Source organism: Apteryx mantelli, chromosome 1 (assembly GCF_036417845.1).
Source record: "Apteryx mantelli isolate bAptMan1 chromosome 1, bAptMan1.hap1, whole genome shotgun sequence".
Lineage (NCBI taxonomy): Eukaryota > Metazoa > Chordata > Aves > Apterygiformes > Apterygidae > Apteryx > Apteryx mantelli.
In genome coordinates this window covers 139,188,781-139,312,656 of record NC_089978.1, presented here as the reverse complement: position 1 = coordinate 139,312,656, position 123,876 = coordinate 139,188,781, and the positions used below count along the sequence as shown (strand labels likewise).

At 39.4% G+C, this 123,876-nt stretch overlaps 1 protein-coding gene across 1 annotated transcript; it reads right to left on the bottom strand.

The window, feature by feature from the left end:
- Nucleotides 1–10,830: 10,830 nt before the first annotated feature.
- On the bottom strand, nucleotides 10,831–64,097 carry NTF3 (neurotrophin 3). The gene is made up of 2 exons (XM_013947273.2): nucleotides 63,964–64,097; nucleotides 10,831–11,956 (listed from the first exon to the last, which is right to left on the bottom strand). Exons 1-2 carry the CDS (start codon nucleotides 63,979–63,981, stop codon nucleotides 11,162–11,164), a joined length of 813 nt encoding a protein of 270 aa, XP_013802727.1. The 5' UTR covers nucleotides 63,982–64,097; the 3' UTR covers nucleotides 10,831–11,161.
- Nucleotides 64,098–123,876: the final 59,779 nt, after the last annotated feature.

Sequence of the window (123,876 nt, the reverse complement as noted above, 5' to 3'; positions counted from 1 at the left end):
CAAGAACCTTGAATGTCCCAGGATCTCTTGTCATGGTCCTGATCAAATACTGTGTTTAAGGTTCAAGAAGTGTCCTTGCCTGTTTTCTCTATTTTGCACCATTAAAGTTGTGTCTGTGCTGTGTATTTTGCACTGTGTAGGGAGAAGAACTCCAAAGTGTCCTATTAAAAAGAACCTACCTGCCAGCTTCTAAAGAGCAGATACCTGAACGGTCACTGTTCCGCTCTCAGCAGCCATCGAGAACTGTGGCTGAGCAGGAACCAGGCACAGAAAAAAAGTCTGCACAGATTATCTGCGTAGCACTAGCTGCCAGCAAAACATAACTATTTTTAATGTAGATGGTGGCATGCCACTGCATGTTTCTAGGGTACATTTGCCAGGCCTCCCCTGCTTGTGATAGGAGAATTTAGGGTTCCTTACATTTGCTTTAGATCACTTTCTTGGGACTTCTCCCATATACATGAAACTGGGATGGTGGGGGGAATCATGTTGCACAGGTGATATCTTTCTTTGTCAGGCTGTTTTGGGCTTGACTCAATTCCATTTAGAAGGACTAGCCTTCTCATGTGGATGGCAGCCTACCATGAAAGCAAAAGATGTCTGTGCCCTGGCCCCTTAGCACCTAGTCAGGCATATTGAAGCAAAGCCAAACTGCAGATGTGTGTCTCACTCTCTGCCACCCAAGCTATAAGGGCAATTACTTCTGACAGAGGAGGTAATACATTTTTTGGACCCTGAGTGTAAGGCAGTACTGAGTCCAGCTACCAGCATAAGTGACAAAGCAGGAAAACAGGACCTGTTTTTGCATTTAGCCCCTTCATTTGTAAATGGCTGATACAAGTATCATGTACAAGTATCAATGCATGCATCCCATTTTGTCTACAATGGACATTCTGCAAAATAGAATGAAAGGACAAAAACTGCTCATCCTTGCTTGGGGTGACCCTACTCCTAGGTCATTTGCTATGGAGGCAGAAATGTGACTTTGATGCCAAGAGCCCTTTTAGCCCAGATTCTAGCTAAGGAGTCTATATGCTGGAGGAATCCCTCAGCTTTCCATGTGTCTGCTTTAAATCTTCCATAAATTACTGGAGCCATCTAACAGGAACTCAGAAGGGCTTAGGACCTTATTGTAGCAGTTAGTTAGATTAAGTCTTGGAGAGGACATGCTAGGGAAATAGGAGACACATCCAGAAAAATCACAGGGAGGTCTTTTAGGGATGTGGGCACCTAAGTCACCTGAGGTAGTCTTGACAATTTTACCCCAGGTTTAAAGCTGTTTCAGCAGTTATCCATTGAATGTCATCCTCTACTTGGTTCAGCGCATTTCCAGCTTTCTTTACATCTTATTCATATTCCTTTCCCCAGCTTCCAGTCCAGGTGACTGCATTCATATCCAAGTCTTTTTGAATGACTTTTTCAAGTAAGAATTTGTGAAGTACTGCCAAATGCTTTACTGCACTCTACATATTACTTTATCTGCTAATTTTATCCTTTGATTTAAAAAATAAATGATTGATTTTATTTGTTTGTTCTTTTCTTCATCTTATAAATCCACAGCATTTTATTGATCACGGTTCAATTATTAAGCACGTGATCCAGGACCCACTGGAAATTTATGAAGCTTTTTACTGAATTCCATGGATCTTGGATCAGGTCTTAAATGTTTACAGATTATTTGTTCTTCTTTTTTTCCCTAGGAATTTTAAGCAATAGTTATGAGATGGCAACTACTAGGATTGCTCATATGCTTGTTCTTTTTTTTTTTTTTTTTGTGAATCATTATTATTTCCAGTAATAAAATCACTAAGGAACCTTACTGTGCTCCAGAAAATAATTTGAGCATGTGCTTAGCTTTAACACAGCTTCAACACAACTATTCTTGTATTTAAAACTGAGCATATGCTTAAGTGCTATTTTGGATCAAGACCTAGGCAAGCAAGCTGAGTGAACTAAATCTACTTAAATGCAGCCTGAACTATGGAAATGGCTCTCAGTAAATCTTGACTGCATATTTTTTGAAGAATGAATCTATAAACCACTCCCACAGCCAGATGGACAGAATGGGGTTACAGGTTTAAGTGAGGAATTTGTTAGGAGTGGTTACCCAGATCATAAGCAGAGACACACTAAATGTTTTAAGCATGAAAATTTCCCTGATAGCAGAGCTTAGCTCAAGCTATTATAGCTCAAGCTATTATTTTACTTTCACAGTAAGAGAATGGGTTTGACAAGGCAATAATCAGGGAGAGATGAACCTTACAAAAAAAAAAAAAAGAATCATTGCTATTATCAAAGGCTGGTTGATTTTCTTTTCTTAAGATTACAGAACTTTTTGATTATTTTTTACTCAGCTTCTGCTCCTCTCTTATAGTTGTCCTTGCTAAACTCTACTTTCAGCTTTCCAGTGAATGTCTTGGTATCAGTTTCTGTGCTGTTTGGTGTATTCACATCTCCTGAGCTGTATTTCTTTACCTCCAGAGCCTGCACTGCTCTTCTCACAGTGTAGAATATTCTTTGGGGCAACTGAATATTTAGTAAACATTTAAGGGAATAATGACTGTAGGGCTGACTGAAGCAGGCACTTCAGATTATTTTTAGGGACTGTAAAAAAGTTTGGTGCTAATGAAGACTTTATGGAAGAACAAACAAAGAAAGAAATCTCAAAGAAGTTTTCCAAGCCCACAAAGTCAAGCTGTATGCCCCAATTTGCAAATCTAGTCAAGCAAGTTTCTACTCAGACTACTCAAGGCTAATAAAGGTTATAGAATTAAGGATGTGAGGTTTATCCAGAATGAAACATTTCAATTTATTTGAGACTGCAGTTCTGGATTATTTCTAATGCAGTAAAAGTTATGTTAATTATATTTGTTTACTGAAAGATGCTTGGGAAAGCAAAGATGTGAAGTTAGGGTGGACTAAGCAAATGCTCAGAAGGATGCCTCTGTTCATCAAGACAATGAGATTGCTGTTGTCTAAAGCAGTTTTGTATCTGAATAAGTGCATCTTCCTGGAGTTTTTAGTGTGCACACTTTAGTCTTAATTTCCAGCATTTTTTGTGCTGAAATCCGCAATAGTTGTGGTTCAGAATTCAATCCTGAATGGCAGAAGTACTTATGAGTTTAACTTTTTTTTTCTTACTCATCATTTCTTCAAGCAAAAAAAGGCCCCATGAAGTTACATCTGAAGTAAGAAGTAAAGGGAAATTTGAATGAGCCAGGTTCTTAATTGTTATACATGGTGGTTCTCAGTGGAGTGTATTTAGCCAGGGTCAGTTGGGGCCACAGAAAGCCCCTGGGTTTACCTGGTAAACTGCATTGAATAAACCTGAGTGCTAACAATATCCCCTTCATGCAGGGCAGGCATAGTTTAAAGCTGCTACAGTGTAGAAGTGTAGGCCCCCTGTAATCTATTATATTATATATTTCAATTAGTGTTCATCATGTAGCTCCACAAGCAGCAGCTACATGGTATACAGAAACGGAGAGTCTGATCAAGTAGAGAGCTAGCCACCTGCTTTAAAATGTCACACACATGATTCCAGGCTTTAGTGCTTCAGCAGAAATTGGGACTAATCCTAGTGCAGTCAAACATTAAACCTGTGTGAGCTCAGAATAGAGTTACATACATATATATTTTGGCCGGGGGGGGAGAGGGAAGACTGTGGTTTCACCTTAAAATTATATGGGTGACTTAAATATTTTTCACTATTCAAGCGGGCTTATTCTGCAGGTTCTGGATCCAATTAAAATTGTTGAAGTGTAAATATTGTTAAAAAACATCCACTTTTGCCTTTCTCTTTAATCCTTCATTGTCTGTGAAACACATCCAAACCATTTCAGAGTTGCTATGATATTTCTTAAACTTCATTTGCAAAATTGCAACACAGATCAGGAGCAATTTGATATGATGGAGTTGACCTCCTGCTCTCCTTGCCCAGCTGTTAAGAATGAGGAAGTGTACAGTACAGCTATATCATGCTGCTCTCCATTTTTATGCTACTGACACACTCCCATCTTCATGAGATTCAGAAAAAGAGAGGAAGGATTCACAGAAACTGCTGCTCTTCTCAAATCCTATCATTATACTGTGGCACTTCTCCTTCCCACTCTTATATAAAGATTCCCCACAGCAGAGTCCAAGTCATAAAACTTCACCACGTATTTTTATAATGGACTGCTAGCTTGATAAAAGGAAACCAGAATGGAAAACAGATCACTGAATAAAATTGCTGAAGGATAATTTTCCTCTTTCTATGCAATTTATGTTCTCAGCGTCCTTTTCACCAGTCTGAGAAAACTGCATGTAGCAGGCCTTTCTCGGGAACTTATCTCTTCTCCTTTTCTGAAAAAAAACCTAAAAACAAACAAACAAAAAAAAACCCCACCCCTTTTCTGAAAAAAAAAACAACAAACACCCACAACAAAAAGCTATGGGCTCTTGAGACAAGGCTGTTCCCATGAGAACTTCCTTTTGCATAGCTGCCTGTTATCTGATTATGCTGGGAGAAGGGGTTTCTTCACGTTTACCCCCGCCTTGAAAAAGCACCATATCCTGAGGCCGAGTCTCAGGAATCCAAGACAGCCAAAGATTATTGACCTGCGGGATATGTGCCTCTGAGTCAGATCCTGAGATGTCCTTCATTCGTGATATACAGGCTATTTTATGTGTCTGAGGAGTCTAATTTTCAAGGAACCAGTGTAATAATTATTACCCATTTCTTCTGACCTTCAGCTCTCCAGTCTGACTGTTCCTGCGTCCTCTAGACTTCAAACATAGACATTTTTGATATCACAGAATAGACAGTGTGACAGTGGTGACTAAGCTCTTACTCTTTGCAGAATGGAAACATTTCCTTCCTGGAAGTTTTTTCCTCAGGGCATAAATTCAGGGACCATGCTCTGACCTGTGATTTGGCTCATATGTTGGGTTTGGGGTGTATGCTCTCTCAGCAGTGTAGAAATGAGCAAATTTCTATCTTCTAAACTTAATGGGAATCACATTTAGTAGATCTGAGCAATAACAAGGATAAGAAAAAGTATGTTCCATCTGAGGAGTGGGCTGTGTCACATATGAATCTGACTCAAGGTATTTGGTAATAACTTGACAAAAGCTGCCGTTTGATATTTTAAAACATATTTAATCTATGAGACTGAGAAGCAGATTCTGTCACTCACACATTTGTTTCAAGTATCTACTATACAAATGTGGGACTTATTTAGAGCCATATTCTGCCTCATTTTCCACATGATTACACACTGCAAACATTGACAAGCAGTAAGTTGAGGTGCTTATTATACAAAATACCGTGTGTAAAACAAAACCGAGATTTATATTAAAATACCTTTCTCAGACACTGAGAACATAAATAGAAGTTATTTACAATACTAGAAACTATTTTACTGCATACTTCTATTTACAGTTTCTTTTTCTTTTGTAAATTGCTGCTAAATATATTTGCACTGGTCATATCCAACAGTTCAAAATACATTTTAAACTTTAGATCCCTGGAACTAGACAGAAAATCAAACAATTTTTATGATACTAATGTAAAAACCTTGACTTGTTTTGTGTGGTGGATAATACTTTCAACTTAGGTCCCCCCTTATGCATTCAATTTGGATTTAATACTCTCTGAATCAAATTTTGCCCTCATTTACAGATTTGTAGTCCAAAGTGTTGACAGCAGGGGCTGCATAAGGTTAACCAAGAGCAAGACTTCATCATCTTTGTTCAGCAAGCATAGTTAATTCCTAATCAACGCAATGGGATTGACCTCAGTTAAGAGAGGTTCATTTTCCTTCTGAATTCTTCAGTGTTTCCGATAGTCTCACGGTGTTTCTTAAAGTCTTAAAATAGCAGGAAAGAGCCTTTCATCTGAGATTATAGCTGAACAATGCTTTTCTCTAAATATCTGTAAGATGCTTGCCACCACACAGCCTCTCCTTCCTCTCCTTTCAGCAACTACTTTCTTTTCTCCCACCTGCCCTGGAAATACTTTTGCTTAGAGAAAAAGAGCACTCTAACTTCTTCACAAGCAGCCTCCCCTGGACACATTAGCGTTTTCTGTCAAAGTGTCTTAATGTAACTTGCAAATAATGGAGTTGGTCTATCAATTATCCCCTCTCCTTCCTGTGACATAGGTAAATAGTAACAATATCCTCTCTTTTATAGAGGGAGCAACTGACATGCTGAGATTACAGCACCCTTTCACAGAAGGATTCAAGGGTCTGCAATCTGTTGCCCCTTTTTTCTCCTTGTGTTGAAAGAGATGGATGGCCATCAACTTTGAAGCCAGGCACTATATTTCTCAGTTCAGACTATCATAATCTGGGAGAATGCACCAGGGTAAAAGGTTTGCTTAGATTCAGATAAGAAGCCCATAACAGAGCTAGGAATGTACTCTGCAAGGGGAACCCTCCTCTGCTCCTCAGCCCCTGGGCCCATCTCTCCTGCAGATGTAATGCCCTAATCTGCCTCATACTCTGATGCTACTTCTGGGCAGTCAGGAGCTGTGAATTGAGAAGCACTCACAATCCCTCTGTTGAAAGCCTATCTTGCTCTGTATCTCAGCCCTTGGGTATGCAGAAAGCAACCCTTGATTATGACTGAGTAGCTCTCAGCTCAAGACAAAAACAGAGTAGGAGATGTGGGAAGATGGATGTAAAGATGGTGTAATTCTCACTCACTTTCACTGTCTTTTTGCTCCATGACTGCTGTGCACAATGCCAATTCTCAGGTGTGATTTAGAGAAGCCCGCTCATGATCTCACCTAATTGTTTAGCTAATGACTCCAAAATCGGACCCTGTGATAAAAGTGTCCAGAAACATGAGGTCATGACATCAAAAGGCCAGCCCCATAGTGGAAGTATGGCTTTCAGGTGCTGCTGGCTTCAAAGCTCAGCAGTATAACAAAGGAGAAGTCTACATTTGGGGACCTTCATTGAAAGCATTACCATTTGCTGTTCATTTGAGGCACCAAAGAAGCTAATGATTCATATTTGGAAAGTTGTCCCACTCATGAATTTAAGTTTTCAGAAAAAAAACATTTTTTACCACAGAAGTTAGTTAAATAATGTAATAGAAAATGTCACTGCCGAACTCTTCAATAACCTGCACAAAACAACTGTGTGGACCTACAGCAGTAGCGAAGAGCAGACACTCACAGGGAAGATTTCATTATCCTTATGTTACTTGACTTTTTTGCACCACATCTGTGTTTGCTTCATCATTCTGCCATCTGCTGTAACAAAATACAGGCAAAGCATTGTGGAAAACAAGCCCTCCGTACTTTAAAAATGCTCTAACATGGAGCACAGCTCTTTACTTCTCACAAGCTGTAGTGCTTATTATCCTCTCCTCCTCCTTCTCCCTTGCCCCTCACTCCTGCCCCACATGCATGATGAATTACATACGCGCACCACGTATGGAGAACACAGAATCCCATTGATTTTGCCATAATGTTTCTATTAACCAAAATGAATGGTTATGCATTTTACTTTGCTGTGCAAATGCATTGCTGAAAGGTCAAAAATAGCAGGTCATTATCATTAAATTTTAATTTTGGAACTCCTAATCAGACTTGTTTCCTGTTTGGTATTGTCTGCAGATACGCAATGTATAGTTGAGTGAAAGACACTGATTGCTAAAACATTGAAATAACTGAATATGAGCAGAGTGGTTTTGAGCACACACTCTGTAAAGTCCAGTCAAAGTTTCTTCCTGGTGCAGCAGCACAAATCTCTTGGTAGCAGTAAACTCGCTACACAGACTTCATTCCTGAACACGTGTTCAAAGGTGATAAAATAAATGCAGATGGTTTCCCAGAACCTCAGTGGAGCAATTTTTACTGTTACTAAATGGACTGTAACAAACCTTGGAAAAAATTGGAGAAAATATAGTTTGACACAGACAGGCAATTTCAGAATAGCATCTAATCGTTTGGGAGAAAAGCTAAATAAAATGTGTGTTTATAATGATCTATTGGCAAAACATTATTGACAGAACATCTGAGCTGCCTAACAGGAGTAAGTTTTAAAATACTCAGATTAAACTAGTACTGTGAGCTGAATATTTTGCTTAATTATACTTAACACACATACAAAGAGGTTAGACATGGAACTCTGAATTCATTGTGTCATCATCAATGTTGACAATAAAACCATCCCTGGCTACACTGAAAACAGAATTAGACCTTAACAAATTTATTACAAGCTTTGTTTACAAACTTGTTACAAAATTATACAGCATCTTATGTGTACACAGGATTTACAAGAATGCGTAACTGATGTGTGCAATTGTTCAGCTCTCTGGTTGAGATCTGCAGGTTTTTCTTTATTCAGGGCCTGATCTAGTTTCCACTGAAGTTGGTGAGAATTTTTCTATTGACTTTAGAGGGATTTTGATCAGATCCTAAAGGTAACAGTTCTGTTCATTCTTATACTGAGGTGGAAAAGAGGCAGATGATCTAATAATCTTATGAACCATTTTTCTTTCTCATTTAATATGTTTCAGATGATTGGCATTATATTTACTCCACCACATTTTCACTGGCCACTTGTAAAATACTTGATGCATTGGTAAAGCTAAGAGTCAAAGTCCAGTTCCTGTTACAGTGGAAAATGACAAATTGCTTTCTTTGAATGTATACAGAATGAATTTCCCTTCATTTTCAGCGAGCAGAAATAAAGGGATTCAGAAAGACTCTAATGTTATTTACATTGCTTTAAACTCACATTTTCTCCCCTGACTTCCATAGAATTTCTCTGGATTGACAGTGATGTAAACAAGTGTGGCATCCACACTTCTAGGAACACTTAAGTTACTAATTAATGGGATTTATGGTCAGTAAACAACAGTGTCTAAACAAGCTCAGTTACTGTTCTTGCTTCCTCTTCTCATATGGACATGGACCTATTGGGCACACTGAAGCATGGAGATCTCTAAAGTTAATGATCCATGACAAATATCTGCTCTCAATTACTTACAGCATCTGAAAAATAATCTTTATTTGGGAATGCAGGGTGCAAAATTGTTTTTTTAACTTAAAAAAAAATCACTGGAAATGCCCCCTGAAAAATATGCTTGTCCCCAAAGCAGAAAAATGGATGGGTAGGGGTTATTTTTTCATTGTTGAAACATGAACTTTCCCATTAGTAAAACTAGCAAAAAATTTGTTGAGGATTTTTTTGTTTGTTTACAACAAAGGAGAATGGTAGAAGAATTCTTGTCAGATCCATTGGATACTGAATTGTTTCTTATATTACATCATCTCTTTTCTTTTAAGCATTTCCTTGGTATTGAACTTCTAAAGTTATTACTGCTCGAGGCAAAAATAGGATTTAGTTGTCCAAGGTGATGACATTTCCCGTGAGGCAAATACGTTGGCCTCGTGCTGAAAATTGAGAGGGTTCTCAAAACCTTTGTATATGGCCTCCCCTGCAGACTCATACCTATACAGTCTATTTCTGGCTTTCAGAGTTTCTGCTATTCCAGTGTGTGGCCTCTTGAACAACCTGGTCCATTTCTCCAGTGGTTTTATGAGACGTAATGTTCTCCATAAGGGATTAGATGAGACCACACAATTTGCTGCCTCTGATGACCTGTTGCAGACTTCAAGTTAGTTCTCCACTAATGAAAACTATACAAACAACAGTGTCCTACCACCATATTTTTGGTGCTCTGCTCTCATTTTCACTTTCAATGCTGAATACACTACAACAGTGGAAGCCATAATTTAGAAACTTAAGACCGCTACAGCTGCAATGATTTTCAAGCAGGTGGTATTTTCCAGCCCTGGTTTTGAGTTAAGATCTAGCTAGATGACATGTGGTCTAATCTAATTCTGTTGATATCCACAACAAAACACTCATTAACTTTAATGGGAGTGGGATCACATCCAGGGCATGATACAGCTAATGTATAGTAGACCATCTCTTTGGGTAGTGTAATTATACTGTCCCCAGGACAGCTACACGACAATGCAATCGTCTGAAGTATACACTAGTACATCTGTCTGTTTCAAGTAAAAACTCACCTGTATGATCGAAGAACAGCATTCTAATTATGGATTAACTGGATTTTAATCACAATACTGCTCAGAAGTCTATATTATTTTATGTTCCTGTGAAAGGTACCAGGTTTGTCGAGCAGTTCTACACAACTTTCCTTCTGTGAAAAAATGGGTAATGGGTTGCTGAGCAGAGCAGCAGCTTTGTGCAGGCATATGGCTTTGATATCCATTCCAGGATATAATATCTTTCTTTACTACAATTCTGAAGCCAAGGACTCCTTTAATGTTAAGACACCATCAACTTTGTTTCTAATTTAAAAGCTCAGACAGAGAGGAATGATGTAACAATGCAAGCAGAAGACAATAGATTACTGTGAGGAGGAAGAGGTTGATCACAATAAATAGTATATTCTAAAGAAATAATCTTTTATGTATTACATTAATGATCCATTTAGACTGGTTCTTGGCTTCAGTAAGATTCTGTTACAAATATTTTAGATCTTCTTCATATTATTTGTAAGAGGAACTGGCAGCATTAAAAACAGTTACAAAACAAATGTAATTCAAAAAGGTAAACTAAAGTTGCTGGATTATTAGTCATTCTGGAATGCTAACAGAGGCAAAAATGGTCATTTCAATAGCAAAAGTGGCATAATACACAGAAACTGTATTTTATGGCTACTTGATACCTGCAACATTGGCAGGCTACAATGCATATTTTGATTCCATTTTGTTTTGATGGTGAGGAGTTGACACTGCATCCAATTAGATGTGAATGTTTAGAGTGGGGGTTATAAATATGTACACAACTCTTGATATTGATCTGATTTTTAACAAGTTTACTAAATGACAGTCACTGGTTTGACAATACTGAAAAAGAATACTGATTTTACACAGATTTTACAGTAAGGTTACGGTATGCTGCTGACAAGCAGTGTCACAAACATAGTCTAATAAAACTGGAGCTGCCCACAGCAGAGGCACACACCCTTTATTCTTATTTATTGAGAGAGAAAGCTTATATACTGTAGATTTGCTCAAGTTTAATAAATAAGGTCAACTTATAATATATAAAACAATATAAACATTTATATGCTACATGCATATCATAATTTAAAGTAATAATTTATATAGCAAAGAGATGCAGATTTATGTTCTTCCTATTTTTCTTGACAATGCACACACGCAGGAGGTGTCTATTCTGATCCATCTCCAGCCTACGAGTTTATTGTTTTCTGAAGTCAGTGCTCTAACATAAGTTTGGGATGTCTTGCATTGGGAGTTCCAGTGCTTATCATCGATGCCTCGGCAGCCATTTTTTACAGGCTTGGCTTCTTTACACCTTGTTTCATAAAAGTATTGTTTAACCGGAGAATTGCCCGTTTTAATTTCTCCCAACACAGTTACCTGGTGTCCTCTAATGTCGATAGCGGAGGATTTGTCCGTGACCCACAAGCTCTCACTGTCACAAACAGAATATTCCCCTCGGTGGCTCTTGTGCTCCACATATCTTTTCCTCCGGGAGGTTCTGTTCATGACCACTGAACTTCCAATATAATCCTCCATGAGATACAATGGCGGGGGCTCCAATGGTGTGTTGTCACTCAAGAGGACCCGGGGAGAATTGTAGTGTCTTTGTTGCCTTAAGATGTCTGTATCCACTGGGATAACTGGCTGGAAGTCTGATTTCACATTTTCAACTCCATCCATGTCCTGCTGAGCCTCTGCTTTCTGCATTGTGTTATGATAGTTTTCCTTAATATCTACCATCTGCTTTGAAAGCTTGTTTTTCAAAATGTCTGCCTGAATGAGTTTAATAATGAGAGAATTTATTGAATCTTCTGGCAATCTCCTTTGATCCATGTTGGCTGACTGGATGCCACGAAGATAAGCAAGAAATATCACATAAAACAAGATGGACATCACCTTGTTCACCTGTAAGATCTGAAAAGAAACAGAAAGTTAACATAAAGCCAATTAAATAAGGATGTTTACTAGATGCTATAAACATGAAACTTCTGATCTCTGTTTTTAGCATGTCTTACATGTATCTTATGCACTTTATAGACTCAGTTAGGCTGTGTGTTTATTTTTAGATAATATTTTATGAATGCAACTATTTACTGATTTTTTTTTTCAATCAGTTTCATCTAAATTTCATGCATTCTCCAGGATGACTTCACTTTTCTTCTTTCTGTGCATAGTAGCAAATATCCTACATATGTCCTTGCCCTACAGAGGTAGGTTGCTACTTCTTTGGAAAGTGTGACCAGCTTATGGCACCAGATGGAGGCCAGGTCACTTTTACAAAGTCTATTTAATAGAGCAGTTAAGTTTCAAAACTGCAATGAGATTATGCAGAGTAATGGACTCTCTAATGGTGTAAAATGAAAAATTTCTATCCAGTTGACTAAGTGTTGTCAATTTTTTTTTGTTGAGACCTCATAGATCCACAAAATTCCCACCCGCTAAATAGCCACTTTGAGCAAGAAACTTGAATAATAATATTTTTAATATAAAATGGTAAAAAGAGCATTTAGATAAGTTACAACATATTTTGTTTTCGTAAGGACTGACTTGTGTTTAACTTTTACCCTGAGAGCATCAATATATACTGAGAAATAATACCATGTTTCAATAGCTCTATCTAGTGCTATAAGGGAAAGCATTCTTGGAGAAAAAAAAATACAGTCAAGCAGCAAAGTGGGGTTTCTTATATTTTGAACTTTGGAAAGCAATGATTAGGCCTCTGTAATGCAAGAGTGAAGTTCAGATGTATCTGCAGAGCATTTTGTACTTCTTGTTTGCAGGCCTGGGGCCTGTTTGTTGTTGTTGGTGGTGGTGGTTTTTGTTTTTGTTTTTTTGAATGAAGTTCCTTCACTGCATTATATATGAAGTGGAACAGAGCTGACTGTATTTAGAATATTCAAGGACAGATGGATGACTCACCCCCTCTGAAACTGAAGAGTCTTGTTCAAGCAGGTCAAAATGAAGTCAAGACCAAGATTTTGGAAGATGTGGACCTAAAAGTTGGCTTCTTCTCTGTACTGTTCTTTGCCCTGCTCTGCTCTCTATGGATTCTCATAGTGTCCTCATAATTCTAGCTTCTGGACATCTTCAAGGAGCTTGTTTGTCATTTTTGGTTCAACTTTTCTGTCATCCTGCTGGTGTAGTTGAGAACTGTGAGAATACTCTAGCACTTGTTCAGGGAGGTGTGTTTTCCCTGTGGTTACCTGTGTATTTTGTATGTGTGCTCATAAGTAAATGAAACTAGTTTTCATTGCAAAATACTAAATCATGGAGATAAATGATTTATTTAGAAGCAGACCGATGGTAATTAAATTATTGCAGAAGTAGTGGGTTAGAGGGGCAAAAATTGAACCATGCAGTTACAGCACTCATGCAATGTGGGAAACCCTGGCTGAATACTGATATTGGAAGAGACCTCTGGAGATTGTCTAGTCTAACCCCCCTGCTCCAAGCAGGGTCAATTAAAGCAGGTTGCTCAGGGCAATGTCCAGTCGGATATGGAATAACTCCAAGGATGGAGACTCCACAACCTCTCTGGGCAACCTTTCCTAGTGTTCAGCCACCCTCACAGAAAAAAAAAAAGTTTTTTTTCTTACGTTTCAATGACATCTCCTCTATTTCAATTTGTGCTCATTGCTTCTTGTCCTGTCATGAGATACCTGAGAAGAGTCTGTCTCTCTCTCTTCTTTACTTCCCCCATCAAATATTTATACACATTGATAAGATTCCCCTCGACCCTTCTCTTCTCCAGGCTCAACAATCCCAGCTCTCCATATGGGAGATACTCCAGTCTCTTAATCAGCTTTGTGGCCCTCTGCTTGATTCACTCCAGTAGCTTCATGTCTCTCCTGTACTGGGGAGCCCAGAACTGGACACAGCACTCCAGATGTGTCTCACCAGTGCTGACTAAAGGGGAAGGATCACCTCCCTTGACCTGCTCATGACACTCTGTGTACTCTGTGTTTTTCCTAGAAGAAATTGCTGAGAAATCAGATCTCTTAAATGGAAAACTTTCCACTTCAAGAAATCACCATTTTTCCATTTAAGACAGAAAACAAAACAAAACAAACAAACAAACAAAAAAAGGGAAAACAAGTTTTATTGGAGAATCCTTTATCAGCTCTAAGCAAAGCTTCTTTTAGCAACAGTGAGCTCCCACTTCATAGTTTGGAACTGCAGCAAAATCAGAGCTACCGTCTGTAGATGTGTGATCTGTCCTTTTATGGACAAGAAATGTGTTTTCTCCATTCTCAGTTTGTCACAGTGTGAGTTCACCTAAATCTACACTGTTGCTTGCAGCAAAGTTATGCTTTTTAAAAAAAAAAAAACTAAGATTTTGAGTTGTCATACAGTTACTGTCAGACCTAAATAAATACTAACTTGGATCTCAGTGTCCAAACAGAACTGTATAAAAAGATCTCTTCCTGCATAATTTGAGCTTCCTTTAGTAAATTATTCACTTTTAAAAACAGCAAAAATATTTTATAACAGATGTCACTGAGCAGATTTCCTACAGCACTCAGAAGAGCTAACCCACAATGTGACACAAAAGTCAATAGGATGGTGAGCAAAACTCTGACAATGCTCACTTCAGATGCTGAAAACGTAATTCAAGCCAACATGCAGCTGCATGTAATCACTGGACTGCTTAGTTTCAAAACTAAGTGGCACTAGCAAAATATACAAGCTGGAGCAGGTCATGAGGTGGGAAAATTAATACTGGAGTTTCTGCAAACTCTCTCTAATGCCATGCTGCACACAGAAAGGAACGGCTAGGGACCTCAGAATGGTAGCAGTGAGAACAAATGATTTTCCACGTGTGGAGCTGAACCATCACATACATATGTTAAAAAATATTTTGCTGAATCTAAAGTAAAATGTCTTATAGATTTTGGGGGGAGAAGTGTTAAACTACTCTGAAATGTGACATGTAGTTTAGTTTAGCCTTGGCAAATTATTTGCTGCAAAAGTCAGAAAGCTTTAGAACCAGTATTTTAACTTTTCTGAAATATTCTGGGGTACAAAATTTGAAATGAAAATGCAAACACTTGATGAGAGACTTGAAGAGACTAAAGTTTTCAGAGAGTTTGTCAAAGACAGTTCACTTAAGTGCTTCATAAGTGGCACATTCAGAAACATCTGCCCATGACTTAAAATTGTTAGGCTGCCCATGAAGTCCAGCACCTCAGAAGATGCCTAATGCAGTATTCTAGCCAGAAGAAATGGCGGTTACTGGGCAACTGTAGCTGATTAGTGGTTTTAGCTCTATTCAGAATATAAGACACCAGAAAAATGTATTGATTTGTAGGGCTGAGCAATTTTGTATTTTAAAATGGCTCTTACATCTGAATTACATCTGAATATAGACACCCCTAATCAGTGACTGGTTCCACCAGATTTCTGCCTGATATAGCTGATTGTGCGGGAGTACTAATGGTGGTACCTGAGCTCAGTTCCTGTTTTCATGAGCTGTCATGTCAGCTGTGACACACAGGCTAGTCACCATTAAAGTAAGAGTCTTCAGAGTGTATTGGTATAAATTAAATAAGGCATTATTTAATTAATACTAATATGACCACATATCTACTTGAATCGGTATAATCATCTTACTGTGCAGTATCTAATACATACGTGGCCCAGATATCATGTGGTAGTCTAACAGTTAAGATATCTCAGGGTGGATACAGCAGTATTTATTCAGCACTTTCTCTGAATTCATACCCAAAGGGATCCCTTGTTGACTTACCACAAAAACAGTAGGCAGCTGCCTAGGGTGGGCGTTAGCAGCCTGATTTAGTCTTGCTGCTGGCATATCCAGGTTTCTTTCTTGCCTCTGTTCCTCCTGCATCTCCTAACTCCTTTCCTGTTCTATGTGACTGGAGTTCAGCAAGGGCTGTCAATATGGTCCAGGAAGCTGTTTTGCCTGGGCTGCTGAGAAGCTTTGGGTCAGTTCTGCTTTTGTGGGTTTTTTTGTGGTTTTTTTTTTCATCATGCTATGCTGTGTGGCCTTCAAGATATTTTGGATGCACTGGTGATGCTCTGAGTTGCTGCTAAACTCTTGCTAGAAGTGATTGAAAAATAGGGGGTGCATGGTTCTCAAATCAACCATTAAATGTGGTTGGAAAACACTCTGCTATGTGAAATTTGGAAAAGCACTGGACATCAATGTAGGAAGGAACATTAATCTTTTCAAGTTGGTCCTTTTGCATAGTAGATGCTACTCTGGCCTTCAAGGATGATTAAAAAAATGTAAACAAGGGTAAAGAAGATCTTTAAAGGAAGAAAGAGTAGAACTAAGAGACAATAAGGCATAATGGATGGTCTAAAGAATGTCTGGGAGGAGACAACATGGTGCGGTAGGAAAAACAACAGCTCCTGGTAGTATAGAGCAGGCTGTTAATTTGCACTAAACAAGTTTAACTTAGAGATCGCTGACACTTGTGGCGCAACAAGTAAAAACAAACACCATAGAAAAGAAAAGCTGATGCACTACAAAGTCATTTGTTCCACTGATCTTTCAACTGTAGCTTAAGTTTACTCTATTTTAATGGTTTATATTCCTTCCTGTCACAGCAGTGTTGGCAGGGTATTAATGCTGTCTAGTCAAGGTGTCTCCTACATTTAGGAGAAGTAAATATCCTTACCTAGAGCTTCCATTAAGAAAGGAAATCCCCAATAGACTCTGGCAAGTCACTTTTCACGCTTTTCAAACACCACACTTCACACAGCATTGGAGAGTTTTGTTGTATCTCACTTGTAGTGACTTTTTTTAGAACTGTATGGATTTATTTTGATCACTCTCTGAACACTACATAGCTAAAGAGCAAAGTGTCATGTCATAGGTTCTGTGAAAATAATGAAATCCTAGTACTGTGAGACAGTGCTTAAGTATTTACTTTTAAGTCATTGATGAGAAGAACTGGAACAGAAGCAAAAGTGACTGGTAAATTTTGCATTCAGCATGGTAATACCCAACATGATTTATGTAAGTCAGCTTGAAGTATTTGACACTTTGCAAAAATTTAAGAGCAGCTTTTGTTCTTCAGACAAAGCAGTTAATGATCATTTGTGGTGGCTGACAGCTTATTCAGCCTTTGCCAAAGAAGACAGTGTAATTATTCTCATTGCTTGCTAAGCAGTGTTTTCACAAACTCACAGAAAGCAATAAGTAGCAGAATGTCCTGTTGATTCCCTCATCCCAACCGCTTTGCTGAGAAGAAATGCAGTTTGTTTCTTCTGTGCTTTAAGACACAGTGAAAGGTACAGAACAAGCAAAATACCACCATATTCTAAATATTCAGGTGAATATGGTGGAGTGAAGCATGAAATAATGGCACATGAAAATCCACACTGCATTTCAGAATAGTAATTGACTATTTGTACAGAATGTGCCTGTAGGAGGATTTATTAAGGCATATTGCTGCAGAGTGCTGTTTGTCCCCAGAGACGTGATGACCCTCCTGAACATTTCCACTTCTCAAGATACAGTAATTTCAATACATACGGATTGAACCTAAAGTTTTTACAAGAGCCAGACCCATGCAGAAGTCTAAGAATTCAGAGACAAAATCAAGTGGGACTGCGTTATGATAGGCAGCTTTAAGCATTTACCCTCCCATCCTCAGGGCCGACCCAGTTGTAAGTTAAAGAATTTGAAACTCATGCATTCCTCTTGCAGAAGGGTTGGGAATTGTGGATACACACTATATCTGAGGGGACCGCAGGAGTTTCAAGTCCCCATAGCAAGTCAGTTTCTTTTAATCATGAGTTACTCAAAGCCATTTTCAAAGGAGATGACACACCTGACCACTGGGCCCCATTAGCCTCCAGTGAAAGGTACATACATAATCTCTTATGGAAATGGAGCTCAGTCTACTGACTCATTGACATTTCTTTTTCCTCTCTCAATGACTGGCTGAGCATCGCACAGCAAGTCAGTTGTACATCCAAGTACAAAAATCTCATCCGTTCTGAATGAATTCACATCACTGTTTGGGATTACAGTAGTTACCACGACCCTTCAAGTTGTTGAGGAAAGCTTCTCTGATTGGTAATATCTTTCTGCGGAACAGTTTTGCGATTTGGCTGCCAGGAGTAAACTGTTTCCTGCACAGTTAAACACACTGTATGGAGCTGCAGCGACATCAGTTCATTTCAGCCCCCATCCATTGTAATGGCATGTTGTGTCTACATTTGATCTTCCCACCAATATATCTTTTCAGAGATCAAAATGTGATAGCCTTACACATACCTGCTCATTTCCAGCAGAAAGGTCAGGAGCAGTTCCTCAGTGCTTACCTCACTAGTTGGAACAGTGTCTGCTTCTCACACCTTGTGCAAAGCTAATTCTGTTAGGTTTTGGCCCTGCACCTTCGTCCCCCGCCACTGACATCATTGGGAGTTCAGGGCATTGGAGACCCCCTGGAGGCATCCAACATTCCCCAGCATCCTGTAGCAATTCCACTGAGAGACTCAGCAATTAATAATGTCCAGTACAATATCAACCACACTAGCCACATCCCCAGCTCTGTATTCAACTGCAGAAGGAGGAAGGCTTTCCTCAGTCACAGCTAGCTCTTTTTCTATTTTAATTTCTTTCCTCACTGATATTTCTGCAATAGGATATTTGTACCTGCCTGCCTCTGCCCAGAACATTGCCATGGTATAACTGTGCATTAACCAGCCAGCTAATTAATCTGTGGCAACTGTTTTGGAGGCTAGGTTCCTGATTTCTCTGATTTGTGGAAAGAGTTTAGTCAAGTCATCATTTCTGTTCATTAATTTCTACATCTGCAAAATAAGGAACTCCAGAGAATGGTGTTGTTGCTTTGCTACCCTAGATATTTACTCTGACATCCTTTTTTTCCACCCCTCAAGCTGTTGGTTTTTGTTGCAAAACTGGATTTCCTCTAACCACACAAGGCATGATAGCCATCCAGTACGATGTCCTGCATGCTGCGTGGGAGATGCCTGTCTGTTTTGAAAGCAAGGAGGCATCTTAACAAATATATTTCCATAAATGTTGCCAGTATAAATCATCCTTTGTTATCTTGTAATATTCTCATGTCACTGCTTTTTGAGTGCTGGGAAAGCATTTATCTTGGTTTATACAAAGTAGGAGGGGTGCTATTCCTCCCATTTTAAAGGGCAGAGACTGAGGTACAAAGAAGTCAGACGACTTTTGCAAGGTCGTATAGGTGTTCTGGTGTATGTCTGGGAACTGACACAGGGTTTCCATGTTGCACTGTCTGCATCAGAAAAGACCAACTGGAATGCTCTGCGGAAGTTTCATCCATCAGTGACAATCATGAAATGAAAGGAAATGAAACCAATGCCATCTGAGGTGAGTGATCAGCTACACCTTAGCTGTAGCAAGACCTATAGCCATAGTTGGAGTAAACAATTTCCACAAAAGCCAGAATATTTCTATATATTATTCACTGCATAGCTCTGAAAACAGCCCAAATTAATGAGAAATCCAAAGCTAAAACAGTAAATTCCAGTGACTTGACTAGACCTGTGCTAATTTTACAAAAACAAGATTTGCCCATAGCTTTGCCTTTGCCTTTTTTTTTCTTCTTTTTTTTTTTTTCCTGGAAGTCATTTGCAGACAGAAGAATGGAAAGCACCAGAGCTAAGCTGCTGGTTGTGGATAATTTAAGATGATCTAGTGTTTGTCTGTTAGTTAATCTTTTCATTACTGATTGTTAATAGCAGCAGGGCCAGCAGCAAAGAAATTGAATTTGCAGCTGAAGTGGGAGGGGATGCAAACAGTAGTGAGCAAAGAGAAATACAATCTCTGCTGGGGAGATGGAGACATTATAAAATATTGGCAAAAAATTACAAAATGAGAGTCAAACTAGAAATTACAAGCTAGCATGCTGGGGGAATAATAATCTTAGGCAATGATATGCAGAGGGAAAGAGAAATTTTAAAAGGAGCAATGCCTGATCAGACCTAGGAATGAGCTAAAACTTTGGAAAGATCCAGTATTTAATAAATGTACATACTGAAGTATTTCATTGCAGAGCTGGGAAGAGATAGTCCCTCTTTGTAGCATAGCAGAAAGATCAGGAAAGCTGCTTGAAAGTCAGAAGGTATTGTCATATTAAAGGAAAATTGGAGAAGAGTGGCAAAAATGACCAGAAAGCTTGTAAAGCTGACCTTTGAGAAAATTGCCTGGAAAGTGCAAGCCTTTGCTATGAGCTGACAAAAAGAGCATGCCAGCAAACCCAGTGCAAAGATCTGGAAAGTGTAAGCATTGGTGAAAGACAGCATCCACTTTAGGGTGGGGCAAAGGAGCGCAATCAGGAAAAATGGGATTAAACTAAGGAAAAGGAAGTTAGGCTGATCATCAAAAACAGTTTTCAAGCTCTGCAAGATGTTTGTAACCAGCTCAAAGCCACACCAAAGAGGCCTGGTTTCATGTTTTGTTACAGCCCTGAAACTCCATCTTTTTTTTAAAAACAGTCTGAAGATCCATTAACCTTTCAAGTCAGCCTGGACCTACTTTGCCTCAACCAGGGCTGATTAATCGTTTTGTATTAAAGTCAGGCAATAGTTACAGTTTCTCTTATTTTCATCTGAGAGATGCTTTGAGGACTTAAGTGCTCTGTAATTAAAGTTGAGAGCAGTCTTCCAGATGAAATTCACTTCCTTCACCTCCCCACAACTCTGAGGGGGGCAAACCTGTCTTCTGCATATACTACAGACATGATCTGTATTTTAGTGTAATCTTCTGGAGAGAAAAAGGGAAACCATTGGAAGTCTTGAAATGAAGTGCTCCACATTTATAAGGAATTTCTCTTATTGTTCCATTTTTAAATGCCAAAATAAGAACTGGTCTTATTCTACAGACATTGCATTTGTTTTATTTTACAACTAGCAGCAGTGGGTTTTGTGTAATTTGGTGGCTGGAGAGAAAGGGAAACAGCAGTTAACACTCAGATTATCAGATTTTTGCCCCTCTCCTATTATGCTATGAATTAGCAGCCTCCTAGACACTCTTTGAAGTAGGATGGTCTGATTTTTTTTTTTTTTTACATTTACATTCCCACTGGACAATCCATTTTAATTGAAAATGAAATTTTGTAGGACAAATTTGAGATATTTTAAAGACTATTTTTAGATTTTCTGATGTTAAGAAACTCAAAAGGAAAATTGTTTCAAAGTGTCAATTTCAAAATGAATCTTTTGCTGGATTTTATATTGAAAGCAAAAGGTTTATTTTTCTTTTAGAAATTGAAACTTTTCTGCCTTTTTCATATTTCCCAATCATTTTTTCTTTTACAAAGTGAAAGAAAACACTGAAATCAAGCAATCAAACAGAGCAAAACAAGGGTTACAGCTTCAAAAATATTACAGCCTCGCTATGAAAAAACATAAACCCCTCAACATAGTTTATGGGTACAGACCGAACTCACATTCACAATGAAACAGAAAGATGATAAAAGGAAATGTTAGTTAGAAATGAAATGAACATTATTTGGTTCAAATAAAAATGCCTGAAGAGAACCTGAGATGCATCTGTTGATAAGAGAGCATTTTCTCTGGTTTTCTGACAGCTCTACTGAGACCCTTGGATACAGATGTTTCCCTGTAGATTAGGAGCACTGTTAGTGCAACACTGCCCAGTCAAAAGCCCAGTGAAAACTTTAAGATACCATTTGCTGAGAATTCCTCCCAAACGTTGAGTGCCTAGCTGCACCTCCACAAGCAATGCATTGCCACCCCTGGTGTGTTTTGTGGAACTGTGACTGTGACAAGCCTCTGCACAAGAGGCTTTGTGGGGAAGCTCCATTTCATTTCATCCAAAACTGCACCTGTGTTTGCTTTGCAAACTCCCATGACTCCTGGTTTCTTTAAAGCCATACAGAAATACATCCCTGGCCACTTCGTGAATCAAAGTTCACTCTCTAAATTGCCTCTCCCTGCTCCTCAAAGGTTCACAAACTTCCAAATAGAAAAGTCTTGTTAGACATGCAGGTGCAAAATTTTAAATGCAAAAGTCATGACATGGGAGTTCTCAGGAACAGGACTCTAGGCCTGATCCAAATACTTTAAAACCACCAGTAAGATCTCATCGAATGCAGCCTGAACTGGAAAAAGCTTTTGCACAGTAAGCAGGCGGGAACAGCAGTGTGACTACAATTACCTTTTGATCCTTATTCTGTCCTGCATGTAGCATGCAGCTGAGTTATTTGCATCAGGACCATAACAAGAAATGAGCATTGCAGTATATAATTAATATCTCCTACATGGTCATTGCATGGATGCAGTAGCTTGCTCTTAACTACCTTAAAATAATACTTTTAAAGTCCTTCTCAGGGAAAAACAGTCTCGTATTTCTGATAAACTAGATAAAGGTAAGTGTTTTGTAGGAGTTGTAAAGTTAGAAATTTGTTTGTTTCTTTGCACAAAATGTAAGATTCTAGACTAAAAAGAGCTTGTGTGCCTAAAAGCTTGTCCATTCTGACAAACTAAATAAGCAGGTCTAGTAAAAGAGATCACCTCTCCAAACAACCTTGCCCAGTTTTACACTGTGAAATCACGATGGCTACCCTAGACATGCTCTCACATGCACAGACCACTGTATTGTGGTGGCATAGGAGAGCTCACAAATGAAATCGTGGTGCCCGTGAAAGACCATTGTGCTTCTTCTCATTGCACCTGAATCTTGAAAAAAGCCATTGCCTACTGAGAGAAGAAAGTCATCCTACTACATTACTACATCCTACTTGACATTATTTTACAGTAAACTGTTTACGTGTAGGCCTGTCCTGACGGTAAGGGCTGTTCCGGTAAGTCTAGCTACTCTGTAGTCTTTTCCCTTTAAAATTTTGCCAGAAGTAGAACTTTTTCTAGTGAATCCTCCAGTTCATCAATGTTCATGCAGATAAAATTTCTGGTATGTAGTTCTCCTCAAGACATGGAAGTTTTCTAATTTTAACTCTCAGTTAACACTTTGCTGTGAGTTTGGCTATATTTAGGGGTTAGGGCTAAAGAATGATGTGAGTATTCTGGTTCCAGTCTAGCAGAGTGTATATCTTTTAAGTTCGTGAGTTGCCCCACTGAAATGTAATGACTGTTCATGCATTTAGCTCATGGCTGAATGCTCTCCTAAACTGCGTTCAAAGCGTCTGCTAATTTGCAAAATTGAGCTCTCCCTTCTGAACTCAAAGCATGATCTCTGTGTCCTCCTACCATGCTAAGGCAAGTGCTGCACCTCTGGCAGGCCCAAGCCTCATCTGAAAAATGCCTTCCTTTATGGAAACCACCCTGCTTTTTCTTGTCTTTCAATCCAGATGCCATTTTGCTGCTGATACAAAATGCCTCCTTCCTCCTTCTTGCCAAAAATCTTTGAAAGCAGAATTTTAGAACTGGGAATACTTTAGCACATGCTGCTTCCTGCTGGGCATATGATAACCCGAAATTTGATGGAAAAGCAATATTTTAAACTGTGCATGGGAAGGAGCCAAATGAGATGTACAGCAGCTGGCTTAAAATTTGGCCTTGCCTCTCCTTATACAGTCAGATGTATGGGACTAGGACTAGAAAATTTCTTCTTACTGAAGACATTCTGGTTATGAAACATATTTTAACTACAGAAGGGCAGGAATGAAGCAACACTCAGGGTATGGGAACTAGGAAGCAGAAAAAGCAATGTTTTGAATAGACCCTTGTTGACCTCCTGTCATAAAACACTCTTTATACATTTCCCAAAGGAATCCTGTTGACATCTGATCATCACAAGGTTTAGCTGCACCATTGCATAACTGACTTGCAGGTTAGATGTAGGGCATGGAGGAGGTGGTGGAAGAATTTATTCTTTTGTGAAGGATCAGGTGTTCATTGCTCTTAAAGGCAAGAAGTCAGACTTGGACACACAATGTCTGGTGCAACATGGATGTTATGAGTGCATGAGAGCTAACAGAGGGTAAGGGAAGAAGGATGCCGGCACCCTCATTGCAGTCATGGCAACACCACAGCATGAAGCTGTTTCATAATTAGGAATGGCTTCGGTGGGCAAGTGCTATTGCCACTGTTTTACAGTTCTGGAAACTAAAGCACAGCCAGGCTAAGTGACTTGTCCAAGGTCATGCAAGTGCAAGGTCATGCAAGAAGGCAGTGGTAGAATGGACATTCAAACCTTTGCTTCATGAGGTCTAGGCTGTGGTTGGTCTTACCCGCTGGACCAGCTTCTTCCTTTTGACTCTTTTCAGCACTCCCCTGCCCATAACCCCCTTTCTTTCCCAAGCAAAGTCCATTGAGTCAACTGGTCAAAATCAGAAGTGGCATATTTCTTCCCATTGACACAGTAGCAAAGGAAACATTCCTTTCTCTAGTAACGTCAGAAGTAATATGGAAGCAAGCTGAGGGAGAGAAAAGGATCTGCAAAATATTGCTAAAGGTGTCTATGGCTGGATTATGTAGATCTCAGGTGCCTTGAGAAATTAAGAATGATTTAGAATCAGCCTTGACAAAGGAGCATGCCAGTGCAAATTGGCTCTAACAGTTCAGTGGTGTTCCCCAGGCACCAACAAAACAATCAAGGGAGAGATTTTTAATTCTGCATATAGGAGGAGCCTGGTCTTAGGCTTCAACTTGCACAGTAGAAATCCCTGATTAAAAAGGAGCCAAATGCTATTGTGCTTCAGGAAGTGGGAGAATTAGGGATGCTTACTTTGGATGACAGTGTAACCTTACAGTGTAGCCTGTACAAGAGGAGATGCACAGCTGCATCTCCCCAGGAACAGAGCACAGAATATACTGTGAATCAGAGTCACAGTTCCTCCCTGTCTTCCCTCCACCACCACATGCACTCCCTTTGCTCTGCTACAAGTCAATTACTTCATCTTTTTTTTTTTTTTTATTTTTCCTGTGGAGCAGTTTACTCTCCCATGCTCCCAGCCAGCTACTTTGTCTAGCAAGGAATGGTAGGGAGGTGAAGCTAGGGTTCTCTGCACTTCTCTCCTCTTAACAGCCCCTCTCCATCTACTTCCTCCCAGCAGGGAGTATTAGGTGAGCAGAACTGCAATGAGCAGGCTGAACTTTAATAGCTATGGGGGTGAAATTGTTCAGGGGCGGAGAAGGGAGACCTCTCCCTCTCTGTTATACTGCTGACTAGATACCGGCCCTGGCAATGTCTGGCGGAGTTTAACCCAACAAATGTATTCTGTACAGATTCAGAGTTAAAGGCCTATGTTAAAATGCTACAGGATATTACCAGTGGTAGAAAACTAGAGGAGCCTGTTCACTGAAACCTGTGAAAGACCAGCATCTTCCTAACCTGATCTCAATCCATTTCTGGAAAATATGGAAGGCAGCCCACTGCAAAAGCAAAACAAAGCAATCACATCCTTAGGAACTTTTGGGAGGCAAACATGTGGGGAAACTCTTTGCTAAAGGTGAGAGGTCAGTCAACATCTTGGGAAAACTGGATGCAAAGGAGATAGTAAGTTCTCAGGCCTTTTTGACAGTGGGAACACTAAGAGCTTTGCTGAGCTACAAGCAGGAGTAGGGCTTTCTCTCAAGTAAGAAAACTTTTTGCTGCAGCTGGCACTGCACATACTCAGAAAATATCTCCTGTGCCCTTCAGGAGAAATGCTAAAGCATACGCATACTCTTTTTCTCTCCCATCCTCCCATCTTCACCCACAAACTTCCATCTCCAGATTGAAAGCACGCCAAGCCTCAGAAATTTCTTCCTCTACCATCTGATGAAGACCTTTTACACCACTCTTCTGAAGACCCCTCTATGCAGGTAGAGTTTGTGACTTCAATCTTTCAGTATGGCTCGGATTAAGATATAGGTGAGTGGAAAGCAGAGAAGAACATCGCAGACTAAGACTGATGGATTAAGATCATGTGGACTACAGGACTCAAGTGCCTGTCTAGAGGTTGGATTTACAAGGAAAATGCTGGGCTACAGTTATTTAGAAAAGATAAGAGACATATTTAGGGACTGCTAGAAATTAAGGAAAAATTGTAAAGAGCATTTATTCCCATTTAAATTATTAAATAGTATTATACTTGGAGACAACTGTGTATATACAACTCTTAAAAATTAAAGCTCACAGGCCAAATTCTGCTTTCAGTCACACAGAAAGCAAACGACTGTAGACTGAGTTGCATATATAACTGAGGTCATAATCTGGCATAGTGTCTGATCTGTCTCAATTTTCTATTAGGCTAATGTCAGTGCTGGTAAGCTATTATGAGTAAACTCAACAGGGAATGGGTCAGGTGTTAATGCTAGCAATCAACATGATTCCAAATAAACTGGAGGAATTTAAGAAACAATGCAGTATATTCTGATTTAAGTTACTTGTTTGGACTTAAAATAACTCTATTGACTTGAGTGGTGCTACCTTGGTGTAAGTGAGAAGAAAATGTGATTCTGTGTTTAGAAGACCTTTCCATTTCAGATCTCTTTAAAAAGTGAAGGAATGAAGCACACGGAAATTTCTGAACACTGAGCTGGTAAAAACATACAATCTTCTTGTCCTCTTCTCTGTGTTCTATGAACAAGCCTAAATTAAGACCTGAAATTGTCCAGATTATTTCCTTTCCCTTAAATTTGGGGAAAATGTGAGTCTACACTTTGAAACTTGGAGTCATCTGTTTTGCTCGTTTGTATGATTTACAGCTATTTGAAAAGAAGAAAATAACTTTATTGCAAGAAATGAGGCTAGTTTGTGTACACTCTAATGAAATAAATACCTTAAAATGCAGGCATCATTCCTCAAGAATATATTGTAATTTCACTGCCTTCTTCCTACCAAGCAATTCTTGGTGGCATAAAAGAGAGTTCCATTACATAAGTACACATATAGAATTTTTGAAAGCTATGTCACCTGTGTTAGAAAACATAGAAGTATAAAATGTGAGAAGACAACTCGCTCTCCATTTTCTTTTATTAGTTAACTAAAGATAGATTTTCATACTACAATAAGGTCTTAGGTTCAAGTTTTGAAATAAAGTTTTGGATCCAATTTCAAAATATTTCCTACAGTTTCAGTTCCAAAAGCCCTCAGTTATGTTAAGGGATTTTAACCCCTCACTTCGCTGAGTGTCAAATTTAGATCCTTTCCAGTGCACAGACTGACTTGTGCTAGGCAGATCTACCCCACTATGAATTCAGTGATTCTGGGTCTGTGATTGAAATCTGGTTGTTTCTAGAGACTGAAGGGGTTCAGATGAGAAGTTCACTTTTGGCCTGTTTGTGCTAGTCTCTTTCTCTACTTACTTTAGTTCTTGCCTCTGTCTTAGAATGTAACATTTGAGAGTAGAACTTGAAATACGATAAATAAATAAATGCCATAACTTGTGCAAGGAGCTCATGTTCAGCAGGATAGGAAGAGCAGTGCTCTCACAAAGTGTCTCATGGCAAGTCTCTTCTGACAACTGGCTCTCACAGTTATCCTGATAGTGCTTTATTATACACAGTCCAAGCCATGAAAACATTTTCAGAATAGGACGTTTTCCCAGATATGCAAAAAGAAGTTAGGTGCCCATTTGGTACTAAAAAATCCTCACTCTCATAAAATCTTCAGTGAAACCAAAAGAGAGACTAAAAAGAACAAAGATTTTAAGATTTGATCCTTAACCATTACATATTGAAAGAAAATACATAGCTATTAACATTTTATTAGTTCTTGTCATTTGTGCTCTAGGAAAGCAAAATTGCAGCCCTTCTAATGAAAACAAACCAAACAAAACCCCATAAACTCCACCATTAGAAAAGGGGCAAGACAAAGAAGAAGACATAATGCTCATCATAATTTTCCTTCAGACACCAGATAATGGTTAGCTACTTAAAAAAAAAAAAAAAAAAGTAATTGTATTGTTTTTGAAGCTCCTCTGGTTGGAAATTTCCTTATGTATTCCCCTTTCTTTCTCTCTCTTGAAAACATTCATGCTCCTTGCTTTAGTTACTCTTCAGGGTAACATGTTCCATATGTCAAATAGCCTTTGTATGAAATAGTTTAGACTGAATTCTTCTTTTATCCCCATGACCTAATTTTAAGGTCTTACTGCTGTGAAGGACTAATCTGGATCAGTTTGATCAGACCCTCCTATTTTATAAATGACATTTAATTTACCACAACTTTTCCCCCTTTTCCGTAATAATAAGCCCAGCCAAGTCTTTCTTTGTAAGTGTCGCTATCATAAACTTCCTTAAGTTTTACTGCTAATTGAACAGTGCTCTCTGACTTAGTTCATTATTACATTACTTGCTTTCATTTGAGCGCATTTTTAAAGTAATGCAACACAGAAGCCTATTAACTTCTTTTTCTCAGTTGCTTTTCCCTGGAGTAGGCCGAAGAGGATGTCTTTTTGGTTAACAGTGGCTCCCAAAGTATTTTTCTATGCTTTGCAGACAACATAATTTTCCTCCTGGGCAGACATTCACCGTGATTCTTTTTTCCTTGGAATAAATTGCATTTAGTATCTTCACAAGCATCATTTTCTTTGTGCCTTCCCATCAGGCTTCTGTTTAAGAAATAAAGGTATGTACTTGAAAATTGCCCAGATTTTTCAGTGTAACCATTAACTAATTCAACAACTCTCACTATGGACTCCTGACACTCCCTGTGCCTCATGTGTCTCTCACTTACACTGGTTAGACTGAGGGAAGAAAACTCCAGTTATGTTAATGCACTGAGTGAGAGAACAGCCCTCTCTCCTTTTGATTCTTTTCTTCCAATATTCATATTCTTCAATTATTCAAAGCTATATTCCTGCCACAATATTTTTCTGTGTTTTCACTCTTTTAAATTGTTTACTGTCAGTTTAGATTGTGCTTGTTCTACAGGGGGGGAACAAGACCAAACAAACAGTTTTAAAATGGATCATCTAGAAAAGTTCCAGCAATTCACCCATGAAATCTGGGCTGAACCTACTTCAAAGGCATACTGTTTTATTGCAGAATCAGTCAGGGACTGCATTACTTCTTCTTGCCATTGACACAGCCATACGAGCAGAAGACTTTGAGAAGAGAGAGAGAACTGAGAACTGAGCTGAATGGCAGAGCTCAGAGGGTTGTGCTCCACTGATGTGGAGAGTCTAGTCAGTGTCCGCCAGGGGTCAGTCCTGGGTCCAGTCTTGCTCAACTTCTTCATCAGTGACCTGGCTGAAGGAACAGAGTGCACCCTCAACAAGTTTGCTGACAATACCAAACTGGGAGGAGTGGCCAATACACCAGAGGGCTGTGCTGCCATTCAGAGAGACCTGGACAGGCTGGAGAGGTGGGCAGAGGGGAACCTCCTGAAGTTCAGCAAAGGCGAGTGCAGGGTCCTGCACCTAGGGAGGAATAACCCCATGCACCAGTACAGGTTGGGGGTTGGCCTGCTGGAAAGCAGCTCTGCGGAGAAGGCCCTGGGAGTGCTGGTGGACACCAAGTTGACCATGAGGCAGCAATGTGCCCTTGTGGCCAGGAAGGCCAATGGTCTCCTGGGGGGGTGCATCAGGAAGAGTGTTGCCAGCAGGTGGAGGGAGGTGATCCTCCCCCTCTACTCAGCCCTGCTGAGGCCTCATGTGGAGTACTGTGTCCAGTTCTGGGCTCCCCAGTACAAGAGGGACGTGGCACTGCTGGAGCAAGTCCAGTGAAGGGCTACAAAGATGATTAGGGGACTGGAGCATCTCTCCTCTGAGGAAAGGCTGAGAGAGCTGGACCTGTTTAGCTTGGAGAAGAGAAGGCTGAGAGGAGATCTTATCAATGTGTATAAATATCTAAAGGGTGTCAAGAGGATGGGGCCAGACTCTTTTCCATGGTGCCCAGTGACAGGACACGAGGCAATGGGCACAAACTGAAACACAGGCAGTTCCATCTGAACATGAGAAAAAACTTCTTGACTGTGAGGGTGACAGAGTACTGGAACAGGTTTCCCAGAGAGGTTGTGGAGTCTCCTTCTCTGGAGATATTCAAAACCCACCTGGACGCGATCCTGTGCAACATGCTCTAGGTGACCGTGCTTGAGCAGAGAGGTTGGACTAGATGATCTCCAGAGGTCCCTTCCAACCTCAACCATTCTGTGATTCTGTGATTCTGTGATTCTGTGATTCTGAATATCTGTGACTATGTCCTGGCAAAAAAAATTTTTTCACTCTTTGAGATTTCTTTGCCTGTGTGAGGTATCTATATCCATACAAAGTGCAACCATGTCCCTAGTGGTGTTTGCCCACAAGGAGTACTGGGCTAATGTGAGTCAGCTTGGCCCAGGCCAGATCTACACAAGGGTTTTGCCTGCAGAGTTTTTTCTCTCTTTTTTTTTTAATAAAAATCCCTGTCAAACTAGCTATACCTGTATGGTACTTACACAGATATACTACTGGTAAGTTCCTGTGTTGCTATAGCTTATGCCTGGGAAAGGGCCATGGTAGAAAAATCCTTTTTCTTACCATGTGCTGTCCTCGCATTAGAGAGCTTTGTGAGCAGAGGCAGCCAGCTGAACTGTGGGTATAGACAAGGCTTTCTGTTCCCCTCAACCTTGTAATACATGTGACTCCTTATCTTTATAGTATTTACTTTCATGATATTCCCATGAAACAGAACTGTGTTCCAATTCCTGTTTTGCAGGTGAAAAACTAACACAGAGACCAGCTGACCTGCCCAAGTCCCACAGGGGGCTTGTGGTGGGACAGAGGGCTGGATGGCACAGAACCTATGTAAGTGGTAGCCAGAGCAGCTTCTGGGTTTAGACCAGCTCACATTTTGCAGGTTTAGCTCTAGAACAACTGAAATCAGTCTGTAGGGAAAACACGCCAGTCCCTGAATAAGCACAAATAATGAAATCTGGTTTTCTGTGGCTTAGTATCTTCTGGTTGGATTCTTTGATCTCCTAAAAAGTCAAACTGCAGTTGAAACTTCTACTGCAGATTGGATGGCCTTAACTTTTTATGCTGTATGGATTGCTGGTACCTAATGACACCAGTTTCTCTCTTTTGGCTGGACTTCTGTTAGTGGGAGCACTAACATAGCACTCCCATCTTTTCCTCTCTGGCCATCTGTTTTTACGACCTTTGTAAAAGCCAAATACCTTAAGAACCTCTCTCAACTATGGTCAAGTTCAAAACTTACTGGGTTGGACTGACAAACAGACATGCAAGACCATATCACTACATAAGCCTCATATATTACAAAGACTGCCAAAAATTGGGTGAGATGGGTTACATGTTGCTAAGACATGGAAAAACACTTTTGTTTTATGCCCCATTACCACTGTCACAGCCATGGGATCTCTGTAGTGCACAACTGGTATTTTACTCTCTCTGCCACAGCCCCAGCTCCTCCAGATACCTACTCCAACAACAGTCCAGTTCAGAAGAGTAGAAAAAGTCCCTCTGTGCCATCTCTTTAAAACAGATTCCAGAGGGAGAGCTAGGAGCTGCAAAACATGGAGCCCTTTGCCCATGTTGTTAAGCAAGTATTTTCTGACTTTAGAGATATTCCTGAAAAAGTTAGCCCAGATGGGCAAAGGAGACCAGGATTTGACACAGAAAATGAAACAAATTAACAGGAAACAACTGAGGTATATGCCTCTACTCTGTCTCTTGAAGTGTTGCATAGTCACATCTCTGCAATGCTGGGATAGTTTTATTTAGTGCCTTCAGAAGAAATTGGTGTTTGGATCCTAGTTACCTATGGGACTTCTTCTGGTAGTGAGAGAGAGGCAGTCTGACATCCCTCCTAACGTGATCTCAGATACATTGCTTCTATAATGTTTGGGAATACTGTACACATTGCACTTGAACGCAAACTGGTGTTCTGGCATAGATAAAGATCTAGAAGGAAAAGTTTGCCTGAGAATCTGAGTTTTGAATGCTGCATGCCAGGATAGTGAGATCTTGGATTTCGGTTTAGCACTTTTGTTCCAGCTTGAATTGTTTAACAATCACACTATATATTGAGCCCTGCACAAATGGCTATTTGGGTATTCTGTTCTATACCATTATCTTGATTTGTTTCTATAGGTCATTTGATTCAAAGCCCCTCATGAAGGACAGACTGAGAAATCCTCTCTTGAGTCACACTAGAAAGGTCTACTGCAAAGCTATCTTCTCCGTGTGGGGCACAGGACCCTGTCAGGCACTAGTTTAAGCCCAGAAGAAAGCTTACTTCTCTGACCTGTCTTCTTTAACATAATAAAGAATATAATATGCATTTGGAAATCAAGGAATTTAAAAAAAAGCCTATCAAAACAAAATGCAGACACATACTTTGCTGATGAGGACAGTGTAAGACCCTATATTGAGTAGAATTGTATATAGTGAAGGAAACGATTAAATGTATAAAACAGAACAAACAAACAAAGCAGGTGGTAGTTTCTTCTTAAAGCTATGTCTTGGGTTTGCAAAAGATCAAAAATGCTTTAAATCATTGGGGCATGTGTCAGCCATAAAGAGGAAGTGAAATGGCTTTTGAAATACTTTTTATAATTTAGAGGAGAGGCATCCCAAAAGCTGAGGAAGTGTCAAAGAGTTAGAAGTCAGGAATTTGGCCAGAAAGAGCATGAGTCAAGGTCAAAAAGTTTGGAAGCTGACCATTTGAAAATATTTTGGGTTCAACAGATCAAAACAGCTTGCTTGACTTGAACTTTTAAAAAAATTAAAAAAAAATGTTCAGAAACACAAATTGTCCAATTGTTTGAAATTAAGAGTTGATAAAACTGAGGCTGTCCTTCCACACAGTTTGAATTTAATTGACTGGAGTTTTCTGATTCAAAATATTCCTTCCAAAAATTTACAGGCAAATTTTCAGGAAATTGGAAGGAGTGGGATGCATGGTGTGATTGTTATTAGAAATTGAGAATCTCACCTGATTGCTGGATACTAGCAAGTCAGGGTGCTTAAGAGTAATATTACTATGGTAGATAATTATTACCATAATTATCTATGTTGCCATTATTATAGCAACAAAAGAAGTGAGGGATGAGTATGTAGAAGCCTCAGAAGGTCTTTCTGTCTAACAATACAGGCATCTACATTTTCCCTAGGTGGCCAGATCTTCTGCAGTATAGCTTCACTGACTTTGGTAGCATTGATGTGGTTTGCATCATTGTAAGAATCTGACTCCTAATTATCAGGAAAATCAGAGAAATGACAGCTGTCCTAATATAAATATCAGAATGGATAAGAAAGTATAAAGTGATTCAGTGGGTAAAACAATGTAGCTCCAGGAACTTCAGTTGGGCTAACATGCTTAGATATCATTAACACTGTTAGGAAGAAATATCTAATTATTTTCACAGTAAGCAAATAAGAAAATGCTTCAGTGCTCTGTGAAACAAGTAATATCATCCAGGTAAGAAAGAACCTTGACCAGCAGCACACATGATGCAGGATGGTTTGGTGCCAGTTCACTTGACTTTTTCACCAGGTCTGACTGACAGCTTTATTTCTTCATGAGAAACGTAAAAAACTCCCTTCTCTCCTCTCTCCTACCCATCTTTGCTCTTCTCCAATCTGTCTTCACTCTTTATAGTTTGAGTATTAAAAATATATATACTTAGAGGTACAGCTTACTGTTGTGTTTGCTGCTATTGACTGCCTAAGGACATGTCTGTGAATTAAACACCCAGCCTGCTAAAATACACTCTCTTCTCTTGTCAGCCTCTCCCTTACTCTACCCTTATTTTCTTAAGCCATGTGTTAAATCTTTTCCCTCAGATTCTGAGCTCTGTGGGATGATGACTGGCATCTTACTTTATGTCTGTACATGAGCACTGTCAAATCTTGCGCACTAAGCATGAGGCTCCTACCTTTGCTGGGCAGAGTCAGCCAAACCTCCTGTCTTTGCAGAAGACCGTTGTGGCTTCTCTCCTGCTCTGTGAACTTGCATGCTGGATTAACTGAGGACACCAAGCAGGAGGAACATCCTTTGCCTGCATTGCAGCTGAGTATTTCACTCACAGGGTTGTATGTGAAAGCAGCCCCACCAGAAGATTTTATTTTCAGCTGCAGTCTATTGCTATGGCCCTTCTCCTGACTGGACGTGTGCCCATCAGACAATCCCAGAGCATCTTGGTTGCCTGCCAGCCCCAAATGCCAGTAGCATGTCCCCACTTCCTCTCCCCTTACACGATGAAGTCTGTGGGGTCTCATTCACAAGGACTCAGAAAAGTTGAGTCTCACACGGCCTTAGGACAGCGAGGCCAGGTCCTGAGGAAGGCCTCCAGATGCAACTGCAATAACAATTAAAAATCTAACAAAACTGACTGAATAATGTGCAATAAATTTAAAATCTGACTTTTCATAAAGTCTTATTAAAAATGTTGCAAATAAGCACTACAGTCTGTCAGAACTGGACTCCAGAATCATGCTGACTGTCTGTGGCTTTGCAAATGCTCAGGACTTCAAGTATTGCTGAGCCCACCTGATAGATGACAGTTCACAGAAAATTTGCAGGATTTCTTGCAGGATTTCTTCTCAGTGTTCAAATAGTCAGAAAGGAGTGGCTGGTGGGTAGGGTCACTAGCTGTGTTCAGTTCCTAGCTCCCCTGAGAATTCCCTTTATAAGTTTGGGAAAACCATTAATAGCTTGTTTATGCTGCTAAAATTAACTCTTCGCTTTTTTTTTTTTTTTTTACTGTAGATTAACCGTTGTTCATATAGCTGCTGCAATGTAATACCACAGTGTAGACAAAGCAGGTTAGTTTTAGTCTGAGATATATTTGCTGAAGTTGACTCTTAGTGGTACAACTGAAGGCTTTTTTGTTTGCCTTCTCTGTAGTTTTGACTTTGGATAACTAGTGCGGATTTAGTGATTCTGAGATAAAATAAGAATGTAGATTTCTAAAGCTCTTTTTCTACCTATGAAGTGGGAATAGTAGAACCTGGCTTTCTCTCAAGGATACTGTGATTAAGTACACTGTAAAGACTAAGAGACTTTATTTGCAGTGGGAACTGCTGTGGGAGATGGAGCCAGCTCTTATACCCAGATTTCCAAGGATTTATTTGTTTATGGGCAAAAGTATATTTAGATATATGTCTCAATTACCCATTTCACTCATTTATGTCACAAAAGCTTAGAAATAAAAACAAGGCAAGCTAGGTTACCGCTAGCCACTATTTTCCTAGGCCCAGCCAATCTGTAACAAAGGTTTACATTAATATCACTATAAATGATACTACTATATGTAGAGCTCATAGACTCCTGATCGATGTAGACAGTGGTCAAGTGGTCTGTGGGTAGTCTGAACAGTGGCTGTGAGAGGTGTGAACCCACTCACCCACCCCAGTGAGTTGTTAACAGAGAAACCCCTTACAATCAGTGTTTTGCTCATGGAATAGCAGATCATATTTGCGCTTGTTTATGTAAACCATGATACTGACTTTGCTAAAGAAATTTATCCAGACATCTTACTTTTTGATCACAATTCCTTATTTGGTTTTGTATAAGGTAGTACAGAATTTCAGCCACATCAAAATGTGACCTTCTTATTTCTAAATAAGTATTTACAGGATCATTCACAAAAACAATGTGTATTAACTCTTTTTTACTATTGAAAACATTTGTGGTGACCACAACAATAACAGTGAAATTCCCTTGCGAATATGCTCCTGCTATACTTAGGTAAACCCCACAATGATGACTTAGTTAAAATCTGAGTCCAAGAAAGAATGCAAATGTGTTATAATCTTTTCAGTAAATCATCCTATATGGAAACAGGAGGAACTTGCATCATAAGTAGGATTTTCAAACTTATCTAAAGATATTCCCTCCTTCAGTTGCCGAAAGCATTTTGGTGACTTTATAGATCTCAGAATGGATTACCGAAGAGCTTTCTAAGGCTCTAGCAAGTGACAGTAATTTCAGAGCCCCTGTCCTATTGCAGCCTTTGAAAAATGGCTTAACATTTTTAAACAGAATAGTATTTGAGAAATATTAATGAGATGAGTGCTCTATCTCTATATTCTACATCTGGCATCTGCAGAAGTCCTGCTACTGTGTTGTCTGACAAAGATGCAGCTTTCCCGGAATGTGCAATTAATAAAAAGTAGAATCTGGTATAATATTCCCTACCTAGATAAACCATAGCACTGTGAGATTTAGCATGTGCAATTTTTGAGGAACTACTTTCTGCTGATGATTTTTTTCTACAAAAAGCAAATCAGTTCCTTGATTAGTGTATAAAAGCACTGAAATGTGTTTCAGCAAGTCCTTTTCTCTGGTTTTCATGCTAATTTAATTAGACAAAACACAAAAGTGGCTTGTAGTCACTAGAGTTAAAGTATATTTGTGGAGAAAAAAGAAATAACCATTAAAATGAACATATAGCAATGAATCAAAAGTATGAATAGTGTTAAGTGGTCATAGTTTACTGGTCCCAAAGGTAGGCAGCCCTTGTTCTCTTGCTACATGGAATACATGATGTAATTGGAGAACGTTCTGCTGCCCTTTTCTTAATCATCTCTATGTCCTTTCCAGAGGTGGCTGGTTTAGAATCTGGTGGCCAAAAGCATGAACCATAACATGCATACAATTTATGCAACTCATATGCATCCAACCCGTGTGCGTCCATGTATTTTGTTAATATGCTCTTAGCTATTTTCAGGCTTCTAAGTAAATATCTGTACATACTGTATGTAGCACATTTCAAGACAAGTCCAGCTCCAAAAGAAGTCAATAGCAGCCTTTCTGTCTGCTTTCAGTGAGATAGAGTTGAGTTGATAAAGCTGTGAGAAACACCGTGGAAAGCTTTGGGAATAATTAAAATTACTTAATGAGTCAGGATGAATATACATGATCCCTCTGGTATTCCATAATCCTTCATATATTCAGTGATACTGTATGTCAAGATTCTACAGACCAGAGTTTATTCTCTATATCCACAGCTATGCCAAACAGTGAGGACTGTCATCTCTTAACATCATTCTTGTAAGTATCATGTCAAAGAGATGTTAGTTCTGGGAATCGAAGAGTGAGGTCACCCATGGCTCCTCTGCCCTTTTTGGCCATGATGCTCCCAGACATGACTACATCCAAGATGGCAAGGATCACCCATTCGTGAATAAGTTAAATACCCAGTGTGTAGTTCTGCAAATGGTCTTCTACATACCACATTCATCCAAATCCTTAGACTCAACACTGATTGCTGTTATTTTCAAATATGCTACCTCACAACATTCCTACTTGGGAAGCACGGGAAGGCTGAAAATGTATCTGAATCTAAAACCTTGATTGTCTATAGATATATGAATACACTCTTGACTTCTTTCCCTTTCCTTTTTAAAGCACAATATTTTTTCCCCAGAGTTAACATCCTCAGACTGTATCCTTTTTTTTTCAGTGTTCTCCTATTAAAATGGCAAATTCACTCCTTTTAGAGCTTGACTGTCTGCTGCTATGTCTGACTGGTGGCTGACTCACTTTGCACCCTTCAAGCATGCAGCAGGGACCTCTGCAAAAACAAATCAGTCTCATTGGCTCAACAACTGTCAGTTGTGATTAAAACCTCACAGCAATGTGAGAGAGAGTGGCACAGAAAGGGAAGTGCTGCCATTTGAACTTCCGGAAACTAGGGAGTTCAACAGGCACAAATGAAAGTTTTCTTAAAAAAAAAAAATACTTGTCACTCCAAACAGTTATCTTTCAAAGCAGTGCTGAGTCAGAAAAGACAACCACTATCCCTTGTAAAGCTCAAAGAAAATAAGAGCTAAGTAAAAATGAAGTTAATTAAAGATGAGTACTGAAGGAACCCGGTACAAAACAAAATAAAACAAAACAAAACAAAACTGTAATCCTGCCATAAATACATCATGCTAATTACCTATGTCTAATACTTTAGACCTAACCATAAAGGACATTGATCCAAATGCAAGCAGTCATACCAACTAGTAACATTTTCATTAAAAATAGACTAAGCCTTGTCTTCATGTCAAGGTCATTATGTTGCAGAAGTGTAATTAAATGAATTTCAGCAACTCTATACCTCTTCATTTTTTTGGACTGGGGCTATTTAATAAACTAGCATCATTGCAACTGTTTGTTGTTTTAAAAAATACAAAGCCAAACTACCAACAAAGAAAACCTGTCTTAGAAACAATTCTTCAGTATCAATTTTTACTTGCAAATTCAGTTTTCCAGTGATCTTTTCTCACATATCAGCTCTGGGATTGGGGAGAGTTTGCACCTTCTAAAATGATTTGCCATTGTGTCCATCTTACAGCTGAAGGCTGCATTGCCTGGGAAGATGACAACCCAAGGGACTGTGGAACTTTTTCTCCATGGTGGCAAATCTTCAATTTTCTCATCCTTTTTTTTTTTTTTTTTTTTAACGCTGCCTTCCATTGACTTCAGTTGGCACACTTAGAGATTACAGACATCGAGTTTTGCCTCACAAATCATAATAGCCATAAGGACTGTATTTAATGAAGTGACTTCCACCTCAACAGAATGAGACTGCTTTTACTATATTATTATGACACTCAACAATTAAGTCAGCATTTGCCAGGCATAATCACAGATGTCTTCTTTGAAGTGTGGGAGAAACAGCACTAATCTCAAATACCATGGCGTGGGAATACTTGGCATACAACACCTGCATAAGAAAATTGAGCATTTGGCCATGATCCTAGAAGATACTGTGATTGAAGTGACATAAATACATAATTAGGAGAATCCATACATCAACAGGAGCTGCACCTATTTTAATGTAAAAGTGATGGGGAAAGCACAGCATTTTTCCATGTTCTTTATCTCATCTGCCATGTAGGTGTCTGAGACAAAAACACCTCTGACTGATTTTAAGAAGGCTTCTGGGAGGCTCTCCTTTAGATTTGAGCTCTACTTGTACAATAAGCAGAGTCCCACAGCAATGCCTTTAAGTAACAAACCATCTTTAAATCCTGGTCCAGTAGTAGTGTTCATATTTGGCTAGTGTATCTCTTGCTCAGTTCCAGTACAGTAAGTTCAATAGGCTTGGGGCTGAACTGCAGCACAGTCATTAATCAAAAACCCTATAAAATTGAGTTGCAGGAATTTATAAATATATAACACAAATACGAGCTGTGGGATTTTTTTCTGTAAACACTCCCTCTCAGGAATGCTTCGTATCTCCCCAAGCACCATAACTTCACCAGCTAGCGTTGCTTGTTCTCCCTCTTGATTTCTATCACCATTGCCTTAACAGTGGTGTCTTGCTTTGTATCTTTTCTTCTCTCTTCACAATGATTACGAAGGGGAGAGAGGAATGAGAACTCTCACCACTGCAAAGCTTGCCTAGGTTTTTCCATGGCACAGGCCATGCGGGGTAATGACCCCACAGGTGTATGATTAACTACTGGGGTTATTGATGGAATAAAGTGAACAGAATTGGATCCTCTTCTAGCCAAATGTCAGCAGCCTATCCATAAGCTTCTCTATTGGCACTAGAAGTTTAATATAACTCCCAAATCCACTGACGTCCATAGGAACCTTTCCATTATTTTCCCTTTGAGTGTGGGTATGGGGTTTTCACTTTAAGACCATGCAGAAAATTTGATTTCTTTTTCTTTGTTTTGCTTTTTCTGAAAGAAACTTCTCTATGTTTATGTTCTCCTTTTATATCAAAACTCCCTTTCCTCCCCCTTACCTCTGTTCTGCATAAAATACCCCAGTTTTACCTTTCATATAGTGAAGTCTGACACTGGAAAGTATTCCTATTGCTTTCCTCTCCTACTGAGACCACTTGATCTGACCTTCTGAAATCCTCCCAACTGATTATTTTGGAGTTGGCTGAAAATGCAAATCATCTCCTTTGCCTTCCAGGACTGACCTGCAAGAGACTTTCCCAACGAACTCGTTTGCTTCTGTGTACACTGCAGTGCTTCATTTTGGCTTGTCTTGGACTGGACTCCACTGATATGGCGTAAGCACATGCTGGTCTCTAACTTGAAAATTCTTGTGAACTGGACACACCTGATTTTTCTTGTAGGCATTTTATTTATTTATTTATTTATTTATTTTTAGTTTGTCATGAAAACACATCTTAAGCCATTTAAGATTTTCATTGTAACTTAAGCAAACGGAAGCAATGTTTAATTTTTCATTTTTTAGTGGTGATGCAGAACATAATACTGCATATCCAGTTTACAAGACTCCCTGCACTAGCACTTGGACTTCATTTTAAACTTATAAACCAAGTGCTAAGTATAGTGCTTGTTTGTGTCTGTTAAACATTTCCTTCTTGTTTGTTCTTATCAACAGCCAGTAATAATATAGATGTGTGTCATGCAAGACAGTAAATATGCAGAAGTTCCAAGGAAAAGTTCAGTGCCATATCTCTGCTGATTAATGTTTGAAACTAGTGTAAAAGCTAGAATAGTGATAACCTTTAGCATAGTCTGGAGAAATGAACACGGCAGATAAACGTGTTCCTATGGAGAGGGCCACAATAAAATTTATATGCCACCCAACCCCCACTGAGAGGCCTCCCACCACTTGTGTACTCTCCTAGTCTTGTGCATTCCAAGGTGTATTTCAATCCATTTGGGAGGCAGGAAATTGCATTTTCATCTTTATTCTACTGCCAGCTGTAAGATAGACCCATACTTCTTGAAGGATGCAGCAGCAAATCCACTGAGTTCAGGAATCTTCTGTTGCTGCGCTCTTCAGTAGTTTTAACTCTGTGTCTCTATTTTCCACAGTTTTACCATATGGATGAGGAGTCCTGCCTACACGATGCAACTATGAGAATTAATGGGTGAGGCTTTGCACAGTGCTGTGGACGCTAACGCTAAAGAAGCATTAAGAAATGGAGAAGAAACTCAAATGTGCACCTGAAATTGATGCTGAACATCACAATTGAGAATAAAAAAGATCATAATATACAGGAGAGATATTAGTGATCTGTCCAGTAAACTTGTGTTATCTTTCTACCCAAATCCTGCTACTAATGTATGTTGGCTACAGGCTACGGCTTGTATTTATGCCTGTGTTTCTAAGTGGCTGTTTCACGAGGAAAACAATAAGACATGAGCCAAGAAAACCTGATAGCCAGTGTAGATGTTTTCAGAAACCCCATCGACATGGCAGACAGTGTGGTAAAGACCATTTGCCTTGTAATTGTCACAGGGAGCTAAGGACTTGCTTCAGGTGCTCACTCATTGGTGTCTGCTGCCATTTGAGATGCCCAAGGGGATTCTGCACAGCCTCCAATAAGGCACGCTGCTCCCGAAGGGCATGGGTCTTCGATAGGCTGGGTCACATATACTAGCTTTGTGTGGCTGTCTCAGGCATCTCAAATGACTCTAGACATTCAGGCAACTGAATTTGTCCTTGACTGTCTATGAAAAGGAATCCCAGTGAGATTGCAACTAGCAGCCTGTATCCAATCTTTTTGCTTTATAGTTTAGTGACATTTGTATATGGCATTGACATGCTATTTTATATGAGAAAAGTCATAGTTCACGTGTTATAGATTTTGCCATGTAGGTTTCCCACAGTGATGATGAGTTCAAATTGCTAGAACAGATTTTTGACCCTCTTCCATGACACTGCAGTAGGGTTAGACTGGCTTGGTTCAAGGATCAGGATTAGAGCAGGCACAGGATCTCTTTCTAACAGTTAAGGATGCTGCAGCACTGGAACAGATTGCTTGGGAAATGTGTAAAGTTTTCATCACTGGAAGTCATTGAGAACAGGGTAGATAAACAGATGCTTACTTACAAAGAAGAGTTTGGTAGCAAGGGAATGGTGTTCTTTCCATGTCCATTTATGAGTCTATGTGATTTCCTTGACGGGATTTTTTTCCTTTTGAGAATGCTAGGGCTACTACAGAAGGAGAGAAAAGTGTATCTCATGTACAAGTATGTGTTTGCAAATTTATGTTAATAGATGACACAACTTGCACAGAGATGCTGTGATATGTTATTTCACATTATGAAAAATGTCTACTTCTGAATTCATTGTCTGTGTAAACTCACTGGGAAGTAAAAAATAAGGAGAATAAAAAAAAAAGTGAGAGGACATGCCTTGCAGTGAATAAACGTGAGGTCTAGAATGCAAAGATTAATTTTGTAGCTACAAACTGCATTTGTATTACAAAAATGTATAAAAATAGCCAGTCAGTTTGAATGTGAAATAAAGAAATAGATCACTGAATAAATAATGAAATTATAAAGGCATGCCACCAAAGGCCCCTGTGCTGCCCTCAGGCTTACGTAAGTAGGAGGCTGGGAAGAATATACTATGGGGTATAGTACTAAGGGGATACTGGACTTCAGTGTATTCTGACAAGGCTGGGGGGATATAGCTCAGCATTTGCATATTTAGTTGTCCTGGTATAAGAAAAGCCCAGGATACTGTTCTGTTTCTGAACCCATGTTGTGTACGGGCAGAAATCCAGTTTTGTCAGCCTGACACAGAATAGTTTTAACCCTGAACTTGTCTTACTGAAATAAGTATTGAGATTTAGCAAACAATATATAATGCTGGTTTCAGAGCTTCCAGAAATAATTGTGTGGGCCACCACATATAATTACAATTATCAAAAATGTCCTCTGTTTACATAACACCTCAGTAGAACTGCTGAATTCTCTGCAGCTTCTATAGATAGAACATAATGGGAATGCAATTGCTTGTATAGAAAATAGCCATTAATAAGCACACTGTAAAGGAGTGGGAGTGGAGGGAGATATTGGCCAAGAAAATCTTAACTTGGGTTGACAAAAAACAGTGTAAAATCTTTTATGTCTGCATGAGACAGATGTGACCGTGGTTACATTGTAAGAACAACAAAAATTGAGTAAGAATCCCAATCACACTTCAAAATTATCACTAAACTGAAGTTATCTTTCAGGAAAAGTAAAACTGTGATGAAAATTAACCACATTTTTAACAGTCATATGTAACAATTCTAGTAGTGAGTATCCCATCATTGTGGAAAGCTAGTTAGCCCTAGTCTAGCACATAGCAGGTGCTGAAAATGGAAATGCAATTTCCCAGCTAGGCAAACATCCAATATTTATGAGCCAAGTCTGTGGGAATAACTGAAACTGTCAATAGGGACAGAATAACTTAGTGGTAAATTGAATAAGTTTTCCACTTTAAGAAAAACTGCTATTCACCTTCTATCTGTTCATATTCCTACTAGTGTCTGATTCAGTTAGTATCTTGTATGATTGCTTCATCATGGCCCAATACAAAGACATGAGTATCCTCATGATTAGAGTTGATCACAGCTGCTTAGTTATCTGGCAAGCCAAGTGATGCACAGATGAGAAAAAGATGAAAACAGCACAAATAGTCGAGGAAAACAGCCTGCTAACTTTCAGCAGCATCTCTAATACTTCCTAGGCAGTATTTTGGATGTGGATAAAGTATAGATGAGAGCACAATTTATATTCTGATTTTACAATGTCACAGTCTTGCCAGTTATTTTTTGAAATTTCTACCATCTTGTGTCGAAATCTTTCATGAGCAACAGATGCTGCTCTGAGATTCCTGGAACAAAGAAATATGCTCCTTGCACTTTTGGATCTAAGTCAGGACCAGAAATGCAGAACTAGATCTGACTCTGGGGAACCAAATCTTGAACACACCTCCTCCCCCAGCCAAAATTGAAGACATTTGGATCTACTCTGTGACCATAACAGGAGGAACTGATAGCTGCCAGACAGAGGGGATCTGTGCCTGTCAACACTCCTAACTCAAAAGGCAACTCCAAATTTCCTTGAGAATTTCCTGTCTCCTTCTGATAAGGCTCCTGTCTCTTTTTGGCAGACAACCTATACAGAACTGCCAAACTATGGATACCAAGCCACATTTCATGGGTATTTGCACAAATTTGGATAGTGCTGGAACTGCTGCACATGGCCCAGATCTAACTGAATCAATGCAGAACATTAAGATGAGGAGAACTAAACAAGTCCTAAAAAGGAACATATTCAATGAATTTTTCTCCTTCTTCCTGGCTGAAACTCACCCTGTTAGAAGACTAGTAAGGAGGCTGGGCTCCAGCTAAGCCGTCAGAATAACAGAGCTTAAGTGGGATTAATGTGGTGGATGTGCCTATCACTGGCTCACTGTAAAGGGTGAGCTTCAGTCTTTGAGAACTGGTTATAAATGGATTATGACATCCCTGCCCCCACCACAGTGTATTTGTTATTCAGACAGGCATGCCAGATAATTTCCAATAAGTGACTGTTTTTCTGAGCTGGAACTCATTCCTGGACAATTTGTTTTAAGCACTGGGTCAAAGTCACAGCAAGACACTCTAGAGCTGGTTTTGGCACCCTTCTGCCCTCCCTTCCCTCTCCTTTGGGCTCCTTCCAGCTGCCACCAGCGAAGACTCCTGCTTGTCGCACACCAGAGACCTGTTGTCTCTTCTCTTGGAGAAGAGCAACAGCTCTAGCATGCTTCCCATTTGGTGCCTCTCTGAAGTGGGAGCCTTGCTTCACCCTACCCTCACTTTGGCTATATTCCTACTGTTCAAATAGCAGGCTGCATTGATAGATGCATTGCTCACACATAGAGTGGGTTTGCCCCATCCCCTCCTAACAAACACTCCACTCTGAAGAGTTCCCATGCAGATACTCATTTTTACAAATTTGCAATGCCTATTCTGGGCTCGAAGTCCAAAATTTCTTTAAAATTTACTTTCCCATGAAAGCTTATTCCAGGGAATGTTCTTGAAGGAAAGTTTAGGGAAAGCAAAAATAAAATTAGGAAAAAAAAATTGAACATTGCCAAAACAATTTTGATAGGCAAATTATATTCTGTATTTGGTCAAGAAAAAATGATTCTACTCCCTGAGACTGTATTTGTTAAAATTCTTTTTTTTTAAAGTAGATGCATCATCTCAAACTATGAAAGGCAACATAAATGGATTTTTTATATCTAAAAAGCAAAATGGGGAAGTATCAAAGGATCACCAAAAATTAATGTGTGGAGCTTTGGAGATGGAGGCCAGAGAGAGCTTTGCAATTGACACATGACAGATAAAATCAGTCCAACTGAAAACACTAGGAAATTTACCCCAAGATCTGAGCATAAAACAACTTAATGAAAAAATATAATGGAAATAATCTGTCCCAAAGAGCAATAGAAATAAGAATGAATGAATGAATGAGTAATAGAAAGCTGTGCTACATAAAACAAATTGCTTATTTTTAGAAATAACTATAGCATTAAAAAAACAATAAAGGACAAAGGAAGGGTATTAAAACATTGAGTAGAACCTTGGTTTTAGCAACGCATTAGGAATAAGACCTCGTGTAATCTTCCTTAAAGCATTCATTCAAACTGGTTCAGTTTGAGTACTTTTGTATGGATATGACATTGGCTGACCATTGGCAGATAAATTTTCACCCCAAATTCCACCTCAAAATATTTGCAATGCAAGAGTTTAAGATGAAAATATATATCCCCACGAGGTAATACTAATAGAACTTGGGGATTTAAAAACACATGAACAAACTGATTCAATTTTTTTTAAAGAATTTGGAGTTTCTTCTATGGCCAACCCTAACTATCTGCTCCATGTCCAATCCTTGTTTGATGACTCTCATCCAGTTTCATGGGATACCTAGATGAGCCCTTGTTTGGCAAATACAGTCCTATGACATGATCTCACAGTATAACATAGCATAATGCGCACCCGTCTTTTCAGGTCATGCCTTCTTCTTTGGAATGCATACACATAGCAATAAAAAGTGTTTGCCCCTATCAAGGGGAAAGGGTTGCATTTTCCATATACACTTTCTTCTACAACCATGTGATACGAGGAACTTATCAATTTATGGATGTGTGTGAGAGCAAGTTCCTACTTGCTGTGACGAAAAGAGCCTGAAAGCTTCAGTCCCACTTCTCTCCAGTAGCAGGATCACGATCCCTCAGGGATGGCTGATCCCTCTGAAACCACTGAAGCGATCAGGAAGTCATCCATTGTAGCACAAGAAGATTTATTCTCCAGCATCAGGACCCAGGAGGATGCCCACTGCAAACCTTTGAATACACTGGGTCTACATAGGCACTGAATGTGACCTGGGCTGCCAGCACTGAAGCTTCTGGTCTAGGCTGTGATCAAGTGCTCCCAGTACTATGAGGTATAATAAAAAACTGAAACTGGAGAGCTGATTGGCCCTGTTTATGAACTACAGGGTAAAGCCATTTTTTAAAATTATTTTGGGAAAGAAAACATTACAAAACAAAAAAGAGTGAAAAGATCACTGCTTTTCTAAATATTTCCAACTCAAAGACAGTTCTGACTGACTACCAGGTGCTCCTAAATAGCTGTTAAAAATTTTGTGTGGTCACAAAATATACACAAAAATATTTTGTGGGACATGTAAAATGTTGCCCAAATGCTCCAGAAATACTCATTAGCTATACAGGTATTGTTCTACCTGGCAATTCCCCTTACACACACCAACTGTGCCTTTTTAGCCTGGTTTATTATGGAAACAAAATTGTATGATCACAGTACCTTCTGAGACCTCCCAATAATCTCTGAATTGGCAGAACCATGTTAACCAAATCTGCTGGAGGTGCAAAATTCTAAAAAATACTAAGTTCCAGAAAATTTAATGATAATTTGTGGAAGAAGACACTCACGGGAGGTCTCATACCAAGCAAAATATTGCAAGATCTGTAGCTTTCAGCCTCCCCCTTAGCACATTCAGAACTCTGAAACAGCTAAAGCACATGCTGTTCCTTGCCTTGCTCGTAGTCATAGAACATGGAAAAGACGTTAAGATACTATGTGGGTGCTTAAGGGATAGGGAGGCGAGAGCAGGAGAGTAGGAGGAAGCTGGAGATATTGCAGAGTGCAACAGGGTGATGCTCATGGGAGGAATACAGTTTAGGCCTGTGATCCTGTGAAGCGTTTTTCCCTATAATTATTTAGAATTATTTTGCAAAGAGTGCTGCTTTGCCAGCCTTGTTTTTGCTAAATTTTTCAGCTTGCTTTCTTAATGTGCAAACTCTACTTCTTGTTAATATGTTGCAGCTGGCCACTGAGTTTGAAACCTAGCAGGCCTCTGTCCCTTCTAGCTGAGGAGGTGTCTGCATGCATAAACTCTTTCACCTCCTCCCATCATTAGATGAAATACGAAATTAGGAACATCATAAACAGAAATGTGGAAATGACTGAGAGGCTAACAAAGATGGAAGTACCTGTAGGAATTGCATCTGCTAAAAAGCATGATTGTAATTACCCTTATAAAAGCAGGAGGTTCTCTCTTTAAAATTTGATTTTGCCAGGAAATAAAAGAGGTTATAAATAGGTGAAAGAAATAATCAGGAACACACATTCAGTGAAAGAGGAATTGTAAAAGAGGAGTTTTTTATATTCATTCTTAGAACTGTATCGTTAGGATTTATGACAGGAATCGTGGTGTCACTCCAGTGTGCTGTCAATATGAAACATTCATCTCATAACAATGTTCATAGTCTTTCCCCTCAAAAAACAACCTTTCCCCTCCAAAAAACAAAAACAAAAAACACCTCTTACAGTTAACAGTTTCAATTTTAATTGAAAGTATTTTTAAGTGTTGAAACTGGCAGACATTTGCTTTGGTTTTCTTCTTTCTCTTTATACTGACATGGCCCTAGTGATTCCAGAGACAGTTAAATCTATTGGAAAGAAGCTAAATTCAGCACAAAAGAAGCCTAGGGGGGAGTAGAGGAGAAGGGAAGTGATTCCAGCAGTGCCAACAATGAGGGAAACACTAACGTAGACCAGCCATTGGTCAGGTGCAGTCAGCAGGACCAGAAATAGATCTGGCTGGAAATTTCCCATTTTGCTCATGTAGAAATGTGTACACAGCTTTCTGTACAATTGATGTTCTCCTTCAGATATTTATGATTTGTCAACATTTTTCTCATTTTCATCATTAAACCTTACATACTAACAGCAAACATTTCACTCCATGTGATTTGGATCAAATGAAATATTTCCTTGATTTTACCCTAACAAACACAGTATATTTTGGTTTCTCTAAGCTCAGTAACAAATTATACAGTCATTTTCTGCATACAACATTCTATTCTAGGAATCTGATTCACAGACATGATTCTTTCTTGTGGGCTGAGCCCTCTAAAGGATAACATCTCCAATGGCCAGTTTATTATTGCTGCTCAGACCAAACTGCTGTGGTAGCAACAGGACATGGTGTACAATCGAGATGTAGTCTGGAAATCTGATGCAGCCATTCTTTTACTGTGCATCCCACAATGGCCTCTAAATAGTTTAGGAAATTCTGATTTGAACCAAGAAAAGCCAGTGTCAATTTCTGTGAGCAGTCTGACAGGGATGCAGAGATCCCTTTTTCCTTAATTCCTTTTTCATTCTGAGATGTCTATAACCACCATCAAAGCACCAACGCATTATAACAGGAGAAAAATGAGAAAGAGTGTATGTAGAATCTCAAGAACAGAAATAAGATGATGAATGAGAAAACAGAGACACCAAAAGTCCTCAAATAGCCTAACTTTTCCTGAAATGAAGCCTAAGAGATTCAAGCAAGAATTTTGTCTTTTCACAAAGATAAGGAATGCTACTGAAAAAGAAAATGAGCAACAATAACTATGTGTTTTAATACTGCTTGGTCAGAGGTACTATAGTTGCTTAATACCACGGTATTAAGAGAGGAAGAGCAAGGCACTTACCAGATTGTGATAAAGAAAGAAGGAAAATTTTGAAAGGTTATCACCTTCATAGGAATAAATAAAAAAGGGGAAACATCTTTTTTATAAAACATATTTGAGATTTTTGAATCAAGCAAGTAATTTTAGGGGAGCTTGTGGACCCTATCAGGTTAGACTGTGATAGGGCATAGAGATTTCAAATTGAGAAAGAAGGCTATTACAAGATCATAATGTATACTTAGGAAAAAAAAAAAGAAAAATTGTCATGCACAGCAGAAACAAACCAAATCGCATATTTTGGAGGGAAAATAGGAGAAGGCCACAGCCGTCTGTGTTAACAAATCACAAAGCCAGAGGAACACGCAGAGACAAGAGAAAATTGAGGACTACAAGCAAAAATTGACAAAAGGCAGTCAGAGCCAACTTGTAGAAGAAGCACAAATGATTGCATAATATAGTTCCAGCTTTTAGAAATAACTGTTTTGCAACCACGAAGCCAAATCATTCTGCAAAAGGAAGTGATAAAAGGACTGAGGGTATTTACCAAGAAACTAAGGAACTGACTGGAACTGTTAAATAGCTTTATCTAGTAGCTGGAACATTACCTTGAATTCAAATTAAACCTTTGTGACTTACAAGTTGTGCTTTTGAGCACAAGTTAAAGTGAAACTTGAAATGACAGGAAATCATTTGAAGAGATTTCTAGCAGTATTATATGATTGATGGCATTTCATTCCAAGGTCATCCCTAAAATTTAAGGTAAGAGATACCAGACTGAGTTTTTTACAGAGAAGTAGGTACAGACAAATGGAGATAGAACTGCAGTATCTTTACCTCAAAGGAATGTAGTTGTAGGAAGGTAAAAACACAAACAAAACAAATTTAAAAATGTGGAATTCACAATACAAGAGCCAATGATGGTGACTTCCCAGAACTTAGAACAGTGTTTATTTGTGTATTCTGAGGAAAAAAATATGTTGGCTTTGTATTACCAGTCTCACTAATATCCAAGCGAAATGTTACTTGCTGAAATGTCATTCAGTAGAAAGTTTAGAACAAGGTACCTGCTTATGTAATCATAAGGTTAAAAGCAAAAGTATTGTGAATTCTTATAAATGCCATGTAAAGCGGAAACAGAAAATCTACTCAGATAAAAGTCATGAGATCTATAATATTGTTCTGTTTACAGTCAGCACACACACACACATACAGAGTATGAAAAAACAGCATATTTGTAAATGAAATGGTAAAACATGGGCACAGAAAATAGTTTCTTCCTAAGTAGTTTCTTGCTTCTATCTAGTCATATTTGAACAAAGATAAGCCTGTAGAGACATAAAAGTTACTTCAACATTTGCCACAAAAGGGGAAGGAAAAAGAGAAAGAATCTCAATTTTCAAAATATAAAATAGTACAGCTAGTTGATCAGACACCATCCAGGAACAGAGTAAAGCTATGAATGGATTTTTGGCTTCCAATTTCCCACTTAAAAGAAGACTTATAGGTGCCAAATTTTCATTAAAATTTGATATAACAACAACATCCAAATTACCCATTAAAAATTTAATTAGCATTATATTAAAAATTATGACACAGCTAACATACCCTAACTAGAATCCAAAGAGCAGCGATAAATGTAGTGTACGAAAGACCAAGGCAGAGAGAGAACTTCCCATGATATAAGTGGTTAAACTTCAAATGAATTATTTTGACTTTCTATGTAGGACTGCTTAGGTTTCAAGATAGTGAGCTGAACAATTAAATTATAAGAAAATGCTGAGAAAAGGCTTTTCCAAAAAAAAACGGCTTCATTCAGCCCTTGTTGAGACCAAGTTTTGATTTTGGTGCTTGGCAAAGACGGGCTTGTAGTTGAACAAGCTTGACATCTAGCTCTTTCCATACTAATCCTCCAGTCTTTCCAGATGGCAGAATTTACTTCTGTTTCCATCTGCTCCTTTTCAATAAGAAAAAGGGAGAAAAAAATGAAATTGATAAAACATTTGATGACTTTTAGAAGGATCTTTGAACTTCTTTACAAGTCCTGTATTCTGGACCACATCCTTGTGGAAGGCTAGTAATGGCACCTGTGATTGTTTGCCTTAGATCAAAGGTAAAATGCCTGGTTTCATTTTTCAGGTTTTGCCTGAGATAACTCAGCTGGATGAAATCTATGGATGAAAACATTGAAAGCACCAGAGTCATCACATCAGCACATGCTTGCAAAAGGAGTAAACAAAAATAAAAGAAAAAAAGAGTGGTATCAGATTTGCAATTAGATAACATTTGATACCATCTAGCAGTAGACAGGTCAGAGCAGAACTTCAGATGAAATTTCACTAGTCTAGATTTTCTTTCTGCATTTGTAAAAGATTTTGCACAGAAGTAATCACCTTCATCTCCCTGGATTATTTGCAATAGTTTGTGTGTAGAGTTCTCAGGTCTTGATTCTGGTATAACTTTTTGATGACCCAGGAGGAACTCCTTGATGGTCCATTAGGCTTCTCCTATGTAAGTGAGATCAGAATTAGGCCTCTGTATGCCAGTTATCTCTGGAATTAGCAATTAACTTTTCAAGTAAATTCAGCAGAGGGATGGTGGAAAGAGATGGATGTGAAAAGACAAAGAAACCCCCCAAATCCACCAATAGAAACCTTCCAGGTAACCAAAGTCATTTTGGATGCTGCTGTGAAATCTAGAAGAGGGCCTGCGTTACCAAAAAAAAAGCAACTAATCTGGAGAAAATTCACAGAGCAATTAGAATAACTAAGTCTTTAAGGATCCATTTATGAATAAAAAATAAAATATTCAAACTTATGGAACTGTCTGAAGGAAGGCTCTGGTACGGAGGCATGGGGAGGGGCTGGAGGATCACAGCGAGTCTTCTTGAGACTCCACGTGCATTGCGTAGGCATGCCAGCTTGTATGAAGTTACTTCGGGAATCTCTGTTCCAGGTTGCTGCCAGGCTACACGCATACCCCAGCTGTCTCTCGGAAATTCTGCTGAGCCTTTCTCTTGAAAAAGAGCTGTTCTCCAAGAACAGCTTACCTATTAATATATTTCTGTTAATTCTAAGGATTAGACTTTCACCAGTGATGCTCTTTACTTTCACTTCTCCCCCAAGGAGTGTCATCACAAAAAATTCCTCTAGAAGTTAATTAATGAAAAAAATGAAATCAAAGCTCTACTCTAAAGACATAATTTACTCTAAAGACATAATTTGCCAGGCCATCCTAAAGCCACCCAGGACTCTGCTGTTGCTAAGAACTTTTACGTGGAAAAGCACTCAAATACTATAGTAATGAGTGGCACTGGATGTGGGTGTGAGATATTGTGAAGATTTTTATTGGAGTGATGAAAACCCAGTTACTTGATGAATTGAAAATTAGACATGATAGAGCTTTGAACAATATGCTACCTGGCCAGCTGGGCTCTTAGGAACACAGGCCATATTAGGAGATAATAGACTTCATTAGGAGATGGATTTTGTTGGCTTTAATTGAGTGAGTTTAAGTGAGTAATCCCCACTTAACCTCGCAACCCCAGCAACTTTCACAGCCCCCTGTGAGGGGACAGTGTCATGCTCTGGGTTGTTCCAGCTCAACAGACTTTTTTGGTTTTGTCCCTGCAAGTATCAATCTTCCAGATTATGGCTGACTGTTTTCCTTAGCCATTCAACATACAGGTCAACAAAGACTGAGGTTTTGAGCAAGTGGGAAACCTGCCAAGTTTTTTAACTTGCTTTCATGTCCAAAGGGACTTATTTGAAATTGGACAGTATCAGGGGAATGGTTTGTTTCTGAGGAATTGGCAAAGAAATGGGTTTTCTTCAATTTTTCCAATCAAGTATATCAGTTATCTAATATAGGTATATTCTCTTGCTCTCTCCAATTTCTATGATTCAATGTACTTCAAAACTTTGGAAGTGCCTCCATGGTTTTGAAAAATAAAAACCAAGAGTCAAATGTAAGGTTTGATTACAGTCTCACTGATTTTAGTGGCATCGCCTGGGTGCAGCTGATGTCAGAATTTGGCCTGTGGTCAGATGAATTTCAGCATTTGGTCAGCTGGGGCCTCCTCCTTCTGCAATGTTGGTGTAAATCAGGAATAAATGCACTGAGTTTAGTGGATGTGCTCGTGTCAATCCTGTATAATCAGAGCTGAGACAGCAAAGGCACAATCTGTACCAGAAACATACAGAAAGGTTAAGCTAAAGAAATGAACTCACCAAAGAACAAATAAACCAATCAGATTTCCTTAATGATGGTTCAAAGGACAGCAAACATTGAAAAGTTATTAGCTGCAATTTCAAAGGAATGAGACAAATGAGAATAAATTGGGCGGGGGGGGGGGGAAGCAAAATAGACAGGAAATAAAAATTCTAGAAGAGAAAGGGCGGAAAATTAGAAAAATGAGAAAATTCCACTGGACTTGAAAGAAAAAATCTGTTTCCTCAAAATGCAAACTCTTTTAAGGGAGACTGCTCCCTATCCTAGCAGCTTTGGCTTCCCAAGGCAAGATTTAACTCTTGAAGGTTTTCTTGTTGTTTTTTAGAGTATTTTTATGGAAATGGTTCATCAACTTGTAGTAGTAGTAAAGTTTGTTTTGCTTTTCTCAGAGCCTGCGATTGTTACTCTTCAGAACAAAAAATTAAACATTGTTTTTGAGTGCTTCCAACTTAAAAAGACACTCTGAATACAGAAAATGCAACTTCTCAGCAGAAAAATAAATGTCTCTCTCCAGATAGCTTAATGAATAGCTTTTGTATTAACAAATGGATCCAACATGTTTTCTAAGTATATATAGAACTCAGTCAAAAAGAAAGAAATACAAAGGCAATGCTTCCTAAAGGAGTTCCGATATGGTAAGATACTTGCCATCTCTCTCAAAAAGATTTTCACTAACTAAAATTGTCTGTTCCAAATCACACCTGTTAACAGAAGCAGCCAGACCAACACCACTTCATCCTGGCTTTTTCTACCTTCCTCACACACATTGCCATTATAATCAGTACATGGTCTTGCCAGGGCTGACTTTCAGGTGACACCTACACTAATAAATAAAGCGGGGCTAGGATATGGCATCAAGCACAAACCTGCTGTTTGCATGCTCCCTCACTAAGTTTTCGCCCATGCACTTTGGTGGTTCTTGCAAAGAGTCTGGGGAGGAGCACAGGGCACAGACAGTTCCCAGTAGGCAAATAGGATATTGCCACCTGTTCTGGGAGGTAAGAGAGCTTGAGATGGTCTTATTTGGCTAAGACACACTGCGCCATGAGACCTCAGGCCAGAGAACAACCCCTGACGTCCTTTATTTATGTGGCCTGCTTTATATGCAAGTGCCATGCAGGTCACTCAAAGAACTGTGGGATGTGTTTGGCAGATGCTGGTACTCATCAAACATGCCTCAGTAGAAAGAGTGACTTTTTTAACACACAGACGTGTAAAGTATAAGTATTCACATTCTTATTCACAAGACCATGAATATTTATAAAAATCTATTTTGTGGGATTTTCAGGTCCTCTTAGTATTGGATTAATTATGCTTCTATTATTATCCATACTAAAACTCCAGTTAACTTCAAATAAAGAAATCAGCTCTATTTTTGAAAATTCTGTTTGCTGGAGCTTAGGACCATCAGGTCTATCACGATAGTCCTCACCTGTATTAACATCAAAGAGTTTTTAACTACAGCTGTTTTCAACTTTGCATCTTTCCCAAGGTGCTGCTAGGTATTCCCTGTGCAAAAGAGATGTTTCAGTGCCACTGAAGTTCTCACTTGCCTAAGAACTTTACTTTGCATTCATCCCTCATCAGATGAAAATTTCCTTTCCTCAATTTTGTAAAAAGTTGTTTAATTTTGTCCAAAATCTTGAGGGTTCAGAAGTCAATTTAAGTCAATTAAAAGAGAAACCTGAATAACAAATATTCAACTGATGTGAAATCTAACTCCTGTAATTTTCTAACTGTCTTTGACAGCACAATATTATTCCTTCAAGTGGGCTCTAACAGTTAAAAATTACTCTTTTCAGGAATACGCCTAACTTCTTTTCAAGACAGAACCTCTCTAAGTGCAATAAAATGGTCATCAGATTGTCTGATCACATCCGTAGCTGAATGGTCAAAATCTTGGTAAGATATGGTTAAATGTAGATGTAAGAGAGTCCTCACACAGCCTAACTTTAGGTTTGCAATTTAACAGGTTTTGTGCTGCTTTCTGGAGGCACTGGCCTTTCTTATTGGATGTCTAAAGAACAAGAGGCTTTTAAATTTACATGTGCTGAATCACATCTTAGTTAGACCAAAAAAAAAAAAAAAGCCATTGGGAGAATTAAATGAATTTTCCTTCTTAAAATAGGCAAAATTAATGTATAAAGTATTTGCAGTTACTAGTCACTTCCATAAGTGTAGGTCAGCTTGTTTCCCAGTGTTACAAAAGAAATTGGTGCTTAAGAGAGTTGAAGGTGGAGGGCAAGCGGGTGGGGTGAATGGTGGGGGCTCTTGGTAATGTTCAGGAAGGCCTAGGTGGGACCATTTCTGAAGGAAACTGGCATGTGAGTGGCTACAGTTTGCCTGAGTGGCAGAGCTGAGGTGAAGTTAGTCAGTGCAGTCACAGCAAATGTGATGATGAGATGCCTGAATCTCTGATGGGAAAGCAGGCAGAAATTTGGAGAAAAATTCCAAGAAGGGCAATGAGTTGGCCAATGCAACAATGAGACATTATGGTGGCAGTGTTATATGACCTAAAGAGAGGGCAAGGAGAACACTAGGAAGGCCAGAAAGAGGAGTACGGAGTAATGAGATGGATGCAATGTTCTCATGGCACGCTAACATGTTGACTCCTCCTCTCCTGTTCACAGGTACACATATGCATGCACTCACTCCCACACAAGTCCCACACATGCACGTCTCCCATCTACTCTGCAAAATGGACTCAAAACTGGATGTAAGCTAGAAAAACAGGGTACTAGCGACTATCAAGGCTGGGGTAGTGTCTGGTGATCTACCACCCTTTTCAGCTGTGAGCAATATAAAAGTATTATGAAGTAAGCCTGCCTGGAATTAGAGAAGGAATGTGCTGCAAATGGTTAGAAAGAATAGAAAAAAATTGTTGCTATATAGAGGGATGGAGAGTGGTTAAAAAAATAGACAGAAAATAAGAGACTTAGACTGGAAAAGAGCAAGATAATAAGTCTAGGAAAAATCAGCTCAAAGCACCAATATTAAATGGCAAGGAGGAAGCTGGAAAGGAGTAATATTGGAAATTAGCTAGGCTAGCTAGATTTAAACAATAATTTATTGTGGTGGATTTATTATATAATATGACATTGAGGTTCTTTTCTGTAAAGGAAGAGAGAAACAGAAGAGAGAAACAGAGATTGCAAAAAAAAAAACCAAAACAGTATAATTACAGATGGCAAGTACAAATGCAATACGTAACCAGACAAAGAAATGGAAGAGGTCCCCTGCTTTTGGATCACCTTTAGTCTTGGGCACTGCAGTACCACAACGATGTGGATGAAATCGAGGGATATCAGAAAACTGAAACAGATATGATTTAAAAAAAAGAAGAAAGGCTTAAAGAAAAAAAAAATCAAATGCACTCTGTAAGGCAAAGAATGCTGTTAAATGAAGAGAGCTAGCTCATGTCAAGTATTCGAGTAGTCCAGTTCCTGCATATTTAGTTAATAAGAATAAGGGAGAAGAGTTGCTCAGGGTCTAGGGGGATCTAAGTGGGAGAACATGCAAATATCAATAAACAGCAGGGAAAAGCTATCCTTACATGGAGATTTATTAAATTACTGAAGCATCTGCATCATCCATTTTGAAAGTTAGTCACTTAAAATATGTCTGTGCAAACTTTTTGAGAAATGAGTGAAAGAAATAGTTTTGCACTTACTACAGGAGCTCAAAACAATGAACTGAAAAGATCTTTTCTAACTTTTGCATGTACAAATCCATGAAAGACCCCAGCACATGAAACAACATGTACCTCTTAATAACTATGCTTTTGTTATCTGATCCAGAGCAGGGTAAAGTTTGTCTTTTGCTAAAATGGTGTCATTCCATGTTATTTTTGCTGCTACTTTAAAGTTTGGCTTTATGCATACCATTTGCATGCTAGGATGCATAGGGAAGTCTGGGGAATGATGGAAGACACACAGACAGGCATGAATGTTTCCACGTTCTTTCAAAGCATTTCTTAGATATTTCTGCTGTAGCTTTCACATCAGAGGAACTTTTTTTTTGACTCAGATGACTACATATTTTATTCCCCTGAGGCATCAGTTTTATCATTATCCCCCTATCTCTGACACCAAGCTTATCACAGATCTCAGCATCTAGTGGTACTACAAGTATACCTCAAAGATAGTATACTAGTAAAATTGTCTAAATGTCTCTGGTGGATTTCTGAGGTCTGTATTTCATAGCTGAAAACCATAACATCTGATCTTGGCTTGGAGCAGAAACCAAAAACCTTCCAAATCCACCAAATTTCAACAGAACAAAGGTTGCTTTCATCTTGTGGGTGTGCTTGTTCACCTCATGGCTGAGGCAGAAGCCACAGGAGAGGATGCTATCTTAGAGCTTGTCTAACCACAGAGTTATTCAGAAGCAGCTGTTGGGTTTTAATTTCACATTCACAACCTGAATACACTCCTAAGTGTAGATGAGCCTTTAAGAATTCATGCAGAACACAGTGTACTTTCCTTCTGTAACTCTCTAGTTAAATGTCAGTTAACTGAAGATATTGATTTAGACTTCCTGCAAATCTGGGTGAGTTATTGTAGGGCATAGCCTAGAAATAAATATTTCTGAATTAACTAAATCAACTTTTTCTCACATGCAAACTCAGCTAATGTAAGATAAAACATGTAAAAGCTATAGTAGGGGCAAACCCAAAATAGAGGAATTTATTGCTGGAGGGTGCAAATGACCATCTGAGCAATAAATGAAATTTATTGCTGTTCTTCTACAGGCAATGCACATAGCTGAAGCACAGAAAATGTTTGAGGAGTGTCCCAAATCTTACTCAGTAGGATGCAATCTTTTAAGAACCTTTTCATCCCAAGATCCACATCAGTACAGGTTTGTAAGAGATAACATAAATGGTACTTCTTTTACGCAAGCTGTATATTTACATGGCTAGGCAGGTGGTGACTCCCTCTAAAATACAGGCACAAAGACAAACAGTCATGCGCTCTGGTTGTCCATCACTGCCTGATGGAAATGTGGAATTAACTGCCATCGCCTCTGTGTGCATTGAAATGCAACCAACAGGTTACTTTCCTAAGCTCCACATGACTGCCAATCAACTTAATTTCAACAAGTAGAGACACGTACCCTGCCCCAACACATTAATGTCCTCATTTACACACATCTTCATCACATGTTTCCACACTTTCAAAAACACACGAGAAGTCAGACTGCGAAATGCCTCTTTTGTGTGTGTGTAGGGGAGTTGTGCAAGGTAGGGGAGAGGTAAAGAGAAGGATAACAGAGAGAAGAGAACACTCTTGTTCCCGTCTTTTCAAATTCCTGCTTCCCTAAAAGGGCAGGGGGCTCCTGGACACCTCACTTAGCTTGCTCATGCACCAGACTACTTGTACCATGTGAAGGAGACTCCTAACTGGATGGATGGTATGTTTTTTTAATTCCCAAGGAGGTACAATCTTGAAGTCCTCTTCCCCTAGAGACTCACTCTGTATATTCCCTCTAACACTTCACAACCTTGAAGCTCCTCTGTATCCTTACCACTCCTCTCCTCACATGCACTTCCCATCTGTCCTCTCAGAAACCAGCTTATCCCCACATCCCCCACTAACAGATGTACACGTCTCCCACACAGAAACAGCTGCCATTTACCTTTGTCATCCCTACCCACATGCTTCTTGTTTCCACTATCCATCTTGAATTACCACAGGGAGGAATGCACATACCCCAGCACCAGCATGTGTCCCCAGAGACACCCAGATGCTCCAACCTTTGCAGACAGATTTCACTAGCTCTGTCCAGACTACAAAGAACTTTGTGCTGACACAAATACTCCATATTCTTGATGTTTGAACATGGCTCAGACACTAATGCTTTGATCCCCCTTCCTGCTGCCATCCAGCACTAATTGTACCCATCAATTCATTTCTCTTTTTCTAGTCAGCTGGCAGGCTGATGCCACTGTTTGCTTTTTGTTTTCTATGCAGTTAAATACAGAGGAAACAGCACAGCAGTTGAAGGTGAAGCCATTGACCTGGGCTGAGCTGGGAGTAGTGGGCTGAGCCCACAGCAGCTGCTTAATCCCAGAGGCTGGCCCCACTTGCTGCAGTCATGCGTCTTCCCCTCATGGACAAGATCTTCACTGTCCCAGTAGCTGCAACCTGCCATGGAAGGAAGCCAACAGCAGGGGAAAAGGGGCTTTCTGCTAGTTGCAAGCAACTTCAAGCACTGCGTGGAAAAATTAGCTGCCTCAATATCTTGAATGTGATTCTCTGCAGTGGTAAATTAGTGCATGAAGCAGGACAACAGGTTCCTAACATAGCCAATGGCTGGGCAAGCATGACCTGTCTATTAGCTAAGTATTTTACTGGCCACTACATTTTTTGGTGAGAATCGATCCTCTTGTGGAATAAACCAAAAATGGTCCCATTAACTTTATGCAACTGATGCTGCATAAGGTCTGGGCCCAAAGGCTCGCAGCGTTCAAGCCGAGAGGTTCTGTGTGATTGGACTGTATCAAACCAGTGCAAGTCTTACAGGATTAGCCACAACCTTCTGATCAGCTGTGGATGGAAATGAACATTTCTCTACCCAGCGTAGGACAGTGTTTAAAAAGACACCAAGGCTCTAGGCCAACCGGACAATTTGAGAACAGATGTTGTCAATATATGAGCGTTTTGAAGGGAAGGACATCCTTAGTGTTTCTCTCTCACATCCAAGATGTATCCTCTTTCCTGCCTTCAACCAGCTACATATTATTCCAGTACTCCTTCAAGCCATGGAGAAAGCTGGTACTTTCATGTTTCCTTTGACTGACATCATTACTTCCTATGCATTCTTTAACCTAGCTGTTGCTCAGCCCTGTTAACCCTGTTAACTACCCAGTAGCCCTGTAAACTGTAAAAATAAGGTGCATTGGTGTGCCTCCAAATGAAGCTGGTGGCAATATTTTAGCTAGATGTGATGGAGTTTGCTTAGGACTATTCTGTAGTTCTTCAGAAAAAAATCTGCAAAATCTTGAAAGTACACACTATTGTACACGTCACACAAAAGACAAACACATCTAGCACACATTCCATCCTTTCTCTACCCACACACCAAACCATTTTCCCAGTTAGTCATCTTTCCCTTCTCTCCTTCTCAACACAAACATAGCTTCTTAACAGTCACGAAATTCACCTCTCTTGTGCTTGCATAACTTTTTTCAGCACAGAGAGTTGTGCCACAAATGCAGTGGTTGCATATTCTTCAATTGGCCTCCAATATATATATCAGTACAGTTTCCTGCATGTGTATTTTCAACTTCCACATGGATGTATGTACCTTACAACAACTACCATACTCTTACGCACACCTCATTGATCTCAGCTTCTTCCTGCAGCCTGGCTGTATCATTCTCAACACATGCGCCCCTCTGCAACTCTGCCAGTCATGTAAGCACAACACCCACCAGACAGACCTGTCCTTAACCCAATCCACCTATAGACAACAGCATCTCGTACATCCACGTACCTGTCTTCACTGACTGTATGCACTTACCTGTGCCTCCTACATGCTTCTCCCTTGCGGTTAACTCACAACCTACCCTCTTGCTTCCATGCACCCTTGTATGCACATGGCCTCTTGCAGTTGTAGGCAGCCCCCCTTAAACCAAGAGGTAGATCACCACAGATGGCTTATACCCTTATTCACTTTTTTCACTCTTCATCACTCTTCCCTCCCCCATAAGCTACTTTTATTCTCACAAGCCCCACACCCAGGTCTGTAATCCTTGCCTGCATTTCCTTCATTTACTTTGAGCCTGCTGTGTGCACAACGCTCCCTTATTAGTCATGACTTTTCATTTCTTTCACCTTTCCTTCCATGGGCCTTACAAGCACAATTGGCATATACCTTCCTTGCTCACACACCATAATGTGTCAACCCATGTTGAGTTTCTCCCCCCTCATAACGTAACTATCACTCCCATTCGCTTCACTTCATGACCTACAGCTCCTAACTCCACTCACCTTCCCTCACACTGCACACTTTACTTTTGACTCTAGTATAACCATGTGTCTTAAAAAGCCCTCCAGGTAGTTATCCCTCTCATTCCTTTTCCTCCCACTACTTTATATCTTCAGTCATTACTCAGCTAGCACATTTGTACCATTCCCTCTTATTGCTGTACTTAGTCAGTACCTACCACAAACTCCTTGGCTTACATCTCAATTCTCTTAACAGAAGAAACTCCTCTTTTTATTTGTCTGTGTGTTGTGACACCCACATCTGCACCTCACACTATTCCTTACTTCCCATTGTTTTCCTCAGCTGCTGCCCCTGTACCATATTGCCTGTTCTTCCTCAATATTATACCAACTACCCAGAAAGAAGCATCCTTTCTTTTTGGTGGCCAAGTCACCCCTGCCCTTCTAGACTATTTTCTCTGTTTGCCTACAAAGCCATGCACAACTCCAAATTTCCTTCACCCTGTGCTCTCTTGCCCTGTACCTCCTGTAAATCACATTTTGCCCAGGCATCTTTACACAAAATCCAGCCTTAATTTTGTCCGCATGCCCTTCAGATCCCTTGTTTTTCCCCATTCTCATATTTCTCAAGACCTGCCACCTCTTTAGATACCTGCCACAGTTCACCCTGCCCACATAATGCTCATTATCTTGCATTTCCTTACAGCACCTTTACACAGCTTTTTCCTCAGTTCTGCCTCTCCCTCACAACCAGGTACCAAATATCTACAGGACTCTAGCAGGCTTCCATCCTCTTCTGAAAATTTTCCCAGCTATTACCTCCTTATATACCTTTATGACTCCCTATACACTTTCCCCAACACCACACATTCAGTTCACATCCTTCTCATTTTTTCCTCCCTATTCCTCTCCTTGGCATGTGTTCCACCACCACACAAACCTTCCCTTCCATACACTAACACCTCCCTTCCATACACTAACACCTTCCTTGCAAATACCTCCTCTTATCTAGTCCTTAACAGTTAGAGAATCTCCTTTAGACCCCACACAAGCATTGTGTATCTGATTATTTTCCATACCTTTCTCCAAATATATAATAGCTCACATTTTTCTTCCTCCTCCAAACATCCTTTGTGCCCTGTGCTTTCACCCATCTCCCCCCACTCCCACTGCATACCCTAACCCTAGCAACCTTGTATGTCCCTATCTCTATCCTCACCAGCCTCCAGTCTGCACCTTCTCCCCATACCTCCTATGTGATACTTCCCCTTCTGAGCTTCTAAACTTTCCACCCACAAAGATCCTCTTTTTCCAGTTGCCCTGCAGCATTGCTTCTTTTATGCTGACCACCTTTGCATTGCTCATCTACCCTTAGTACCCAAATATACAGTATTTGATACAAAGCAGTTTATTTTCAGCATGTAGCACCTTCCCTCCAAATTCCTTATGTCTATTTTTGTATGTATCATTTAATTCTTCCTTCCCTGGCCAAAATCTATGTGTATCCCATACCTCAAAATACTGCACCCTCCCACACAAAGCACTTCCATTCTGGCCCCACCAGTACATCCTCTTCTCCCCATATTTTGGTTCGTCCATCTGCAATCATACCTAGCTTCCCCCCCACACCATGCTCACACACACAGCTCCTGTTACTGACACATGTATCTGCGACCAGTCTTTTTACTACACGCGGTTGGAACCATGCTGAACTCACTTTCATTCTCTGCTGCTTTTGTCTGTCTTGCCACAAAGCAAAAAGAAAAGCTTTTTTTTTATTATTAGATCTTCCTTTTTCTGATGTCTTATTTATAGGTGTTTCTTCCACCACTCCTCTACTTACACGCTTACACAGGTCAGGTATTTCTGTTCCTGAGAATGTCTCTCCTATTTGTCTGGGTATTTTCCTGAAGGCAAAATGTAAAGGCAAACTTTACATACCATTTGCACTCCTCATACAACAAATCACACAAGCCTAACAGCAAAGAGCCCAGCACTTTCTCAGAGGTTGCATTGTAGCTCATAACAACCAACTGGACCATATAGCACACATCCCTGTCTATTTAAAAAGGAAAAAAAAATACACCTCCCCCCTACACACTCTTCTCTAAATAACTGGTTTTGCAACATAGGAATCAGAGAATGCATGCATAGCAGCCCTATTCAATCCAAAATATCCATCTCTCCGGATACTGTATATTTATAGTTCAAGAGATAGGACCAACACAGAGCTTTCCCGTTTATTTTAATGAAGGATTAAGAACTGATCAGAAAGCTATCTAAACCATTCAAGGACTTTTTCCCCTGTTGGCTAATAGCAGTTTGGTGTCTCCATAAGGACTCGCCAGTAACTGACGCTTTAAGCTTCATTTCAGCTGTTTCGATGAGAAACAGCTTTCTATTTTCCTCTGTGTGTCTGTGTTGATTAGTTGTGGTTGCATTCCTAGAAGACACTTAGCGAACACTGGAAATTGCAGCGTAAGAATAGTTTTCCTGCCTTTCTAGCACAAAGTGAATGTATCTTTTTCACCTAGACACAGATGTGCAGAAGATCCTTTGATCTCCAGTTGCTTCCAGAGATTTTAGTGTTTGTGTTTGAGGAAAATGGGGATTGATTCAAAGGTCATGAATAGGGTTTCCAGTGTCTGGCACAAAAAAAAGCACCAGTGCAGTTAGTTACCTGAGACATATGAGGTCTGGTAACTGGGAATTTGGACTTTGCTTGTCACGGGCTCTAACTTTCCCTTAGGGCGAGCATGCTGCTTAAGCTGAGGTTGGTTCTCACAATCCCTGCTCAAGATTTGCAACCCCTTTTATTGTATCTGAAGTTACTGGTTTCCCTCTTAAAATATAACCAAAAGTCTCTTTGCTTTTGCCTCTTAAATCAGATTCCTTTCGCACCTCATATTTCTCCTTTGCTGTTTCCCTGCCAGGGACCTGAACAACAGCCTGTAGAGCAGGAGGACAGAGGAACCATAGGACTTAAGAAAGCTATGGGGCAGCAGGGGTGGGGGAAGGAGGGGGCACAGCGGGAAAGGCAGCAACATTTGGGACAGATCTACTGCTTACAACACCCCCCCATCCCTATTATACTTCTTTAAAGAACCCCTCTTCCCCCCTTCCCTCCCCGCCCTTTTAGGACCCTATTAGAAAACGTCAAATTTCCCTTACCGTGGTAGGAGTAACCATGGCATCCGTGTGAATGTTTCCAGGAAAGTCGACATGAAGAGAAAGGTGGATGTAAATATGTTCATTCAAAGTCCTAAAGTTGGTCTGCTTGGGCTGTGCAGAGCTGCTCTATGGGAGAGGAGCCTTAAACTCTGAGTCCCGTGAACATAATCTGCTCGATTATAACAAACCAGCTCAGCCAGATGGCTCTGTACTCTGCAGTTTAACCCCTTTATTGCCACACTCTGCTTTTCCTACCTACCATTTACAATAACCTTGCCTGGTTGGGGATTTCAGAGAATGAGGCATTTTTCTGAAAATGACAAAACCGTCATAAAGGTCATTTTTTCCCCGTGTGCTCTAAAGAAAACCATCATGTGCCTATTTTCTTTTTTTAATGCTATTGATAATTTTATCCTTCTTCCTGGCAAAATCTTTTCATATTATTAAGAACAGTGTTAGCACCAGGCAACATTTGTGAGAATTCTTTTGTTAAATCATAACCATCTCTTCCAGACTGTGATTTTCACAGGACAGTATTTTATTGGAGGAATGTCTCTGCATTTGCACTCTGATGGTCCAGACATCCTCCTTCTCCTTCTCTCTTTCTCTCTCCTTTTCTCTCTTTTCCCCATGCTCTGTCTCCCACATACACATTCACACAGATACACTCACACACCCTTTGCCAGCATGTGCTGATATCCTTACCCATATTCAGAAGTCATTATAGGACATATAAAACAGGTGAAATAGAGAAACAGGACTAGAACATTATAAATCTCTGCTCCCTCTCTCTGGATCCTCTTTTTTTGTCATTTGGGTTTTTTTTGGGGGGGGAGGGATAGTATTTCCATTAACCAAGTCACCCCCCCCCCCCCCATAACACAAAATTAAGTGCCGGGAGAAACAGTCACTATTAAGAACAGACCTTCAGATGGATTTGTGGTTAGATATTCCTCCTGTTTTGATTTGCAGATCAGTCCATTAAGAAAAGGATGGCAAGTGCCAAAAACATGGAAAGTTCATCAGCAACCAGCAGCGACTGGTTTCCAAACTTTTTATTTAGAATGATCACTCACAGAGATGGCTGATAAATTTAGCTGCATGCCTCTAAGTCTCCCTCTAAATTTACATGCTTAAGTCATCCTACTTTTCTATTTGATTCAAGCATAATTGAGCAAGTCATAACCACAAGAAAAAGGTCATATAAGATACCGTTTAATACTTCAAATCTTAAAAGGCACAAGCTTGTTTCCTCAAAGAGTACCTCCTTTACCAGCTCGTGAAGCTTTTGTTGTTTAACCAAAGAATTTTTCTTCTTTCCCCTCCCTGTGAAATGATGACTAGCTCTCCCGTGATGTCAAAGTATTGTATCATCTTCTTTAAGACATTTAAATATGCCTAGTTAGTTGTCACAGATTAATTGAAATATTTTCCACTGTGGATTGAAACATGATTGGTGTTGTTTGTTATGGATGGCCTTTATCTGATCTTTTTCAACCATAAGATGACCCCATCATAGGGAACTTAGAACTCCACACATTGTACCTACCTTGTAAATCTGCCTGAGTTGCCTATTCCATCTAAACGCCGAGACACAGAAGAAAAAGTGTAATCTTCAAACATTGTCTCCTACGAATATTCTTCTAAATCATGCTGCTCTGCTAATTCACCAAAAACTTTAAACCTTGAATAACTCTAGAGCCTTTTCGTCTTCATAGTTTGACTGAATGCAGAACTTCTATCATTTTTAGAGCTTTTTCAGCAAAAAGGAGGGAATCACAATTCAATCCTATCCTCCCCCATCAGCACTGTAGTCAGATCTGAGAAATGCCTAAAATATGACTCAGCTTTTAATCTACTGAAGTAGACAAACAGTGCCAGTAATAGAAAATTTTCATGTGGCTGGTGCTATGCTCCCCCAGTGGTAGGGAAAGGGTTAAATATCTGAAGGCAGCCCAAACTTTGCAGTTGCAGCTAGTCCAGCAAAAAGAAGGCAAATACATAGGCTACAAGTAAATGTTAGACACAGAGGTACTGGCTGCCTCTGATGGGAGGTAAAGCTACCGGAGCCATGCTTTGCACACGAGTTGAGGGGTTTTACCCTCTACTTGTGTCTGGGTCTGTGGGCAATCAGCATGCCTTGTAATTTGAGATGTGACACCTTAATCTTGCCAAATATGTATGTACTGTAAAAAGCATTGTAGACAGGGTGTTTTCACAGCTATAGAAAATGGAGATGTGTTTGATACTTGCAGTTTTCCAGACTTTCCCCTAAACATGTTTCTGTTGTTCCAAAACTGTTTTTTTCTAGATATTTTTACATCTTCATCTGTTATTCTGAATTCTTTTGTAAGCATAATCCTTAAAACAAGTGGGGGGTTTTTTACACTTTAAACATGTTTCTCACTTTTTGCTGGTAAACCGTAAAGCTCCCAAATGATTGCCTTATTTCAAGTATAGCCTTGGATCTGAAGTTCTGACATACCAGTAAAAATGCGTTACTTTGAACAAGTCTCTGTTCAGTCTTGAAGAATTTGCAACACTGTTCTAAGCATACTGTAGAAAGTCATAATTAATTTCTGGAGATTTTAATTGGAATAACTGCTAGGCATTGATCTGGTTAATTAAGCTCTTGATCAGACTTCAAAATATGTATCATTTTATACATATTAAAAACATGTATTTTTCTGTATATATTAACAAATACCACTCTAATTGCCTTTGATGTTAATAAAATAGAATATTTATAGATAAGATATGCATGTTAGCATGTAAATAGCTGAGGATTTTTATTGGATTTAAGGTATATCTCAGGTCATTACAAAAGCAGGGAGTTAGTTTTGCCTACTAACCGTTAGCTTTTGCAACAGCACCACTCTGTGGTCGAAGTACTGAATAGATACTGTAGGTATACCACAGGCATTTCAGCAAGTTTGCGCTATTCCCATGGTGGTTTTGATACACATCGACAAATACACTCACTGGCAATGGAAATACTTTCCAGCCACGTGTTCCACTATTTATCAGAAGGTAGTCTGATGTAAAGACAAAAAAGAAGAAGTGGAAGCAGCAGATTTCTGACCATTTTCCTATGATACATGAGCTCTGAACACTTTGTCCAATGAAGAATTTCAATTTACAAGGCTGTTCCCCTTTCAGATGTCAAAATCACTTTCATGATAATTTCAAGAAGTTAATAAAGGGTGTGACAACATTGCCAGAGAAGATTTTCTGTGGTATGTGTTGTAAATGTTTTGTTAAAAGTAAAAATGGATCCAAGCAGAGGTTTTCTTTAACTGAGGGAAACAGTGGCAGGAAAAAAAATAGACTATTTAAAAATAATATATTTAAATATTATTTTAAAATTACCAAAGATACCATTTCAGAGCTGACAGAATTGATGGAACCTTACTGACATTAGACTTCCATGCACAATTGTATCAGTGCTGAACTTGAGCCATCAGGTGCACTCACATTGGTATTTTCCTCACATCCCTTGCACTCTTGCGCCCAATCTAGAGAAATGATAAGTATTAAAGAGACATTCCAAGCAAGGTGCACAGACTAGGTCAAATTTGGTTCTGTTACGCATTTCCTGAAAGGTTGTCCTCTGCAGTTCTTCTTCTTTTGTTAAAAATAATCTGGTAAGTGCTTAAAATAATAAGAACAGCTCATAACAGTTAACAGAATAGGGTCATCAAAGATGACAGAGTGAAAAACCTGTACTCAGAGCTGTAGACATGCCAAAAGGCAGGATGGAAAAAATGCAGGGCAAGAAACATGAGTTAGGGTCACACCCTGAAAGTCATTGCTGTTCAGAGCTATTCCTGAAAGCAATCTGCTTTGCAGAGTTAGCTCCTATGCAGTTCACCTGTAAACTTATTTTCCTGACATTAGTAGGCCTGATTTCACGATGAGAATTACCAGAATGAGATTAAATAAGGTTCTGAATATGTTATTAATTTAAAAAGGCTATTTAGCACCTATTGTTTGAGTAGAGCCACTGTCACTCTCTTGAGTGAAACATACCACACATACAAAACATAGCAGCATTCAGCCAAAGATTTTAAGTGTTTTACAAATGCTGTTCATTTCTAAGTTTCCTTGTTTAATGAAATTTGGGGATCTGTACTCCTACTTATTAAGTAGTATAAAAGAGGGGACTCATACTAGCCAATATACAGCTATGTTTTGGCAGTAGGGTTATGGATCATTACAAATCTTCTCTAGTATACTGATGTGTTACATCACTTATCAGTTTATCACATATTTTGGACTTATGCAATATTTGTTGTTTTTCTGATGATATCTAATTTTTCCAGAGACAATCTTTATTGAAGGAATTATGAAGATGATACACTACAGCAGAACATGGTTAGCTGCTGATAGGCACAATTTCTGGAAACAAAAAAATAATTTCTTGGTAACATTAAGTTTTCTTTTAGCCTGTACTTACCTGTTATGATTACTGAATTAGTGGAACAGAACTCACATGACTATCTGCAAAAAATCCATTTCTTACTTAAAGAAGTGCTAAGAAAAAAATTGTCAAATTAAAGCTACAACAAGAAGTTAGGCAGAACTACCTAATTCTGCTGGAACTGGAAAGAAGTACCTTGAGTTTTTAACAATCCCAGATGGGCAAGAAGATATTGGGAATCACTTTCATTTTGTTGCAAGGAAAGTAAATTCCACGCTGGGACCTATATAGAGGTGCATAGCCTGTAAGACGTAGGAAGTACTCTGGTGACACCTCAGCTGGCATATGGGAGCCAGTTCTGATCAAGTTCAAGAAAGATCTGAACCAGTCAGAGAAGATCTGGAGAATGCCAGAGCAATGATCAAATGTTTAAGAGAGTTTAAAACATAACCCGTGAGGAAAGACTGAAACAATTAGAGTTGTTTACCAAGGAAAAGAGAACTTGGGAGGTGGTAGGATTGAATACTAAAAGCTCATAAAAGGTATCTGCATGGGAGGGAAGAACTCACATCCTGAGTGAAGGGAACAAGAACTAAAAGATTTATGTTGCAGCAAAAATGATTTAAGTTAGACATGAGGAAAAAGTGGAGATCACAAGCTCCAGAATAACTTGCCTAGGCTACTGTGATGTCTGCCTCACTGAAGGTCATCACAAGCAAGTTAAACAAATCTGTCAGGGCTGAGAGAGCTGTTCTGCCCTGAGAAAAGGGAAATGCCTAGGTGGTCTCTCCCAGCCCATCTTTTCCATGATTGTGTGACTAGTATCTTCTCTGAAAAAGAACATTTTCTGGAACATCATGTTCTTAGTGCTCCAGCCTAGCCTTTGAAATAAAACGCCCCAGTGAAATCTCTTGGGAAGTTTCTTTTAGATAACCATGCCTTGGTTTGCATCACTGTCATGGGGGAATCCACTGCTACACACAGCAGAGATGCTTGTTAAAACAAAAGCACACACTAAAATTCCCACAGCAGGCAGGCAAACCTTAGTACTTTCTTTTTTGTTCCTGAATTGATCCCTCTATATGTGTGAGATCCAACGGAACTATAGTATCTGAAACAGGTTCAGAAAGAATGAAGAAAAAGTCAAGTACATTTTTTCAAAGTGCTTTTTTTTTAAATTAAAAATTCTACCACTAATCCAAGCAGTCCCAAAGTGAAGAGCCTCAGAGCATTGCTAGTTTGCCAGCATGGCATAAGCTGTGTTTGCTCAATTTGAGCATCACTGAAATGAAAGGCACAGTTCTGTGGAATACATGTGACAATGGTCCAGCCACAGGGAAATGTGTCCTTGACTTATGTGCTTATATTGCTAATATTAATGCCAAATACAGATAGTCTTCTCTTTTGTCAATTTCGCTTACTGGAAGAAGTAGACAATAAAACAAAGAAAAGAAAGGAAGGAAAAGTAATAAAACACTCCAGGAGAAGGAAGTATGCTCCAGCCTTGCTCACTTTAATGTGCACACTTGCAAGTAGCAATAAAAGTTAGTGCAAAAATGGAACTGCATTTGGGCAATGACATTTTTCTTAACTGATTTAAGTAAGGGTCTAATTTTTGTTCTGAGATTATGTTTGCTAGAACAGAAGAAGTTGTTATTCTAAGTACAGTGGATGTGGAGTGTTTGATAGCAGAAGTCAGCTTTTGTAGTCAGTGGGACATTTCTCAGCACTCGTCTGTATACTCAGTAGTTAATATTTCTGGGTTCTGATCCTTCCAGGCATTTTTATTTGGATTAAAGCAATTTTGATTCACACTTTTTATCTGATGGATGCTGATGCCCATTTGGCCGAACTTCTACTTTTTAATTGTCTAAAAGCATACTATGAAATTGCATCTGCTGGAGGAGGGGCAGGGCAGCAAACATGGTATGGATCGACTTTCAGGCAATCTTAAACTGCAAGTCCCATTTGAGCTAATGCAAATGTACAGGCAGAGGGTTTTAAACAATTCTAGGCCAAATTATCCTCTCAGTCAAACCAGGCCTATCGTTTAAAAAATAAGATATTTCCCGAACTTAGGCAATGCACTTGTCTAGCTGCCTAAATACTGCTTCAGGCTCTCTAAGCAAAACATTTAGTGCCTCGGTCTATATTCTTAAGTTTAAGTTGAGTGTGATTGTCTGCACTAGTAAGCTGTTAGCAAGTCACTGGCAGGAACTCGGCCTGTGTCAAATGCTCTCCCCAGCAATTCCCACGCAGGGTTTGGCAGTTGGAGCAGTCCAGGGACTATTCTCAATAGGCATTTTGCACACAGCTACCCCCTTGCCAACAGTTCATTAGCACAGACGTGAGCTGCTCCATGCCAGTTGAACTCGGGGCCCAAGAATGCTTAATTTATTAGTATTAGATGTAGGCAGTGATTTCAACGGGACCCAAAGGTGAATTTATTGGTATGTACTATTGCAAAAGCCCCAATTCAACAAGTGGCATGCGCTTAGGTGACAACACACAAGTCCAGAGTCTGCTCTCAAGACTGGATTAGCTCTCCGCATGGCTAGCAAGCTTGCAAGTGCAGCTTCTAGCATGGCTACAGATTGCCTCTGCAACATGGGGCACTCAAGCCTGGAGGCTTCATGCAGGGCCATACCCAGACAAGGTGCAAGCTGGTGTCCTGCACATGGTGTGTGAGATACCCACAGAGATGGCAGATCAAGGACACACTATGCTTATAGTCAAGTCGATGAGCTGTGTGAGGACAGGCAGCAGGCTTTTTTCATGCTCAGAGGTTTTCTTGAGTTGGACTCTAAGAAAGAGAATCCTTTTCTCACTGGCAAGCGTTTCTCTTTCTTTTAACCAAGGAAACAGACAAACCATTTTGCCCCTAAACCCATCCTTCCCCATTTCTATTTGAAAGGAGATGAAGTATGTGAAATTTCAGCCTGTAAGAAAACATGACAGAGAAGTCTAGGATTTCAGAATGACAATTTCTTCTGTCTGAAGGCTACAAAGCATGGCTCTGCAAGGCTCTTGACTCCAGTTCTCATCATAGGAGGAGGGAGGGAAAGAAGGAGGCTGACTGGAAAAATCCAGTGTATTTTTTGGGGGTGAATAATACTACTTACTGTTGAAGCTTATTGTGCTTTGGGCTGTAAGGGATCCAGTCTACGCCCCTTTTAAGTTTATAAACTAGCTGTAACTCTGAACAGCACTTCTCTCTGCCGTCTAAGGCAATTCATGTCAAATATTGTTTTGCTACATTGTCATGGCAAATCTCTCTTCCCAAATATCATTGATATTTATCCCACGCCTATGATGATATAACAGGTTCCTGCTCACATGTTTTGTTATCTGTCATGTGTCTTATTCCAGTTGTGCAGTTGAGCCATTTCTCTATTGAGCACCACAAGGACCAGAATAGTAACAGAGATTAATGCCCTGCAGGGAAGGAAAATGGAGAAACCACGTGTCAAGCAGAGTACAACAGAGAGTGTTTATTACAGCAGGATGGGCATGGTCACACAATTGTCCATGAGTGGCAAAGCCTAATGCATGAGTCATACAAATTTTCTTTCACACAAGTAACAACAGGAAACTTCATGGGGTTTTACAACTGTTAAGAGGCTATTGCACGTACGTTCTGTCTAATACTCTTGCTGAGTTTGATTTTCATCTTTGTTTAGTGTTCATTCAATGCTTTTTCTCCTTGCTGAGAAGTTCTTTCTGAAGGAAATTCCCTAATATGGTTGGATTTTCTTGATAGCCAATGATGTTTTATAAAGACAGGCTCCATCCCTGAGGGCTTTGCTTACTCTTACATGCCTTACTCTGCAGTGAGAGAAATGCCACATGTCACTTCTGTGCAGTCGTTCTCAAGTTCTTTAAGGGCAATTTCCATGCTTCAGGGTGTTTTTCCCAGGGATGGTATTCTGAATCAGCTTGATAAAATGAGGACCATTCAAAACTTTTATGGAATTATCATTGGGTTACTTATTAAAGTGCAGTAGACATATGTAACTGCCTTTCACTGGTAAAACATCCTGTACTGTAATGGAACTTGGTTAACAATGACAGAAAAAGATTAATGCTTGTGTCACAAACCCACATGTGGCTGAATGGGATACACAGGCTCATGTGGGGGACAGGAAAAGAGGGGAGGGTCATGCTTTCCCCTTAAAAAAAAAAAAGCTAAAACCACTCAGAGGCTCTGAATTTACTAAGCTGTGCTACTATATGACAGCACAAAGGTCCTTACTGTCCAGGTGCTGGGTGGGGTTGTGTATTTTGTGTGTTTTTAGCGTGCATGTATGGAACAACCCATGTTTATGAATTCTGCTCCAGATGGGAGAGGTTCAGGAGAGGGCTTGCACATAATTAGTGCCTTGGGCTGAAATCTCCTGGATGTTACTCAATTCATGGCTCTTTTTCATTTCCCAGCACAAATGAGCTGGATATGCAAATACTGTGATCTACAGTGACTCCTGTCTAAAATGCTAGCCTCCCATTGTGACTACTGCTCAGTGTGTCGGCTGCTATCACTGTCTCCTAATTACAGACAGTTTCACCTTCTTGTTTTGGGCGTGTGTGGGACTGTGTGCATTAACACACACTGTGGTCCCAACCAAGCCCTTAGTGCACACTCACCCTTTCATAAGACTGTTTCTGCATTTTGTGTGAAAAAGCAAAGTACAGTGATAGCGTGCAGGGAGGGGGAAGAAGGCCAGGAGTGAAAGGGATAGTGAAGAAATAAACATTCCTTAAAAGCATGAGAATAAGTGCAGGTAGAGGAATTGAGAGAAACACAGATATTGCTCTGTTTGTGAACACTGAGGGTACAAAATGAACAGATGAAGGTGATGGGACATGAATTTGCTTCTCCTTCTACAATGGCCTGAGGCACAATCCTTTTTGGAAATACTGCATACTACCTCCTACTCAGGCCAGTTGTCAAAAGTTAGAAATGAAGAGTCATCCTCTATACTCAGAAATGCATCCAGAGTCTAGCCCTGGCCTGAAAATACAGTCCTTTGCCACTGGTCCTTGGTTACTAGGACACAGTTGGTGCTGCGAATTTCCAAGATTTCAAATGATATTTTCATTTTGTTACTGTATTTTAATAAGTTTATAAAAAAGTTTTGCACGTGTGGAAAGAATTCCTATTTTATTAACATTGGAGAAAAAATGTAGTTTTACATCTGACTAAAAAAAATCCGAAACCTCTACTTGAAAGACTTCTTGAGTTTTGAAACATTTGTACTTGAAAAGATTAGTTCTCAAAATACACTTAAAAAATTTGGTTATCAGTAAAATTAGTCTGAATCAGATATTGAAAAGATGTTCAGTGAGCATTTTAAGCGGAAGAACAGGAAAACTTAAATGAGAATGGCATGCTACTGCAATATTAACTTATTTGCTTATTGCAAAAATTGTATTTTGGTGAATATATTTCCACCCAGCTTTTATAAGAATGTTAACATCCTTTCTTGACTCTGTTCTGGTGTAAAGCAGTACAAGCAATGCAGGAAATCTTATCCTGAATATTGTTACTTACCTGAACGGGAATGGAATTAGGGTCTACTAACTTGTACATTGGTTCTTTTGACTACAGCTCCATGTAACTGAGCAGAATAGCAATGGCAAGTCTCCTCTTGAGGACTAAATATCTAAAATTTATACAAAATGTCCAGGACTTTCAAAGCATGGATTATGTGGTGGACATCCTGCACAATGGATGGACATGACTGAGACAACCCGGCCAGAAGATCTCTGGCAATCACAGAACAGCTCTGGAAAGTAAGCACAAACATCTTTTTTTTTTTTTTGCCTCAAAAAGCCCTAATCAGCATTTTTTTTCTGCAACTCCCGTTAATGTCATCCTAGTGCCGCACACAAGGAAGACAAGAATTAGTGTTAGAGATCAGCATAACGAGTAGCAGCGGGAAGGCTCACTTCAGCTCCCAGGGAGGTAGGTAAACGTCATGATCCCATGCTGTTGGGGGTGTCTGATCTGGTGAGAAATGTCCTGCGTGGGCTGTTGGAGAAAAGACATGACAAGCAAACAGGCCTTTTCCTTCCATTAGATATGATTATGAAAGTCTTTCAGCGTTACAACCATTGACCATTGTGCATACTGACACTTTAACTACTTTAACCACTTTGTGACTGGCAGAGAGGTAACATGGTCTGTTTATCAGGTTTTAGTCAGTACAGAAACTCTATGCTCCAAAATTAAAGTCAAAGTGTTTAATTCCTGCTGAGAATAAAATTGCTTTACATCCAACAGAACATATAATGGATAAACCTGGAAGTTTTACCTGGAGGCAATTTTGTGCTCATGCTACCACAATGTAAATGGGATTCATGCATTTGACTAGTTGTCTGAGTTTCTATGGAAAACATTGTATTTTTTTTTAAGCAGAAAGTTATGATTTTCCTGAAACTCTTTGTTTGCTCATTGGAGGGGAAAAAAGTAAAACCCTCTTTGTGGGTTTGTATTGACTGTATTGAAATATTTTTCAAGCAGAATTGATTATTTGGGGAGCAGCTTCATGCTAGTCAGGCTCTCCTTTTCTTTTGCAAAATTCCTGGGAACTGTAGTTCAAATATCTTATAATTCTAGTCTTCTATGTAGGCCAAATTCATTATTTGATGGATTGAATTTAACCTTGAGATATAAAAAATTTTGGTCACACATGTCAGAGGAGCAAAATGCATTACAGGAGATAGAGTTTAACCCAGATTACAAAAGAATGTTAATAGTAAGACTTTAAAATACAACTCCTAAGAACCATACAGAAGTATTGAGTAGAGGGAGATTTGTGTTGAACCAAGGTGAAAAGAAATATGCTTATTCTGACAAATTGAAACCAAATATTTTGCTTGTCAATATTTCAATATTTTATTAGAAAGTTAAATGACAAATATAAATGAAAAGGTGGTATTTTGGCTTTATCCCTCAATATAGGACTTTTTTCTTTCACAATAATAAATACCTCTAGCATAGGAATTTCAGTTTTGAACAGTTTTTAAAGCATTAAACATGCTATTTATGAGCTTCTAGTTTCTAATTATGCACATGAGAGATCATGAAGAGTGGTTTGTTACCTTTGCAAAAACATGAAGCAAATTACAGAATCACTGAGTCACAGAACAGTTGGGGCTGGAAGGGATCTCTATAGATCATCTTGTCTGACCCCCCTGCTCAAGCAGGTTCAGGTAGAACAGGTTCCCAGGGCCATGTCCAGTCGGGTTTTGATTATCTCCAAGGATGGAGACTCCACAACCTCTCTAGACAACTTCTTCCGGTGTTCAACTACCCTCACAATAAAGAAATGTTTTCTTGTGTCCAGATGGAGCTTCCATGTTTCAGTTTGTGCCCATTGCCTCTCATCTTATTGCTGGGCACCACTGAGAAGAGTCCGGCCCCATCCTCTTTACACCCTCCCTTCAGATATTTATACACACTGATAAGATCCCTCACTGGTGTGACCTCACCAGTGCTAAGTCTCCTCCCTTGATCACGAAGGATTGCCTCCCTCGACCTGCTGACAATGCTCTTCCTAATGCAACCCAGGAGACTAAGAAGGCCACAAAGGCACATTGCTGACTCCCAGCAGTCCACCAGGACTCCCAGGTCCTTCTCTGCAGAGCTGCTTTCCAGCAGGTCAGCCCCCAGCCTGTACTGGTGCATGGGATTATTCCTCCCTGGGTGCAGGACTTGGTACTTTCCTTTGTTGTGAGGTTCTTCTCTGCCCATTTCTCCAGCCTGTTGAGATCCCTCTGAATATTAATACCATCTTTATAAGATCATAAATTGCCTTATTACCATCTTTAATCAATCAATACCAAAAAATCTTTAATCAATAAATTGCATTAATATCATCGTTATAAAATCATGTACTCTTTTGAAATGTTACATATAGCAGCAATTCTCATGCATTTTTTTCAGCTATTTTTATTTTTATCCCTTTTTAGGATCACTTCCAAAATTTAGGGAGAGTTTTACACTTAGCATTTTGCAATTTTTAATTAGTTTCATTATACTCGTAAGTTAATTTTCTTGTTTGCCTGTTTAGTATCTCAGATGGTCTTAAATCTTATTTTCTTTTTTTATCTTAGCCCACAAACCTTTGCATTCTGTTCCATTCCTTTAAGCCATTCTCTTTATCTTTCTAGAGTTCTTTTTTTCCTATCTAATTAAAACAAAACTACAAAACCTCAAGGAAGTACTTGGAGACATTAGCAAATCTTTTTAAAATGTTTTTAGAAAGGTGCTAAGCTGTGTTAGATCAGCAGCAGGTGTGAGCAGCTGTTCCTTTGGCTTCAGTGAAACTAAAAGAATTTATAACAATAAAATTTACACCTTTTGGTTTGTGTTCTCCAAATAAAATACTGCCAACCTTTTCCTTCCCTATTTGTGTTGGGAAATTGTTACAAAGATACACTTAATTACTTTGTAGGAAGAGTATGGAATTAAAGAAGCTCTGCTGATTTAAGGAGAGGCGTATTGATTTATTGCAGGCAAGGATCCAGCCCTATCATCTTTGCCTTTCCAGCATGCAGGTCTCTGAACTCCTTTCCACTGTTACTGTAACTACTTGTGTCTTCCTTTACCCATGAGCAGTATAGGATATAAATTACCTGGTGATTTTCAAAGGTTCATTTCCATTCCCATCACATCTTTCACTGGTGAAGAACTAGGTGCTGTATAGCCCTCTACAAACATTTATGTATATTAGAATATTCATCTGCTTCCATAGAACTTGAAGGTGACACACACACACACACATACATACATATATATATATATACTTATTAAAGCAAACTCTGCTTAATTCTATCTACCTATAGTATTTCTATTTCCCCCCGCCCCACACCCAAACACACACGGTGAAGGTACTTTATTGCATCTCAAGTGTTTTTAATTGGTATAAGTAAGGAAATGTAAGCATTCCAATTTTAAAAGTGAGGACATGAATGGAATAAGTTGTAGTATGTCATTCAGTTGTAGAATTAAATTAGGAGATGGGAGGAGTTGGGAAATGCATTGGAGAAGAACAAAGGAAGGAAATAATACTGAGTGGATAGGTTTCCTCTTTCAGTGAGGACTGTGCTAAAGCTCTGAAAAACGTTCCCATCAGTTTCCTGCGGCATCTTAGAGTTGCACTGAATACCAGAGACAAGTGTAATCTGGCTACTGAGTGAATCAAAAGGAATAAAATGCCTGTACTGGCTGGAAGCTGGCAGGAGTCCTGTTCATTGACTGCTGCTTAAAGTCATTGACTGCTTTCATTTACAGGTTCGATCCTGAAGCAAATTGCACTGTTGATGTTGGCACACAGAATGGAAGCGAGACAAGCGAGCAGTGTCTTTAAGCACTACTCCAACTTTGCAGCCCTGTATCAGAGTTTCATAAACAAACCACAGGTCCAGTCCTCCAACGTGGTCTCTTTGTTCAGCTACTTTTCTGGCCACAGAAAGATCTCTAACAGGCGTAAACCAAGAACAAGTCCAATTAAACCATTGGAGCTGTGGGAGTGAAAAGGTAGTAGGCAGAAAATCACAGTTGAGTCCTTTAATTTTAATGGTAGGACTCAACATCCTACAGGATCAGTTCCCATGGTAGTCAATGCCAAACTAAGAATTAAATCCAGGGTAATTCCAAAATAGTCTTCTGGATTTTCACCCATGTAACTGACAAGAAAGTGTGACTATTTCTGGAGAGATTGCAGGGTTTCTAGGACAGCCTAAAGTACAGGATATTGTAGGAACAGTGAGTGTGTGGAAAGTGGACTCGGAATTTCTCCATGGATGCTCCACGTAGCTGGTTATGAGCAATTTGCTCCACTCATTTATTAAAAATTGCCGTTGCGCCCCTATCTGTAGGGGCCCTAATCTTGAGATTTGACATAATCTTTGTGTTTGAGGGTTAGGTCCCCACCATTTTGCAGGTGGGGGAGGAAGCAGAAGCAGAGTTAGTCATTATAGAAGGAGGATTTTTCTTTCAAAATAAAGACTGTTAATTGAAATTATATGGTTTTTTTCAGTTTTATTACTTGATAAAAATCATGCCTGAGGAATGTCTGGTAAATGACACTCCAAGGTTGTTCGTCATCACCTTGCTGTGCACATGTAGGTTCCCAAATTTTGAACTGTGTTGTTCCGTAGCTTTTTCTGGCTAAAAAGTCAGTCAGGATTTTTTTTTTCCCACCTCCTAAATTGGGTAAACTGGACTTTGCAAGTAAGTTCGACATTGAGAATATTTGTAATGATAAGTTTAAAATTCACTTCTCTGAATATTTTTGCAAATCAGGTTGAGTAAACTCATTTGCTATAATTTTACACAAAATTAAATTAGAAAGCAAATAAGCAACTATTCTTGAGAAATATATTAAATATATGTATATTTAATATACATATTTGTATTCTTTCTCAGCCTAATCTGCCACCTTTCTGTGAGGTTAAGCGATTGCAGAAATCTATTTGTGTTCATTTTTTTCCATAACTGGCTAAAAGAGAGAAAGCACACGCTAAACACTTTGGAACAGATGATCAGTCAGTCTAAAATAACATTATTCCATTGAAATCAGTGGTTTTGCTTTATAGCAGTGAAGGATCTTGCTTTTACTGTGTCTCTTAATTAAAAAAAAAATCTTTCAAAGATCTAACTTGGAGGAAAAGTAGATATTATCATGTCAATTATAAAAGAAGAGTAATAGATTAAAAAAAAAATCACATTGCCTGAATTTCACAGCTCTCTCAACAAAGACAGTAAAAAATGCAGTGAGTTCTGTGAGGATGTAAGCTATGTCAATATGTATGTATGACATGTGTGTTTAAATGTGATTTAGAATTGTTTACCTTTTACATATCCTCTGAAATCAGTTTGTCTAGGTCTGCCTAGGTGCAAAACCTAGTGTAGAATTAGGTTCTGCCCCCATATTCTAAAAAAACCCTCTCATAATAAATCTAATAATAAAATAACTGATCAACTCTATAAGACCACTTTTCCCATCACAGAATTTCTAAGTAGAATTTACCTGACTAGGATTCAAAGTTTGGAGACTGGGAACTAAGCAAGAACTGTGTTTATGCTCAGCTTGTTTAAATAACCTCTGCCTTTGTGATGTACCTTTATAACAGTATCAGAGCTCCAGGCTACTTTATTCTTTTTCAATCCAAACTTTTCATTTTTTGTTTGTTTGTTTGCTTTAAGCAAAAGCGAAAACCAAACCACCACACAAAAAGGCATATCAGTCATAAGTGATTATAATCCCTTGGGAATGATTCTAAAATCGCAGCCAACTATGGGGTGAAATATCACTATGTTGATCGTGGTGGGTCTCATCTTTCAGACCTCAGAACATGCACAGCCAAGCTTCAAATAGACACTATACTTCAAAATATATGTGTGGGCTTCCAGTGGGTCATATAATTGTTACTTTTTACAAGATTAGGATTATTAGTCCCAGTTTCTCGGAAGACTTCTACCTATCTGGTAATTTCACATCAATATGAAGCTTCTGTGAATTTCCATTGCTATGAAATTGTGATATCCTGTATTTTTTAGACCTATGATGATCTGGCAGAAAGATTGCTGAAACTGTCTAATGAAAGACGTGTTGTTTCTGTATGTATGCCAGAAACCTTCATCTTATAACTGTATACTCTTGCTTCAAACAGGAGTTCATCATTGCCAAAGCCTAAAATTGTGAGATATGACAAATGACTTCAGTTTTTATAGTTAATATAGTAGTTACTGGTGACCATCTTTAAGGCCATAACAGGAATCTGATGAAAACAATGCAGAACATGCAAAGCAGTCTATAGCCTGTATGCTAGGACAGTCTCTGGGAGTGGGGGAGATGCCTACATTTCAGGTCTAGGTTTCCCATGTTGCGGGTGAGCACCCTAAATTGAAGTTAATGGGTATTATGGCTTATTCTAATTATGAAAAATCTGGACTTTTTCTTCCCTCATATCTATAAGGATTTGTTTTGTTTTGTTTTGTTTTGTTTTGTTTTTACACTGAGATGGTGTAGTAATGGAAAAATCATTTTCTGCCCATAACTATGTAAATTTATTTTTAAAAGAAATAATGAAAGAAAAAATCGAAATTAAAAAAGGATTGAGGCTTTCCTCTCTTCCATAATTACTGATCTTGGAGCACTATCAATCATAGACAAGCATTAGAAATCTCCCCTTTTTCTCACCATGGAATCAATTGAAATATATATTTTTAAAAAGATCATTTCTTTTTCTCATTGGCTCCTAATTTTTCAGTTTGAAAAGTTTCTGTTTTCAAATTTCTTTTTCAAAAAGCATGAGTAGATAAAAAGTTACTTAAAACTAATTGTGAATGCTGAGGTTCTTCCATTCATCTTTTTACTTTAACAAATGCCCAGAATGCTGGGGAAACAAAATGAAGTTAAGGAAATCAGCAGAGCCTAACAAGGACCAGCGCAAGTACTGAGAGTCTGTAGAAGAATCAATATTGACAGTGATTTGATATTGCTTCTTTTCTTTGTGCCTTTCCATCTTTAGGCCTTTGTAATCTGGAGGGGCGATGGCCATCTCCCTTTTTACAGAGGGGAATTAAACTATGTGTGTTTGCAGGGAGATGTTTCTGTGGTGCCTTTTTTTTTTTTAAGCTTTGCTCCAAAGCTTAAAATGAGTAGAAATATTTGAGGGACACAGAGGTCAAGACACAGACTAATATCTTGCTGTATTTAAAAAATTGTACAAACTAGATTATGTTTACTGATGTCCAAATCAGGAATCATCAGTCATTGGGAGTCTGGCCTAATAAAAAATCTGACATAATTTGAAAATATATCTAATATTATTCTTCTAAGGGCTTGAATTTCAGTCAATCAGGCCTTGATATGGACTGTCCTTTTATTCCCATAAAACCATGAGTGCATGATGGTTAGCTATATGTCTAAATACCTGATGTATCAATAGAAGTAATGAGTTGGACCTGGCTCTTATGGATGGACAAAATTTGTCTCAGAAAGTTTTTCAGAAATCAGTTGTAGTCAGACAAAATTTCTACTGCTTTTCATTAGGACACCTTAAATGTGGGCCTGTGCTTACTTACAAAAATCTTTACAGGGCTCATTCTTTGGGCACCTAAAAAGTATAAGCTGCACTGATGAATAGTTACAAGATTATGCTTTCAATCTGCATACACTTAATACCATCCAGGTTTTAAAAAAAATGCGGCATTAAAATTCCCCATGCATGATTGCCTCAATAAAGTCAGCCATGAGAATTTTTCATTTCATACTAACGTGTAAAAGAGGGGGGCTTTCCACAGCATTTTTTTTCCATAATGCTGAGAAATGGGATGCAAGAATGAAGGGTAAAACCAAGATTCCTTTGCTGCAGAAGGAGCAGAGTGCCAGCGTTGGGATAATATGCTTAATGTGAAGCATTCTTGTCAATGGAAAGACTTTGGCACACATACCAGAAGGACTCAAACTGACATTGTGACTTGGAAATACCGCAGTTCATTGCACTTTAAGAGGGTACTTAAATCGACACATTGGCTCCCTTCCAGGAATATTACAGCATATTAGTAGAAACAAAAGGCTTTCCTTTCTAAGAAGTCATTGTAATTTTGTAATTCAAGATGAAGCCAAAAATGGGCACAAAATTACACTGTATAGCTTCTGTCCTTTATGACTCAGTTTTTCATGTTATATCCAAACAGTGGGACAGGCTGTTGTCAGAACATGGTGGACCTTTTATGCAAGTCTCCATATTTCACTTGTCATAACATCCTGGACTCAAGGAGATACATGCTGGCAAGCCACTGTCAGCTGAGCCTCTTCTGTTGCTGGCACATCCTGAGCCCTGTCCAGTATGGGTCCCTCCTTCACCCAGGAGGAGACACTGAAAACCTGCAGGTATATTCTTCTTCCTTGTACGTTTGCTGCTGCCACAACATTAATTCCTCCCATTAATTCCTGTCAATATGGGAAGTGATCTCAGGGAGCCCATAAATTCATGCTTCAGAGATTTTCTCTGCTTTATAATTGGACTTCCATTCATCAAATAAATTAGACACATATGTTGTCTGCTGGCTTAGAAGCAGGGACACAGAAAGACACTGGTACCTGGAAAACTAGCATCCATCTCTTATCTGCTCACACAGAATTCAATCCAGTGGAGCAGTCAGCCACCAGGGTCCCAGCAAAGGGAGGGCAACCATAGACTTGTTGCGTGGGGAAACTGCTCTAATGCTTTGATGGAAGACATCAGTCTCACAGACAGGTTACTGGTGTGATTCTTCCCACGTATAAAGCCCTTCCATTGAGCTGCTGTTAGTTTAGATACTATCACTGTAAAAGACATAGTCATCCTGGTCCAGGTGTAAGAATTACATTTCATAATGTGGATGAATGGAAGGGGCAGTGTTTATCTTCTGGTAGAAGGCAGGCTTGGTAAAGCAGTGGCAATACATAGGAGAGACAAAATGGCAGGGTTTCTTGTAGTCTCTGAACCAATAAAAATCTGCACATCTATTTAGTTAATATAAAATTTTAAACGATTGCAGGAGCATAAGCAATAGTATAATTTTTTTATTTCTGGGAATATCTATGGAAAGCTAACTCTACATAGACCTCAGTGATATTTGAATAACATCCCTAGCAATTTGAACAGTATCTACTTTTTCCTTGGACCAAGAAGTAGTTCAGTTGCTCTAAACTGAAAATGTCTTTCCTGCACTGTTAAATTTTAGGGCTAATTTCCTCACTCAGCACCATTTTGCTGGGACCCCATAGAGTCTGAATTCTGAATTTTCACAGCTGTAACTGGGATTGGGACCTGGTTAATAGAATATTCTGGATTTGGTTGCCTGATCCAAGCAGTGACACCATGGCAGGGCTGCTTCTAAGTACCTCTAAACCATCCCTGATAGAGGCATGGTTCATGGGATTAAGAGTAATAATAGTAGAATTATAACAACAGAAAACCTCTGCCAGGCCCCTTGGGGCATTGTACAGCCTAGTTAAAAACAAACTAAAAGACAGTTAAAACCACTTCATAACACGTTCTTAAATCAAACAGATAAAAGCAATTAATTAAACTCAGGAGAGGGAGAAGAAGAGTGATTAAACTAAAGGAAAACATTGGCACAAGAAGAAATGGGCATAACCTAGTCAGGAATACATCGAGTCTGGAAGTGTGAAAAGCATTCCTAAATTTTCAAGGAGAGAGATTCTTACAACAACCTTCCAGCAGGAGCAAAGGGGATATGAGGCAAGAATCCAAGCAATTTTTAAAATAGAGTTGCATGGGTTTATTATCAAGATTGTATGATGTTACCTGAGATTTCAACGGTTAGGAATCAATGACACTGAAAAACCCCTTTCAATCCTTTGTCCTATGGTTCTAAAGAAAGGGAATTCAGAATAAAAAAGAAAAAAAAAAAAAAAAACAAGCATAAAAACTACTCCAGAAGTTAACTTTCAAGCTCTGACCTCTCTTTACTTGTAGGACTGGTCATTTGTGTCTGTGGCTAGTGGGCTGCAGGCAGGCTTAAGTGCACCAGGAAGAACAGGTCCCTTGCTGACACTGAATCCACTGTTATCTTTGTTCCTTGGCCCAGCACTTTGGGAACTGCTCATGTCTCTGAGTCCTCCTGAACTGCATGCTAGTGCTGCTCAGAGGGCCACCCTATCTGTTACACATCACCTTTCCCTTTACTTGGCTTAATGCTGCAAATCTAGCCATTTTGAATTAATGACCACTCCGTGCATCTGACTTCCCTCTCACATAGCTCTCCAGAGCTGTCCTTACCAGCTGCTCCACCCGAGCCATTTTATCTCTGCTGAAGGTCTCCTCTAAAAGTCTCTTTTATTAATATTGCTTAGTCTGCTAATTGCCCCAGTGGATCATCTATCTTCTTCTGTTGGTGTTCAATTAGCCTGAATCTCAGGAACACATATTTTCCCTCATTATCCCTCCTCCTTTCTCCATCTCCTCTCTCCTCTTCTCCATCCCCCTTCCCCCATGTCATCCTTCAGGAAGCAATATATTGTGCCCTCCATTTACATCTCTGGCTACAAGCCCATTTTAGAACCTTAATCCCCATTAGACATACAGACACAAATGATTAAACAAATCTTAAAATGGGGGTGGGGCAGAGGAAAGTAATGAAATACTCTGTAAACATTGCAAAGCCCTAATGAAACTGCCGTACAATATAGCTAGTGGCCCGTGGAAGGTGCTGCCCAGGGAATAGTTAAATTCTGACTTTCAGCCACAGGGTGGAATTCCTACTGGCTTGAATGTATATTGCTTATCTGCAGCTGAGGGAACTTTTTTGGCTAATGGCACTGCTATATGCTCTGGGCACATAACAGGCTTTGATTTTTCCATTAACCTTATCACCTACCACATAACAGCCAGAGTTCTTCTAGTGCTGTAAAAATTCACTTAGGCGTATGGGGAAGGGGGTGGACATAGGAGAGTGTCTGAGAGTACCATGTTGGAGATGCATTTGGTTACTCCCTCTGCATAAATTGCATGTTAAGGAAGAGGCTATATGTGCTAGATACTTCCATTCTAATCAAAATGCAGACACTTTATCTATTAATAAAATATTTTGTCTTTTTAGACATAATTTTCCTTTCCTGCTTTTAATTTTGTTGTGCATACTGTTGCCTGAGTTACTACTGGACCACATTTTTTTCAGTGAACAACCTATTTTCAAAAATATTGAGCAGTGAAAAGATTTTATGGGCCTATGCCTAATAAAAGAGTCAAATCATGGTTTTCTATGGCAGTTCAAGTCAGTCTCTGCTTGCTGCTGTTGCAGTTTCTTCTGCTGCTGATGAGGAGCAAATACAGCGCTGGTCTGAATAAACCAAGTCCGATCTTCATATCAGACACTGACTGAATGTGATGGCTACAGTCGTCTTCTCGTTTATCTTTTCCCCTCTGCTTGCCAGGCATTGGAGTGTGAGAAGGGAAGTGGATCCAGCAGAGCTGCTATATCAGTTCCTTGGTATTGGACATATTTTCTTCTGTTTTTCTTAACCTGAAGTTTTTTTGCTTGTTTGTTTGTTTTGTGGGAGCTTTCCCCATATGTTAGTTTCTCATTTCCCTAACCCCACCTTTTTGATGCAGATTGGAAGTGGGAAAATATAAAACAGAGAGAAAAGAGAGAGAATAACCTGAAACCCAGTTGGTAAAACAGATTCTTTTTCAATAGTCACAAACAAAATAATGTTTCAGTTCTAAATTAAATGAAATATTTTCAGATTGTTTATAAGGAAATTTCAGCAAAAAACATGAAAACAAGTACTTTTCCAGAATGTATCTCTGAAAGAGCTTGGTTATTTCTGGGTTGCTTTCTCTTATACAGTCAAAACAATAGAAAAACTAGGTGAATTCTCTTTCTGTGAAACCTCTCTCCATTGTAGCATCCTGAATTATGCTTATTTCGGTAAATTCTGTGTATTTAGACAGACATTCCTTCCACCTTAGTCAACATTTACTTAAGCTATTTATCTCTTTGTCATATGTCAGTTCCCCCAGCCCCTCAAACAATACTGTTTTTTCCTCTGAACGCCATCTAGCTTGTCTCTAGCACATTTGTATACTAAGGCCAATGGTATCCTGGGGTGCATCAGGAAGAGTGTTGCCAGCAGGTCGAGGGAGGTGATTCTCCCCCTCTACTCAGCCCTGGTGAGGCCCCATCTGGAGCACTGCGTCCAGTTCTGGGCTCCCCAGTACAAGAGGGATGTGGCACTGCTGGAGCAAGTCCAGCGAAGGGCTACAAAGATGATTAGGGGACTGGAGCATCTCTCTTATGAGGAAAGGCTGAGAGAGCTGGGCCTGTTTAGCCTGGAGAAGAGAAGGCTGAGAGGGGATCTTATCAACGTGTACAAGTATCTGAAGGGAGGGTGTCGAGAGGATGGGACCAGACTCTTTTCAGTGGTGCCCAGTGACAGGACGCGAGGCAACGGGCACAAACTGAAACACAGACACTTCCATCTGAACATGAGGAAAAACTTTTTCACTGTGAGGGTGACAGAGCACTGGAACAGGTTGCCCCGAGAGGTGGTGGAGTCTCCTTCTCTGGAGATATTCAAAATGCGCCTGGATGCAATCCTGTGCAATGTGCTCTAGGTGACCCTGCTTGAGCAGGGGGGTTGGACTAGACGATCTCCAGAGGTCCCTTCCAACCTCAGCGATTCTGTGTGATTCTGTGAAGATTTCTGCAACAAGCAAAGGAACCTAACTGTTGTTTTGTAAATGTGTCTAAATGCTGTGCAGATGGAATACATTAAGAAAAAAATTGAAACAAGTAGTTTTCCTAAGTATAGGTATAAGCAATGGCATCTTACGTTATGTGCAGGATGTTTAAAACTTTCTTCTCCCATCCAAACACACAGGGCTTAATTTTACTCCCTAGAGTAATACCCTAAAACTCCTTGGTATTAGTTGTATGAGCAAAGATTAGTTATGCACATGTTCATAAGGTTTTGGACATTTTGCATGCACAAAATGGACATCTCTACTAATTTTCATATGCTATCTTCTGATGTGTCTCTGACAAAATAAATGAATAAATGTTAATTGAGTTGACAGTGTCTGAATAATTATCAGAGCCTGGCAAATAGTTTATAACACTAATGGTATTCAAATAATTCAAAAATATTGAATTCTTTTTCCTCTTTATGTATTGCATGTGGGCATATTTTTTATTTTGTTGTGACTTCTAGGTGCATTTTAAGCCTTTTTTAAAGGGGGCTTAGTTTGGTTTGAAATCTGAATCACTGCTTTTCCATATGCTGCTTCTGTTGTTTAATTTCTTATTCCTAAACCATTTGGCCATCTCTAACACGTGCTGACTCCAGGGGTCTTCTTGGGAATTGCTGCTCAGCAACATCCTGGCAATTTTTTTTTTTTTAATTGCTCTGACTTTTTTTTTTTTTTTCCAAATTTCCTGAGGTATAGCCCATAAAATAGTGGACCTAATTTCTGGTGTATCATTGTTAAAAGTAAATTTATCTGTTGTGGAAGCAATTTCCTGAATCACAACTTTATCTTGCAATAAAAATATATTAGCTGTCCATCTACTGCATGATGACTTAACCTAATTTTAAAATTCTCTGATGACAGATACATGATCAGAAAGGAGAGTTTATCTGATAAGATATTTTCACATATGATGTCATGGAATTTTTGAAAAAGAAAATTAAATCTATTATTAAGTGTGTCTATATATTTTCTACACACTTTTTCTATTTTATCTACATACTTTTTAAGTGTGTTTATATATCTGGCCTACGTAACTGTCTGTGGTAATGAGTTACATAATATAGCTGTGTGTAAAAGCATTTCTTTTTTTGTTTGTTTGTTTTTGTTTAAAACCTGCTCCCAGTATTCTCTAGGTCTTGTTCAATGAGAAATAAGGAATGATCATTGACTAATCACCTTATTCACATCATTCACTTCTTTATCCATCATAGCATACTATTATCCATATCTGTCATACCATTCACTACTTATTCCATCATAGCTCCCTTCTGACATCTGTTTTCCAAGCCGAAGAGCTGTAGCCTGTTCAACCTTTCCCTTTGTGGAAGCCAACTCATCTCTCTGGCCTCCCTTGCTAGCCCTCTGTAGGTCTGCTCCATGCCTACTGAATTCATGCTGAGGTTCGGTGACCAGGACTGTGCACAGTACATAGGACGGGTATGCAGTGGCATAATAAAGCCTTTGCATATTATTATGTGTGTGTATGCATGCATGCATGCACATGAGAGGCAGAGTAAGATATGGACAGAAAGTTTATACAGTATAATAAGGGTTACTATGACTATTTGGCTATGGAGAACAGTCTGGGAGAACAGTAATGTAATATGTATTTTTTCACTATTTTATTTTTCAGTGGAATATGACAGAACTAGAAAAGCAGAGCCAATTCAAATTTTCAAAGTTTGGGGGGTTTATATCTATATCTATCAGGTACCAATATCTTTTCAGTTAAAAATGTAATCCAATGGTTTTAAAAACTTTGAAAAAATATGGGCGAAACTCTGAAAAATTCTTGATTTTTTAAAACCATTTTATACCCCTTCTCCCGAGAAGCTAATTACATAATAAATTCTGTATCTGTTAATCTACCTTGAAGTGATCTTGCTCATTGCCACTAGAATAAAATTATGAAAGCCATGCTCACTATTGCATGATTAGGAGTTGCCTAAACACTCTAATAGATCATCCTCTTTACTAGTCATCCCCTTTCTTCCCAAATTACCTCCCCAGTTCTTTGCATTAATATAGTGTTCTGTAATCATTGTTCATTAAAAGCCAAATCCTGTGAACTGTTATGTGTATGAACAAGCCCTTCAAAATTCAATGAGACCACTTGAGTGGGTTAAAAACTGATAGAACATGTCCTGTATCCATATTACTAATGGCATTTTGCAGACTGAGTAATTTTATAGTTTGAAAAATGCTATATGTCATTGTAAATTCAGAAGAAAGCTAATTTAACTTGAATGCCCATGAATGATAGGTAAGAAGCTCAAAATAGTTATAAGAAAAAAGTTTTAATTGAATTTCAGTGACTGAAGTGGCAGATGAAATTCTAAAGAGCCATCAAAACAGTCACAGAAGGAAAACCATAAAAAGTCTTTGTTTTTTTAAAGGTCTAGATGAATGGGGTAAAATATTTGTTTATACTAAATTTAGGTAATAAAGAAATTATAAGCTCTTAGAATCAGGACTAGGCACACAAAAATGATTTTTATTTTACTGAAATGAGGACATAATAAATCATTTCCAATGAAGAAAAGAAATATCAGTTTTAAAAACAGGTTCATTATTGAGATTTCTTACTGGAAAATGTTTTGGCTTTTCAGTTCTGAGTGGCTTTTTCATTCAAAATTGAATTTAATTGAGACTTTAGAAAGGATAAATATCCAAAGTACAAGCCTAATCATTTCCTTTGGGATTAAAAGTTACCTAATGTAAACAGGCTTGAGGACTGGTAGGGAAAGTGGAGGAAATACAAAAAAAGTGTTTGAAGTGAGGAAAATAGAATTATTATTATTATTTGTTTTGTTTAGCACAAAACCGGAAAGTCAGCTACTCATACAGAACTATTTATTACACATAAAAATTGGAGAAATTGTTTCAGGGACAGCATGATTTATTTATGAAGCTTTTTACTTTTGCTATCATGGAAAGGAAGACATTTTGTACACTTCATTCCCTACCAGTTCATAATGCCATTTTGTGAACTCTTTAAATTTGTAAGAGGAATTAAGTGTCAATCCAGCAAAGCACTCAATGATGTGCATGAAGTTAATCATTTGAATAATCCCAGTGAAGCCAATGGGATCAATTACACCCCTGAAGTTGCTGGCATTCTTCAGTGCTTTGCTGAGTAAGATCCTTAAAGAAGATTTTGAAGAGAGTTACAATGTTATCTTTTTATCTTTAGTCAGCTCAAGATCCTAGCTGTCTGGATGATTGGTCTGCCTTTTAATGATAGATATGGTGTAGTCAACACAAATTCGAATTTAAATCTGACCACTGTTCACTGCTTGAGGGATAGATGAATGAAACTTCCTGATTAGTATACTTTGGTGCTCTTGGAAATAAAAAAACAAAGCAAAACATATCTTACTGATGGCTGGTAGAATTTTCCTTCCATGGCATGATGAGTGTTTTAGGGGCAGAGAGCCAGAATGAGCAATAAAACTGCCATGAAATATCAGTGAAATATTCTGTGCTTGCAAAGGTTGTCTCAGCAGAGACATTTCTATATGTTTGTCTAACCTCATTTGGTTGTGATAAAGCACAGCTCTACTGCACTTAGGGCGCAGATGTCCAGAACCCAAATTGTGTAAATATCCTAAATACCTCCAAGATATATGGCTGGCTCTGCATGCTCCTGGAGTTGTCGTGACCTGGATCCAGACACCAACAGAGTACTACTAGGGCCCAGATATTAGGCAGTGGGACCCTCACACCCCACATTTCCAAACACTGATAGGACTGGATCAGTCCCTTCCTAAAATTTTAATTCAGCCAAAGGGAGTGGTATTGGGGCTCACTTTTTATGTTAGATGAGTGAGTAGCACATTGGCCCAGAGAGCAAAAGACTTGTTTCCAAGATCTTCCTCAGCACAAAAGATTCAAATCCTCACCTTCTTCTTGCCCAGAATAGGGCTCTATTCAGGTTATAAGCAATAGCAATAGCAATAATGTGTTTTTCCTGTCTCCTGAAGCTTTTTAATTGTGCAGAAAGAAAGTCAAGATTTATAGGGGTCAAAATGTGCTTCAGAAAAAAGCTTTAGGGCAGGCTGGTTACAGTACTAACTGGCAGTCCTCATACAGGTACATCATCTCTGGGTAGTTGGTGACATTTCAGACATCTCTGGAATTGTGTATCGACTAGTTCCAGCGGGGTTCCCACTTGGTCTGAGGGTTTTTTCACTGCCCTTCTTGGGATCTTTCGCCATCATCATTCACCACAGAGTTAAAACATAAAGGTCTGGATACTTAATCCATTGGATCCAGCTCCTATTACTCATAAAACAAACTCAGAGCCACTCTGCTTCCTGTCTTTTGTTCAAATACAACTGGGTTGACTTTTAAGAGTAAAGAAAGGTGCCTACCTTCCCCACCCCCCCCCATCCCATCACTAATTAAATGTGGGCCTTTTGTTGGCTGATTATTTTGGTGGTATTCAACAATGCATTCAATTCCCATTTCATTTCCTGAATGCTATATCTGATATCCAGTACTGGTAATTTTTCAGGATATTAAGCCTTACTGTCTTTAAGGATTTCGTATGTTACATAACCAACAATTTCCAAAATATGTCACCCTGTGTTTGGGTCCTCAACCCTTTCCATGTCTATACTGCAATGCCATGGCACTGAGTGCTTTTACCAGGTCTAGTGGGGAGTTTTCTCTAAAAAAAATAGTATATCCAACAATCACCCCTGATAAATGACAATTTGGGGGTTTTGACAACCAATCTTACACAAAAGTTGTGCTTAATTTTTTTGTGAAATGGTATCTGGTTTGTTTCTGTGTTCACCCATTTGCTGTATATCCTGCTGTGTTGACAGACTACGGCTGGGCAGTAGGAAGACAACCCTTGCTCGGTTTATCTTAGCTGCTACACTCTGGATGAGAGGAAGGGAGGGAAATTTGCAGCCCTGAGGAAAGGCATGACGCAAGTATGGCTGGCAGTCATCTGCAGTGCCATGAGATACAGGGAAGGAGCTTTATGTTGGAGGAGAAACTGGAAAATATCTGCAGAAGGCAGGGATCAGCAAACAGCCTAATTTCAGAGGTGGTCAAAAGGCAAAGATTTTCTAGGGAATTGAGCAGAGTTTGTGGAAACTCAGGAATCTACTAGAATTTGCTGATCTGAGAGCAAGGCCAAAGGGGATAGCATACCTCACAAAGAACTGGCTGTTTGGCTGGGGTGCGTTATTTAGACACTCTTTAATTTTTATTTTGTCTTATCCAGAGCATTTTCTGTTCTATTACAAAAGCCGCTTTGCAGTAGTTATATGTTCTGGTAACACTTAAGTTTATATCTTAAAATCTTCTTAATGTTTTCATCATTACCACTCAAAGGAAAAGGATAGATAACATCTCCAGGCTCAGGTTAGGTGGGATTTTTGCTGTACTTGCCAAGAAAAAAACTGTGTAATACTTTTACACAAACAAAAATCCTCTAAATGTTGAAAAAAAAGAACATTTTGTTCATTTTCATGAGCAACTCTCCAATTAACACTACCCATGACAATCTTGAATGCATGTCTTAGTCTTGAAATATAGGTTCAAACATATCTAGTGCAAGGCACACAACCACAGAAGAAATCAAAACCAGAAGTTATTACTGAAAATGTGGAAGTTTCTGCATAATTAGAAGGACCTTTAAGCACTTCTGAAAATGCGGCTGTCTCTGGACCAGTAAGAAGTGCTGAGATGCATACACTGGAAATAAAAAGGTGCTAGAAGTCACAAGCAAATAGTTCTCAGAGAAGAAAAAACTTCACATATTGGGAAAATATTTTAGATGGAAGTGAGGCCCAACGTTTACTTGAACCAGTCCCGCCACATGGCTGCTTGCACAGTGAAAAATGTTGTGTGAAGGAACAGTGTGATCCAAATTTCCAATAGTGCTAAGAAATAAGTACTAAAAAGTGGTATAATTTTTCACTCACAAAATTACTGCTTTTTTGGAGCTAAGGAAGCAGCAGGGAGCAGGGGGATGGTTTCTTGTTTCGCTTTTTTGCCTGTGGCAAAACATTCCTGTATTAATCCATTGCTGTTTATAAAGTGGTTTGACTTCCTCAGATGAAAGATATGACATCAGTGCTTGGTATTACATGATTATTAATTATTATTATTCCTTATTATTTTGCAGGCCAAGAAGCTATTATAGGCCTCATAAAGTTCAGCACTTCAGCCTTTGTACTTTGAATCAAAAAAAGAAGAAAAGAAAAAAAGTTCAAACTTTCTCTGCAAAATAACAAAGCTCTCTACTCTGCAGTCCTCAAAGAATTTGTATTTAAAGAAAGAAGTAGAAACAAACCAGAGAGATCCCTCCAGGCGAAAAACAAAACTTTTTAAAAGAAAGACAGATGCTGGTCAGATTTTTCACGGTTCTAAATTGATGTAGTTGCATTGATTTTATTTGGGGTAGTAAGGGAAACACTTAGTGGTTAGCATTTTGAGAGTCAAGCTTTAAGTTAATAATCCTTTTCAAGTTACTTTCAATAAACTTTTGTTTTGGGGCTTGAAAGCTATTGTGTATGTAACAGACAGGCAATTAGAAGCTAGAGACATGTAGGCATAGTTACATGAACACATTAATAAAGCCTAGGCCAGCACCTTGGTTCATGTAAATGAGCTTAGCTGCTTTGAAGTTAGAAAGGCCATGCTGATTTGCTTCAAGTGAGTTTATAAAGCCATTAATATTAGAAACTTAAATTACCCACCCAGATGAAATTGAAATGACAAAATAAAGAATCAGAAAAGTGATTAAAGCATATTATTATTACATCAAACTCTGTATGCATCGTCACCTCCAACTACCAGAATTGTTGTCATCCAATATAATTGCCCTTTTTTAGCAGATGAAAGACATTTTTCCCCTCAAGTGTATTGTATTTGTTGAGACTGACACACAGGCCTCCTTATTTGTCTAAAATCACTGAACTGATCTTTGCTGTCATTGTCCCTTGAATATATTCATTTTATTGCTTTCTAGAATTTTTAACACACCGCTGGAGCTACTCTTTAGGTAGAATTGCTTGTATTTGTGGTTAATTATGTGTTTGTTCTTAGGTGTATCAAGTGAAGCACCAGTAAACTAGCCTGAATTCTGAATAGGCCCCCAAAACCCCAAATCATTTGTCTCTTTGGCAGACTTCAGGAAAAAAAAATCTATATTTCCCAGTAACTTGGAAATATTCTGAGCTAACATTAAAACTAAAGAACTTCTATCTCAAAAGAAACAAAAATATTTAAAATCACTGAGTTGAGTATAGAGTTGAATAACAGTTGCAAATGTGGAACTCCAACTTTGGGATCATAGTACATAAGATACTGTGTATATAAAACGTGTCATAATAAATGATACTTATATGAAATGAAAAGAAGACTTGTGACCACATTTACTGTCAGATGTCTAAAATCTCTCATCCAAATGAGTGATTTCAGATGAGCTGCTAGTCTTTTTGGCAGCAGCATGCAGAATTTTTTCACAAAACAGAATGCAAACATAACCCAGACAGGTAGCTCTCAGCAGGGAAGCTACAGCAGCAACTCTGGACATCAGTGGCACGTTTCCTTGGACTTCAGTGAGTTCTGAATAAGTATGTGGCCTCTGAATCCTGGAGAAGAGAAATCCTACTGGAGACGTGATACAACAGAAAGCAGAGTTAGCCCTGTTTGTTTGGTGCTGTCTAGGCTTATTTTACATCCCACAGGGAATACTGCAACCAGCCCCCTCTGAGGGAGCTGGAGGCCAGTGCTACTCTTAGAAACCTTTCTTCTGAGGCAAGCTTTCTAGGTAAGGTTTACAGCTCTTTTCACTTGTCAAAAGCAAGTAAGGTGTAAACTGAGCTCACAAAGACCTTGTTGTTAGCTTTGGCCCCGCTGTCTCCTTGTTTTTTATTTTGAACAACAAAAGAAAGAAGAGGTGTCCTTCAGACAGTAAAAAGCAACTCCAACAGCAGTCTGCTTAGGGAACATGGAAAGGAACTGCTAGCAGCTAACAGCAGGTTCAAATTGAGAAGTGAGGTGATGCTGCCTTACATTATACGCTTACAAGGTATGATTGTCTAGCCCTTGCTTATACACTGGTACTTGAATTTGAGGAGTGAGTGAAGGATGCAGCCACTTTTACAGCAAGATAAGGGTACAGGTTCCCAAGTACCCTCTCCACCAGACTGCCTGACCTTGGCATGGTCTCAGGGTCATTCTAGACAAGGACGAGCACTGGAGCTGCAGGAGGAAACGCCACCATCTTCCAACCTTTCTGGCAAAGAAAGGGTGGATCAGCCAACCTGTTGTGGAGTATGCCAGCTCATAGCTATACTTTGACACTTGTGTGTAGTATCTCTTTCAGCTCAAGTCTCAGGCAGCTTAGGCCTGTTTCCTTTTAAATGCCCAGTTTGATTGTCCAAAGTGGGTCAAGAAAGAATTCCCCTTCTCCAATGCCTCAGGTGATTTCTGGGTCACTACAGGCTTTCAAGCTATTGAAAATCTCTCCTTTGGGATCTGTTTGTGAGGGCCTGGATTTCCATCCCCCTTTCCTTCCTTCCTAGTACATATTAGCATAGGAAGAGTATTCTGTCATGAGGAAGAAGTTTTGATTCTTGCTGGGGATAAAGTGCCTTTCGCATTATGACTGCATCTTGTTTCCTTCTCTGGAGAAACACTCTGGCACCCAAATTCTGCTCCCTGCTCCCAGATCCTCACACATGCAGCCCCAAGAAGGTCCTCCTCTCTCCCTCCTCACATCTCTCACTCAAGTCAATGGGGAATTCCTCTTGTTAATGCACCATTCTCACCCCAGTGCAGAACTCTCAAACTTAATAACATTTCCTGCTGTGACTGCCTGGTACAGAACTCTTGGTCAGCACTTTTTTGATCTCCAAGCAGATTTTTTCCAGGTCAGTTACGAGTACTAAACATGTGAGAACTACCGGTAAATTCAGTTCCATACTGAACATTAGAAGTTCTTGTAGCTATCAGAGTAAAAATTTGTCAGGACATATACAATATAACAGGCAGATTATTTCATTTCACATAATAAATTGAAAATTGGTTGCCCCTTAAGCTACAGACAGAGATTTTGCAAGAAAAGTTCATCCTAAACAGGTTCCCCCCAGAAAGAAGCAAAAATATGAAAACAGGAGTTTGTAATGAGAGAATCTTCACCTTGGCTGTTGTATAAACACAAGCATACACTTTGTAGTGTATGTAGTGTAGGGAACAGGGTTCAGTCTCAATATATGATGTAAAATTATTCACACTAACAGTATGATTTTGTAAATAATTTATTTTCTATATACAGCAAAACTTATCACCCCTCCTGTCCTTCACCACGTGAATAAGGTTTACAGAGAGATTTCTATACTTGTACAGAGTTAGTATCACATTCTCTTTTTGACCTTTAACTACCTTCAACCAAGTTTTCAGACTGAGCAAGGCTATTTCTGCATGAGCATTAGTCTACTCATATGTATAAATTTGGGGCATTAATTTTTAAAGTACAGCTTTCCCCCTTTTAAATACTGATGGCAAGTCTGACTGCAAGCCAGAAGAAATTACTCAGAAGAAAAGGGGCTCTATTTTTCTCTAATTTTCTTGGGGGAAAAAAATAGAGGAGAATCTGGGGCAGTGAACAAAATTTACTTCCGGGCAAAGGACATTCACTGTAGAATCTGATTACATCCAAACCACAAGTTTATGTGAGAGGACAATAATCTCATTGACTATAGAAATACCAAGAAAAAAGCTGGTGGTTTGTAAAAGCAGTCAAAGAGCACTCCTTTATGTTTCATTACCAATTTCATGTAATGATCTAGATTTAGCTAATAAACACAGTAACCATCAGCTGCAGATTATTTTGTTTTTATTGTCTTTAAATTAAATAATAATTAAAAGCAGGAGAACACTGTTAAATGATTAAATCTGTTAAATGTTAAAATGAATGAGTGAATGAATTAGTCTTTTGACATGAAAAGTTTTGGGGGGGGGGTTTCATCTCTCTTGCTGTTGTGATGTTTCCCTTTATATTAAGTGGTATCACACACTCTTTGTAAAAGCACTCAACAACTTGTAAGTCTAAGTGCCTCTGTGTCTATTGTTCTGCTTAAGTCAATAGCCACTCTGCTGACCTAATAGGCTGCAGGATAACACATTATAATATCTGGGGTGAGTAGCTGCACATAGAGACCCAATTCTGTCTTCCCACTGTTTTAAATTAAAAGTAATGCCAATGAAATCAATCCAGCACCTAGCCTAGCCTACAGGGAAGGGTCACTGTTAAAATTTAACATTAGTTTGGAAAAAAATCATCCTAATCTACAAGTCTGTCTGAATAGCTTTAATCTCAGAAAGTGCAGTTATTAATTTTTCTTAAGTTTATTTATAAGAAGGAACCATATTCTAATTCAGAAAAGAAAACTTAGGCAAGAAGAGTACAAAGGAAAGCCTTTATATGGAGTTTTTTTAGAATGTTAAAGATAAATCTGACACCCCATTCTTTAGGTTATACACAGCTCCACATAGGGTGCATAGGGTTTATAGGTATACAAATGTGCCTGGCTGAATAGTGCTCACCAAACCAAAATTTTGACAGACACAGACCTTTCCACAAAAATCATTTGAGAGACTTTTAGAGATATTGTGAATGTCTTCTTTTTTTTTTTTTTTTAATTATTATTTTGGAGAGGGAGACAAAAATGTTGAAGTCTTCATTTAAAAAAAAAAAAAAAGTCCTGAAAACAGTTTTTAAAAGATTTTCAGGAAGAGATGCAAATTTTTTCCTTCATTAAACAGTAGTATATAGCAAAGAAGTAGCATTTGGTTTTAGAAATAAAAGCACAAACTTTTTAGTTGAAAAATGAATATTATGTTTTATTTAGATAAGTAAATAAAGGATGTCCAACTTGATTCACTTTCTGGTCATTCATGAAGTATTTATGAACAATTACTACATCACCAAATATATGCTTTATTAATAAATATTCACCAAAACAGTTGTATGGAATAAGAGTCAGACCACAGGCTTGGTGGTACTTATTTGCATTATTTTTACCTGAGCTATATTAATTAATGGAACGTTTGAAAGACACATCAGAAGAATTTGCTTTTCAGCTAATGTTTTTTAATACCTGCTAGTATACAGTAGAATTTCAAATTCTTCTTCAGAACTAAACAGATTTGCTATCCTTTCTGCATGCCCCTCTTCTGAAGAACACATGGAAAATGTCATTTTTCTGATATTTAGATGAAATTTATTAACAAACAGTGAAAAAAAAATACTACTGATACAGGAAACTCCCAAGGTTTTTCTAAGGATCTTAGTTGCTGTCATGACTACAGTTGAGAGGAAGTCTTTCCTTCCTAATAATTTTGTAACTGGAAATCACATTGTCCATTGATTAAAATGGTATTCCGAGAATTCTGGCTCCAAAGAAATCAAATCTACAAAAGAAATCTGTCCTTCATTCAGCCAAAGTTCCCAATTCCATGTTTATGATAGGTGGTTTGTGATTTAGCTGTTGTGAAGCTTGAGATCAATAACTACAGAATCCACACTAGTGCCTATGATCACCTATGATCACTAAACACTTGCATCCTGGTACTAAATTATTTACAAATCCAAAATTTCTACTTTATTGAATGGTGCTTTGGAGCACACAAGGACCACAAGACAAGACGCTAAAAATGGTGTATGCAGCAAAGGTGAATGTCACGCAGAATGCTAGGGTTCCTCAAAAGTCCAATGTGTAGTAGAAGCATCACTCTCAAGGGTCTCACTTGACACTTGTCAAGGGAATGCAAAGTAATACACAAGTGATTTCCCTCCCCTACTCCCATCTTTCTTTTTACACAGGTGCCCAGGTAATTTTGTCTGTTCAACCTAGTCATAACAGAAGATAATCTGGGATAAAAATATGATTGGATGGCCAGAAGGGTCCAAACAGTACAGCTTCAATGATGGTGATCTTATTTTCCTCTCTAGTTTCCTCTCTATCCTGTGAATGCAAAGTGGAACAGTTCTTATTTGACAGAAGTGTAACTATGAGGAAAGATGCAAAAGCTAAAATCTTTCAGAAATTTTCAAGTTTTAAATAGTTAAGAAAAAATATTGGATAGAAATATTTTTTTCAAGCTGAATTGCAAAAAATTTGTACATGGGGAAAAATGTCAGAAATGTCATAAATTATTAAACAGTGTATTTTTAAGAATTGTATTGGAATCTCATGAACAACATCCTAATTTCAGTAAAGGAGAGATACTTATTTACTCCTGATTAATCTAACATACTGAAGTGTCACACTTCTCCAAATTCCCTTGAATGACAGGCTCAAAAATGGTTCTGTATGAGTTGTCAGCCCAAGTCTAAGGAAAAGGAATGCTGAACTGACATGCCAAAGAGATGAGCAGAAGGCACCAGAAAGCTATTCAGATAGGTACCCTGCCTCTGAAAAGGCAGGAACAGATAGAGAGGAAGCCAAGGACACTTTGGCAGGAAAGGTGAAGTAGTAAACTGTGTGCAGGGTGATTTGTTACATGGCTGTGGATAATACAGTCATACCATACATAATATCCCATCATAAAGGGATAACCTTTATTCTTCCTGAAGAGGTTTGCTGTATTGCAAATTTCAGTTTTTGTGTTCCTTTTCCTGAGTTACTAAATTAAATCCTAAAGTAAGTTACTAAAGTGAGTCCTGCTTGTCAGGACTTTTATTTTGAAGGCTTCTCCTAAGTGTTCCCTGTCAGTTTGATCATTTGTTCATGAGGTTGCAACTGTGGAGTGACTCCTAAAATTATATAATGTTGACTTTTCCAGCGCAGCTTAGAAGGCTTTACTCAGCAGCCACAGTAAAAGGTATGCCTCTTTGAAATCAGCTAGAGCAATAAGCAAGAGTACTAAGCAGTAAGTGAAACTCCCCAAAAGTCATAGTTCATTGACTGGCGTGCTCCCAGCCCTGCAGGACTGTACAAGAAAAACACCAGGAGGGTCAGTGAGATACTGGCTCTTCCACCGGTTTACTGTGTCATTGCTTGTGACATATTCCCTGCTGAGGTTATAAGGCTTGTGTTGACAGATTCTTATAAATAGCTAAAGTACTTCTGGAACCATTACATCCCTGGCTCCACAGTGTCCCTTGTCTTGTTTATAGATCTCCTCTGGGCAGAGCCTAGCTTTCCAGAATCAACCCTTTTGATTTCTGAAATGCTTATTACAACCCCAGACTCTAATACATCAACAGTTTACCTAACAGGACTTCCTTCATAAACTGCATCAGATGTAGCTCTGATATGTATGGGACTAGGCTCAGCTCCCTCTCCCCATGTCTCTCCCATATAGCTGGAGGAGGGTACACTTCCAGATCCACGGGGGTCAGTGCCATCCAGAGCTTGGACCCTCATTTACACCAACACCCATGCCTGGATCCTTTATACAGGCACCACTGAACCACCCTTGGCACAAGCTTGGCAGGGGACGTCTCCATGTCTGCGACACAGAACCTGCATCAAGCTACCATATCCTGGAGGGGAGGAAGGAAGGATTTAGCATCTTCCTCTTCCCCATGAACACCAGTCTTCTGATCTTTCGCCATGTACCACCTGCATTCTCAACGAAGCATCACATTTTCTCCAAAAAGTTGCAGCAGTATTTTAGGAATATAAGTGATACCTGCCCTGCAGTCAAGAACAGAACAGAAAAGCTAATGAGCAACAGGAAGAAAGGAGAGGCAATGCAGACCTTTCTCACCCTCACTTCCAATAAATTCACACAAACTGTAACACAATATACAGAAGTTAACCATGTTATACTGAGTCTATCTGCTTGACTAAATAAGCTAAATCACCATTGTCTAAGAAGACTAAATCCCCTTTAGGCAGGAAAGTCCCTTTGGTAGGTAACTCCATGAGTTAATCACACTCGCTTTTTTGATTTATGATTACTTTTTCCTTTTCTGCCAATGGCGACTCTTTTAATTGAGTTGGATTGGTATTCAACTGACTTAAATTACCCATCTATAATCTGATATCTGATATCAGAGGTGCTATAATCTGTAGAAAGAAACAAGCCTCTTGAGAAGCCACTTTGTAATCCTTCTTTGAGGCATGTTGGTAAAGCCTCAGACTTACATTTGTAACCCCACTAAATCTCTCTGTATTACCTTTTTCCCCAGGTAAGTTCTTTTTCTCACACAGCATTCATGAATTTTCTTATTTAACTTTAGTTAACATGTTTGGAACCTCTAGTATTCCTGTTCTGTCTCTCCCTGGTTCAATACCATTACCAGCAACATCATCTTTGCTGTATAATAAGAGATAAGGCTTCAAAGAGGGCTCAAGATTTTGTCTAGTTCTTCCCTGTGTCCTGGGGAGGGATCAGCTAAACTCATGCCATTCTTGACAGAAGATGTTCTATATTATGCACACAGATGTCCAGTGAGTAAGACCTTCACATCACAACAAAAACCTATTGTAGATTCTTGTGTGTTATTAGGCACTCTTCCCAGAATGTCTTCCCTCAGAAGAAGTGACAAATATTCTCCTTTTACAAAAACATTTGCTTAAGGCAAATTGGGTCTTCATATTGCACTAACCACTGATTGCACACACTCTTCTGGGTCATTTCATTATCCCATGTCTCACAACAACAAGATGTTTGGCTATGGGAATGAGCTGTAGGAAAGTTGTGCTTTCATTTCTGGAACTTCTCAGTCTCTGGAAGATGTTCTGAGAATGTTCGTTCTTTGTTTTGATCTCCTCTTTTTTTTTTTTTTTTTGGTGGGGTGCATTTTGTGTCCTATTCCTATTCTAACTCTGGTCTCATTCACCAGGAGGTGTTGACTTTTCTCTCTCTCCTTTATGCCAGCCTCTGCAGATCATCAGTCAGACTTGTCAGATAGTCATCCTTGGGGTTTCTCTCAATATTTCCTCCCTTTTGGTGGAGTCTCCTCTAGCAAAACAGTCACTTTTCTTTACATCCCTCTTTTAGCTTCTCCTGTGCTGTGGTGCTTACAGGGAAGTTAGCAGTTAGCATCCTGATCTGTCTGCTATGCTGATCAATATTACTGCATTGCTTCCTTGTGGTGGCCTGTTTTTCTTGTCTCTTTTATTATACTGAAACAATAAGACTAGGGTAGGGCTCCATTTACACAGTGTGGTCCGGTCCGTAATTTGAGCTCCCATCTAGTGCAGCAATACAAAGTATAAGGGCATCAATAAGAGTATTGGTGAAAGTTGGTAAAATGGTTCAAGTTGTCTACATTTTGACTATTTTTTTATGTTCAGAAAAGTAAACAGGAGAAACCATTTTCAACCAACTACAGAATTGCTTATATTTTGTGTTTTATTTTTGAAATTACAGAAATATCTGCAAAATTATTGCAAAACCTCTCCACTTCTTTAAGTAACCTACTATCACAGCATCTTTTCTTCTCTGTTAAGACATGCTGGCATTTAAAAAAGTATAGAAAAGCTCCTGACCTGTGACCTCAACACAATTTCTTCTATTTGCCATATCTAATTTCTCTTCTCACCATCTCTCCTCATTTGGGATCCTTCTTCAGAGTTAAGAATGGGAACACTCAGCCCTTACAATGGCTTGTAGAACATGACTGTTTTGTTACAATCCAGTCAGTAGGGTAAAATGAAAGGACAGCATGATTCAGGCAGAAGACAGACCAAGCAATGTAGGTCAAGAAGCAGCTAGTTGTGATGCCTTCAACTTCAGTGGGTGATCTCAGACAAAGTTATGGATTAATATCTATCTTAATATCTACCACTTAATACCATGCACCTATCTATCCCCATTGCACCCCTACCTCAACATTTCCCTCTGTACTGTCAAAGAGATTTACTCACATTATTGCTTGCATCTTGGAGCTGTAAGGAAGTGTCCACAAAGGCTCTAGTTTTTTTATTGTCTCTGCTTCTAGTAGTACCCTGCCACCTACAGAATCAGTATCCAAATACAGTCTGTGGGTACTTGTAATTTAAGGTTCTGTCCCTAGCTGTGTGAACGGACATGTTATTAATGACACATTTGTTGCAATTGCTAAGCGTCAAAGGCTGTCTTCATTTCTGTCTTGCACTTGGCTGAACATGTTGTAAGAACCTATTAAATATTAATAGTTAACAATAACTACAAAAGTTAAGTTCTGTTGCAGATATCTCCACTCAAGTTATGTGTGATGAATTTCCACTTAAGGATGTAGTTGTGGCTTGTATTAAAGTGGAAATTTACTACAGCAAAATACGAGGAATTCACAAGTCATCTTGCAAACAACATTGTTAATGATTCGTAGCACATTGGTGCTAGAGCACTTTGTGAAAGAGTTGTTTAAAACAATAATGATGTTGACATCACACAGAGGAGCAAAACATATTAAACCTCAACTACGGTCTCATAAGACAGTGAGTCAGAAAAGTTTGCACAATGTAAGCTTTCTTTCTGAAGTTTGTAGGCATCTGCCTTCCTGATTCCTTTTAGCAACCCAAAAACCTTAAAGAAGCAATGAAATAAAACTTCAGTATCATTTAAAAGCTATAGATTTTTTACCTGACACATGGAAGACCCTTTCTGAAATTTATTGGCAAATTTAAAAAGTAAAATTTGCATCCCACTGTGGAACACTAATTATTCTTAAACATTTGGAGAGACAGAAGATTAAAATGTGAATATAATAATAGGTGTCCTTAAGTGCTTAGGAACTTCAGTATGTAACACTTTTTCATTAAAAGAATTTATGTGGTAGAGTCCTTAAAGAACATAGGAAATGGTTTCTGCAGTGATTGTAAGCTTCTGCATGTTGCAAACCTTGCTCTTGTGGAATTTATAAATTTCATAAGTCCACAGCTTGTGACAATTGTTACAGGTATGATCAGAGTGCTGCTCTGCTGAACAATAGCCCTGCTAAGAGTAGGCACTGTTCAAATGCTAAGTAAGAAAAGACCAGAGACCTTTGTCAAGGTCAACATACATGGCTCTAACCAGAACTGGCCATAAAACATTGTCAAATACTTTTCTGTCAGACTAAAGAAGAAGCATTTCTTTTTCAAAAATTAGATGTGTCCGTGGCATTTAAAACCTAGATTAATCCTCTCAACTTTCCTGTTCCTTTGTGTAGTGCCAAAATTTGGGGGTTTCATTTTCTAATTTTGTTTCATCCATGAGGTGGATGGAGGGATTGGCTGCAACACTGGAATCAGAATTAATTAAAAAAAAAAAGTGATGCAAGAGTGCATTTGGGTTTGCTGACTAGCTTCCTGCAGTGTTAGTGGTAAGTAACGATACCAGGCTCTCCAGCCTGCCCAGGTCTCTCTGAATGGCAGCACAGCCCTCTGGGGTATCAGCCACTCCTCCCAGTTTTGTATCATCAGCAAACTTGCTGAGGGTGCACTCTGTACCTTCATCCAGGTCGCTGATGAAGTTGAGCAAGACTGGACCCAGGACTGACCCCTGGTGCGGCGACACTAGCTACAGGCCTCCAACTAGACTCTCCACATCAGTGGAGCACAACCCTCTGAGCTCTGCCATTCAGCTCAGTTCTCAAGCCACCTCACCGGCCACTCATCTAACCCACACTTCCTGAGCTTGTCTATGAGGATGTTCTGGGAGACAGTGTGGAAAGCCTTCCTGAAGTCAAGGTCGACAACATCCACTGCTCTCGCCTCATCTACCCAGGCAGTCATTCCAGCATAGAATGCTATCAGATTGGTTAAGCATCATTTCCCCTTGGTGAAGCCATGCTGACCACTCCTGATCACCTTCTTGTTCGCCACAGGCTTGGAGATGGCCCCCAGGACGAGCTGCTCCATCACCTTTCGAGGGATGGAGGTGAGCCTGACTGGCCTGTAGTTCCCTGGGTGCTCCTTCTTGCCCTTTTTGAAGAGTGGGGTGACGCTGGCTTTCTTCCGGTCCTCAGGCACCTCTCCTGTTCTCCAGGACCTTGCAAAGATGATGGAGAGTGGCCTAGCAATAACATCCGCCAGCTCCCTCAGCACTCGTGGGTGCATCCCAGCAGGGCCCATGGATTTGTGGGTGTCAGGTTTCACTAAATGATCTCTAACCCCATCCTCCTCAATCAAGGGGAAGGCTTCCTTTCTCCAGACTTTCTCTCATGTCTCCAGAGTCTGAGAGTCCTGAGGGCTGGCCTGAGCAGGAGAGGCTGACGCAAAGGTGGCATTCAGTAACTCTGCCTTCTCTGCCTCCTTCGTCACCAGGGCACCCACCCCATTCAGCAAAGGGCCCACATTTTCCCTAGTCTTCCTCTTGCTACTGATGTATGCGAAGAAGCCCTTCTTGTTGTCCTTGACATCCCTTGCCAGATTTAATTCCAAACGGGCCTTAGCCTTCCTTGCCGCATCCCTGCATACTCTGACAACGTGCCTATAGTCCTCCCAAGTGGCCTGTCCCCCTTTCCACATTCTCTCTACTTCCTTCTTCTGGCTGAGTTTTGCCAGGAGCTCCTTGCTCATCCACACAGGTCACCTCCCCCCTTTGCTTGATTTCCTACTCATAGGGATGCTCTGATCTTGAGCCTGTAGGAGGTGATGTTTCAATATTAACCAGCTCTCTTGGACCCCCCTTCCTTCTAGGGCCTTAACCCATGGGATTCCTCCAAGTAGGTCCCTGAAGAGGCCAAAGCTTGCTCTCCTGAAGTCCAGGGTCGTGATCCTACTTAGTGCCCTGCTGCCTCCTCGCAGCATCCTGAACTCCACCATCTCATGGTCACTGCAGCCTGGGCTGCCCTCAGTCTTCACATCTTCCATCAGTCCTTCTTTGTTTGTTAGTACAAGGTCCAGCAGCACACCTCTCCTTGTTGGCTCCTCCACCACCTGTGTCAAGAAGTTGTCACCAATGCTCTGCAGGAACTTCCTGGAGTGTTTGTGCCTAGCTGTGTTGTCTCTCCAGCAGCTATCAGGCTGGTTGAAGTCCCCCATGAGAACCAGCGCCCGTGATCGTGAGGCTACTTCCAGCTGTCTGTAGAAGGCCTCCGCCACTTCCTCTTCCTGATCAGGTGGCCTGTAGTAAACACCCACCACAGTGTCCCCCATGCTAGCCTGCCCTTTAATCCTTCCCCATAAACTCTCGACTCACTCTTCAGCCACCCCTAGGCACAGCTCAATACATTCCAGTTGCTCTCTCACAGAAAGAGCAACTCTACCACCTCGCTTTCCTGGCCTATCTTTCCTAAAAAGCACATAGCCATCCATGACAGCACTCCAGTCATGTGAGCTATCCCTCCATGTCTCTGTAATGGCAATGAGATCATGGCCCTGCGAGTGCACACAGATCTCTAGTTCTTCCTGTTTATCCCCCATGCTGCGTGCATTGGTGTACAGGCATTTCAGAGAGGTGACTGAGCATGCAGGTTTCCCAGGAGGGGTGCAAGAGGATCCTCCATAGCCACATCCCATGCACACTTCCCTGGCTGCACACACCTGCTGGAGGCATCCCAGCTTGAGCCACATTTTGCTGACTACGCCATCACTATAACTCTCCCCTTCCCCCATCTTTCCTAGTTTAAAGCCCTCCTTACCAGATTGGCCAACCTGTTGGCATAGACACACATGCCCTGCTTAGTGAGGCGAATCCCATCTCTCGCCATCAGTTGTTGATCTTCAAACAGGGTCCCATGGTCGTAGATACCAAAACCCTGTTGCCAACACCAGCAGCACAGGCAGTCATTAACTTGGGAAGTCTGTCTCCTCCTCCTCCCCTCCATCCCCCTCACTGGCATGATTGAGGAGAAGATGACCTGGGCTCCCAGACCCTTCACCATCCCCAGAGCTCTGAAATTGTGCTTGATGGTTTCCAGTTTGCCCTTGGTGTCATTAGTGCCCACATGGAAGAGCAGCAGTGGATAATAGTCTGAAGCGTGGCCAAGCCTTGGCAGTCTTTCCAAGGCATCTCTCACACGAGCCCCTGGCAGGCAACAAACCTCTCTAGACAAGAGGTCAGGTCAGCAGATGGGTGACTCCCTGCTGCAGGGGATGGAGGCACCTACAACAATCACCCACTGCTTCTTCCAGGTGTTCCCATGAGGCACAGGGTCTGTTGTCCCAGTTACTTGCCTTGCAGCCATGTCCAGCTCCTCCTCATCCTGCAGGGCACTAAACCTGTTCTTCAGCTGCAAGTCTTCAGGAGGATTAGGAGTTTTTCTCCTCCTATGAGCAGTGACCAGTTTCCAGCCTTCTTCTACGGTGTTATGACGTGCCATTTCACACGGCACAGAGCCCTTCGGCAACTCCACTGCCATGGGGGGTTGGGATTCCTGAAGCTGTATAGTCTCCAAGAATACCCTATCTCTTGCTCATCTTCTCAGATGTTGCACAGCCTACTGACTTCCTCCTGTAACTCCCTTACCTGATGACACAACTCATCAGCAGCAGCACACCTCCTGCAGGAGAGCTGACTGCCAGTCAAGGCCTCCCAGAGAGGCCCCAAGCACTCCCTGCAGCCTGAGACCTGTAGAGCTACATCTACTGTCAGAGAGCCTGTCTGGGTTCAAGCCTCTGACACAGCAACTCCAACAGCCACTGGGGAATGGGCTCTGCAGCATGTCACAACCATACTTGAGGAAGCATACACCACAGGGATCAGAAACAAAGGTACCTTCATGCACCCTTCTGCACAAACTGCTGCCTCTGTTCACTATGCTCTGGGAGCTGTGCTCTAGGCCTGGTTGTTATATAGGCCTGTCCCTAGCACCGACTCCCAGGGTGCTTGACCTGCCCTAATCAAGGACCACCTGGATCAAAGGCCCCAACTCCCTCTGGTCAGGGGCAATCAAGAGAGCTTGTTAGCAGCAGCCACTCCTAGCTAGAGCTTTTCCCAGGAGAAGTCAAGGCCTCCTGCAGTTGTCCTCACCTAGCTTCCCCTTTCCTGTTCGCAGCAATCACCTTCTGGTTCCTCAGGGGTCCTCAGAAAGCCCACAACTTCCAACAAGATCCTCAAGTTCTAGTCAGAGCCCATCACTGCTGCATGAACTGTTGCATCTGTTCACTGCTTCTGGGACCTGCACTCTAGGCCTGGCTCTTATATAGGCCTCTCCTTAGCACTGACTCCCAGGGTGCTTGACCTGCCCTAATCAATGGGGATTTAAAAAGAGCAACTGAAGATTTTCCCTACCAAAGTCTTTATATCACAGTAAATGACTTTATACACAGTTTGTGAGGTGTGTTTTGCGAGTAGCAGGACATGTCCACTAAAGAGTTCTGGACATAACAGCCTTCAAGGCCAGCTGGTGGTCTGCAGTGCTCTGCAGCTGGCTGTGAGGGTCTTCATGCAGAGGATGGGATACTGGGCAATTTCTTACAGCAAAATCAATTGTTGGCTTGGACACGACGGCACATTTGGTAGGAAATGTGAAATCTCAACAGAGGGTCTGAGCCTTTTCTGTATTAACGAAGAGATGAATGGTAGCCTGAAAAAAAGCCACAAGGCAAGGGAGGTTCCACATTAGGACTGATATTTAGAACCAATACCAGTATAACATTTCCTTCTTGAGATGTTGTGTTTAACACCTCCTTTAACAGCTGTACTGCCTGCCTTTCAGAAAGCTTTAGAGGGACTCACCTTTCTTTAAGCTAGCTATAGAAGCTGCAGGCTTTCAACTTACATCCAGCTTCATTTTGTCAAAGATAACAGAGGTGGGTAGTGGAACTAAGAATTACTGTATATTTCACACTATAAAAGTCAGGATATGAATAATGTGACAGAAACTTTTGCAAGCCCATTACAAACACTGTAACCAATTTTATGGGGGAGTTTTGCATCTGCATATAATGCGCCTATATGGATCTATACATAATCAGATTCTTGAAGGCAGAATTATGTTTGCAGAATGTGCAATAGGAGTGGTAACTCATGAGCATATTTTCCAAAGGAAGACGATGGGCATTATTACAAATAAACTGTCAAACTGTGTTCATGTAGAAACATTAATGTTTGCAGATGGATTCTGTGTGAAAGATGGATTGTTACAGTTTGAGTCTCATTGATGAAAGGAGGTGTTAACTGAGAAACTGCAGGGGGCTGTTACCAGCTCTGAAGTAATGTAAAATTAGGGATAATTTTGTTTTTCCTGTACCTCTTCCATTGAGGCAGATTTCCACATCCATGCTGTTTCTGCAGCTCATCTTTTTATAGCAGATTGGTAGTCTGTGTCCCTCCTTCCCTCACTGATGGTTTTACCTCTATGCCCATTTCTATGCCATTATCAATATACAGCATCCTAAGTTTATGACAGAGCTCCATATGTTATAGTTAAAATGCAAATGAGTTACTTTGAAAGGGTATTAAGGAGTAGCACTTCTCCCAGGTAGCACTGCCAATACTGATCTTCTTTTTTTTTTTCATTTGTTATAATGAAAGAGGCCTCTTTCATTATAATAACCTTGATTTCTCCTAGCACATATTCTCTTTGACTTGTGTGAACTCCCTTCCATATATTAGTATTTGCAATTGTTTATAGGCCTGAACCTAATAAATCCAGCAAGCAGAATACTTAGAAATTCACTAATTAATTACAGTCCAGATATTACAATAGAAACTATTTTTTTTTTACAATTAGATCATCTTCAAAAGGTTCAAGAGGCTTTAACACACGTCAACACAGATACACACACGCGTTTCAGTGCTTATCATTGAGGCAAGGAGACAGCAATCTATCCTTATTCTTTGGTGTGGAAGTAAGAAAGGCAGGTGCATACAGGAGGAATCATCTCTCCAATATGTCACAGAGAGGCAAGGGATGTAGAAGCAGGAAGCATTTCCCTGCTACCGTCTACGTTGTCCGCACAATGTGAAGGTCTCCTTCTCTGAAATCGGTGCTGGAGGGGAAAGCCTTAAGTTTCCTGTGTAGTGCACAGATTCTCCCACTTCTGAGCCTATCAACCAGTCAAAAATCAGAGCTGGTGGAAAGACTGGTGTGTCACGTTGTGCTGCTAACACAGGCTTGCAAGGCAGCCCATCTGCTGCCACTGTCATGCTGGTGCTGCTAACACTGAAGAGCTGCCAGAGAAGACATCCTGCTTCTGGGCTTTCTATTGAGTCCCTGGGAATAAGAAGCATGGTGTGTTCAGAGGGGCCGGAGTGGACTGTGGGAATGGGAAACTTGATGGATTTGGGGGCAGGGAGAATGTGAAGCTGCTGGATTTTCTGGGAAAGTGTGCATGAAATCAAAGGGCTCTTGTAGGGGAAAGAAGGAAGAATTTGTAGTTCATATATTTGTTCTCTGCTAGGGAAATATAATACTGGTGGATTTGCTTTTGAGAGAAAAAAATACTATTAGAAAAGAAGGTTACTTGTATGACCAGAAAATGATTGAGGGAACCCCATTTTAAAAGAACTGGATGCCTAAGCTTGAATTAATGAACTAGGAACTGCTCTTGAAACAATGCAAGGAATTTCCAAAGGAAAGACAGAGGGAACCTTGGAAAACCAGGAAGGTAGGAAAATTATCAATTTAATGATCAAGGACAAAACAGATCAGGGATACTTTTGTTAGTTTATTTCCCCTCCCTTCTTCTCCGAGATAAATTTTAAAGTGGAAATACGTATAATTAAAATCCTCTCGGTTCTTTGTTTTGGAAGGGAGAAGAAGAGGGCTGGGTTTTTTTGTTTGTTTGTTTACTTGTTGAAAAATAAAATACATCAGAATTGAAAATTGGCAAGCAGGCTATTGATTCACTTTTCAGATACATAACCATAGAAAACACCTAGGCTGAGCTCACATAATTTTTCCTCACAGAATCACAGAATCACTGAGGTTGGAAGGGACCTCTGGAGATCATCTAGTCCAACCCCCCTGCTCCACCAGGGTCACCTAGAGCACATTGCACAGGATTGCATCCAGGCGCATTTTGAATATCTCCAGAGAAGGAGACTCCACCACCTCTCGGGGCAACCTGTTCCAGTGCTCTGTCACCCTCACAGTGAAAAAGTTTTTCCTCATGTTAAGATGGAATTTTTCACTGTTTTTTTCTCCATAATTTCCTTTTTTCTTTTTTTCCTGAAACTTGAGTTTCCCAGTGGAGCTAAATGAAGAGGGAATGTAACACAAATGTGTAAATTATTTAAAATTGAAAACCTAAAAGCTTTGGCCAGCTCAAATTCTAACAGGCCCATCGTTGCTGTCTTCTATAGTATTGTTACTGGTATTTAAATAGAGGAATCATTATAATGTCTTTGTCATTGTTGTAAAGTGAATTAGGAGAGTGGATTTTACTGATGCCAGCTGCAATTAAGCATGATATTTCAGTTTTCATTTTGCCCCTTGTTTCAGTGTCTGCACAAGGTTCACCCAAACTGTTTCTGGCCAGCAAGAGCTTTTTCCTTGGCTTAGTCTCACTTCCAGATCACCTCAAAAAATTCCTTGTAGACTGAGACCTTCCCATTGGTCCCAGGTATAAAAAGAGAATTTAGTTCTAAAAAGCCTGAAAAAACAGTTTGTATTTTGTAGGAAGACACATGATAATAGATAGACAGTAGCAGGATTTCTAGTTTGATTTTGTATGAAGACAAGACTGATGTTACCAGCCAGGTTTTGTGTCTGCTATGTTCCCTTCTATTAGTAATGTTGAAACCCTTCATCAGTTTTAACCAGAATTGATAGATGACTCCAGTTTTCAAAGACACTAAACTTCAAATTTCAAGAAATTGGCAGCTGGGACAGAAGAAAAATTCACATTAGTCCTTACTGAAAGAAAATCTGGAGCATAAGCTCAAATATAATATCAGAAACCAGAGTGGCAACAGAGCAGTAAGGCAATTGTAGTGCTCTAGTAGTGAAACGAGCTTTGGCCAGAGTTTCTTATTCATAGGACAAGTCAACCAGAAAACATAGATCTCCAAGGAATCAGCCTTCATAAGTTCTGCTGATCGTGGAACAATTCACGTTGTTAGAGGAGAAGATGACTTTTGGCTGAAGTATTTCTTTGAAAATACAAACTTCCTTCCTTCCTTCCTTCCTTCCTAGAATTCAAATCCTTACTCTAAAATCGTAACAGGAAGTAAAGAAACTAGAGGGTTTTTTTCCTGATTTTTCTAGGCAAGACATAAAACATCATGCCTCCAGTTACCTTTTCTGAAGCCGTTCTGTTCATTTGTTTGCACAATGATCATATACTTCCATCCTTTTATTTATGAATGATAAATAAGAAGATATTGATTCCTTTCATCAAGTCAAAATTCAAATGTTGCCAGAATAAGGTAATTTGTACCAGACAGAGGTCACCTCAATCTCACCATCTGTAATAAGAGAGTAGAGATTTTATTAATGGTAACTATGGGTTAGCAAAACTGCAGCTAGTTTGTAGTGCAACACAAACTTTTTGTGTCTTTCCATCATTATAAACCAATGCATGATTCTTCCTTTGGACTGGAGCATCTTGTTCTTCTGAGCTCTTCCCAGAGCTTCTTCTGAGCTCTTCTTCTCTTACAAGCTGTTCTAAGCTCATAAATTGTTCTTTTTTGTATGAAAGTTTGAACAAATCCCCCAATTAGAAGGCAAAGAAGAGGAAGAGTAAGTATTGCACCTGGATAGGGCACAAATACAAAGTCAAGAACAACTGACTAGGCAACAGGCTTGCAAAAGAGAATCAAAATGTGAGTCAATAAAGTTATCTTGTGCAAAAAAGGAATTGTCACACAGGCTGTACAAGTGGGGTTGTCATATAAAAGATTTGGAAAGCAATTCTTCCATTCTTCTCTTTATGAGTAAAACCTCAGCTGGGATATTGTGTCTAGGTCAGGGCAGATAAAAGTTTGAGAAACGTCTGTACCAATTGGCAAGAATCCAGGGGTGAGCAAGAAGAATTATTAGAGGTCCAGAAAACGTGACTTGTGAAAAAAGATTGAAAGAGCTGGGTTTGTTTAGTCTAGAGAAGGGAACAATGTGGAGAGACATGATAACAGCCACTGTGAACAGGACAGGACATGATGCATTTGAATTGTCTCAACAAAATTAGGATGGGCATTAGGAAAAAAGCTTTCTAATGGTATGATAGTGAAGTGCTGGATTAGCTTGCTACAGGAAGCTGTGGAGTCCTTTCACCAGAGCAGTTCAGACAAACATTTGCCAGGTGAGTTGAGGTTTGATTATATGTAATCCAGCTAGGGCAGGAGAATGGACCAGCTGACCTCTTAAATTCCATGGCAGCCTGTTTTTTATTTCGGTTACATTAAAGAGTCCATGATGTTTTGTCACTGTTTAAAATTATAATTCTTAATGTTTTAAAATATTTCTAAAAAGAATGGGGCCTAATCCTTTTTTTCCTCACACAGTTTATTCCCATTTACACCCACATAAATGGGTGCAAAGTATCACTATCCTGACTGATTAATATTTTATGTCCAGAAACTTTTAAGGTTGTATTAGCTTTAGAGTTCTGCATTTGTAGTAGCTATATGCTGTGCAATATATATTTTTATATAATAGAGAAAGTTTGTCATACTTTACATCACAAATATAGGATTCATGGATTCTATGGTTCTGTTGTGGGCAGGCACTGATTATTGTGGTTGGGGAGATATTTTGGTAGGTTTGGAATTTACCATTTTGACAAAGTCTGTTCTTTTGGGCTGTTTGTTTGTTTGTGGGTTTTTTTCCTTTTCTTTTACTGGTGATGTTTTCAACTGGCAAGGTTTGGGGAAAGATGTGCTTGAAACATAGAAGGGAGTTCTAGGAAAGTTTATTGCATAGTATAAGCTTCTCCTCTTAGGGACTGCAATGCCTGTTGATTTTTTTTTTTTTTGAGGTGATTGTGGGATTTTTTTAACATGCTTATTTGTGCCATTCTTTATAATGACAATGATATTTAATGTATTGCTATTAGTGTAGGAATATTGCATAGCCAATTTGAAAGAAAGCTCATAGGTTTTAAATCTGTGGTAGAGATAGATGAGATAACCCAGGGTTCCATTTCAGGTAATGAAGTTGTAATCTATGTCAGTAAGGCTTGGTGATACAGTTATCTGAATGCAACCTCCCCCACAGTGACTTATGAAGAAGCTGACATCTTAGGAGTCTTTGTGTCCACAGTATTGAAGAAATATCCCTCACTAAATGTGTGATGGCTGTAGGTGAGAAGAACTAGATATGTTTTGATTAGGAATATGAGGCTTCACCTTGTGTTCATAAATATTAAAGGCAGGTAATGATGCTGTTGTGATGTTTGGTACTGATGTACAAAAAAAACATTAAGGTACCTCCAAGGGAGAAAGGGTGTTTTTAGGAGTTCACATCATATGGTTTTCAGAGAAAAACCTGCCATGTCTTACAGAAAACTTGCTCAGAGATTTTTAAGAAATCTGAGTATGAATTCTGTTAATTTTTCAGAGAGAGCGCAGTGGTTGGATATGGTTGTTTGTTTGGAGTTTCCTTGTTTGTGGATCTTGGGAACAAATGGGGATCTATAACTTTAGGGATGATCCAAGGAAAATATTTGATGGTGTCTTTGAATTCAGTGATGAAGAGTAATGTGGAATCTCTCTTCAGTTCTCAGAAGAGTTCTTTGTTATCCAGATACATGTAACCTTTGCCATATGGGATTGGTACTGCTTCTGTTTTATTGCTGTTTTCATTATTAATTCATGGTTGATGCTTGAGGGCTGAATTGTTTTCTCTTGGAGAGGAAGACATTTTGGCAACATATATCTTTTGTTGTGCATTTCATTGTGGCTTTTTTTCCTGAAACAGCCACTATAACTCTTTTTTGATAGGATTTTGCCAAGTCTGATTTGATGCCATTTTGTTGTCATTGACCTAATGATACAGTCTTTCAAGAGAGGCCGTGGTACAAGAGATGCTGGAGATTCCTGCACTACCTGTTTTAGGGAATGCAGTCATGTGCATGCTTTCCTGCCAGAGCTGTTTCACTGAATATATAAATAATTTAAATTCTATTAATGAGAACAGCAGGCTGATTTTGTAGCTCAGAGGCAACAGAAGTCATCTGGGCAGAGAAAGGAGACAAAGCAAGGGTTTGAATCTGTCTCCCTCAGTGGCATGGTTATGCTCTCTCTCCCTTGATATATGTTGCAGTGGCGGGGCTGGTCTCTCTTATTTCTCCTCAAAGGGGAAGATTTGCAGCTTTTGTTCCAGTGCACTTTTTCTTCCAAAACCAGGATAAAACAAATGCTGAGACCTCTGCAATGTTAATAAAAATGGAAATTCTTGTCTTCCAGACAACTCCAGCTAATGCTTGTTGACAGTTTGGGGGAAGATGCTTTAGGTAGCTAACAGCAGGGAACAACCTTACTCTGGAAAGATAGCCAACTATATGCTTGCATCAGCCATTCGTGTATGTGTAATCTGAAGAGCTCTGTAATGTACAAAAGCCCTTTTCCACACTGGAAACAAAAGACAACCCAAAGTGTTGCCTTGTGCTAACCAGTCATGGTGCTGTTATGTTATTTCTGGGTTTTGGTCAACTTTGAAAACAAATTTCATTGCCACTGTATGAAAAGAAATGTAAACTAACATACTGTTAACATTCCCCAGCTGGATATCAGTTTCCTACATGGAACTACAAAGTGACATCTAAGTTCTGATTATTTTTTTATAAATTAATGGCAGGTTCATTATGATAGCCCTATAAGACATTGGATGTTTGCTACTGCCAGTTACTGTGGAAACTGCTTAAACAAATAAATGTTTGGCTAAGGATATGGAATAAACTCCATCAGCTTTTAAAAATGTATGCAAAATGTCATTAGACAAGAGGTTCCCACCACCATCAGTTTGTTGCTAAATCTATGTTCTTCCTGGAATTCTTCACTGCTGTTCTACAAATAAATAAATGAAAAGCTGCTGTTCTCCCACTTAACCTACAGAGCCTTTTGAAACCACTCTTCTCATCTGTTTTGCTTCAACCGTATTTAATTTTTTTATCAGAGCTGTGTGATAGGAAATGATCTGTGGGCTTTTTGCAACATTGAAATATGAGGACATGCAAATACTACTTTGAATTCAATATAATCCTGCACACCTGGACTTGTCCTATTGAAATCAAGTTTGTAAAAGCATACCTGTACACACCCTTCCTGAATTCAATTCTAAATGTCTTGGTTAACTATAATCCTACTTTCTGTGGCAAGTTTTCTACAAGAAAAATCATAGCATAACAATAACCCTGTATCATACCATTCTGTACTCATTCCCTTCAATCTTTCCCAATATTGTGACTGGAACAAGTAAGAAAATGCACAGATGACAAATAAATTCAGTATATTTTAAGGCTTAGCAATGAATACACACATCACACATACATACTGAAAGAGAAACTCTGAAGTATTAGACTTATTATTTCAGAACTGAAGCTTTAAAAGACATTAAATCCAACATGCAACAACATGTTATCAGACTAAATTATTAATTTTTCTTTTCAGTGTTCAGTATTTTTATTAGATTTATATAGGATTGCTTAAATATGATTCCACACAAAAAGTTATATTATCCTATTTATTCCATTGTAGCTTTTGTGATTTGCCTGCCATAATCACAAGCTTCCCAAACAATGCAATTCACAAGCAATGTGCTACTTACCATATTATCTATACTCGTGTCTCCTCTCTAGTAGTAAAAAAAAGAGCTCCCTACTATGGCAATGTTGGCTCCAGATCTCCCAAGTTCATACATATAGCACAAGATGTACCAACTTGCCAAGTAGTCTCTGTTACTGAAACTCATTCTATATATAGTGAAATTAATCGAGCCTGGTTTCCTATAGTTTCACGTCTCAAGGCTGATCTCTGGTGTGGACTGTCTGATAGCTACCAAAGGCTGAACTCACACTGCAGCCTTCCCCTCTGTAAAGAACTAGTAGGGTCCCTCGCTGCTGTCCAAGAGCCCATTTTTACAAAATGTTTCAGAACTTATCATTTTTGAGTTCTCTGGTCCTGTGGCAAAAGTGGTTGAGATTTAACCTTTCGCCATTGATAAAAGGTTTGGGTTTGGAGGACAAGGGAAAAAAGGTAGAAAGAAAAAGCAAATGTACAGAAAGACACATACAGTCTCAGACATACAGGCCAAACTGTTTGGTTATGTGATTAAAGACTCATCTCCATAAACAGAAAGAAGCACACAGGAAGAATGGCATGTGAAGAAACCCCAATAATATAAGCAGAGGCAGTGGGGCACCCTGACCAGCTAGTCCCAGAGCTAGCACTGGAGGACAATCAGTCCTGTTGTCCTGGTGTGAGACTGATCAAGAGTCAATAGGAGAGGTTCTCCCTGGATCACCTTGCAGACTGATGGGGTTACATAGGTATGGGAATCATTATAGGATGCCAGGAAGAGCATTTTGGGAGGGTACATGACAATTTATCAGATATTTAGGGGATGAACCAAAGGTGGGGAAAAGGAGGAATCAAGTTGGTTTGGGAAAGAACCAGTGCAGGAAAACAGGTGGAAAAGAGGACAAAAGGGGCCCCATTACGTGTAAACACGTTTCTGGTCAGTACGCTCATTTGACCATGCTTTATACCTGATCACAGCAGCATGTCCTGTCTTCTTCTTCCACTCCATTTCTAACTATTTTCCTGGGTAAGAGGCTATCTATCCTGTGTACATGTGTATGTATGGATATCTAAGTGCCAGCCTGTTGTGTGAGTGTGTGTGTCAGCATGTAATGGCTAGTGAACATCGAGCCAGACTAGCCAGCAAATAGCATAAGAGGCTCAGGAGCCAAGTACTGGAGCAGCCATAAGTCTGGGTGGGATATTGGAGAGACCAGAGGGTCTGAGAGTCAGCTACTGGGAAGGCTTTAGGTCTGGACAAGCTAGCAGGGAGACCCATTGCATGTGTTTGTCTGTATGTGAGGCAACTGGAAGACAAGGGGATCAGAGGGTCAGCTACTGGATAGACTGTCTGAAGCCAGTTACTGGAGGGATCCATAGTGTGTCTGCATCCATCTGCATTGTGTGTCTGCACTGAGTCTATAGAAATACTGGCCCATTAGCCCATTCCTCTGCTACTGCAGGCAACTGTGTTGCATGCAATACGTAACATAAATTGAGGAAGCTCCAGCTCAAAAATAAACCATTTTTCCTAGCTACTTTTCTTTACTGGAAACAGGGCTAAAAACATCACTGCTTCAGTGGTTAAAAATATAGTTTGACTGTGCAGCTCAGTCCTCAGTGCCTCTTCAAACCCACTTAATTTTCTGACCCATCATTGTGCCTTTCCTTATACCTCTTCTCCCTCTACCGGTCTACCCTGCCCTTTTATATTTATAATACACAAACCCTTCTCTGTTTTTCTTTTCCGTTAAGAAGGACTTGCTATCTCTGCTGTTCTCCAGTATTCCTTTGTTTCACCTTATCCAGATGCAGGTCATCTTTCCTGGACACTGAAAATATCTGAGGAAGGGGATGTGAGAAATATATCACAGAGCCTCTTCAGAGATGATTTTCAAGACTTGTTCCATCAAATAGTATTTAGAAATCGATTAGTGTCTTTTCTTTCTTACAGCAGAAGGAAGTTTTAAAATGACCTGGCTGGACTGTGCTACCATCTGCTTCCCATTGCCAGCTTTCATATTTGCATTTAGTATGTCAATATTGTGACTAAGAGGGCTATGGATAGCTCATATCCTGCAGCAGCTGTCCATCACTGGTGAAATAACCCCTGAGTTATTTAAGCTTGTGCCTCCAACGTAAGTTTAAAGCTTCTGCCTCCAATAGTGCGAACCAACCAACACCCGAGCAAGGACATAGTAGTGGTTAACACTTAGAAGGCTCCCCTCATGATGATTAATTCTGCCTTATCATTAACTAAACAAGTTTGAATGATTCATGATTCTGTGGGTATAAGATACATGTTCACTCAGCAAATTACTGAAATTGACTTAGATTTAATGTCTTGTTTTTAATTCTCCCCTTGCCTTCAGAGCTATCAAGGAACATACTGGATGATTAAAATGCTTCTATTTTTTAAAGATATGTTCTTACTAAAAAGCATAAAAGTGTATTTAAAAAAATTAACATATTTTAATGTTTGAAATAGGGTTGTTTATGAATTGCTGTCTTTTTATTAAAAAGTACAAAATGGCAGCAACTCATAAACTGTTTTGAATATAAAAATTATAGGAATGCATATAAGTCATCAGAAATGAAAAATATAAAATATCAAACAAGGTAAATCATGCTAATGAACAGTCATGATACCAAAAACTCCTTCATCGTGAGAATATACATGTAAATGTTTACCTGTTTTATTAATTTATAGAATAGCTATATCTGCTAGAAGCTTGTGATATAAAAGAACAGCCCAAATCCAGCAGTCCTTCCCCACAGGAACAGTTCAAAAGAACATTCTAGAATTGGACAGTGTAAAAAGACAAAAAATAAAATAAAAAGTACTATCAAAAATATTAGCATGACAAAATTTAAACAAGTAAATATGCCTTATATAGACTTAGACTGGACAAAATACACAAGAACAGAGACTCCAGACATGAGAGAGAGCTCACAAAGCATGAAACTAGAAAGAACAGGAATTAGTGGTGTTGGAGGGTGGATTTTCCTTTATTCACCCTATGAGGTCTGTATTTTTTATCTTATTTGGATTCTTGTTTAAAAGGAAGGGTTGGAAGTGTTAGGATGTTATGTCTGGAGATGGAAATGTTGAGGAGACACCCAATAATGATACATATCATTTGGAAATGAGGAAGATTAAGGCAGAGGAAATCCTGCATTTTTAAAGTATTAAATCAAAGTGCAGGTCTGAGCTGTGACACTGAGGATGGAAAGAGCAAGAAAGAACCAGCAGGGTATCTTCAAGTAACCGGGATTTTGTAAGGAGCTTGGTCTGGGAAGGCATGCCTTCTGCCCGCCTGTGCACTGCCTGTCTGCAGGCGTGGGGACTCCTCAGATGCTGAAGCCAGAGGATTTGTGCTGGCAGCCTGTGCAGCTCACCCCAACATCTAAAGGCAAATGCAGAGTAATTTGCAAGGGCAAACCCAGCGCATACTTAGCACGCCCACCAAAACCAGGAAATTGCAATTGAGACAAAATGGATCCACTCCATCTGCCACTTAGGTACCACAAGTAAAAAGCAGATTGTTTTTGTGCAACCTTCTGGGCACCAAAATATTTTCTCAAGGACACCTCTGCAGCCATTCTAGCTTCAGGTGATTTGAAGTACAACAAATATACATGTTGCACAGTAGGTGAGCAGCGCAATCAGAAACAGACCCCAGATTTTCTGTTTGAAACATTAGAACCCAAAGAATGAAATAAGAAGATCAAGTGTGCCTCTTTTAATGCTTTGGGAAATAAAATGTTTTGTTCCAGCACTCCAATCCCATAAGCACCCTTTGGTTTTCAGTGCTTGCTGATATTTGGTTTCAGTTTGTGGTTTTACTATTGTGCTTTTAAATGAACTAAGGAAATAATGCTAAATAAAATGGGGCGTGTACTTGACCTCTAACATTTCATGAAGGGGCTTGTTATATTTACCACGTTTAAATCAGAAACAACTTTGACTGGAACAGCAAAAAAGGCTAGGAGGAACAAGGCTGATGGCCGATAGAAAGCTTTCCCATAGGCAAACTCTTTTCAAGGTAAGCCTAGATTCTAGGGACTGACATTTAAGCAGATATTTGGCAGAGATCTGCATCCACAGGATGCATTACAGCCATGTTGTTGGGAAATGTCTCTGAGGCAAGTGTCCCAGGCTGTTCTAACTTTTCCCCTATTTTCTCTTGGGCCGCTGGGCAATGATTTTTTTTTTTTTTTTTTTTTTTTTTTTTTGGACAGGGGAGAAAGTGGGAGGATTCTCTGTTTCAGGAAATTTCCTGTTCAATGGTCCTCACTCACTGGGAGTTTGCAATTTACTTGTCTTCAGTGCTGTTGAGTCTGTGGAAACTCAGGAGAAAACTAGGGCTTGAGAATCTCATCTGCCTTGTTAAATCATCTTAATTATTGTAAAAAATGTAGTAACCTTCAGAAGCCAGAAAACTGTGCAATCACTGCTCACTAAGTATCTGTCTTTACTTTTACTGCCTGCGGCCCTTCCTCCTCTACTTCCCTCCTTTTATTTGTTATACTCATTTATGGTGTTTCCCTTCATACAAGAATTTAGGCTATTGGGGTGGAGAATTCCACTCACTGTCTGGGTATACAAATTCTGTGAAAACATAGGCCTGTGTGAGGCCTCTAGCCTTTACAGCAAAGAATAGTATTTTTATTGCTATGGAAAGTATTGTTGTGTAGGTTTCATCTACAGCTTCCTGCAAATGTTTTCACTTTGCAGAAGTTTATATGAACATTTTCTTTGGTCTACAACCCATCTTTATACTGGTATAGCTATTTCAGCTCAGGAGTGTGATCTTTTTAACGAACAAATAAAGTTAAAGCAGTATAGCTTCTAATGTGGACGTACTCATGCCCATATGAAGATATCCTTGCCTCAAGGTTGCCTGAATACATACCAGTAAGCTACAGTACATTACACTTGTATGCACGATGCTTGGAAATAACTACTATTCAAAATGCCAGTATAAGTGGATATGTCACACTGGCAATAAAAAGGTGTCTTTACTCCTTCCAGTGAAAAGGCAGCAATTAGCAGCATAATGAGACTTATTTTTCCACACAAATTCTTCTAAATACTAATACCATTATTCAAGCACGTCTTGATTCCTGCATGTAATCCCACCTGCCTACATGGATAACTCTTTCTCTTTCAAACATCCAGAGAACTGTGCGCAGTGTTGCAGAGGCCAATCAGGAAGATATAGGTCTAAGCAAAAAAATTAGAATGGAAACTAGAAAAAGGCAACATTTCAGCATATAGACCTGGGGCTTTGCTTCAGCTTCTACAAAGAAGGGGAGTCACTTGCAAAATACTGGTCTATGTATAGATTATGAGTGCCCCAGAGCAGAGGTCTGTTTGGCTCTAAGGCACTGGTTTCCAGTTTCTGCCTGGGGGGATTCTATCCAGACTCATTTTTAGTTAATCTTCTGTTGTAGATTACATAAAATCCAAAAGTCTGCAAAAGAAAATAATAGTTTGAATCACAGCCCTCTATCTGGCTTCACAGGAACCTTCTGCAAAATGGTCAGCCTCAAGGTAAAACTACATACCGCTACCCAGATTTGTTTGAACCAAGGCCTTGGTTCATTCAACACAAAGTGTAATTTAGTGACATACCTTAGCTTAAAATGCTTAACTGCTCTGAATTTCCAGTGCAGGAAGACTTCAGATCAGGTGAATTTTATCATCATTTTACTAACAGCATAGAAAAAAAGCTAAGAGAGGGAGCAGCTGTACAGACTTGGAACTCTCTGCAGTGCCAAATTTGCCAAATAGCTTGCTGTTGCTAATTCAGTTGATTGATTGGTAGAACTAAATATGTATGTGATGATAGCAAGGACTTTCATTACTAAGGTCAAAGTTAAAGCAACGATGAGTCCATCCAGTTCCTTGTGGCAAGATTCCAAACAGCAAGCATAATGACAAGAAATAATGCTGTGTTTTTACATGATACTAATGTGGGAGGGCCCTTTGAGTCTTTGTGTAAGGCAGATTTTCTTCTTAGTGCTGTTACTGAGACATTGCAGCACTTGAAACAAAAAAGTCTTAGAATTTCAATAAAGGACAACAAATCCTCATACGTACGTGATGTCTTTGATCCCATAGGATTCCTACAGTCCTTATAAAGCAGGGCAAGATTACACTTGGAAAGAAATGGGCAAATCTTCTTGCCAAATTTTTTTTGACAAATGTAGCCTTTTTGCAAATCGATTTTTACGGTTGTCTTTCTTGCTCATAATTGTTTGATGAACATGTTGAGACTGCTGGGAAATTTTTCAACCATCTACTTACCTGCAAACTCTTTATTTAAAACTGTTTCTAAGTGTTTGGTGTTATTTTTTTGCCATTGTGCTGTTGGGCACTTAATTTGTATGGTATTATTTCTTGGTCTTGGAACAAGAAACTCCAGGAATGTTATTACCTCATCAGAAAATTGGTACTTCGGGCAGAGATTTCTTAGCCTCATATGTGGAATGACTCTGAGAAAAAGCACCATTTGAGTCCCCACCATCTCCCTTTTGTACTTACCATCTCTTCTGGTATTATTTGCTGCTTAGCTTGTGACAGTCCCTGGGCATGAATCACAAATCTGGATGTTCTCTGGAGCTTAGTTCTCACTGGAGAGCATCTTAGTAGTTAAAATTACTTCATTTTTCTCTTCAATGTACCCATGTCAGTGCACACACTGGGTACCACAGGAGTACAATGTACATAATTCCTAAGAAACTAAATGCTGTTGATGAGTACAGACGCTAGAGCAAAGATAATGAAATCTATGCTGTTTGGAATGCTCTTATCATGTAATATTTCTATAACTGTCTCTTGGCCTTCCACCAATATTCTTTATCTAATCTAGCCAAAAAATATATCTATTTCATAAAGACAGCTGCAATGATTTTGAAAACTTACAAGCCTCCTAAACCTGACTGCCTGACAAATACCTGCAATATGTCCTAGGCTTGCATTGTGGAAACCTTTGAAATGATGCAAAAATTTCCTCAAAAGTTTCTGTGCAGCAGTATAATTTCACTATATATGTAATGACAAATCATCCCAGACCACAAAAAGTGCTGATCAGGCTTAGGTTTTGCTCATTTAGAATTTGCAGGCTTATATCCTCATTCCTGACTTTATTTCTTGCTTGCTGCACAACATCATAGGCTCTGATGCCCATAATTGCAAAGGATTTAGACGTCAGTTATTAAATTTCACATATGCTGTAGAAAAAAAAAAGCTATGTAAATATGCTATCATATTTGCTATATAACAAAATAAATGGGTAGTTTTTCTAATTTAGATGATGCATAGTTGGGGACCACACATGAAAGTTCTTCAAGAGCTACAGAAAGAGTGACTGACAGTTGGCAGGCTTTGCTTTTGTCAGATAGATCCTGGAGAGCTACCTCATGTTGCATTTTCAGGCAAAAAGAACTGGGTGATGGCAGCAACATGTTGCAAGCCACCTCCCTGCTTGTGGTGATTTTTTTAGCACACCATAGTCCCCACCCATCATGACTTATTTCACCAACTTACAGAATGAATGTTACAGCTTTTACCTAAAGTTTCTGCTCCTTCCAACCAGATCATTTTTGCCTTCACTTATCCAGTACAGGGCAAGGAAGCTGTGGTAGAAGCTTTGTCCTATATGTGCTTGGCCTCAGATCCTGACTCAGTGCCA